The sequence below is a fragment of the Natator depressus genome, chromosome 6 (assembly GCF_965152275.1).
Source record: "Natator depressus isolate rNatDep1 chromosome 6, rNatDep2.hap1, whole genome shotgun sequence".
Classification (NCBI taxonomy): Eukaryota; Metazoa; Chordata; order Testudines; family Cheloniidae; genus Natator; species Natator depressus.
In genome coordinates, this window is record NC_134239.1 from 89,060,232 (window position 1) to 89,186,697 (window position 126,466).

Sequence of the window (126,466 nt, forward strand, 5' to 3'; positions counted from 1 at the left end):
AACTTCTACAATGCAGCTAAACAAATTCAGTGCAAATACTAGCAGCACAAAATATAATGAAATGCATTTATCTAAAAATTAACTCATAAGCTGACCCTATTATTCATTTGTATAGTAAGTTTACTAAAAATCTCATTTCTGGATTTACCAGAAGATGCTGCAGAATTTCCAGCCTGCTGCCCTAAAGCACCACAGAAGCCAGCTAGTCTTGATGCAGAATTCAGTTCAATTTCCAGGTCCTTGATTTAGTCAGTCCTACCAGAAATCAGTGGGATGGGTGAGATGCCCTGCCCAATCCTGGGGACAGACTTGGTGAGAAACTAGAAGATCTGAAGAGGACTCTTCACCACTAAGGCTAACCAGTTTAGGTCACCTCCGTGCCCCTCAGGAACAACTCCAAACCAAGACAGCATTTTTAAAATATTTTATTTATTATACAAACTATTTACAAAATCCATGGGCTTCCAGAACCTGCTGAACTCCACTTGGAACTTGCCAGCTAGAACTGGGGCCTGGCCTCTCTCTCTTAGTCTCTGGTTTCTAAAACATGCAACATGACTCTCAAATACAGGCAGAGGACAGGCCCTGTGAGGTCCACAGCAGCTCCAGAGAGTGAGGAATCTGTCTGAGATAGTACCATGCATCAAAAACTTTCTACTGAAGCGCCTCAATTAGGTGGGAATATTTAAGGGACCAACTAAAATAAGGAGCCTCTGCAGCAGAAAACATACAGTACAGGTGACCACAGTGCATTCCGTACCTTGCCCCCACACTGGTGTCATTGTAAGGGCAGCATATAAGGTGGATGTGTTGGGAAGAGGAAGGAAGAGATTTAAGGACAAAGAGGCTCTACCACTGAAGTGGTGGAGCCCTGGGGGAAATGGGACCAGCTAACAGCTTATGGAAACAATAAAGAAAGGTTATCAAATAAGAACTAACAGCATCCACCACAGTTCTGACTGCACTTGTGTTGAAAGAAAATCCTTGGCATCTGTATAACTGCAGAGAGGCAAGGGGTGCTGGCTGCCCCGCAGTGAGGATTAGGGAGCTGTTTCAAGCAGATGAAGCTACTCGGTGTTCAGCCTCTCAGTCCTCAATGTGGAAATAGTCCAGCTCTAGAGAAAGAGGGAGAGGATTCCTGAGGAAGATGTCATTGGCAGAATAAGCCTATAACCACAAGGTTCGAAAGCCCCTTGCCAGGCCAAAGAACAAGACATAAGATTGCAATGAGGGAACAGCACCACGCTGCGCCTCCCCAACCAACAGGAGTTGAGCGGAGGAACACCGCCACCTTCTTTTGGTCCCTAGGGAGAGCAGTGAATGGGTGGAACAGTATACAAGAGCCCCATTTACACTGACCATAGAAGCCATCCAAAGTGCAAATAAGTTGGAACCCCAGAAGAGGTCAGAACCTTACAAAAAGGGAGCCTGTTTTAAAAAAGGGACAAATCAGCCACTGCTGAAGTGATCAGTCAGGGATGAAATGCACCAGCTGTTTAGCAGGCTGTCTCCCAGCACTTCAGTGCCTGAGAGGGAATTAACCCACAAGACTGAGAAATCCCAATGAGCCATGACAATGCTTGGAGTTCCAGCTGGGTTGGGCACCACAATGGCTTATACGTCTGTAAAGATGTGATGCACACACTCCCTAAGAATGGTTAAGACACTGCTTTAATAAAAAAGACATTTTTCTATAATGTTTCCCAAGATTCCTAACGTATTTAGTAAGTTGTATTGGATAAGTGAAGAGCCAACTTAAAAGCCATACCACACAAGTCCTGCCCAGTTCAGGGCAGCTCCAGCTCCAGCAGAATGAAGGGACTGAGGGTGATGGCACAATTTTTTGTTTTATCTATTTTTCTAAAATTAGCTCTTGGGAGAGATGCTAGATTGAAATCCCAACCCAGGATCCTGAATCCTCCTCATTCCAGTGACTGCACTCAGCACAGGCAGTGCCGGTTCTTCTCACACACCAACCACTCACCACTGAGCTTCCACTCTTGACCTGAAGAGATGTACTTTAGGGGCAAGTTGGGAGTTCAATTATCTGTTCAGATTTTGGCCTCACTGTTGAAACTGGAAAGATTGCCAGCCAGGATCCCTGACTCCTCACCCCTTTACTTCGCTGGGATGAGAGGAGCTGAGCGGACAGTCAGAGGCAACAGAACCTGGTAGTTATAAATTTGCTGCTCATACTGTCTCCCAAACTGTAATCTGGACAATGTTAGTGCAACATGCCACCTGGTGGGCTACTCAGTGTCTGTCTGGGAGACGCTCCAGTTTCATACCCTGTGTGCTGGAAAGCCAGCAACACTAGAAGGAACAGCAAGGAACAGTGCTCAGGGAGAGAACAGCAGAGGATTGGGAGGAGAGAAGGCCAGCTGCTCTCCAGGCACCAACACCCCTTTGGGAAACACTCTCCTCTTCCTCCAGCATACTTCAGGCAGTGCCTCCTGCTGCCATGTGATAGAGGTAGAAGCCAAGACCCTGTGGAATGTCAGGGGCTGAGGTACTGGATTCTGTCCAATACCATTACCCCAACTGTAATTCTGAAGCCCATTGCACACAGTAGTAGCTGCCTGCTGGCCAGCTGGCCTATCACATACTACATACGTGCCATAAAGGTGAACGTTGGAGAGGCATTTGTGCTCAGCATTGAGGGCTCACACTCTCATACCCATCCCCTCTCCTGAGGAAGGGAAAGGAAGGCAAGGGGTGTGGGACAGCTTCCTGTGTAACTTTAGGACCACCATCAGAAACATTCACTGAAGGAGAATCTCCTCTTCCAGCTTAGTAGCAGAGGCCTGTACCAGCCACTGCCAGTACAGAAGGACGCTCCTGCTGCCAGCCCTTGGCGGAGGTAGTACAGTGTCACTGCCTGGGCCAGCGCTTGTGCTCTAAAGAGAGAGCGTTCCTTTGGGTTGCTCTCTCTAGCAGATGCTGCTCTCCCTCCTCTCCAGCAAGGGCAAGAAATGGCAGCTTCCAGTGCAAGTGAGAGGAAGAGAACTGGAAGCCCTAATGGGTCAGGTACTGAATAGGAAAACAAGCCTGTGCCCTTCTGAGACACGCAATTCAGGGGGAGTTACATAAGCTACAGGGGAGCATCAGCAGAAGGACTTGAGCCAAAGCATGGAAAAGTGTTAAGGCTTCCCACATGCCAGATCTCCAACAGAGCTTCAAGCTGGTCCTCGCCCAAAACAGCTACAGTACTGGCTGCTACATAGACGTCCTCCTGTGCCACACTGCAACTGCTGCTCACGGACTCTCTCCCCTTCCAGAGGGACAAAGGCACAGAGTCCTGGGAAATCCCAGTGCCACACCACCCTGACAAATGTACCACAGTTCTTTTGCCGTACCACTCTGAACTGAGATGGGAGTGAGGGGAGAGTGTGAGGCGAGCTCTTGGTGATGTACTCTGGACACGGAAAGACCACACGACAGTCCTCTTTGCACAGAGTCTGTGCTCTGTCTCCATTGCTCTGTGAAGAGAAGAATGAGCAGTGGACACAAGCTACGCCTTGCCCTGAAGAGCCAGGAAGCTGGGATGGGGAAGGGAATCACAGCATGCCAAAGCCCTCACATCCCTCGCTGATGGCCAGCTGCAGCATCTTGTGCACCTCTTCATAAGAGTCATAAGTCGGGAGGCACAGCTGGTTAAAACTGAAAAAAGAAAAATAATTAATACGCACCACTTGTGCAGTGGGGGAATGCCCACCACAGGCACCTCCAGCTGCTCACTGCCCTTGGGTGAGATGACATGGTGTCCTCCACACGTCTGTCACCCATTATATACAGGCTACCCACCACATGCTTGCTACCAGCAGCTCACAGTTCAGAGGGGCCAACACACCTGGCATGCAGTGTTGGCAGCTCACCACAAGGCATGCCATTAGATGAAGTACTTGCCACTCAGAAGCACATAGTGTAATCCCACACGCATGCTGCAGGGAGTTCAACAGACAGGGCACTCACCAGGTGTGGGCTGTCGGCAAAGTACTATGAGTTGGAGCTGCGATGATTTGGAAAGATGGACAGAGTGCAGCAAACCCTCCCGGAGGCAACTGAGAGGAACCAGTTGTGAACTGCAACAGCCGGGCCAGTTCCTCCTGTGTGAAACTGGAGACCACGGTCCAAAACCACCTCATGACCTGATAGGGACCAGTAATGGCAGAGCCAGGTCAGGGAAGCATAGTCACAAAAGTACAATGGCAGGTTATCAGAAGAAGAGCAGGCAAAATGTCTTGCAAGAAAGTAGCTCTACCAACTGCCACAGCCACCCCTATTATGAGGGCAAACCAGAAAAGGAACAATTGCATAGTCACTTCTCACCAGCCACCTTTACCCCTTGTTGCTACACCCACCTCTATTACGCTAGGAATGTCTCATCCATCTCCCACACCATAGGTGCTCCTCTCTATTGGAAATGCTTAATGGGAAAGCTAATTAAGGTTTAGGATACAAATCATATCTGCTTCTGCACTAGGCTAATCTTTTGCTCTCCCACATCCTCTGGTGCCTTGGCAGGTTGGAAGGGGGAACAGTTCTAGTGTCTGTCACTAATGTAATTTGTTTCCCTCTTGGACACTTTGGCAGTTCCCATCATTTCTCTAGACAGTCTCATGTGCCCCCCTCATCAGGGTGGGATGTGCTCCTGGAATAAGTCCCGGGTCACTTGCTCAGGAATCTCTACTGGCTGCCAACCTTCTACCTCACAATGATATGGATTGAAAAATCCTCAAACCATCCCTGATATATAGGCATATCATCCTGAACATCTTCACTGATGTGATTCCCAACACCAGCATTGGGCCAATGCTGAAATGCCCTTACAGTTGCCTTTTCTTTTCTCAATACAAACGCTGAACTTTCCCCTGCTGCAGCTGCAGTGCCGCCATTCCTCTTCTGCCGTCAGTGGCTTCTGTCCTCTTTGTAAGCTCCCTTTCCAAATGCAAAGTTTGCTCTCCGGTTTCTACACCTCCAGGCCCAGGTCTTGCTTTTCTACTCTGCTCTTCTCCAAGTTCTTTCCAGTTTTTCCTTCTGGAAGCTTCTCCTGCTTTCAGCAGGCAGTCTCCATATGAAGCCCAAGTGACACAGAAGACAGTCAACCCATTTCAGTGGAGGAAGAAGAAAACTTCCCACCTACCTTTTCTCGGAAGTGCCAGGATCCTCCCACCAGCACAGCATGAGCCTTGAAATCACAGACACTGATGTCTCCAGTACCACACATCAGCAACTGAAAGGAAAAAGACCTGCAGTTACAAAAACAGGAGCACAAAGTACCCATGAAGCCAACCATTATTCCGGTTACAATAGTCAGCTTTGTGCCCTTAAGAGGCATGCAGGATGCTCAGAGTGCTGGGCCCAGGACATATGCAAATCTAGTAAGACCTCATGATCTCAATCAAGAGATAGGATGGTATCTCATGCAGTACCAGCTTCTCCTGTTAGATATAAGATAGGCTAAGGGAAGGAAAAAACAGCTGCCAAACCAGGAAATAGGGGCAACACTGAGAGGAGGGGGCTAAGAGCAGTGATGAGCTGCCAAAATATTAACAACCAGTTCACTCCTCACCCCACGAGGGAGTCGTGGCCCGCCCCCGCCCCATCCACCCCCCTCCCCTGACTGCCTCCAGAACCGGGCAGGAGGGTCTCATGGGCCACCGTAGTGAGTGCCCACCCCGCCCCTAAGAGCCAGAGGGACCTGCCGGGGGGGGCAAGGTGGGGAGTCACGGCGGTGCTTACCTGGGGCAGCTCCCAGGAAGCATCTGGCAGGTCCCTCTGGCTCCTAGGGGCGGAGTAGCGTAGCTGGGGGGGAGCAGGGGTAGCGGTCGCTCCCGCCACTGATCACATCAAAAGTGGCACCTTAGGCACCTACGGGGAAAATTGCCCTGCCCCGCGCCTGGCCCCATTCACCTCCAGTCTGCCTCCTCCCCTGAATACACCACCCCGCTCTGCTTCTCCGCCCCCCCATCCCCCAACTTCTCACGAATCAACTGTTCGCACAGGAAGCCTGGGAGGGCTGAGAGGCAAGCGGCGGCTTCGCTCTCAGACCCAGGGAGGCGGAGGTGAGCTGGGGCGCGGAGCGGAGCGGTTCCCCTGTGCACCCCACTCCTCCCCATTACCTGCTGCGGCACGGGCAGCCCTTCTCGCGCCCCCTCACCTGCGCTCCATCTCCGCGGGCCTGAGCGCAAAGCCGCTGCTTGATTCTCAGCCCTCCCAGGCTTCCCGTGCGAACAGCTGATTCGCAGGAAACCGGGGGGGGGGGGGAGAGTGGGGGGGGAGGAGTGGAGAAGCAGAGCAGGGCAGAGCGTAACTCAGGGGCGGAGGCGAGCTGGGGCCAGGCACAGGGTGGGGAGCTGCCGGTGGGTGCTCTGCACCCACCAAATTTTCCCCATGGGTGCTACAGCCCCGGACCACCCACGGAGTCAGCGCCTAAGGGGCCACTTTTGGCCATTTGTTAAATTTAGAAGCCCTTTTAGAACCGGTTGTCCCGCTTCCAAATTTAACAACCGGTTCCAGCGAACCAGCTCCAGCTCACCACTGGCTAAGAGTCCTATGCACCCCATTGCTATCCTAGAATCTTGTCACCTACTGAGCGCACCCTCTTGAAGTACCCTAAATTGATTGGGGTAACAGCTACCCAGAAAACAAGAACTCACGTTTGGCTGCCCAAATGACCACTGTACAAAGCAAAGTACTTGACAGAGTATGCAAAGCGGTGAGTCTCAGAGCTGGAACTAGGATGTGTGCACCAAGGAATCTAGGCTTTGATGTTAAATGGGGAGCAGAGAAATTGATCAGTGCTTCTCTGTTTTGCCCTGGGCTCAATATTATGGTAGAAGAGTGACCTAAAGGAACTGGTCCTGTCCTCTAAATATCATCCCACCTGCCCTAAGCGGCATTCACAGTCTGGCTAGCCTTCCTACTACCCCAGGGGACATTAAGAGCATCTGAACCCATGACTCAAATACCCATTGATTAGGACTATAAACAATAATGATACATTATTATCCCTGAAGCCTGCACATACATGAGAGAAGAAGGATTCCCCCAACACCACTCAGTGCCTTCTCCCTCAGATACATACGCTCACAATGGAGGGAAGGGAAGGAGGGGGGGAAGGTTTTGGGAAGACACACTTTGCAAGTGTTGAGTCTTCCCATCCCCAACCAGCCCTACTTTCTTCTGAAAAGGAGGATCAGTGGGCAGGCAGGCTCAGGATCAGCAGCACCTACCTCAAGCTCATTCTCATCAAAAATAGCTAGGAGGTTTTCAGGAACCAGCTCATTGAGACCTGAAAGACAAGAAGAGAGTAAGTGGCAGTGCCTCCAGAACAGGGAGTTAGAGCCAAGCAGGGAGCACACAGTACCTCACCTTTCAGGAAGTGATCCACCTCTTCTCTAACCTGATTGGCCAGTCTGTATTGGGCAAGCAGATTCAGGTAGATGATCTTATTTTCATTGGTTACTAGGACCTGAGCCCCTCCAGTTACCAGCTCAACCACCTGAAACAAGAGGCCACACAAGGATGTCAGTGTAAGAGTGTGTGAGCATGAGCAGTATCTTCCTTGTAGCATAAACCCCCACCTGAAGAACCTCTCCCTACTCCTACGTTACTGATACTCTTCTTCTGTGGCCACTGCTGCAGGGACATCCCACACAATTCCCAGCCTCTCCTACTACAGATGAAAGGAGTGGAGACTGTCCCACCCTCACCCACCACCTCTCACCTTCTCCAGCTGCCCCAATTTGTTGTATTTCTCCTCAGCGAAGACGAGCTCCATCTCACTCACATCATTGTTCAATATGAAACAAACCTTGGATTTATAGAATTCTGGGTCATCTGTTTCAAAATACTGAGGAAGAAAGGTAGATGAGGTACAGCGGGTGGAGAGAGAGAGAGAGAGATTTAACATACACTGTTGAGCAGGAATTCTGGGTCTGCTGGGAGCAAGCTCACATTCAGTTTCACTTCAACCTGGGCTTAGCACAGAAAGCTGTGTGGCCTTACCTTGTAATGCATTCGCAGTCCTATGATCTGAGCCAGAAAGGATCTGGTGAAACGAGCTCGCACCAGCTGCTTGTAAGCTCCTCCCAGAGATGACTCATAGAGACACTTCCCAACCAGGCGGCCTGCAAACTCATACACCTTCAGCCGTAGATGTGGGGGCCGGTCAGGGTTGGGATGCACCTGCAAAGGAGGGGGATCAGAATTACTACAGTATCAGCCATAGTTAACAGAAGTTACAGCAATGACCCCAACTGGCATTCATATTGCACACCGCATCCAACAAGATGCCCTCACAGCCCTTGAACTACACCCTAAATCTGAACATAGATTCATAGCTTTTAAGGCCAGAAGGGATCATTACAATCACATTTCTAGTCTGACCTCCTTCATAACATGGACCATAGATTTGGCCCAGTGCTTAAGGTAAAGCTGTTGTGGGTCTCAGGAATGACACTCGGAGAGCGCAGCAGCAGAGATTAAAAACCAGAATCCAGCCAGCAGAGACACAACATGAGCCACATGCATTGTCCCAAAAATTTGCCTTCCACTCCATGACAGGAGGAAGGGATTCTAATAGGCAGACAGACTGCATCTTGTGCCCAATAAGGCCTTCTTAGGTAGTGCCAACCCCAGTTCCTGAAAGCCTTGACTTCCCTGTTAGTGGTGTACCTTGCTGGCTTATGAGCCAGTGCTCTTAACTCTGCAACGTGGTGGGACATCCAAGCAAGAATTTGGAGACAATTTAGGAGGATTTGGGGCAGGCCTGCCAGCAGCCGGGGAAAGCAGGCAGGCACGGAGGCTGTTTTGATGTGTTTGATGCTTAGCTGACAGCATGCCTACATGTCAAGTTCTGTCCACCGAAGTAGGAAGGTAAGGACTCACCAGTGCCTGGTTGTTGTCACTGAAGCGGGTAAAGAGCTGATTGGTGGTGTTAAATAAAGCCTTACAGATCAGCTCAAACCACTCTCTGCGGGGGCCTCCCCAGTCCAGAGCTACAAGATAAAATAAGTCCAAAACCAGTCAGCTCTGGGCCACATCCAGCTCTCTTCCATTTCTTCTTCCCACCCAGAGCTGCCAGAAAAACAGAATAATCTCTCTGGCTAGAGCATCATTATCTCTAAGTCACTGTGATGGGTAGAGCATTGCCTCTGGGAATGGGATCACAGGAAAATAAGTACAGAGATGGCCGTTCACTTAATTTTCCTATAACTGCTCATATCAGACTCCTGAATGATTTTCCATTCGCTCGGACCTGTGGTTTCACATCCATTAAGTGAGCATGAAATGCAGGAGATTCATTTTCACACATTTAAATACACAAGTGACTGGTGAAACCTCTCTATCCACCACGTTCACATCCCCTTCTCCACCCAGGTGACCAATATCAAACCAGCCACTATTTACATGTGACACAATGGGAAGCCCAGCTGCAAAGAAGAAAGGATGATCTTGTAATGAAGGCACTGAACGGGGACTCAAGAATAATGTGTTCTGATACCAACTCAGCCACACATGCAAATGTATGGCCTTGGGTAAGTCACTTAGTCTCTGTGCCTCACATCTCCATCTGTAAAATGGGGATAATAATACTTCCCTACCTCACAGGGGGTTGGGAGGCTAAATTCATTAATGTTTGTTCAAAACTACAGGGATGGAGGCCATAGAAGGATCTAGACACAGATGGACATGTTGCAAGGCAGCCAGAATTCCAGACCAGCAAGTGACTCTCAGTATGCTCCTGGCACACCCTCCTCAAGCCCATAAAAGTTTCTGCTGGAGCAAGTTCCCTTACCTTCTTCATCCTGGAAAACCACTTCAAAGTTTTTGCTCCAGTCGGAAATGGAAAAATTCCGTGTTGCTTTCAGAGACTGAGAGAGTGAAAGGAAAAGCATTAGCAGCAGCGGCCACTGCCCAGGGCTCAGCATCCATGCATGGAGGACTTAAGTAAAGCAGAATGGGAGGGGCCCAGTGTAGTAATCTGAATACAGGATGGGGAGCCAGAAACTAATCTTAGGCAGGTCACTTTCCTTTCAGTCTAAACCATAGTTGTGTTCTCCATTACAGAATTTAAGAGAAAAGTTCCCCACATCTGACAGCTCCTGGTCTCAAGACCAAGACAAAGTTTGCTCAATAGCAACAGCCTAAGCATTGCCCATTCACAGCACTTCCCCCAAAACTGCCCCCTCTCCTACCCAGAGGCAGCAACTCAATAGAGTTTATTAAACCGTCTGTAGCTAGGAGCAACTTTTGTAAAGAAGTCTTAGTTCTCTCTGGCCCATCTGTCCAGTTTAGAAAACAGCCCCTCAGAAAGAATGTAGAAGAAAGAAGCCTAGGGAGAAGTTGCCGGTTTACATTTACCTGTTACAGCATGATTTACTTTAACAAAATCTTTCAAGTGACTGGAAATATGTAGGCCCACATTCCTGATCCCAATTAAAGATCTAAGTGCAAAACCTGTACCCGAAAGAACCCTGAAAGCAACAGTAAGCTCAGACTTAGTTGATCATTAAATAAATTGGAGCATCATGCTAGCCCCTGATTAGTGCTTATTTCTCTGGTTGCATTTGCCATGTGTGTTGTCCTCATTTTTCAAGTGTTTACATTTCTCACCCCCACATTTAATTTTTTTGATCTTATCTGCCTGCAATGCTACAGCTAATGGCTCTGCAGCAATTTCCAAGATAACAGGGTACAGAGGGAGTCTCTGAAAATGCTTTTAGGAATTAAAAATGGTTTGGATAATGAATCAGTACCTGAAGCCTCAGTGCATATAATGTACAGCCTGTCCAATCTGCAGAAAATATTCCCAAATCTAAATTTACCAACTATATCAAAGAGAATCTCAACCAGTCCTCCCTCCCCCACAACTGGTCTTTTCCATTTCTGTCACAATTCTGTCCCAAAACACACATGGCATCACAAGTCATGGCAACTGATAGTTCTATTGCATCTAATTTAGAAGGTCATTTAAGGACTATAACAGGTGAGTTTGAGTCAAGTCTCACTGCTAATGCTCTGCAGAACACTTCACAAACAGAGTGAGCCAGTGCTCTGGGGCTGTTATTGCCACAGTTCCACATTCTTTGGCTTGGTCTATCCTAACAGACATGACAGTAATTCTCAGAGTATCTAAGGTGGGTTCCCATTTTTCAAGGATTAGTAAGCATCTGATATAGGACAACGATCAGGATTTTCTTATATTTTTCTAAAGAACTGTGCAAGGAAACAACAGTGCCAGGCCATGGCCTCCTCCCTGCTCAGAGAATCACTGGCTCTTACCGTTTAAGGGGGAGGTACACAGCTTCCCATAAGCAGGAACAGTTACCAAACCCAAACAAAGCACACTGGACAAAGGCAGTATTCGGGGCTCTTTCTACCACACACAAACCAACTGCCCCTCTAACCTGGACATTGCTACTGCCATACCAGGAGAGATCAACTGTCCCTGAGTCCTAGCAACTATCAGTGACTGATGCCAGAGGTTTAAGAAGAAGGTATAAGGCTTTCAGCATATATCTAATTATGTAACACTATCAAATGGGAAATTTTTTTTTGCTTCCCTTCCCAAAGCTGGTGATCAGTTTATCTCCTGGAGCTAGAGGCTCAAAATTGTCATTGTTCCCGCAGTTGGTGTCAACTTGGATTTCACTAGAGAGTAACTGAGTGGCAACGAAAGGTGCAGGGATGGGTCCTGGGCACAAGTGGGAACAGCCTATTGTCCCCCCAGGTGCCAATTGTCACAAGCTCACTCACAGATTCCAGCAGGCCGTGGCGGCTGACCTTCAGTGTAACCTTGGAGTGAGGTCTCTTCATATGCACTTGACGCAGCTCCCGCTGGAAGAAGTTCACTTTGTCCTGAAAAGTCTCTGAGCCTCCTGAAACAGTGATCTTATTATGATTGCATCTGAGCTGCCAACACCTCACGTATCAGGATGGGGTCCCCATCCCAATTTGATTAGGACTGCTCTATAATCAGAGTGATCTGCCATGGAAGGCAGGGACAGCATAACTCCCAGGGGACAGTTTGTGGTTTAGTCTCTCAGACATCCAGCCACTCATGGAGATGCCTTCAGAGGAATGACAGAAAAGCCTGCTGAGCATGAGAAGCCAGCGACAATGAAATCCTTCATTGGAAGTGTTATCAGAAGCAGAAGGAGAGACAGAGGACTACTCTACAATTCCTAGAAGGGTTATAGAACTCTAAGTAAACGGGAATAAATGACCTCAAGTGCTAACTCCCTGCCTGCCACCCCGTGATGCATGCAACCTGAGGATGCAGCAACCTGAATCCCCCAATCATAGTGTCTATCCCACCAGCCTCTTTTACCTATGTTTTTATGCAGAGAACGAATGAAAGTGGCTGCCAAGATGTTCCTCTCCTTGCAGCTGAGCTCCACAGGGGGCTGGATCCCATCATCTACCACCAGTGTCAACAGCTTGTGCACAGGATCAGGCCCATGGTAAGAAAACTAGCAGCAAAGAGACGCAGGACAGGGGTCAAACTATTGTGCAGCAGAAAGCACAGAGTGTGGTGTACACATACCAAGACCACTTTCTGCACACACACCTTCCCATCTGCACACTCACACAGAACCAAATAACAGGCACACTGCCTCTAGAGCAGGGGTGGCCAACCTGAGTCTGAGAAGGATACAGTACAAGACAATTTACCAGTGTACATTTCCAGAGAGCCACAGTAATACGTCGGCAGCCCTCCATCAGCTCCCCCGCCCCGCCCCGCCCCCAGCGCCTCCCACCCACCGGCAGTCCGGCTGTTCAGCGTCTCCCCCTCCCTCCCAATCAACTGTTTTGTGGTGTGCAGGAGGCTCAGAGGGGGAAGAGGGAGGAGCGAGGGCATAGCAGGCTCAGGGGAGAGGGCAGGAAGGGGTGGAGTCGGGGCAAGGCCTGTGGCAGAGCCAAGGGTTGAGCAGTGAGCACCCGCGGCACATTGGAAAGTTGGTGCCTGCAGCTCCAGCCCCGGAGTCGGTGCCTATACAAGGAGCCACATATTAACTTCTGAAGAGCCGCATGTGGCTCCGGAGCCACAGGTTGGCCAACCCTGCTCTAGCGTCTGGATTCCAGCTGGGATGTTGCCTTTATAAAGCCCACTTCAAACAGTATGGGCTTCAGGGGGACCAAAACTAGATGCCTTCTTCCTCCTTCAATAAAGCAATTAGGAGAAGTGTGATACAGGACTGAGAATGATATCTAGGATCCTGATGTTAGGGTGAGGAGAAGAGACATGGCTGGCACCTGCTTGCACACATTTCCAGTACTCTGGTAGGAAAGGTGTTTTTTGAGTTCCTGGATTTCACGTATCTAGCTGCTCAGTGGAAATAACCACACTTCACCAACAGCAGATCTAACAGGCATTATTCATTATTATTATTATTATTCATTATTCAGCAACAAGGGGTGATAGGGTGGAAACTGCAACAATAACTGGATGGAGACAAACCCACCTTGGTGCCAGGACATACTCTGAAGGTGAAGAGGCGCCAAGGAATGATCTTCAAGTAGAATTCCTTCACTGAGAATTGCTGGGGAGCCGTAGGGAAGAGAAATCATTAGCAGCCATATTTCTACTAAAGCTCTTTTCTGAAGTACTCTAGACTCAAGACACAGGATGAACAAACCCACAGGAAAAGCCTCCTTCCAAAACTCTCCTGTGACAATATGCATGCCCTTCAAACCTCCGCTACGCAGTAACATGGGAGAGAAGAATGATTGTAAGCAACTTGGCAAAAGGACTTAATTGTTACACTTGTCTGTGAAGCTCCCAGGACACGCTGATGTGACATAAATATAGCAGTAAACCAGAGCATGCATTAACAGGCCAACGGCGCACACCTTAGCTTTTAAAAAGATAGTTGGTGTATGGGAATTTAGGGTGGAAGCCAGGATTCAAATAGCAAGGGATGCTACAGTACAGGACTGCAATGCATTGACAGAGCTGGGAAGTCCTGAGGAAAGTTATCCTGCATGGGCCAAATTATTGCTGTTACTCCTTCAATGTCATGAACATCAAGTTCAAACAAATAAAAAAAAATCTTGCAATTGTTGAAGCTGGGGTGACCAAGCCAGTTTGCTGTCTTCACCATGCAGAGCGTTTCTGGCAGAAGGCCCTTAGCTGTGGAACTCCCTCTCACTGGAGAGCAGGCTAAGCCCGAATTTTAGTTCCTTTAGGGCACAATACAAGACTCCCTTCTGCACAGGCCTCCTTCAGCAAAGATGGCTGGGGAATAGTCAGCAGCAATTTTCCTGGAGTTGAGCGAGAACAGCCCTGTGTAAGGGACTGGGACTGCTGGGCTGGACAGCCTGGATCTGTTGGACAGGAATGATGGTCTATATTTATGTATATGGTGCACAAACACTACAGTTATGGGTGCATAAAAAATACACAGATTAGATAGGTGCACAAGGGGTCTCTCTTCCAGCCCAAGCAGTAGCTACAACAGAAGGCATTCAGAATGATCTCCAATATCAGGAAATTTAACAGTGAAGCTTGATGAAAGTCCAAAATTGTCTCCCTGAATCAGAGTGAGGGGACTACTGGGTCATTCCCCCTCCCCCTCAGACATCATTCCCAGTTCCACATTTTCTAATACTGCATCCAATCTAGGTTTAAATATCCCAAGCAATGTGCCTTCCCCTTTACCGTTTGGTGACTGTTTCACAGCCTCATCTCTCTCTCTGTCAGGAAGATTTTTCCTAGATTAGGGTTTTACATGGGTACCTATTACTGTATTACTTGAACCCCTCCCAAATTAATGGATTGGCAAATTGAGGTCTCTAATGCACTTTTCTGCTCTTCTGGCTTCCCTAGGCACTCTGCTTAGGATAGGGGTTTTGCTGGGGAGTGCAGGGTCAATGGTTGCTGTAAATATTGATCTGGTTACAAAGGCAAAATCTACATTGTTCTTTTCTTAATTTCCTGCCATTTCTCCTAGTTATACCTCAAGGTATCAAACTAAACAACCACTCTCAGTTCTAGGTTTTTATATTTTAATCCCTTCACTTTAGCTGTTAAACAGATTGTGTTTTTCTAATCTTTCTTCCTAAATCAGCCTTCCTAGCCCCCGATCAGTTTTATTGTTTTTAATCTGATTTTCCTCCTCCTGATCATGATCTATAAGTACTCAACACTGAGGACACTTGATGCCCAATCTCACCAGACCCATACAGGAGCTAATTCAAAGCCCACTAAAGTCAATGAGAAGACTCCCATTGACTTCAATGGGTTTTGGATCAGACAGAGATATGGTTATATCCCCCTGCTCTGTGATATGATGCTTCTACATATGCAATGCTAAAACTGAAGCAGTCTTTTTAACTGATACTGAATTGCAAAATCTAAATTTTCTGCCCACTCCCTCTCTTGGTCTCCCTCAGCTGTTCCTGCTTTCCAGGTTTCTCGCTCCCATTGATTAGCTAGGTGGGGGATCATTTTTCCCCAGATGTTGCAGCGGCATCTTTGGACCCTTTAGGGGAGAAAAAAAAAAAAAGAGCGAAGGAATCTGATATAACAAGTTTAAACAAACACTTAGTTTCGACAAACTTTACCAGCCAAGTTTGATGTGTCTAGAAGCAGAGCCCAAAGTGATGGGCAAGGCAAGCTCTGAAATGCAAGAACATTTGAATCAAAAGCTAAAGAGCAGCAATCATGCGGGCTTTACCTTGGGTGACACATAGCAATACACTTTTTTGGGTTTCTTCACTTTCTCAGGAGTCTGGCTGTCAGATGGAGAGTCTTCATCCTCATCCTCAGTTGCGGTAGAAGGACGGCGCTGGGAGGAGCCCAGATGAGTGGGTGGGAGGTGCCACTGCGTGTTGGCATAGCTAGTAGAGTTGTAAAGATAGGCTTCAAAGTAGATAGTCACCCCTGATGTGGACACATTGCGTTCTACAATGTTCATTTCATTTTCTAAAGGACACAGATGGAACACATGTAAAGCTTGATACAGCCAAGAAACGAAGTTCAGCATCTCACATTAAGCTCAGAGTCCACAGAACGGCACTAAGCAAAGAGTCTAACCAGCTAAGTGGGAACCTGGTAAAGTGAGTCAATAATGAAAGAGGCTCAAGAATGGGATATGGAGCCTTTCACCTCCAGGACATCAGTATGTCGAGCCTTTCCATAGGCCTGGGAGACAGGCTGGGGCGGGGGGGGAGAGAGAAGGAATACAGAACCTTTTACTTCTAGGGCACCAGTTCTAACCTGACTCCTGCCTGTAGTGACCAAAAGCCATAACCATATGACAGTCATTCAGTAGCTTGTGTGAAATAAATTGGTAGCTTCTCTCCTTGTGGGACAGAGAACCACATCACAAAACAATTAGGAATGGGAATACCACCTATCTTTTACATACTACTCTTCATCTGTAGATTGCAAAGCACGCCCAAAATTGGCTCCCCTACTGTTAACCTGTGAGATGCAAAGGAATGAGTAGGCCACAGTCAACTGCTCAATCTCTAAAAAATTCCCCTCTGAGGCAGGGGAGGAGACAGCTCCTGCGTTATACCTGTTGTGGGGATAGGGAATGTCTGTCTCCAGTGTTTTCTCCATCTAGCTTTCTTTGCCAGCACCAAATTTACCTTATTTAAATAATATTTTAAATTAATGGACATTACCAGGGCAACTGAGTGTGGCTGGCATGGAGGGAAGCCACATTTAAATAAAAAACCAGCTCTACTTGACAAGACCATATGGCATCCAGTAGGAAGTGCAATTGGTCTGGGATCACCTAACATCTCTTAACTCACCACTTAGGACAATAATGTCAAAATCGCCATTGCTAATAGGCTGGTTTTGGTAGGAGATGCAAGCATGGAAACAGCCTCTATGGTGCAGGGTAAGTCGCAGAAACACTTGGCAAGTCTGCCGATTGGACACCACGGACTTCTCAAACAAAATGCCAGAGCTCTCTTCCTCTTGGGGACCCAGCTAGACAAAGAGAGAGAACATCAGTGGAGAGGACAACACTCTCTAGCTCAGTAGGAGACTGGGAGAGAGGGATGGAGTCCAACTCACCTCATGGATGGAAAGGCTGTAATTCTGCTCATCTATCAGGGACACAGAATTGCTGGTAGGATTATCATACTCATCTCTGGGGACAATCTGCAAGGTGTGCTGCTGCCTACAGGTCAGCACCAGAGTGGAGAAGTGGCAGACGATTTTGGTCTTGGAAGGAACCACCATCCCTGAAACAAAGAGAGACAATTTAGAATCAGAGACTGCCCTAGGTACAGCAGCAGAGAGCTAACAAGATAGGAGCACAATGCCCTGTAAAGAATGGATGAATTCTTAATACATTCCCCACCTCTGCAGCTAGAGAACCAAGCCACTAAGCACTGAAATGCATAGAATGGGGAGGAAAGAGCTTGCCAGGGGATAGAGGCCCAACATGCTGAACAGGGTTAACTCTCAGCTTTATTAAGGAGATTTAAAAGAGTGTCCTCCACTCCAATCATGCTAGCACTTTAGCCCTCAACTCTGGAACTCATTCCCACAGCCAGTCCAATAAAGTACAGATCAGTGGATCTGTAAGCCTCAGCTAGTAATGCAAGCTTTAGCCAGAAGGGTATTGAGTAAGTTTGGGGCATCCTCTTTTTTTTGGAGGCAATAAAGGGGGCAATTTAACTGGTATCGTGTCTATTTGTAAAATTATTTAATGGATGTATTTTTTATTGTACATGCACAGAGGGTATAAAATATGCTGATTGGAATCAAACAGAAAAAAAAATAATTAAAAGGAAAAAGGAAACTTTTCCAAGTAATGGATAATTAATCTGTGAAATTCATTGCTAGAGGAAATCAATGAAGCAAAGGTAAGAAGATCCAAGAGGATTAGAGTCAAATCAAAATAGCACTTGCAGTGACGTTACCTAAGATAAATTATAATTCTCAATCGTTGTGCATAAAGGCATTCTCTAACCACTCAGCAGGGTCAGGATGAAGTTACCCACAAGGCATGGTATGGTGCCAACAGCTATGTAGGCTGAGAGGCACTAGCAGCCTACTCCAGTATACAGCAGCTTCTGTTTTCCTATGTTTGCTGCCCATAAGCTTGCTTAAACCAAGAGTCTCTGCTACTTGGGGTGGCATGTGTGAAGAACAGAATGCAGAAGGGGTAAATCCTCCCCAAATATCTATCTCAGCTCCCAACACATATACCTTGGGGTGTCTGACACCTCTATATCCACTCAGGCTCACTACCGATTCACCTAGACCTTACCTGGCTGAAACACTTTGTAGTAGGGGCTGTAGGCCACATTCAAGCCGCCGAGCTTTATGGTAATCTCATATCGCCCAGCCCTGCGCACAGTGAAGGCCACTTTCGCCACATTGGAATTGGGCTCCTGAAGGACTTCCTGGGTCACAGGAATATCCATTGCTAGCTCCACATGGCAGATTTGAACTCGCAGCCCCACAGGCCGATGAGCAGGGAAGGGCTGCCCATTCTTATAGAATAACTGCATGGGGAATGGAGAAGCCCAGGTCAGCAGAGATATGGGGTGCAGGGACAGAGAGAAACCAGCCACCTTGCAACAGAGGGGCAGGATGGAGCCCTGCCTCAGCAAGGGAGTGAGGGGACAGCAAATGCAGGACAAGGCCCCACGGCTCCATGGTATGGGTACCGTTCTCCTACAGAGAGAGGGGACAGTGAGTACCTTTGAGCCCTGGACCCCTCTCCCTTGTTCCTTCTTGTGCTCAGGTTCAAAAAAGTGACTTGAGAAGAACAAGTTTCTGGGCAATTGATCCCTGAATTGTTAGTGTGCATTCAGATCAGGATCAACAGAACCCAAGCCCAAAAGGAGAGTAGGGAAAGCTGCATCCTTAAAGGAAGACCACTAGGTCTTGTCCACGTGTCCCCAGAGAGAACTATGTAGTGCCCCCACCAATTCACCATAAAGGAAGGTGCATAGGAGACACTCACCCCAGCAGTTGACCTAGTCTGTGGCGATGACACGCAACAGCATGAAAGGAGTTTGTTAGACACAAACACTATATTCAGCTCAACCATGAAAATGTCCTAATAGACAAACAGGAGAGGACCTCACCCTGTCCCACACCCTCCAGAAAATCAAAAGGAAGAAACAGTGAAGAAATTTCCCCTTCATCTCCTAGAATTAAAAGGCCTACCCCCCAATCTGTGTGGAGACAGAAACATTCCCTTACATGCACTCGGAAGGCCATGCTGTGGCCCACCTCATAGGGGTCCTTCCAATCCCAGGAGACTTTGCAGGAGCGGGGATCCAAATAGTTGCCTCGCACGTAGTCATAAATAGTTCGCTCCCCTCGGCGCTCCCGGTCCTCATGCTGGAGGAAGCTGACTACACGTGCGGCAAGCTCAAAGAGGAACTTAATGGTGAAGAAGAAGACTACGATGGATACTGTGATCCCACCTGCAGCAGGGAAAGAATACAGGATGGTTATGGTAGCATGGCCCAGCAAGGCACTGAGATCCCACCTGCACTGAGATTGGATGTCTTTCTACAAGATACGCTCTAACTCAACCAGAAGTTATGGGCTAGATGCAGAAATTACTATGGGAACTTCAGTGGCCTGTGTTATTCAGAAGGTCACACTAGATGACCATAAAGGTCCCTAAGTTTTAGACTCTATGAATGACTATGAATTGAGTGGAGATGGTTGTAGCTGCCCAGAGTCTGAAGTATGGCACAGGAGAATCTAGATACATTTGCAAGTGGTTTTCTATGAATACCTACATAAAACTACTGAGATTCCACCACAGGAAACAATGCGGCAACTACCACTTGTAGTATTTAAAATTGGACAAGCATGCATCGTGGAGGAAACAAACTCCACTAGGCCATAAAGGTAAAGCCAGGAGTGAGGTCAATGGGATAACTCTGCTTGGGGTTGAAGAAGAGTGCAATGTGGCAAGAAAACTTTCTGTTTGTTAGATAGACCCTAAACCAATGTGAAAGCATTCAAGACAGTAGAAGACTTAGGGAAAACCTCAGGATCCTACAGTGAGATGCACTAACTAACACGATACAGACTAACATGGCTGCTGCTCTGAAAACTGACATTAGGGCCACCTCTCCACTTACCAATAATGTAAAACATCAGGTCCCTTCGGTGAGACACACAGCTGAGGATTACAGCTGCATCTAGAACACAAACACACCATGTCTTCACTGAATGCATCCGATGAAGTGAGCTGTAGCTCACGAAAGCTTATGCTCAAATAAATTTATTAGACTCTAAGGTGCCACAAGTACTCCATGTCTAGTTCAGTGACTCTTTCTCAAATCCACACAGCTTACAGCTCCCATCAACAAATACCCAGTGCCCCAAAACTCTGAGGGGCCAGCAGGAGTCCCCATCTCTTCCTCCCCCACACACATTATATGCTTCAGTGGGAGCTGAGAAAATCAGTCTTCTTCCTAAAGGGATCCCTAATGCATGATACCAAAAGGCTATGGAACACCCAATCAGCTCAGTTTACTGTAAAGAACAATTACATCACAGATTCCTGTTCTGAACCAGTGATACCTGAAATAAAGACAATACAGTATGAGCTTCATAGACTGTGTTGGAAGTGGGCTTCGGGGACTGGGCAATACGGTCACTAACCTTGGGGTCACCAATTCCAATACTAATGACTGACAGTAGTTCCTATCTGTTTGACGGCTCTGTGAAGTGAGTTTGCATGGATCTGAGTTCCATTCCCACACGTCATGTGGGCACATCACAAAACCACCACCATAGCTGGTAGCAACTAGCCCTCAGCTTGGCAACCTCAGCAGAAAAACTACGGAATAAGTGGGTTGTGGAGCATAAACCTCTTCCCCTCCGCCACTCCTCTTCCCCCAAATGAGCCCTCTAGCATAGGGATGAAATATATTTGGCCCTTCTGAGGCTGAACCACAGGGGGACAATGGGATAAGGAAGTACACCTACATCTTCCATCTTACTTCAGCAAAGTGGAAACACCATGCACTCTCAATTATTGCAAGGAGTTTGCAGGTGGCTCAGGGACCCTCAGGTTGTGTCATCATGCAGCAGAGCAAGAACCCGCCTGCTCCAGAAGCTAGTACTTAGCCCAACAGCCAGGGGTGAAAATAACAGTTTCACACACACTAGTGCATACAATGTAGCTTGCCAGCCATTAGGTGAGGAATTACAATGTGCATACAGCTGGTTTATGCATGAGGTGAAGTTACTTATCAGTTATCACAACAGCAGCAACAAAAGTCACCACCATGCAGAAAGCTTAAGCCAGACATTTCCCTATCTAATGGCTATCACCTTCCAGCCCTGTGAATCCTCCCAACTCTCCAGCCAATGGCAGTCACATACCTTTACAAAAGTGCCCATGTTCTAAAAGCCAACAGGGGGGCACTCACTCCTCCACATCCTTCCTCTTGGCTCCAGACGTGGGGCAAGGGTCAACAGGAAGGGACCAAGCAGCAGAACATTGTGGAAAAAGAGGCTCCTGGAACTCACATCTTAGATTCACGGCTGGAGGAAAGGGACTCAAGTACAGCAACTTATCCCCCAACTCTGGGAAGAGGATATCTGCACTGTCGCACTGTGCAGCCACCAATTGCTTGCTAGCCTTCCTGCCTGGGAAGGGACAAGAAGAAGAAAAATCAGTTACACCTGTCCAGAGATGAAAAGGACAGCCTAGAAGGGGATTAAAAAAAACTTGACTCCATGTCATTGCCACAAGCATAGCTGCTATAAAGCACCACAAAATGAGTGAAGTGCTAGGCTTCTCCATGTCCCAGTACTCTGAATGTACCCTGGTCTCATTTCACTTTACAGCCTAGATATGCAGAGCTATTCAGTCAACACCATTGCCCCTGAAACCCTGCAGGTCCAAGATGGAACAAAACGTTGCCAGCCCAGATAGATTTCGACAGGCTGAGGGGTTCAGCAGGGCAGCCAGATACCTGGCTCCCACCCAAGAGTAAATTTTATGGACTGGGCACCACTTGAGCCCCTCAGAGAAAGTGGGGTGGGGATAAAGCTAGTAAAAGCATGGTGTCCTGCAAAATATGACTGCACCAATCCCAGGTGAAGGATATTCAGCTGCAGGGACATTTATAGGTAATATGTCTTACAAGGAATCTGAGCCCCAAAACATATGGGGCAAATGTCTCTGCTGCTGCCACATTACAGGTGTCCCAGATCTGAACAGCAGGTGGCCTCACAAGACAATTCATTTTAAGCACCGTCCACCCTGCTAAAACTCTTTGAGTTGCAAAGCAGCAAATATCTCAGTCTGGAGACAAACCCCATAATAGATAGGATCTGTGTAACTCATAGAGCAGTGGTTCCCAAACTTTACAGCTTCGCTCCACCCCTTAACCTGTCTACATCTCCCCCCAAGAGCCGGGGCTGGGAGTGGGGCTGGGGCTCCTGGTAGGGGGAGGGGACGCAGACACGGGTAATAAGGGGGCTGAGGCTGGGGGTGGGTCTGGGGCCCGGGGCCAGAGACACAGCTGCAGCCGGGAGGAGGGCTGAGGCTGGGGGCAAGGCCGGGTGTGGAGCTGGGAGCCAGGGCCGGAGCCAGGGCTGCAGCTGGGGCCGGAGCAGAGCTGTGAGCGGAGTGGGTCTGAGGGGCACTCACTCCCCGCCCCCTCCACACCCTCTGGGGGACATGCCCCACAGGCTGGGGACCTCTGACACAGAGAATGGGAAATGTCCCAGGGGGCCATGCACCTCCCTAGCTCACATCTGTTCTTTCAGAATGCAGAGTGCAAGGAGGAGACCAGAATAAATTATGAATGACAGCATACTACAGCAGTTCTCCCAAAACAGATCACATCAGCTAGCTGTCTGATAGTGGTGTTCTCCTTACCTTCCATAATAAGATACCTGCTCCTCCTCACTCCCCACTTACCCATCCTCCACTTCAGGGTGTCTGCCACCTTTACCCCATCCTTTCCAAACCATCTATTTCAGGGTGCCTGCTGCCTCCCCAGGACCTCTTAACCCACAACTCCACAGTACAGAGCCTGTTGCCTTCAGGGCACAAAGCTCTCCACCTACATATGCAAACAGATGAGCAAATCTGTACAGAGTTCTTTACATGTGCTACAGAAAATCCCAGTCTCTTGCTGTGTCATCTCAGGGAAAATCCCACCCACTCAGCTATTTTATCCTTCCCTCTCTGGCTGAGATCCTTCCCTCATCCCTAAGGCCATGAGTTGTCAATTTCTTCCCTACACAGCTTCAGGCCTTTGAATTCTCTATTCTTAACACAGCAAGGCAGAAGCTGTTAATCTAGCTAATGCCCTGTGATATGGGCTGGGTAATTGACTCATGGCTCTGACCCAAAACCTTTCACATATGTACTAGTGACTTCACCCCAAACCTGTACTCCTTGATGCTCATTCATGTGGCCTCGATGTCTGGCTTCAAACTCTGCTCCAACTGTGCTAGTTTGTTACAAGGTTTTGCCCACCCACCAGCATAAATCGTTTTGAAACTGCAATGCAGTCTAGGAAGGAACACAGTTCTAGAAACTATACCCTGCACTATTTCTAACACTGGTAGCCGAAATGTTTTTAAACACAGTAACACACTCCTGCCTCCACCTCTCTACACATTTCTTCCTAGCATTCCATAAGTGCTCCCTTTGTACCCGGCTCGCCCTCCAAATATGGAGTGCACTCCATCCAAGAGCAGTTTGTAAATTCCACAGGGACTCTTATCACTGTGCAATTCTGAAATGTTTTTGAATCTCGAAGGAAATGTTTCACCAGCATCTACAGAATCAGTTCCCTCTCCACAGTGAAAAACCTCAGTACAAAACTGGCACTCTGGGCCCATATGCACAAGCTACCCCAGTCTCAGCCCATAACTTCTTCCCTTCCCCAAGTCATGCTGAAAGTTACTGTCTGTTCTAAGTTTGGTGCCTGAAACCTCCAGAATGAGCAAGGAGCTTTATGCCAATATGAAAATGGGCCATTTGGTCTTGGTTACAGAATTTCAGAATTAATTCCCTGTGTCTGACAAGCTGTCTCCCTTAATCAGCCCAGCAAGTTCTTATTTCATTATCGCTGCATGAAATGGCAGGCAAGGCACCAGGTCAGATGGCCAGCAGAGACAAAAGGAGCTGCCACATTCACAGCCAGCTTCTTTCTAGCATGTACATTAGAACCAGCCCCAAAGATACTTACTCAGACAGGGTACTGTGGGGTAAGCTTCTTGCCATGGTTAGCTGGTACCCAGATATGTAATTTATTCACAAGATGAACAAGTTATTTTAGATGAGCATCAGGCAGTGCCAAAAGCTACCAGCTAACAAGGTGGGGAACTAACCTTTTTGTGAAAGATACCAGTACAGAGTCAACCTCATTACTGGGCAGAGAAAATACCCAGCACTCCTACAGGCCTTATGTGCTTGATCCAAGGACACAGCAAGTGATGGCCTCCTGCCACCTGCAGGAAGAATTTGAATTTGGAAGACTTAATCCAGATTTCCCTCCTAAACTACCTGCAGAGCCAGGATGGAGTGTATGGCACCACAGAGAGAACTGTGGTGGAGACAGAAGAGTATGCAGCGAAGCTCTGAGAGCTGTGCGCAAGTGTAATTGCAGCTATAAGGGAAATACTAGCCAGCACTGGTACACTAATGTAACTGAAGTTGCAGAGCCATTAGAGGGCACACACTATATAAAAAAGACTTGTTGAGGCCCTAGAACACATCAGATTTTCCTTCTTTTGATATCTGTTCCTGCACTGATAAATATTTATCTTGGTTTCCTCCTCCTTCCCCCCCCCCCGCCCCCGAATTCCAACAGCTTTCAGGAAAAATGGATTACGAATCATTTCTGCAGGAGAGTATTACCTCAAATTATAAAAACCAAGCTGAGAGAGCACCTCAGCAACTTTGTAAACAGAATACCTTATGTGGCATATCTAGCCTTGTGGACAAATACCCACTGACAATGGTCAGTTCTTCTCAGATCATGCACAAGATGATGATTCTCCTTAGAGTGAGAATATCCAGTATTTTCTCACATAAATCAAATGTGTGCAAGGGTATCAGTGCAATTGCACATATGCACTTAATTTTAAAATATGATCCTGAAAGTCAGAAGTGTCAGCTCAAGGGCACTGGGCAGGTTCCAATATCAAGCAGCAAGGACAGAAAGCCACATCGATGGCCAAGATCAACACAAACAGATCTGTCACTCTCTCTCCAGGATTGGACCATGCCATCAGAAACTTTAAACAAGGTCCAGGTGAAATGCTGGCTTTGAAAAAAATAAAACACACACAAGAGATCCCAGATCAATACCAAAAATCTAAGATCCCCCATTCTTTCTATTCCAAAGTAGATCTTAAATCAATGTCAGTACACATGTGCTCCTCACCTCCTCCACAGATACAGCAGGTCAGCCTTCTTCATTCATTGCATAACACAACATTCACTTTCCAAGTAAAAATAAGCCTCAGCCACTGCTCACAGGGGAACATCCACTCACCACTGCTGATCAGCCCTCCAGCTCTTCCCAAAGCAGGGTCACTCGGACCATCTAAACATCACAAGCAAAGCACTAGAGAATGCATCTCTTCATCCAACAATTAATTTTGGTAAAATTGCCCATATTTTGACCTCTCTCAACTACCTCTCCCCCCGTTTCCTTACCAAGCCCAATTCTCCTTCCAGTCTTTGATTCTCTTCCACACCACTAGCTCCTTAATTACAGTTCTGCTGAGGAAAGTACTTTGGGGAGAAGTGGCTTAGCTGTAACTCAGCCTGTGCTGATGCTTGTCTTCCTCATGCTTCATGATCACCTCAGCAAATCAGCAAAAAGAAAAGGAGTACTAGGTCGCATCTGAAAGGCACCATCAGCTCCACCTCCAAGCTCACAGCAATCCCAGGATGTGCATGAAGAAGAGACACCACAGCAAGGCTTAACTCCCTGTTCCTTTCACAAGGCATCAGGGACATAGGCCACAAACTGGCTCATGGCAGTAAGAGGTCTCAGAAAAGACCTATAGCCAGAAAAGGGAATGTGTCAACCCACTAGCTATCACTCTCTGCGGGCAGACCCAGTGAAGTTCCATGCATTTGTTAGGACCTCAGGCAATGGCCACTACCAGGAAGTATGTTTGATGATAATACCTTTCTCTTATATGAGGGACTGGACCATCCAGAGTCAGGGTCCCGCAGAACCAACGCTAAACAAGTTCTTCAGACCCTAGAGTTTCACCTACAAGAGACAGCCAAGTAAAACAGCTCCATATGAGAGGGGATATCTCCATTTTGCAATGAGGTGGGAGGGAAGAGAAAGGGAGAAGGGAAATTGGAGTGTGCTCCCCTTTCAAAACCACTAGGAAATTTTGATAGAGATTGCAAGCTATAGAATATCCCCTGACACACACACATACATACGCTTAGAGTCTTGTGAAAAGTATTTGATAACATAATCCAAGCCATTTTACTATAGAGAAGTGAAATATGGGACCCATCTGTATCTGCAACATTCATTGAAGAGGACAAAACCACAAGAGAAACCTTACAAGTTCTGCAAATAAATAGTATGCATCCACAGGAACAGACAGCAGCAGGACAGAACTAGAGATACCTTTTGCTAATCAACACACAATAAGGACAAATTCTGGGGACACCTCAGCCAAGGCCACAAACTTTTTGCTTACCACAAAGCACTAGAGAAGAAAAAACAGAAACCTGACAATGACTGCAGGTACAGCAGCACAGCCAAACCTCAACAAAAGATCTAACCTTCAGAACAATGAAATAATCAATTTCACCTAAGCCCAAATAATGTAAATCACTTAAAAAAAACTTTACAGTATAGCAATCATTAAGGACAGATACAAACTACAACAACCAGCTAGACAAGTGCAGATGCCAAACAGAACCTTCTCACCAACAAATACTTCACTACAATGAGGTGAGCAAAATGCATGCAGACTTCCTCAAATGCAAAATCAGAGACCACAGATTGGAAACCAGAAGTGAGAGGTAATAAGTAAGCCTAAGCTTTAGTCATGGTTATTTTTAGTAAAAGTCATGGACAGATCACAGGCAATAAACAAAAATTCATGGAAGCTGTGACCTGTCTGTGATTTTTGCTGCTGCGGCTCCAAGATTTTCCCTGCCACTGTGATGGCTAAGAGCTGTGTGGTTCCCCCTCTGCCCACAGCAGCTGGAAGCTGCAGGGTGCCCACATTTCCCAAAGAGAAAACAGGACACCCCCAGCCGCTCACCCCAGGCATTCCCCTCCCCTGCACGAGGCTGTCGCCTGTCACTGGAACCCTGTCAGGGCCCCACTGGCTGCCAGCTCCAGTCCCACAGTCCCTGGGGCTGAAGCAGAGAATGTCACTGAGGTCTCTGGATGATTCCCTGACTTCCATGACATAAACGTAGCCTTAGTAATAAGGCACCAAAGAAACAGAAAGGAACAACCAAGTTTCCCATGTGATACAGAATAGGTCCAAATTATTTCCTGCTCCACTGAAGACTCACTTCCTCTAAAGATCAGAAATGACTTCTAATCCAAGGACAGAGGGAAGTATCTGTGCATAATACTAGACACTTGACCCAATGACCCCACCCTCTCCCAACCTGCGGGATAGCAGGCTCACAAACCCGCTAGGTCAGGGGTTCTCAAACTGGGGGTCAGGACCCCTCAGGAGGGTCACAAGGTTATTACATGGAGGGTCACAAACTATCAGCCTCCACCCCAAACCCTGCTTTGCATCCAGCATTTATAATGGTCTTAAATATATTTAAAAGTGTTTTTAATTTATAAGGGGGGGTTGCACTCAGAGGCTTGCTATTTGAAAGGGGTCACCAGTACAAAAGTTTGAGAACCACTGCACTAGGAAGTCAGGAACAAACGCTAAACGCAAATAGACAGGGGATCAAGTCCCAGCCATGCCAGGAAACCTCATCCTGGGCAGAGGCTTAACGTACTGGGGAATCAGACAGTAAAAATACTGCGAAGGCCTGTGCTGGGTGGACACTTGCTGTATCCCCATCCCGCAGCGGGTGCAGGGCTCCATGTCCTCGCACTTCGGCACCCGCTGCCCAGCCCCCCATGCCGCTCTGGCCGGACTCCTCTGCCCCCCCGCGCCCGTCCCCCCCCCAGACCGGGGCTCCCCGGGAGCGAGGCGCACTGGTGGGGCTCTGTAACGGGACTACCAGGCACCGCCCCTCCAGGCGCGCGCGCACAACCCCACCCCCGCCGGGAGTCGCTGCGTCTCGCAGGCTCCAGGCCGCCCTGGCCCGAGGCCGGTCTCCCTCCCCCCACAGGCGAGTCGGGGGGTTTCCCGAGCCCCCGCCGGGGCTCTCCGGGACGCGGGCTCAGCCCCCGGCTCACAGGCCTGAAGGGAGACAGTTACCGAAGCCTGCGGGAAGCGGTTTTGAGTCTGGGCCCTGGTCGTGCGCGCGGCCGGCGCGGGCTCCCGCTGCCCCCGCCTCCGAGCCGGCGGCCGGAAGTGATAGTTCCTCGCGGGCAGGTCAGCGGCGACGAGCGAGGCGAGCGCCGGAAGTGGTCGGGCCGGGGGGCCGAATAGGAGGCGGGCGAGGAGCAGGATGGTGAGTCGTGATCGGCGGCGGCGGCGCTCTGCTCCCAGGCACGCGGACGGGAGCTGTGGGGCTTGGCTGCCTCCGCGCGGGGGTGGCCCGCGCCTGGTTTCCCGAGTCTCGGGGGTCTCTCTACGTGAGCGGCAGGGTTCCCGCGCGGCGGACTGGGGGATGCTGCAGGGTGGTTCTGTGGAGGGGATGCATTGCTGGGGGCAGGGGGGATGGGTTTGGGGAGCGGATGACGGGGAGTCACGGGGCGGGGGGCAGGTTTGTGGGGTGTCTGTTTTTCCTCCTCTCCTCTAACACTGTTTCTTTGCAGGGGAAACAAAAGAAAGCCAGGAAATACGCCATCGTGAAACGCATGATCAACCTCCGAGACCAGCGCATGTGAGCCTCGCAGCAATGGGGTGTGGGAACAGCTTATCGGGGACCCATTCATAGTACTGGAGATTTAGCTACAGAGAAACTTAGGTTCCCCCTAGACAATTTCTGAAGGCCAGTGCGGGATGAGTCTGGGTTGAATGTTCTCCAGTGTCTTGTCCTATTTTCAGGATCCCGAGTGATTGCTTTCCCTTCCTGCTTTAGAAGATGTTTTCCCACTTTTATCCATTTTGCTGTCAAGGAGTCTTCCTAGGAGCTAACCTAAATTTTCATAATTTCAGTCCAAACTTTCTAGTTTTACTCTCTAGTATCATTCTTAGCTGTTCCTTTTTTCCCTTGTTTTTTACATCATTAAGGCATTTTTGTTTTAATATTCTATCCATTGTTGTCCCCGTCTTTCCCACACACACACTCCATGCTAACATACTTGTGAGTGTCACACAAAAACGTAATTTATTTTTTGTTGCTTTAGCAAACAGTCGGAGCGAGCAAAATCCAATGTGAAAAAGAAGGATGATCCCAGTGCAATCAAGGAAAGAGAGGTGTAAGTACCCAAGGAGCTGCACTCTGCCTTACATCTTGGAGAGTGGAGATGCCCTCTGCCTTGCCTTGCACTTGGGAGCAGAGGAGAGGCAGCTCTGGGCAGTTGCAAGAATATTTTCCCCATCTCTTTCACTTAGAGGAGTGTTCTAAAGATTGTCAGAACTTGCGCCCCACCCCCGGCCTGAACTTTTTGATGTGTATACTTGGGAAAGGGGGAGTGGGCTCTCAGAAGGAAGAGAGGTGGAGGTGGGCTGCTTCGTAATTGCCACCATCTTTCTCTCCAGGCATTATCTCAAAACTGCTCCTGGCTGGGCGTGTTTCCTAGCAGATCTGTCCAGGTCATAGGATTTGATGCATTGGTGGTGTCAGTTTAAAGTAACTGATTTGAATTGTTTCTTTCCTGACAGCCCTCAGCACCCTTCCTGTTTGTTCTTCCAGTATAACATGCAGTTGGGCCCACCCTATTATATTCTGATTGATACAAACTTCATCAACTTCTCCATTAAAGCCAAGTTGGACCTGGTGCAGTCAATGATGGACTGTCTCTATGCCAAGTGTGAGTGTCTGTTCCTGTTAGAGTTTCTCCTGAAACAGCATGGTGCCCTGGTATGGTGAGGTCTGCTCTTGCCTGCAACAATCCCTCACTCTGCCACAAACACTTTGCAGGCCACATAGCACTAGCTTAAGGTAACAAAAGTCCAGTTAAAAGGATTTATGCTGCTGGCCAAGTACAGGGGCCAAGGGAGCTTAATGATGTTCAGTGAACCTGGGATTCTTGATCCGCATTAACCTTAGAACTCTATGCAGTTAATAATTAGATGAGTCTTAAATACTAATCTTAACAAAATAAAAAAAATAAAAACAAAAATTTTAAACCCCAAATTCCTTCAAAAGATCAACAAACTTAACAAGATATGGCCAACTAGCTGCTAGGTTGCTTTGCATTTCATCCTCCTCCTCCCCTTCATGAGTTTTTTGTATGTTTAATTAAACTGTAAGCAATTCAGGGCAGAGATCTTGATACTTTATCTTAGTATTTTCTGTAGAGCACATTGTCATAGTGAAGTACTGTAAGGTAAGAGCTAATACACTTTTGGCACTATAGAGGTAATAACTAATATTGATGATAATCTGTTCATGCAGGTATCCCCTGTATCACAGATTGCGTAATGGCTGAAATTGAGAAGCTAGGGCAGAAGTACCGTGTGGCACTAAGGTAGGTGCAGGACACTCAACTCTGTTCCTTAGTCCATCTGTCTACCTGGCTGCTTCAGACACATCGCTGACTAGATTGTGTACTATAGTACTTTATATCGCTTAATCACAACCATTATGGTTGAATTTTAAATAGGCATGGGGAAGTGGAAAGTTGTGTTCCCAAAGCTTGGGCTAGGGTGGAAAGTCTTGCAAAAGCTTATCTTCTTGGCCTATCAATTCCTGCACAATGTAAGCTTTTATTTAAAAAATATCTAGTCATTATGGTGCAAGTCATAGCTCCAGTTTATATACAGTCATTGTGAGCAAGACTGACCAAAACACCCAGAAAAGACATTAACAGATCATTCACAGAAGGCCTGCTACAATGGAGGCAGCAATCCAGTCTGAATTAAATTGGAGGAATCCACCATGAGAGAAACCTTTGACTCTATATACGCCAATTTGTACATCATCCTGGACAGTTCTGCTTCTCAAGACCACATGGATATTCTGGAGGAGGATGATAAAACCACCTTTGCCACAATTGCAAGCCATATTTTTTAAAAAATCTTTATCCAAATCAGCCAGGTTTATAATGAGATCTCTGCCACTGGCACTCCGTTCTTCTTCCTTTGTGCTTGTTCTTTCTGTAGTGGGTAACCTGTTGAGAAGAGGGCATTTAGGAGTTCCTACACTGAGGACAAAAGATGTTTATAAAGTCCTGTGAGGTCACCCGTAATAGTCTTGCTGGCTGCACTGTGTTCTTGCACTGAGAGCTCTTAAATCAACTTGATCCCTTTTAATATCAGGAGATGATACAAAGAAACTGGTTTTCATCAAGACAGGAGAAAAGATGATTCTGGCGTCAGCCTGCACCAGCTGGATCCTTGATGTTCCAACTGTAACTCTGAATTTCCTGACTTATGTCAGTTTAAATGATCACACTGACAATGAGGCATTCATTTATACTTCTTGCATCTTATGTTAAAAAATCCATCTTCATACTTCTGCAAACTTGTGATATTTGCTAGCATGATCATTGAGAAACTTCTCCAGGGTTTCCAGAGCTTTGTACATCAGCACAGCAAAAAAGAAATGTTTGTGACTTTCCACTACAACATCCATACTGCAGAGGATTTTGAAATCATTCCAGTTCTTATAATTAATTCATATTTCTTCCACCACATCAAAGGCACCTGCCGGCATTAAGGTGTGGGTCTGGAACAAGTTTTGAGTGAATCCTGTAAAGATTTCTTTTTCAATCTTCAAATCTCTTATCTGTGCGACATATTTTTTTTTATACTTTAAATTGCAGCAAACTCTCCAAAAGAACATTTCCCTGCAGCTGAGAATAAGTAGGAGAGAAACCTCTGGCCAAAGGAGGAGGGGTATCTGTGGGTTTTTTTTTTCTTCTTCAAGATTAGTTCATGTTTTCAGGGATTTATCAGCTGAGTTCCATCTCAGTCCTATAGCAGCATAATAATGTGAACTGGTAATCCTAGAATCCGGGTACTGGCCTGCAATTATATTCATAGTTCCATTGTCTATACAACATTAGTCCAAGTCAGATAACTAATTTTCCTCTGCTTTGTCAATCGATCATAGTTATTCACTTCCATTCTTGACCTAATATGTAGTATTGCAGTGCAGCTAGTAAAGAGCTGCTGTGTTCCTCTCAAGAGGGCTCTCTTTTAATGGTGGGTGAAGTTATTTCTGCATATAGCTTGTACAGAACTTTGAGATGAGGTGCTAAAGGGAAATATGATCCCTACCCCTGATATCTATGTAGTGATTCCATCTACATAGACAATCAAGGCAAGCGTGTTAGTCTGAATGTCTTAATCATTCAGTAGCTGAGGGAAGGGCATTATGCAAGTCCATGATAGAACCAGGCAGCCCTCACCATGGATGCAACCTGCAAATATGTGGCCTACATCTTCTAACTGACCACAGCTGTAAAAGGGGGCGTCACAAAGACCCCACTTACAGTCACTATCAGCACATCTAAATTGATTTGAGCTTTACCCAAAGATGGCTTGGAAGACCAAAACCAGGAGGCTGGACTGTTGGATCTGTCACAAGAAGACATTGGCTATGTTTGAGGCTTGTTCTTGCCACCTGGACATGATACTGAGGTTCTGTAGGGGAATTGTCCAAAGAACTGACATTTCTAATTACCGTTTTCCGTTTTGTATAGAACCCGGATCCTGATTGTGCTCTCTGGGGGCTACTGCAATAAATACTAAGTAATACATAAACAACGATAATTAGCCACAATATTTGTTAATCCAACTTGTGCTTTTTGACCTTCCTTGCTCCTCATTTGAAATTGGCCTAAAGAGGTTTTAACCCCCGGTCTTGGCTGTGGTCTTGAGGTTTGCAAATTGCCCAGAATGGAAGGGGGGTTGTTCCTACTTCCTCACCCTGGAATTATCTGAAGATGCCTCTGTATAGGTCAAGTGTCCTCAGTAGTCTTCCTAATGACATCTTTTATGACCCCACAGGATAGCCAAGGACCCGCGATTTGAACGCCTGCCTTGCACACACAAAGGGACCTATGCAGATGACTGCTTGGTGCAGAGGGTCACTCAGGTACCTCCCATTCCAAGGATTACTCTTCTGCACTGTTGGCATGAAAACTTGCCGAACTCCTGTTGGCACTAATGACCTATAAAATCTGAGACCTTCTGAGAAACTGTGGGAGCCAGTCAAAGTTCCTCTAGTCCAGTATCCAATCTCTAACATTACTTGCTTCAAAGGAAGATATAACATCCCCATCATGCACCTCCTTGTGCAATTCTATCTGAAGGAATACGTATGGGATGGGAAATTCTTTCCTGAATACTCCAGCTGGCAGGCCAGTAGCTTTAGTAGCAATAAAGATGATAATACCAATCTCCTATATAATGTTTTTTTTCAGTAGATTTCAAAGCACTTTACAAAGGAGGTCAATATCACTGTCCCCATTTTACAAATGGGGAATCTAAGGGACAGAGAGGCAAAGGGACTTGCCCAAGGTCATCCAGCAGGCCAGGGCAGACCCAAGAATAGAACCCAGGTACTTGAGTTCCAGTCCAACACTCTATCCATTAGGCAACAATGCCTCCCACCTGTAAGTCACCTGCACACTACGATGAGAAGAAGAGCACAGCTAATCTGTAGTAGGACTTTGTATGAATAAGAATAGCATCTTATCCTAGTAATGTCCAATTCTTTTAGAATTGGTGCCCCACAGCGTTATGACTAAGTGAACAGAATCATTTGTTTGGCCTTCTTTCCACTGGGCTGGATCACTGTTAGAGTTTGACATGCCTCCCTTTCTTGCAGCACAAGTGTTACATAGTGGCCACGGTGGACAGAGACCTTAAGCGGAGAATCCGGAAGATTCCTGGAGTCCCTATCATGTATATTTCCAACCACAGGTGGGAGACCTCCCTAGCAGGACACAACACTGACTTTGACCATTGCTGTCTTAGCAGTTTATTCCCAAACATGTTTGGTCTTTCTATCTATCTTGTGGTTTTCTATAGTGCCTGTAACTGTAGTGTCATTGAGTCTTTATAAACGGAAGTGGTATGACCGCCTGTGTGAAGAAAGGACTGTACACTGTTGTAACAGGAGTACCTAGTAGTCTAAGTTTGGAATGCCATTTCCATTACTAACAATTTCATTCAGTTGCTCATAATTTGGAAGAATAATTTCCTTGGGGTCAGTTTTCATTATTTGATATCAGCCAAGAAGTGGCTTATTTATTTTTTGATTCTGAAATATCAGCAAAATGTACTCAGAAGTTCCTTGAAGAGTAGGGTTTTTTCACGTCTGTCACAAATTTAGTGTACACAAGTAAGTGGCTGACCTAGTTTCTGATGTAAAACAAAACAACTTTGAAAGAAATTGATTTAGTGACTTTGAAATAGTGAATTTTTCCAAGCATGTGTTGTTTGGGGCTGCTTGCTTAATCTAAAGTTACTTTAAACATTTCAGGAGCTGTAATCTGCTTTAACATAATCTAAATTTGCAAGGATTTGCAACAATCCTAGCCTTCCTAAAGTGTTTATAAGGACCTAGAGAAAGAGGCCTTTATTTACCTTTGTAGGGCACCTTCAATATTTTAATATGATCTTCTGCATGAAATACAACAGTTGTATCTTTCATACCCCCTGTTAAATAGAGGCGGGGAGAGAAAACAAGGTATGGGCAGAGAAGATGATGTTTTCAGGTGGGATTTGAAATGGGGGTGAGGGAGGGAGAGGCTATTCCAGATCCTAAGGGCAGCAGAGAGAAAGCTTTTGTACTAGTAGTGGTAAGGTTTTGTGAAGAGAGGAGGAGTCTGGTGATATGTGATAGGGGAGCAGTGTGTCAAGATTGGCTGAGGCAAGTCCACAAAGCATCTTAATTGATCCATAACTGGAATGTAGCTTTGTATATTTCTCTCACAAAGTGTCTCCTGCTGTCATACTTTTGTGCCCTTGAATGCAGCTTGGGTGACTAATATAGCAGCTCTTTGAAGTGCTCTGCTCTCCATGCTGCTCTGTCATAGGGCTGAAAGGAGTAATATTACTTATTATATAAGACCTTGGTCTGAAGCTGTTTTCCTCCCACGGCAGTGATAAGTTTTCTAGGGTGCCTGTGCCCCAATCAGTCGGTCTTGAGCGGCTTTGTAATGCTGGAACACTGGTGGGGACTTCTCCAAGTCTCTTTGCCAGTCTTTGCCCTCCTTGGGTATTCAGGCTGCAGGTCAAAATGCCATGAAGCTGCTTGTTGTGGGCCTGAATGCATTAGGCTCCTCTCCACATTTGCTGCGTGCTGAAGGGGGAGATGGCAAGGCAGTTACTGGAGGAGACTGCTTTCCAAGCAGGATGTTCTATACTCACATTTTTTTTCTTTGTTGCCTTCAGGTATAACATTGAGAGGATGCCAGATGATTATGGAGCCCCTCGATTCTAACCCATTGCTACAGATGTTCCCAGCACATCCTGCTATCAAGCGCCAGGACTCTAAACCCAGTTAGAGGGCTCCTCTGTTTCTATTCTCCCCTTCCCTCCCTCTGCTGGGATTGCTCCCAGGCCTGCAGATGACACGGGACTGATTTCTTAGGCCTTGGCTTTGCAGCTTTGGTCTTCCAATGAAAAGCCGTTTTGGATCTGTCTACCTTTATTCATCCTTGCTCTGCCTGAATCCGTTTGTCACATCAGCATGCGTGGGAGGGGATACTAGGACCCAGAGAGTGCATCTCCCTATTTTCCTCCTCATTCTGTAGGTGGGATATTTAGAGAAAGGGCCAAGGAAGGATCCAGCAACGGAACAGAATGGAAACAAAAGTTCCTAGAAACTGGAGTTGCAGTTCAGTCTGAAAAAATGTTGCCTGCAGCAGGACATTCATTTCCCTAGCACAGCTGAAGTCTGCCCCACACTTTGAATTTCATTATCTGAATGGTGGGGAATCAGCAAAATTATGAGGCCATGGCAGAGGATATACCTCATGTGGAGATAGAGGCTCTGAAAAAAATCAACACAAGAAGCTGGGTTGTGGGGACCTAAATAGAACACCACCATCCCACCTTCCAAATCCCTAAGTAGATTCTGTGTGTTCTGGGTCTGAACAAAACTGACAAAGTTCTTCTCTCTCCTCCACATGAGAACGTGGGGTCCAATGTTACTGAGGTCAAATCTCTCATCAAGTTTCAAATTAAGAAGATGCTTTGTCTAGATGTGACTGTCAAGCATTAGGATAAACTAACTTAAAAAATTCACTTGTCATCAACTTCCTGGGGTCCTTGCTGAAGGAAAAACTGGCAAGCATGATGGTTGATGAGAGCGCCGTAGGCAAACTGCAGCATCTCTACTAAACGGGCAATAATAAAGGTGTTCAGTCTTTATTTGGAATTAGTCAGCTTTTCTTCAACTATTATATCATCAGCATAATGAATTAAACATGATAGTGTCTTACTTGCATTCCCGAAACTCTGCATGTCTTCATGTGTGTCCTCCCACTTCCTGCTTGATGCAGGCACTATTCCACAGTATACTCATAGCTGGGCACAGGGCACCTCTTCTCAGCATTCTACCCTCCTCTCGCTGGGAGGGGTTGGGGCAGAGGAGAAAAGGTGCCAAACTGATGCAGCACTTACTATTAAACCCCTTACTGAGCTCCAGGGCCCTGCTTAGGCTGGCAGCAGGCACTGATTGTTGTATAAACAGAGCACTGTTGAAAAACAAAGATGAGTCCCCATTCAGCCCTCATGTGGATTGGGCTAACTCTCACAGACTTCATTAGCAATTGCAGTAGTTTTCACTAAGTTGGTCATAAATGCAGTAGCTTTAAAATAATAAAAAATCTGCACCATTTTGGTTAAAATGGCATTGAAAGCCATGAGGTTAGGGCTTGAATAGCTCATGTAGATTTCAAATGTTTTAATCAAGTGCTGGCTCTGGAACTGTCTTTAAAAATCCCTTTCGTAGTGATCTGTCAGAAGGGTTGTGGAAGATTCACACTATCTGCTCAAAGTAGCCAAAACTACCAGACCCACAACTCTATAATCTCTATTAGAATGGTATGTGTAATTATTATGAAACTTTTTCCCCTCTCATGAATGTACGTAGAATCTCTTGCTTCACATGTCCAAGTCCATGAAGCAGAGGCTAGACATGTAAGGCTTTGATCCATCACCACATCTTTCCCCTCACACATTTATCCCATTAACTTTATCCCATTAACAGTTATGCTTTTTTTTTGTGTTCATTAAGCTAATTGATAATGTAAAGCACAGTAGATAAGAGACTCCATGTTCTCTGCAGTAAGCTGGACCTACATTCTGTTGCAAGGTCCCTGTTGTAGGTGGCATAATAAAGAATTCTGCTAGCAGCTTCAGATAAATGTTAAAAAGGGGGGGGTTATTTAAAAAAAAGTCAGTACGCCCTGTTACATTCCTATTCAGTTTAGTTTGTCCTCCCAATTTTGATGTCAGATTTTTTTTTTACTGATATTACCTAACCACATTGTAGCAGTTGTCTGGGGAAAAGTTGGGGGTGGCAGTAGCTGGGTGTAGGACAGTTGGGACTTTTGGTAGCTCGGGAGGTGTGAAGACAGTTTGGAATTGTGAGATAAACATACTAGCTGGATGTTTCTACTAAAATTATCAGTGGTGAAATAGTTAATGGTGGGGTTGAAATTGTCACCTTTAAATTATAGAGTGAAACACCCATTGGAATGAATGGGGGTAACTCCTGCCTTAGAGTTATTGTTTTAGGCTCTCTGCAGACTCAGGAAGACATCACTGTCTTGGTTAAACTGGGTTCACAATTCACAACCATGAGGGCTAGAAACATATTTTTCTTAAAGCTAAAATTCTGGAACACAATTCAGTCTCACGGGGTGAATTTCACAGTTAATTCCATGGACACAATGGTGGAATGCATAGGATCCTGACACCAGAAGTACTTAATGTGACACTTCCAAGGAGTACCTAGGGTTGTGAGGCACCTTGTTACCAACTGCCCTTAGTGTGAGGATTTTTTGTCTGTACCTATTGTGGATCAGCTCCCTAAAACTACCAGCCTCCGACAATGCCAGTTCTTCCTTCTAGGCCTCTCTGGACAGATTAGTAATAGGCACATGCCAACCTCCGAGCGTCCTTCTGGAGTGCTCAGCCCATGTTCCACTGAACGCTCACAGAACTCTCACATTCTCTACTCCACAAGGAATAGTACACACCAGCTTGTAAGATTCAACTCAGGATCACCGCTCTACTTAACGCATACCACTTAGATACATATACAGTCAAAACAAATAAATTTATCAAAGAACATGGACTCAAGTGATAGTAAGAATATTGGAAACAAATGGTTACATATAAAATCAAATCATAACAAAATTTCTAAACCCTAAACTGCACTCACAAAGCATTCCCCTATCTTCTACCAGATAGCTTGTCCCAAGTGTCTTTCCAAGTCTCAGGTTGGCTAAGGTCCCTTATAAGATCAAGTCTGCTGTCTGCTTTTCCTCACAGATTGAAGGAATAAGTGGGGGTTCATTTCCATCACAGATATGGTTCCAAATGTTCGTTGTCTTACCCCTAAGCAGGACAAACCCTTCAGTTTTTGTTTTTTCTTCTAACCCCCACAATCTGTTGATTAGCATTTTGCTCAGACTGTAAAAGGGCATCCATTGTGAACCATTCAGTTCTCAATTTGCACGACCAGTCTGAGAGAGAGAGAGAAATGTCTCTTCCCCTCTGCCTGACAGGTATGTAGCTCAGATTTCAGGGACTTTCCTGACTCACAGACCTAGAGAACAGAACTGTAGTGTATATACATAACTCTTCACGTAATTTTCACTCCATACATCTGAAGAAGTAGGGTTTTTTACTCACAAAAGCTTATACCCAAATAAATCTGTTAGTCTTTAAGGTGCCACTGGACTCCTCATTGTTTTAATGAAATCCTAGTTTTCTATTTTTTGCTCCATTAAGGGAAAACCCTGCAGTGATTACTTAGACCCAACTTAGACCAAACTTAGTCAAAATTCTGAAGATCATATAATTTAGTCTAGTAAGGACTGAGCAAGAGCTGCAGGATTAGACCCTTATGGTCTGATTTTCAGATGTGCTGAGCAGCTATCATTTAAGGGCATGTCTTCACTTCACTGCAGACTTAACTCAAGTCATCGACACTGGAGTTGCTTTTTCTCAAGAGAGACAAGGGGGGTGAGATAATATCTTTTATTGGACCAAATTCAGAGCTGTGTGGCTTGACAGCTTGTCTCTTTCACCAACAGAAGTTGGTCCAATAAAAGATATCTAATCAACCTTGTCTTTCTAATATCCTGGAACCAACACAGCTACAACAACACTGCAGACTTACTTTTCTCAAGGTAACCTAGCTTGAGTGAAAATGGCAACATGGCACAATAATGCTGTAGCTGCCCTATTCACACTGGTGCTGCATTCACTTGTATGTGGCACTGAGGTCACGTCTACACTACGGGGACTATAACAGCATATCTATGGCACTATAACTCAATTCATAGATATAGCCTGTAGTGACTGAAGGTTTTTTTTGTAACTGTAGGAACTCCACCTCCCCAAACAGTGGTAGCTAGGTCAAAGGAAGCATTCTTCCATTGACCTAGTTGCATCTACACCTAGGGGCATAGACGTCGACTTCCCTGCTTTCCCCTGGGTGCTCTCCCCTCCACTCTGTCCCCAGCCCCTCCCCCACTCCACCCCTTCCATGAGGCCCCACCCCTGCCCCACCCCCATTCAAACCCCTTCCCCAAATCCCCGCCCTGCCCCAGCCCCACCTCTTCCCTGCCTCCTCCCCTGATCGTGCCACATTCCCGCTCCTCACAATGTCTAACCTAGTTCTCCTCACAGCCCCTCGGTGAGGTAGAGCAGTGCTGTTATTTTATACCCATTGTACCGATGGAGCACTGATGTACAGAGAGACTAAAGGCCAGATTTTCAAAGGTATTTAGGCACCTAGTGGGATTTTCAAAAGCACCTAGCTGTTTTGAAAACCGCACTAGAAGCCTAGCTGAATCTTTGGGTGTCTAAAAAGCTTTAAACTCTGTCTCTAATGTACTGGCCTGAGGTCATACAGGAAGTCTGTGGTGAAGTAGATCCCTAGTTTCTCAGGGTAGCTCCCATTCCACTGGACCAGCCTATCTGTCTGCTGTATGCTGCAAAAAAAGAGGACTCTGATAGATGGGGAAAACACCAAGAAGGCCAGTTCTCTGAGACTCCCGCAAATGGTCCTAGGCAATTGGAAAGGATCCTGGTTGACAGCATGAAAAGCAGCAGAGAGGTCAGGAAGGATGAAGAAAAAAAGAGAATGAGGGTCAGCTGAGAGGTGATTGCTTAACCCCCTCAGGGATGGCAGGTTCTGCCCCAGGCTGGGTTGTAGAATAATGCCTGCTGTGCAATTTTACATTTTAACTGAAAACCATTTTATTTTGTCATTTTTTGTTCTGAGTTTGAAAAAAGGAAGGAATGAGAAAGTGTTGTACAAGTATCAAATGTGTTTCTCCCTCAAATTCTTAGGGCATGGCTACACTGGAAATTTCAAAGCGCTCACACGGCAGCACGTTGAAGTGTGAGTATGGTTGCGTGTGAGTGCTGGGAGAAAGCTCTCCCAGTGCTCCTGGTAATCCACCTACACTAGCGCTTTAAAGCACTCAGACTTGCTGCGCTCAGGGGGTGAGCCAGCAAGTTTGAGCGCTATAAAATGTAAGTGTAGCCAAGCCCTTAGGGTTTTAGCTGTACCCAAGCCTATTCCAGAACAAAGAACAAAACTGAATCTACAGAGTCCATAAAGTAAACAATTATTGTGATGATTTGTATTATTCACTGGGCACCACTGTATGCTCAGAACTGTTCAGAATATGCCAGAAAATGTAGTCTCTAAGCCAATTCGTATAAAATGAGTAGCCTTGGAAAAGATGGCTCAGATGTTTAAGTATGAAATGTATAGTTACTGAGCACATTAGTATCTATGAGTGGAGGTGCTGATGGCAATAGAAGTTTTACATGATTAAGGACTAGAAAATTTGACCCTACAACTTTCTTTCAAGAGGAAGAGCTGCCCAGAGCACCTGTGCCTATTTATTTTCCTTTCCTGCCTGCAGTGGTACCGATATACCTCGCAAGTCTCAATGTTTTTCTCAACTTTAAAATGTGGAATTTTCTTGGGGTTTGGTTTTAAATATTCTCCTGTCAGAACTGCAACTACATCACTGTAGTGTTGTGTTTAAGAGCTTTCTGGAAAGTAACTCACCTTTAACAGAAGTGAAATCACTGTTGCCAATTCCCATTATTTTGTTATGAGTCTCATGATAATTATTTCCCTTAAAGCCCCAGCTCCTGGAGTCAAGTGGATATGTGGCGATTTCAGGCATCATTCTTAAAGAAAAATGAAGTTTCTAACCCTTGTGGCTGTGGAGAAAGCTTCAAAATGTGACCCAGGTGCACCCAAAAGGCTCAAAAAGCAGAAGGCAAATAAAAAGAACACCAAATCTATTATTTTTACATAATCTCATGATTTTTGGTCAGTCTGAGTCATGGTTTGTGAACATTTGTGGTTGGCAATATTGTGAAAGGACTTGAAAGTGTCAGTTTCACTCCTGTCTAAGGTCAGTTTCAAGTTTATTATTTGTAGTGGGGTAACACCACTACTACTACTAGAGCCCAGGCAGGTATAAACTCACAGGGCCTTGCCCTAGTAGGATGTTTTAAAAAATTAAATGATCTTTTCCAAGCGTGGTGAACTGCAAAAGAGTGATAGAAAGTAACCTGGATTTTTCTATAATTGTTTCAGTTGTTGTATATATATTAAAATTTTGAACGTAACCAGTGTCCCTTAAGTGACTTGACACAAGATGTCAGAACATATTGGTATTAGAGTTGAGTAGGTCTAATATTTATTTTTCTTTCTTTCCATAGTAATTAGATACAATGCTCCTGCCAGATAATAATTTGTAACTTATTATCTGCAAAAAACTAGTTTTCATATGCCCAAGTAGCCCCAGGAATCATGGGTAAAGTTGCCGCCTCCCACCAAAAAATCTGAAATGGTGCCCCTGCAACACTTGAGTTATAATTCAGGTTAATTTTCAGTGAAGCCAAGCCCTCAGGCAGTGGAGTTGTGATTGCTAAACAGTTGTGAAACTCAAGCTAACAGTTCGTGGCTGCTAAGAAACCACAAGCACTGTAATCTGAATGCTGTCCCCATAGTGATGGAATTAAGGGTTCAAGGCTTTGTCTATGGTTCTCAGCTCGCCTCCCAGGCTGGCCTCCCAGACACTGAGCTTCACCAGACTGGAGACCCGTCTCCCAGGGAAGGTGTAGTTAGGGCGCCCCGAGGGCAGCGATAAACGCAGGGACTGCCGGGCACGTTGTGGGGAAGCAACCCCCGCATGGGAGAGAGCAGCTGAGAGGAAGGGTGGAAACCTTGCCCGCGACAGGACCCAGAAGGCGCCAAGGCGGTGGCCTCCAGGCTGTTGTTCCTTCCCCGCCCGCTCGCCTGCCCCCCCCCGCCCAACAAGATGGAGGCCGATAGCCTTCCTCTGAGCGGCGCTCTAGCTCCTCTTTGCCCCTCTCTTTTGTCCAAGCAGACATGAGAGAAGAAGAGATCAGGGTTTCAGCGACGCTCTAGTCCCACTTAGTTCACCTCTCTATTGTCCGTGTTGTTCCGCCGGTGCCCGGCCACCTTATAGCCCGGGCTGATCGGTAGGTGGCGCTCTAACTTCAGCGAGCCCCTCTCTATGGTCCAGGCTGGGGGCACTCTAACTTCCTGCACGGCACTCTTCTGTCCCGGAGGTCCAACGAGCCTCGCTACGCAGGCACTGTGCGTCGCACGCGCTGCTGCTGTCGCCACTCGCCGCGGCCTGTGGAAGCTCCGATCTCCGCTTCGGCCGCCGCCTCAGACCCGGCCCCGCCATGTATCCGGCCTGGGGCCTGTACGGGGCGGCGGGGCACTACCCGCCGCCCCCCACCTCGATACCGCCCCCGCCGCTGCCCGTCCCCCCGCCCGTGATGCCCCCCTCCGTCCCGCCGCCGAACTACCCGCCCCCGGGCCCCGGTGTGGCCCCCGCGCCCGGGGCCTCGGGCTTCCTGAGCCTGCAGGAACAGCACCTGGCCCAGCTGCAACAGCTGCAGCAAATGCACCAGAAGCAGATGCAGTCGGTGCTTCTGGGGGGTCCCCCGCCCGGGCCGCCGCCCCCGGGCCTGCCCCCTCCGCCTCTCCCCGGCTCCTTCACCGACTGGCCGCCGCCGCCAGTGCCTCCCCCCGTCCGCAGCTACCAGAAGCAGTTCAAGCACCGCGAGCCGCCCCCGCCGCCCCCACCCCGGGACCCCCAGGTCTGCAAGCCCCCGGCGCCCCCCCTGCCCCGAGAGCATGAGACCCTCCAGCCGTCTCAGCCCCACAGCGACTGGGAGCACCTGCCTTCTTCCCCAGTGCCCATGGACATGGAGCTGTCCTCTCCGCCACAGTCGCCCCTGCTGCCTGAGCAGGCCTATCCACTCCCTTCGCAGGCCTATATCCCCCCAGCCCAGTCTGAACCTTATATTCCCCCAGCCCAGCCACCCCCTTCCCAGTCCCCTCCGCCCCAGTCTTATTTGTCCCATTCTCAGCTCTCCCAGCCACCACCACCGTCCTATTTAGAGCCCCCTCCACCAACTGCCCCTCAATCCTATTTACCCTCCTCCCAATCGTATCAGACACATTCTCAATCTTACTTGTCCCCTTCCCAATCATCCCTTTCCCAACCAGCACAGTCTAGTTTGACACCATCCCTTTCTCAGTCTAAATCTCACTTTACTGCATCCCAGTCATCCTTGCCCCCTTCCACTCCTGCTCAGCAAGAGGCAGTGCAGAGTGCTGCTAAGGACACCAGTGACAGTTCTGACCAGCACAGCACCCCACAGCCAGACCCTTCCACTATGACCCCCCAGGTAAGAACAAAGTGTCCAGCTTGTGCTTTGGTGCCAAGCGTGGCTCCAGTTTGGAAAAGGTAGTGATGGGAACTGATCATTTACAGATGTAGTGTGGGTTGTAAAGATGCTCAACTAAAGACAGATAAAATAGAGAAACAATAAACGAATTTGTTTAAATAAAACAAAATTTTTGGCTTCAGCTCACAAAAGCCAGGAGTGGTACAGCTGAGACTAAAATTCCATAAACTCCAGTTAAATGTACATTTTGTATCCTCAAAAAGAAAAGGAGTACTTGTGGCACCTTAGAGACTAACAAGTACTCCTTTTCTTTTTGTGAATACGGACTAACACGGCTGCTACTCTGAAACCTGTCGTTTTGTATCCTGTAGTAGTGGGTTTTCAAGAGCCAGCAGTTCCCAAGCACAATGGGATGTCTCAGCCTTGACTGAACTTTATCCCCTTAGTGGATTTTTCAGACTTTTAGGGCCCCGATCGTGCAAAGTACGTTGTGCAGATAAACTGCATGGATCCCTATTGACTTCATTGGACCCTCCATACCAATGCAGCAGTCCATTGGTATTTTGTAGGATTGCCACCTGGTTTTGTTTTGTATAGTTTCTTGTTTTGATTTTTCTCTTACAGTAATATTTTTTCAGTTGTTTATGAACACAAATGCTATAACAGTGCAAATTGGCCATACCTGCAATAGTTAAGGTTACAAAAGTATTTCCATTATAGACCCTAGATGCCTGTTTGTTCAGTTTTCAGAAATAGTCAGACTTTGGCCTAAATGTGTTCATGCTTGATCTCTTCCTAAAGGTGAACTTTTATGAAGCACTTGAGGAAAGTCTTTTCAAAAGTTTTTGAATTTGGTGGGAGTGAAAAATATACTTTTTACTGTTAAAAACACTTATGTCGTAGGTGGGCACTTTTATAACGTTATTGATAGGCACTAGCTGGTTTTTTACTTCTATAGAAATGGGGACTCCTCTTGTATTCATTTTTTCTTTAACCTCCCTCCCCTCAAAACAAAATAGTAAATTAGATGTAGATTCAGTATTCTCGTTCAATAACTGAGCACTCAAAAGTGCTGGATTTTAGGAGGTTGAATATTAAATGTTAACATGCTCCCCCTCGCTTTGTTGCTATCCATTATGATAGTGTCTGTAATTTCATTAAGCTATACTATTTTTAAAATAATACAGTACAATAATTATTTTGACAACCATACATACATCTGAAAGAACATAGTCATAATTAATGAATTATTGCAATGCATACTTAGGGGAGCAGAGTTGTGACTGAATAAACACTGCTACCTTTTGCATTTTCTGATTTTTTGCCCTAACTTTGCATTGTAGTTTACTGAATTTGATACAATACAAAATTAAATCTTAATTTAAAAAGAAAGGGGTACCTAAAGGGTCGTAAAGATTGAACATTGAAATAGTATAACTTCTACTGATCTGCGGAAGAAGAGTTATGGAATCTTTCTCTTTTTTAATTAATGACAATCTAGTCTAGGCAGAAGATAATTTTCTGATTATCTCCTGTAGTAACAGTGTCCATAGCCAAACAGAATGCTGCTTTCCCCCCTCCCCCCACATATTCAGTAGATTATGCAAGAAATTGCAATTTGTCATTTGTAATTCTTTGTTATATTATTTGTCTTCCACTGTGTAACATTGACTGATCTCTGTGTGTGATTTTGGTTTAGAGTCCCATGCCATGTGACACATTTTGCAGCAGTCTAACACAGTGAAAATAAGGTTCCTGTGTCTCCTTATGGCAAGGTATATCTTTTCAGAAACACTTAAGCCAGTGGTTCTCAAACTTTTGTACTGGTGATCCCTTTCACATAACAAGCCTCTGAGTGTGACCCCCCACCCCTCTTATAAATTAAAAATACTTTTTTATATATTTAAAACCATTATAAATGCTGGAGGCAAAGCAGGGTTTGGGGTGGAGGCTGACAGCTCGCAACCCCTCCCCCCCTTGTAATAACCTCGTGACCCCCTGAGGGGTCCCAACTGCCAGTTTGACAACCCCTGACTTAGGCAATGTCTACACTACCATTTAAATGTTAGTATAATTTGTCTTTCAGGGATGTGAAAAAACCACTCCCCTGAGTGACATAAGTTACACTCACATAAGTCGCCGGGAGAGCTTCTGCCACTGACATAGCTACCGCCGCTCGTTGGGGGTGGTTTCATTATGATGGCAGGCGAGCTCTCTCCTGTCAGCATAGAGAGGCTACACAAGAGGGCTTACAGCGGCGCAACTGCATCGGTACAGCTGTGCCACTGTAAGCTCTCTAGTGTAGACATAGCTTTAATAAGTGAAGTATCTACCAAAATTTATTTATAGCATGCCATTCACTTTGGTATCTGGGTGCATATTCTGTTGAAAATTAAACAAAGATTATGTACATTTTCCCATGAAGGATACCTAAGCTTCACAGCCCTGTGTTCTGGACTGCTGTATTGTTTTCCTTATCCTTGCTTATCATCTCTGTTATTTTCTTCCATGAGCATCACCAGGCTTTTTTTTTTTTTTTTTTTTTTAAACCATCCTGGGGAAGGACTTGCTGCATAAATAGATGGGTCTTGCATTATGCAGTAAAGGCTCTCAGATTCATCCTGATATTTTGTAGTGACCAAGACCCCCAAGTTTTTCACCCTGGACTCTGGCAGTCACACTGCTTGCATAGAGTCTTGCTGTCCTGGTGGGCCATTAAAGGTTTGAAAACTGAGGACTAGGTCCTTGAAATGGATACAGAACTAAATGGAGAGTCAGTGGAACAAATGGTATGTTGACATGATTCACTTCTTTGGTTTTCTTTGTTTGGGTTAGGCTGAGGCTGCTGTATGTTATACCAGGTGGAGCTTCTGTGTGACCTTCACAGTTGGGCATTTGGTAGAAGTTGAGGTGTGGTAATTTAATCTAACCAGAAGGTGGTGATATCTATTTCACTATGGTGAGATCCTCCCTGAGAGGAACAGGTATAAACCAATGATACTCAGACTGCAGCTTTCTAATGTGTCTCCTGGGACTCTTTGCAGCATGTGATATTAAAACACTATGTGAGTTGTTAATTAACCAATCAGGGATACTTTTACTATGTTATTAACCAAATTAAGTTATCAACTTGCACTGTGAACTTTGCTGTGAAAATAATATATATTTATGTATAAATTAATATTTTCTTTGTCATACTCTTTAAATATGAATAGCACTATAGTAAATGAAACAATGAATTCACACTACTGTAGCTCTTTTGGGTACTGTTGGTAGCTAATTTGGCTCCTGAACGACTTGAGGTCTCAGTATCACTGGTATAAACCATTGGTTAGTCAAGGATGGAAGAAGAAGCTCCTTGTTATTGTTGCATTCCTTGTGTATAGGAGTAACAGTGATTGCAGTAGGACTCCAAGAATAGTTACCACCTTGACACTGGGAGAGTAGAAGCCCTCAGTCAAAGATGAGGACTTAAGTTCCCACCATCTCTTTGAAATGTATCCTTCACCAGTATTTCCTCTGTTTTGCTCAGTGTGAGCTTTAGACATCTGTTTTTCACCCATTCACTTTTTTCAGGGCTTGTCTATGCTACCTGCCGGATTGGCGGGCAGTAATCGATCCAGCAGGGGTCAATTTATCGTGTCTAGTATAGACACAATAAATTGACCGCTGAGCGCTCTCCCATCGACTCCGGTATTCCACCAGAACAGAAGTGCAAGCGGAGTCGATGGGAGAGTGTCAGCTGTCGACTTACTGCAGTAAGTAGATCTAAGTACGTAGCTGCAGTTGTATATCTTACATCGACCCCACGCGGTAGTGTAGACAAGCCCTCAGTCAGATGCTGGGACATAAAGTGGTTCTCGCTTCACGTGCTGTGAAGGAGATTTACAGCTGAGTGTCGTCATATTGGTGGTATTGGAGCCTATGTGGTATGACCTCTCCTAGAGATTAATCTATATATTGAGAAGGAGAGGAGATAGGATGAGTTCTCAAGTGACTAGGTTTTCAGGGCAGAAGAGCAGTTGTCTATCATGACTGTCATCTTTTATTTATCTATGTCACAGCCATCACTAATGTATAAAATCATGTTATGTGACATCTCTTTGAAAGGAATGTTTAAATCCAGCTTAGTGCTGTTCTGCATGCCTCTGCTAGGTCTTGAATGCAAAAGCAACTCCTAATGCAACATGGAGTTGAAGGCTGCTGAGAGATCCCATGCTGTAAGTATGGATGTTTGTCCTCCACCCATAGCCATGAGAGCTTCTCTATGTCATATCCTGATCTGAATCCTGATTTTCAGGATATTGGCAGAGGTCAATGGCTGGATCTAGAATGATACCATCTCCTATCATAGACATATAGTCCCCAAAATGTCATTTTAGAGAAGTGATTTTCTGCATAGATCTGCTCTTTAAATTCGTCCATTTCACACCTCACTGCTAGAAATAGGCCCTTCTAATTCAGGCATAAGATATATGGGTGGAGGAAGTTTGCACTGCACATGCTTATTACATACCTATTTTGAAGATGAATTGGAAACTTCAGTCTTAAGGAATCTCATCGGGCACCATTCACCAATGCTGAATTTATACCTGCATTTAAAAATAAATTGTTGTTCCTGTTAGCTTCTCTGCTGTTCCCATGCTGGATTTTCAGAAGTGGCTCTTCTTGCCAGTGTGTGGGTAGAAAAGATGAACAGGAAGAGTATGAAAGATGTGGGACAGTCACAGATTCTCAAAAGAGAGGAAATTGCTAATTGAGCTTGTGTTTTCATAGGCTGCACCATTCCATGAGCTTTAGGATAAGCTTTTCCATATCCTCACTTTATGGCTATAAAATACCAATCTCTGTCCCCTGTATTTTGCTAGTGTTCTTATAAAAGCTATATAAATTCTCTTGATGAATGGGACTTCAGTATACATTTTTAGTAAACATTCAGTATTCTGAATTTATAAAGTTAGAATTTAGTTCCTTTTGTATCTTATTTTAAATCTGAGCTCATGGCATTTCATTGAGTTTTTAGTGTGTGCGCAGATTATAGAACCATAATCACTAGGACGTTTCTTCCAACTTTATCCTTGATATTTGGGCTGGGCAGTGAAAATCCTGATGAAGTATAATTTATTGAGCTACCTACTATTTTGAAAATGTATAAAAACATTTGAGAGCTGAGCTATTCCTTGTCATTATTTCAACCTGGAGGAGATGAATGCTACTTGGTTACAAAACCTAGAAAAGGGGATTTATAGTGGATAATATATATCCATTTGTCTATGTGTGACACACATGGAGAAAGTGAAGATCTTGGGAAATTCTCCAGCAGAGGAAATTCTTCAGAGAAAGTCTAAATGTCAAAATATGCCATCAGACCTTGTGGAACCATGTTCCAAAGAACAGGCCTTTCAGCTATAAAGCACCTGTACTTTGAACATATTTAAAGATGAGGACTTAATGCTAGGAGTTTGACTATCTCCGTAGCTGGTCTTGTCTTATTTCTGGCGTCCCCATCTGGTTACTTTGCAGCTCCCAGATGCCAGTGAGGTTAGAAGACAGCTTTTTATAATCTGAACTCAAGATATTGTTTTCTGTCTGATTGGTTGTTTGTCCCAGTCTCCTTCCACATCTCTCCCTCACAGTTTCTCTGCTGCCATCCTCACTCTTCCCGCTCTCCATAGACGTCTCCATTTATCCCTTCCCTTTCTTTCCTCTGTGCATTTCTTCCTTCAGTGTCCTTCTGCCCCCTTTCCTTTTCCCTGTTCCATGGCTCCTACCAATTCTCCTCATCCAACTTTTCCATTATCCTACCCCATCTGAGCTCCAAAATAAATACATATACCAAGTTGTTAATAAAATAATGAAATGGAATTAACAAGTCCATTCACTCCAATCCCTTAGCTCATATGTTGAACACCTTCCTCTCCTTTCTGTTTTTTGCCTTCTTCGGTTTTAAGTTCTTTGGGATAGGAACTGCATCTTCCTTCATGTCTGTATAGCACCTAGGACAGTCGTGCCTGAAACCTGATAAGGGGTTTTGACCTATTGCTTCTCTGTAATGATGGTAGAGAAATGAGTTATCACTATGAAACAGGCATAAACACTTCTCTGGAGACTGTTTTCTCTGCCAGATTTCAGTGATTATCTTGGTGGGTTATCTTTATCTGTTTTTGTCTATTAAACCTGGTTGCTACTGTAATTCTCACAAACTTTTTGTATATTATAGGAACAGCAACAGTACTGGTACCAGCAACACTTGCTAAGTCTGCAGCAGAGGGCAAAAGCACATGCACAGGGACAGCAGCAACCGAAGGGCCAAGGAATAATAGTGAAGGATGCACCTGAGCAGAGAATACAGCAAGAAGAAGGGAAAGTGACTGCTCCTAATCAGCAGTCTGACCCGCCTTCACTTAACGAGCCCCTCATACCAGCTTCCAAGAAAGAGGAGCCTCCTGTCTCATCTACTGAACCTAAGGTACGCTATGCAAAGATGCTATTCCTTATGGGACATTCGTTCAAAAAAAAAAAAAAGTTTTCCTCCTGCCTGGGTCTGAATAATAATACCTAGACTTTAGATAGTGCTTTTCATCAGTAGATCTCAAAGCATTTTGCAAAGAAGGTCAGTATCATTATCCCCATTTTACATGTGGGGAAATTGAAGTACAGAAGGCAAGTAAGGTAAGTGGGATCATCCAGCAGGCCAGACACACATCTCTTGAGTCCAATAGACCCCAAACCTCTTGAGTCCAAGTCTAGTGATCTATTCACTAGGCCATATTGCCTCCCAATTAATAGACTTTACAGTTGGGAAAGACAGGTCTGGGTACGCATCTCCCTGGTCTGGCAGGTTTGGAACTAGTAAAATCTTTTTCAGAGACAAGCTGCTTCCTCAGTTTTGTTAGGTGATGAGTAGGATCCCTTTGCATTTACAGAGTTCTTCTCCTACAGATTTGAAAGACTTCTGCATTTGGGACCCATGCTCCCTGCCATGGTGAAGTGAATAGTGTTCAGAGATTATGAACCATATTTGTCTCTAATGCCAGTAGGTCAGATGACATATCTCAGAAAAAGTGAATTATTTTAAAGAAAAGAGGATAAGGGAAATGAATGAATTACTGTAGTCCCAATTAGCTAATCTTGTGCTCCCTAGTTCCTTAACCTGAAATCCCTGAATGACTTTTCCTTGTTAGCGTTCAAGATTTTTACCTCTGTCCCTCTGTATGATTTGCTCATCCTACTTGCTGAATTGGAAGGTATTAGTACCTTTCCCCTTTGCAGCTGCATGTATACATCTTGCAGTCAGGATTAGAGATGTGCCTGAGCTAGTACCCCACATTCAATCTAATGCCTCTATCACCAAGACATGCATCTGAACTTAATAGCTCAGGCCTGAACCAGAATACTAAATCCAAACACACCAGAATTTTGGCATAGTTTGGATTTTGATTTAATTAATCATTCCAATTTTTAGCTGAGATGCATATTACTTTCCTTTTAAGTGCTGGAAAGGAGAGTGGTGATTTTGCTTTCCACTCCAGACCTTGAAAGATAATGATTCCTTTGTTAAAGAATGGGGTCATAGTCTGTGCCCAATAGCCAAGAAGTTTTGCCCAAAAACCTTTCTGCCCATTTGCATAGTGATGGTTTTTACTTAGAATATGCACGCAAATTCTCTCAAATCTGATTTTTGGCTTGAACTATTCCCCTTATTGAAGAAGATAAACAAAATCATCTATTCTGATAGTGTCACAGAAAGTCAGAACACCAAAATTCAGGGTCATAGAATTATTAACTGCCATGAAACTTCTGTGAATTTGGTTATGCTTAAGAACATAAGAGTGGCCATACTGGGTCAGACAAAGGTCCATCCAGCCCAATATCCTGTCTTCCGACAGTGGCCAATGCCAGGTGCCCCAGAGGGAGTGAACCTAACAGGTAATGACCTAGTCTCTCCTTCCATCCATCTCCACCTTCTGACAAACAGAGGCTAGGGACACCATTCCTTACCCAAAGGTAAGCTTGTTTAGGTGTTGTGCTTGAATGAGCTTTCCCTTAGTTATAATAATTATATTTATCTTAGCTGAATATTGAACCTCCTGAGGACTCTGAGGAAGATTTGAGGTTGCAGCAGTTGCAGGTGGCAGCAGCTCAGTGGCAGCAGCATCCACACCATCGAGTTGGCTTTCAGTATCAGAGAATAATGCAGAAGCATGCCCAACTGCAACAGATCCTACAGAAGTACCAGCAGATTATACAACAGCCACCACCCCCACAGGTTAGTCATTGAGAAACTGGCATTTGGTATACCTCTTGGATGATGTAACACTCATGGTCTGATAAGAAGTATGTAGTATAATAATTTCTTCTGGCTGACTTGTTTGCCTTGCTCTCTCATTAATCGTTGTTCATGGGCAAAAACTTAGCTTCCCCCTTCCCTGAGAAGTTACTTTCCAGTCTCAGTTGAAGAGTAACAAGAATATTTAGAGATGTTGATGGGAGCAGTTTCATATGAGGCATAATTAAAAAGACTATTTATTGACATGGGATACAATTCTCAAAATCGTCTGAGCACTGTAGGCTCTTAAGAGCCTGTTACTTTTGAAAATGGGACCTAGGTGTCTTTGAAAATTTTACAGTAGGACAGCTTAGTTTAGAAAAGAAAAGGTTACTTAAAATGGCAGGAACAGAAAGAGCTGGTTGGGTGCCCTTATTTACTGTGTCCTCCAATACAAGAAAAAGAGGATATTCAAAAAGACAATGTAAAAGCCAAAATAAATGAAATATTTAGGTAAAGTATAACTAATAATGGAACTCACTGCCAAAGGATATTATTGATATTAATAGATTAGTAAGATTAAAAATAGATTAGACATCTATCAGAATAGCCAATTCAGATAAAACTAATTGTTGTAAATCTTCATGCTTCAGAGTATAAGAGTATTGCTAGCTGGGGTCAGTAGGATGGTGTTGGGTAATTAAGTAGATCATGGGATTGTTGGGGGTTGGGGAGAGCCTATGCCTTCCCAGTTTCTTTGCAAGAGGGGCGGTATTCGCCCTTAAAAAACTCCAAATTATTATAGTAGCACTTAGAGACTCCAACTAAGATTGAACCCCCATTGTGCTAGGAGTGTTATGTACACCTGGTGAGAGATACTCTTTGCTTGAAAGAATTTACATTCTAAATAGACAAGACAGACCAGACAAAGAGTAAGAAGTGAAACAGGCACTGAGAGGGAAAGTAACTCACTCAAGGTCACATAGCAGGTTTGTGAGAGAGCTGGGAACAGAATCCTGATCTCCTAATTCCCAGTCCAGTGCTCTGTCCAGTGAACCACACTGTTTCTTTGTGTGAGTGAGTGAGATTTTTTGTTTGTTTTTTACAGCAGCTACAGTCGTGGAGTCCCAATCCTGATTGGATTCTCTGGTCATTACCACAATGCTGCTAATACGTCATTGCTCATTCTCAGAGACAAAATACAGGGCTAGAGTGGCAACTGGTTTGACCCAAACTGATTCAGACCTGGCTACATTGAATTGGATGGACCACTGATATAGCATTCCTATACTCCTTGACTGGTTATGACAATATTGAAAGTGGAGAGAGAAAAGATGATAATTAGGCCGTCACATTTTTTCTTGCACAGCTCTTAGTGAACCCTTATTGATTCATATTTTATACAAAATATACTGTTTTAATACTTTTTCATTTTATGTTGCAACAGTGTGACTCTCAATGAATAATATGTGTTGTGTGGGTATTTGCCACTCCTAACACTCAAGGATCTGAAAGTCATTAGATAAAGGAAAAGTATATTGGAGACAGTAGCCCCAAGGAAATCTTGGTGAAGGAGACAGGTAAAATAATCTACACATGGTTCCTAGTGTAGTACATTTTCATGATTTTACAAGGCAGGGTAAAGGAGACTTGCAGTTTGGCCACAGCAATTCAGATACAGATGTGGGTACAGATAAAATATATTGAATAATTAGTGACTGCTGTAGATTTATTCATAGATTCATAGATACTAAGGTCAGAAGGGACCATTATGATCATCTAGTCTGACCTCCTGCACGATGCAGGCCACAGAATTTCACCCACCCACTCCTGCAAAAAACCTCTCACCTATGTCTGAGCTATTGAAGTCCTCAAATCATGTTTTAAAGACTTCAAGGAGCAGAGAATCCTCCAGCAAGTGACCCGTGTCCCATGCTACAGAGGAAGGCGAAAAACCTCCAGGGCCTCTTCCAATCTGCCCTGGAGGAAAATTCCTTCCTGACCCCAAATATGGCGATCAGCTAAACCCTGAGCATATGGGCAAGATTCACCAGCCAGATAGTACAGAAAATTTTTTCCTGGGTAACTCAGATCCCATCCCATCACAGGCCATTAGGCCTATTTACCATGAATATTTAATTACCAAAACCATGTTATCCCATCATACCATCTCCTCCATAAACTTATCGAGTTTAATCTTAAAGCCAGATAGATCTTTTGCCCCCACTGCTTCCCTTGGAATGCTATTCCAAAACTTCACTCCTCTGATGGTTAGAAACCTTCGTCTAATTTCAAGTCTAAACTTCCTGGTGGCCAGTTCATATCCATTTGTTCTTGTGTCCACATTGGTACTGAGCTTAAATAATTCCTCTCCCTCTCTGGTATTTATCCCTCTGATATATTTATAGAGAGCAATCATATCTCCCCTCAACCTTCTTTTAGTTAGGCTAAACAAGACAAGCTCCTTGAGTCTCCTTTCATAAGACAAGTTTTCCATTCATCGGATCATTCTAGTAGCTCTTCTCTGTACCTGTTCCAGTTTGAATTCATCCTTCTTAAACATGGGAGACCAGAATTGCACACAGTATTCCAGGTGAGGTCTCACCAGTGCCTTGTATAACGGTACTAAAACCTCCTTATCCCTACTGGAAATACTTCTCCTGATGCATCCCAAGACCTCATTAGCTTTTTTCACGGCCATATCACATGGGCAGCTCATAGTCATCCTATGATCAACCAATACTCCAAGGTCCTTCTCCTCCGTTACTTCTAATTGATGCATCCCCAGCTTATAACTAAAATTCTTGTTATTAATCCCTAAATGCATGACCTTACACTTCTCACTATTAAATTTCATCCTATTACTATTACTCCGTTTACAAGGTCATCCGGATCCTCCTGTATGATATCCCTGTCCTTCTCTAAATTGGCAATACCTCCCAGCTTTGTATCATCCGCAAACTTTATTAGCACACTCCCACTTTTTGTGCTGAGATCAGTAATAAAAAGATTAAATAAGATTGGTCCCAAAACCGATCCTTGAGGAACTCCACTGGTAACCTCCCTCCAGCCTGACAGTTCACCTTTCAGTAGGACCCATTGTAGTCTCCCCTTTAACCAATTCCTTATCCACCTTTCAATTTTCATATTGATCGCCATCTTTTCCAATTTAACTAATAATTCCCCATGTGGCACCGTATCAAATGCCGTACTGAAATCTAGGTAAATTAGATCCACTGCATTTCCTTTGTCTAAAAAATCTGTTACTTTCTCCAAGAAGGAGATCAGGTTGGTTTGGCACAATCTACCTTTTGTAAAACCATGTTGTATTTTGTCCCATTTACCATTGACCTCAATGTCCTTAACTACCTTCTCCTTCAAAATTTTTTCCAAGACCTTGCATACTACAGATGTCAAACTAACAGGCCTATAGTTACTCGGATCACTTTTTTTCCCTTTCTTAAAAATAGCAATTCTCCAATCATACGGTACAACCCCTGAGTTTACAGATTCATTTAAAATTCTTGCTAATGGGCTTGCAATTTCGGGTGCCAATTCCTTTAATATTCTTGGATGAAGATTATCTGGGCCCCCCAATTTAGTCCCATTAAGCTGTAGGTTAACTAGCTGTAGGTTATTACAAGCGTAATGAGAGATTGTTCTCTTAGTTTGTTTTGTTAGATAAACAAGTTTGATAAGCCCAAACTTGGAGGACTACTACAGTTTACTCAATGTATACCTGGTTTAGTGTTCCAGGTGGTGCTCTCGAATGTGAAGGAAAGTGCATTTAAATTGAATTGCTATGTGCTTGGAGAAACAAATTGAAGAGCTTGGGAAACAAGGCTGCTTGCTACATATATTAGAATATTTGTGGATTGATTTGTGATTCAGTAGGGATGGAGGATATTCTAGTAATAGCCCCAAATAGTTTGGTTGTATGCAGAAGTAATCTGTTGCTAATTATACTCTCCCCACTCCCCGGTCCTCCCACCTAGAGTGATGTGGGCTTTTTGTTTGGAAGTGTTTGCCCTTATCTATCACTAAAATGTATAGGTTGGAGATATACCAGACAGGATATGTTTGCTTCTGTTTCTGTGTAACTCTTCTCTCAAGCTTCTGTTTAAGCTGAAGATTGGGCAGAGGGTGATATTCAAGCATGTGGCTTCAGAAGGAACTAAAAATGTATTCTGCAGCATTTGTATCTCTCTTTCTTGCAGACAATGTCAGTGGATATGCAGCTGCAGCATTATGAGACGCAGCAGAAACAGTTTCAACAACTTCACAAAGAGTGGGAGCGTGAATTCCAAGGATGGCAGGATCAACTTCAGACCTATCCTCACAAAGATCAGCTTCAGGAGTATGAGAAACAGTGGAAAACATGGCAGGGACAGATGAAAGCTACTCAGTCCCATCTGCAGGAGAAAGTGAACTCACTTCGAAACATGAAGAATCAATACCCTGGGAATGTTGCATTGCCACCTCCTTTTGTTCCATGCTCTCAAACCTCCCAAGGAGGCATGCCTGTTATGCCTCCATCTTTGCCTTCAGCCACCCCTCCGCAGGTTCCCCCACCTCTGTCTTCTGATCCTGAGTTGTCTAACTCATCTGAACCCCCAACGTCCAGTCTTCAGGTTTTCCAGTCCGCTAAAACAACCAGGCCAGCTCTTCTTCCTATTCCTGATTCTTTTGTATTTAAACTACTTGGCTCATCTGCAACTTTACCTTGTCATTCTGAAATAACTACATCTGCTGACTCTTCAGACCAAGGAAACTGTCAAGTTCATCTGGGTAAGCAAGCTGTACCATTTGTTTCTGTCTCATCTGAACCAGCATCTGGAGAACTGAAAACCTCTACTCCAGTATCTTCAACCTATGTACCCCCCACCTCCAACGTTCAAGATAAACCAGTGAGATCAGGTGGATTGCTTCCAGACCCACCCAGAGGCACATACTTCGAAGGACCAAGAGGTCCTAGGTAGGTCTTTTTCCTTTAGTTTACACACATCCTCATCTATACAGATTCTTTTACTGCTGTCATCACCAAAGTACCTATAGTGCCAGTTGTGCATTAAACAGTGTGAGGAAAATCGGTCACATGTGCTTCATTCTTTGTCATCTCTCCCCAGGGGAAATTGTGGGTGCAGCATAGTGGGTTTTGTTTCGTGGGTTTTTGAAAATAAATTATGTGCACTGTTCACTGTGTTTATCTTATGCCTGGATGGTCTACACTTATAATTTAGATTGACACTGAGGGGTGTGAAAAATTCAACCCCCCTGATCACTGTAGTTAAGTGGACCTAGCCCCCAGTGTAGATGTGGCTATGCTGATATAAAATTTTTTCTGTAGACCTAGCTACTGCTTACTGGGGAAGTGGATTATCTATGTGGATGAGAAAACCCCTTCTATTGGTATAGCAAGTGTCTACGTGGTGACTGTGCCGCTATAGTGCCCATAGTGTAGGACATACCCTTAGTGAAAGCAAAGTCAGAGATGTGCTTTGCACTTGGGCATTATCTAGGATAGGTCACATCTTTCTAGCAAGATTGTCCTGTGTACCCACACATCTCCATTCTGAAGCACATAGCGTCCCTTTTACAACTACAACAAGTGCTCATATGGAAAAGAGGCAGAAAAATATTTCCTGTGTTTTTAGTTTCTTTTAATGCAAGTTATCTGGAAACCTAGAGAAAAGCCAGTGCGATATGACAAGCTATCTCACCATAACCCCCTAGCAAGTGCTACGCTGATCCTCTGTCTTGGAGGACAGTTTGGAAACATCTATTTCAAAAATGTTTAAAGTTATCTGTAGGCGCAATCACAATACGTGCTCTTTTCCCTAGGTAGTACTTTAACTTACGCATTGTGAAAGGAATTCAGGCAAGTATCCAACTATTATAGACTTGGAGCATCTAATACCTAACTACCAACAAATTAGATGCTGTTGTAAAATCAAGAAATAAAGTAGCTTGAATCCTAAACCCCAGCTACATTTTCTGATGAAGGGTGTGCCAAAGAGATGCCAGGGTAACTCAGAGCTGCTACTTTGCCTCACTATATTGGTAGGAAAAGGCTCTTTCATTCTTTGCTCTTTTCACCTCAGGGTTCCAGCACACTTACTGACTGTAGGTTTCGTAAGGCTAGTCTGCAACAAGAATCGCTGCAGTGATGCAGCTATACCAATGTAGCTGCACCTATATAGCACTGCTAGTGCAGATGCTCTATGCTGACGGGGCAGACCTCTCCCTCCAACACAATTACTCCACCTCCCCAAGCGGCCGTAGTTATGTTGGAGGGGAGAAGTGCCTGTCTGCACTGGCACTTAGGTCGGTGTAACTAAAGTCACTTAGAGGTGTGGCTTTTTCACACCCATGGGTGACTTAAGTTATACCAAAGTGAGCGCTAGTGTGTACAAGCCCTTAAAAGAGTGGTGCTAGCTTTTCAGCTTGGAAAAGAGATGACCAAGGGGCGATATGATAGTGGTCTATAAAATCATGACTGGTGTGGAGAAAGTAAATAAGGAAATGTTATTTACTCCTCATAACACAAGAACTAGTGGTCACCAAATGAAATTAATAGGCAGTAGGTTTAAAACAAGTAAAAGAAAGTATTTCTTTACACAGCGCATGATCAACCTGTGGAACTCTTTGACCAAGACTATAACAGCGTTCAAAAAAGAACTAGGTAAATTAATGGAGGATAGGTCCATCAATGGCTATTGGCCAGGATGGACAGGGATGGTGTCCCAAGCCTCTGTGGCAGAGGCTAGGAATGGACAACAGGATGGATCACTTGATGATTATCTGTTCTGTTCATTCCCTCTGGGGCACATAGCATTGGCCACTGTTGGAAGACAGGATACGTGGCTAGATCGGGGCAGGCAAACTTTTTGGGCCGAGGGCCACATCTGGGTGGGGAAATTGTATGCGGGGTTGGGGCAGGGAGTTGGGGTGCGGGAGGGAGCGTGGGTGGGGGTGCGGTGTGCAGGAATGGGCTCAGGGCAAGGGGTTGGGGCAGAGGAGGGGTGCGGAGTTCCTGAGGGGGCTCAGGGAAGGAGGTTGGGCTGCAGGAGAGGTGCAGAATGCAGGAGGGAACTCAGGGCAGGGGATTGGAGTACAGGGTGTGACGGGGCTCAGGGCAGGGAGTTGGGGTGCATGGTGCAGTAGGGGGCTCAGGGCAGGGAATTGGGGTGCAGGAGGGGTGTGAGGTGCAGGCAGGGGGCTTAGGACAGGGAGTTGGGGGGCTGGGTGCAGGAGGGGTGCGAGGTACAGGCAGGGGGCTTAGGGCAGAGATCCGGCCCACGGGCCATAGTTTGCCCACCCCTGGGCTAGATGGACCTTTGGTCTGACCCAGTATGGCCGTTCTTATGTTTGGTGTTACTTAGCTCCAATGGTTTAAAAAGGATGTGAGAGCACTGAGTGTTGGCCTTAGCTTTGAATTTCTTGATTATTGTTGGTTTGTATTATACCACAATGTTCATACATTTATATTTTGTTTCCTGTGTCTTTTGGGAAGGGAAAAAATTAATTTTTCAGGGTTTTTTTTTTTTGACAGATGACCTCTTGAGTCAATGAACAATTAGACTTGTTTAAAAAATAAGATTTATTTTTAAAGGTACATTATGTAGCTGATCTATGTAGTTTGGCCTAAGAGCTCATTTTAGGAATGGCTTATTCACACTTTAAGAGGTATCAAGTCTGCAGCAATTGAAATCTGTTCTTTCTGATCACTGGTCATGAATCTATATTTGGAAGGTTTACAATTCTGAAAATGTTGTTGCTTCTTCCACCAAACCATTTCTAGTCCTTGCAGGATATGTAGACTTCACAGTAATATCATTCTGTGTGCAATCATTTCCCATCACCTCCCATTTCACATCCAAAGTGATTGTTAGCAGCTGATATTTCAAACTTCTAGAGTTATAGATCAGTCATTTATAATACTGAAAAGTTGCGTTTCCCACTGTGTGTGTTTCCTCAATGCTAACAAGTAATTGTTTCCAACCCTGGTATTTTTTGAGAAACAAGATCCAGTAATTGATTGTTCTTGTAGTCTTCAACTGCCTTGTTTCTTTTTGCTTTTTTGCACTGGTTCAAGATTCAACATTGTAAGTTACAAACATCTGAGTAATGTGACTTTCATTTCCTTTTAAGGTTTCCTGTGTAAAATGCTTTGATTTTATCTACTTTGTTATGTGAATCAGTAGTTGGGCATTTAATTAAAAAGTGGATTTTTGACCAGATATGCCTCTTTAGCTCCTATGGCATGAATCCTTTCACTTCATGCTGTATTTGTTATCCAGTTCCCCACATTTTGGGCCATGGTAGTTGTAGGTGAACTAAATGTGAATAAAATACAGTTGTACAAATAGAAAACACATAAAGCTGTCCAGACCAGGGCAACATCATAAGCTTGCTCCACTTGCTGTTTAATAATATTTTAAATTCTATATCTAGACTTTATTTATCTATTTATATTTTATTTATAGGCTTTTCTGTGTAGTATGCAGCACCATAGTATCTGATCATTACACATACATTATTTATCTTTGCCCACACCCTCGTGTGGTAGGGAAATACCACTATTTTGCTGTTGGAGTAGCAAGAGACAGAGAAATTGTGACTTTCCCAAGGTCGCACAGTGACTCTGGACAGAGCTGGAAACAGAATCTAGATCTTCTGAGCACCAGTCTGGAGCTTTAAACACCAGACATGTTAAAATAACATACTTGATTTCCAGTTAAGATTTTAAGTCACCGTTTCTCCCGGAACTAGTCTTCATGGCTGAAATTTACACTTTCAGCCACTACTATCTGTATAGAGTGGTTCAAATGCTGCTGCTGCTCTCACATAAGCAGGACGTTTTTTTCCATTACGTGTCTGTGAATGATGCCCTAGATGTGAGCCAGCACAGAGACATAATGTCACATATTGATGCAACAGTGGGGCATGACACTGATTATTTTGTGGCTCATCTAACATTATTTCCTAGAGGTTGCTGAGTTTGCAAGTGGCTTATGTCACTCTCAGTTGTGCAGTGTGAAATTGAAGTGCATTTTTCCATGTCTCTGTACTGATTTAATGGGGTTTGCATATGAGGCACACAGAGATGTTTGCATGAAAGTGGTTTTATAAAGTGAAAATATCTTCTAGAGAATTCTCACTTAATTTGTTCATTTGAATATGTCTCTTGTTTTACATGTAGGTTTGATGGACTTCGGGGAAGAGGCTTTGACAGATTTGAAGGGCCAAGACAGAGAGGACCTCGTTTTGAAGGCCAGCACTTGGAAGGGCCGAGGCCAAGATTTGAAGGTCAGAATTCAGATGGACAGTCTTCAAGCAAATGGGGGACTGTCCCCCGGGGGCCAGCAGCACAGTTTTATACTTCCCCAAGTACATCACAGATGCACAGTTCCCGACCAAGCGGGTCACAGTGGAGGGGGCCCAAACCTCAACAGCAATCTCAAGCAGAGTCCCGAACAGAAAACAGAGACGCTTTTGCTGATGTAGCTGTCAACCAGGAGTTGGCAAATAGAACTCAGTCTACGCCAATTGCCTTTGATACAGATGCAAAGAATTCTGGTCCAGTTCAGCCAGCTGAGGACCTGACAAAAGCTCAACAGGAGCCACCCAAAGCTAAAATCAAAAAAATTATTCCTCGGCCTAAAAAGTGGACTTGGAGTTCTCAGGATCCTGCGCAGCAATTAGAAGAGACAAAACCAACTACTCAACCTCCATCCATTCAGAATCAAAAACCAACACCACTTCCCAGTACACCTGTAACTGTGCAGTCTACTATTCCTCCGAGAACAGGAGGAACAGCAGCCTTACCTCCATCCCCTGTAACAGGAAATAAAGACTTGAAATCTACAGATAGTAAATTGCCCCTTTCAGAAAATAGCCAGGGTAAAGGACTACCTGGATCAGAAAATAACCAGGGTATAGGTCTGGTTCAGCCAGAAGATAATAGAGGCAATGGACTAGTAAGCAGAGGCAGGGGTCAGGGCCGGCTGGACGACGGCCGAGGCAGGGGTCAGGGCCGGCTGGACGACGGCCGAGGCAGGGGTCAGGGCCGGCTGGACGACGGCCGAGGCAGGGGTCAGGGCCGGCTGGACGACGGCCGAGGCAGGGGTCAGGGCCGGCTGGACGACGGCCGAGGCAGGGGTCAGGGCCGGCTGGACGACGGCCGAGGCAGGGGGCAGGGCCGGCTGGACGACGGCCGAGGCAGGGGGCAGGGCCGGCTGGACGACGGCCGAGGCAGGGGGCAGGGCAGGCTGGACGACGGCCGAGGCAGGGGGCTAACAAACAGAGGCAGAGGATTGCCCAGACAGGCAGCCACCCGAGGCCGGGGGATGATCCAGAGAGTGAGCAACCGGGTGGAGCAGCTGGATAGGCGGTCAGGTAGCAGGGAGAAGTTGCCAGAGGGGCAGTCAGGCAGCTGGGAGATGGGGCCAGTTGGGCGGTCAGGCAGCCGGGAGAGGGTGTTGTCTGGCCGAGACAAGGAACCAGCTGGCCGGGCAGACAGCAGGGATAGGGGGCAGTCAGGAAGCTGGGAGAGGGGCCCCGTCATGCGGGCTGGAAGCCGGGAGAGGGGTCCTGTCATACGGGCTGAAAGCTGGGAGAGGGGTCCTGGCAGGCGGGCAGGAAGTCGGGAGAGGGGTTCTGTCAGGCGATCAGGTAGCCGGGAGAGGGAAATGGGCAGGCCTGAAACAGGCAGTATTGATAAACCAATCCGCCTAGGAGACAACTCTGAGAAATTATCTCTGTATCATCGAGAGGAACAAACCAGGGCTCCCTGGAGTCACGAAGAGGAGAGAATGCGAGAGGAACCTTCGTTAGATAGACGAGATTCCCATCCTTTAGAGCGCGAACAATTGGATGATTGGGAAAGAGATCGATATTGGAGAGAGCATGACACAGATATTCAGCATGATCATGTGGATCCATATGATAGAGATGACAGGTTACCACTCCGTCTTTCATTGCCTCCACTATCACCTCTTCCTCCTCTCCCTCCTTTGTCTTCTGATCTTGACAGACGAGACACTTGGTGGGATGATTGGGAAAGGCCAAGGGAGAGGGAGCTGGATAGAGATCTGGACAGGGATCTGGACAGGATTGGAAGATCCTTGGATGTTTATGATCGAGAATTAGATAGAGAATGGGACAGAGATTACTTGAGACCTCTGGATGACAGAGATACACCGAGTCATGACCTGGACATTCCTCCTCTTCCACCGTTGCCACCACTTCCACCTCTGGACAGGTACCATGAGGACCGGTGGAGGGAGGAAAGAGACAGGGATCTCTATGACAGAGACCTCCGAGACAGGGGAGAGTTGAGGATCCGAGAGTATCCAGAGAGGCATGATACATCAAGGGAGAAGCGAGATTACCTTCCTGAAAGGACTGACTGGGAGAGGGAACGGTTGTCAGATAGATGGTATCCTGATGAAGCAGACAGACTACGACCTTTGGGGGATCAGCTTGATCCACCCCTTCCACCACCACGTTCATCTGACATGCTGGGAGCAGAGCCAAACCTGGACCCTGAACAGTCACTTGGAGGGGTAATGGTCCTTAGTCAAAGGCAGCATGAAATAATCCTGAAGGCTGCCCAGGAGCTGAAAATGCTTCGGTGAGTTGGCTAGTCTTGTAATTTCTTTTGGGAAAAAAGTTGCTAATTTATCTGAAGTAATCCATGGAATTGTATTAAATACTGTCAGGTAGGGTCACAGGTTTTGCTTTATCAGTTAGACAATTATTGCATCTGTTCTGTCATTATGCCTCTTGCAGTTGCCAATACATGATGCTTCAAGGGGCTGCCCCTGGGCCAGCTGATCTTTTAAACTCATTCAATTGTACAGTACTGTGTGGAGGGCAATAATTTCCTTCCTCACCCCCAGATGTGATGAATGTTTGGCTTGAAGCATTTGGATTTCTTATTCTGTGCAAATCCCAAGATATTACTATCTTAATTTTCCTTTAGTCCATTTCAATCATCACTGTATTTTAACTGAACCCATATGAGAGGATGAGAACATTGCAAATACCTAGGGTGTAGGCAGAAGCAGGGTTGTGAAGATCTGTAAAGATGAGGACAAAAAATTTTGACTTGATATAAAAGTTAAGAGGAAGCCAATGAGTGCCTGAAGATGACTTTAGCTGTTGCATTCTGAATACGCTGGAGGTAAGTGATACGGAAATTAGCAAGGGCAGAGAGGAGGAGGTTAGAGTAGTCAAAATGAAAAAGAACCAGTGCATGTATAAGGGTTTTGTTCATAAAAACAGAGGAAAGATCATATTATTTTAGATAACATACAGGAAATTGCAGCAGGAATTTACCAATATGTGAGGAGGGAAGATGCGTGGAAAATCACACACAACTAATAAGGCTGAGTGACTGGGAGGCTATGGTTTTTACAACATCAGTGGAAAAGGAAGAGGAAGGTGTTTGGGGAAAGATGAGGAACTTCTTTTGCCATATTCAGTTTGTGTTGAGGAGCAAGCATACTGGATAATATTAAGTAATCAGATCTGCAAGAATGTACAGGTGACCCCCAAAATTAAATCTGTCAAATGGGTCATTTAATCTGAGAGTGAGCAAGGCAATACTGCTGGTTTGTAGACTGCCTCACAACCTTGGCTTCTTATTGGACCTAACAGGTTTATTAACCAGCCTTGTAGCGGAGTCTCCATGACTCTTTGACTGAGGAGATTTAAGTATCCATGTGAATAATATCTCCAGCACCTAGGACCAAGATTTTATATTCAGTTTATTATGAGTTTCTGTCCCCACACACACACTAGACCTGATCTTTAGTCTAGGTTGTAGTGTAGACATAGGTAACATAATCCTGGTCAGCAACTTCCTGGTCAGATAATCTCCTTCTCCAGAGAGGAGTTGCTGTTCTGTCTCTCACCAGGCAGACAAATTGACTGTGCTGGTCTGCCCTTGGAGATTCATGACCTCAGCAAGCTTCCAAAACATTCTATTGGAGAATTTTATCCAACCATGGAATCAGAGTGCTGATGATCTCTGTAACCACCTGTTGTCCAGTAGCTTTAACGTGACTGCTGAGCAAGGAATTCCTGTAGTCCTATGCTGCAGACATTAGAGAAACCAATAAATCCTTCTACACAATAGCAGATGCAAAATTTTATCCAAAGGAACTGTTCTGCATAATGACCTGAATAGATTTTGTCTAGTCATAGCTGTGTAATGCAGAGCATAGAACTTCATCCAGTAATTCCTGCAGTTGAGGGAATTTTTCACTACTGTCAAGACCAATAACTTGTTGAGTTAGATCCTATTAGAAAGACATCCATGTTGAGATTTTCAAAAGTGCCCGAGTGAGTTAGGCACCTAAATCCCTTTGACTTTCAGCCAGTCTTGATTTAAAGACTCCAGATAATGATGAACTAACCATTTTCCTTGATAATCTGTTCTAGTGTTTCACTATTTAAAAGTTGTCTTGTTTCCAGTTTGAAGTTATCTAACTTCAGCTTCCAATTATTGCATCTTGTTATGTCAGTGCTAGGTTAAAGAGTTCCATAAAGTCTGATGTTTACTTCCAGTGTAGGTACTTAAAGACTCTGATCTAGTAGCTCTTAAGTTTCTCTTTGATCACCAAAATAGATTGTGCTCGTAAGTCTCTCAATGTAAAGTATGTTTTCCAGACCTCAAATTAATTTTTTGTAGTACTTCTCTGAACCCTCTCCAATTTTTCACAATCATTTTTAAAGTTTAGACATCAGAATTAGACACAGTTTTCCAGTAGTGATCTCACCTGTGCTGTATGTGAAGTTGATATCACCTCTCTATGTATTTAACATTTCCCTGTTTATGCATCCAAGGATTGGGTTAGCCTTTTTTGCCACTGCTTCACAGTGGAAGCTCATGTTCAGTGGATTATCCAGTGACCCTTAAGTCCTTTTCAGAGTTACTGCTTTCCTGAGGTTCCCACCTCTCACTGCCATGCACACATGTCCAGTAAATATGGCTGCCCACATTCTATGTTCCTAAATGTAGTTCTGTTCTCCTGGTTATTTGCCACCCCACCAATATTTGTCATCTGCAAATTGTATCAGCTGTGATTTTATATTTTCTTGCAATTTATTGGTAAAAATACTGAACGGAGTTGAGCTGACAACTGATCCCTGTGGGACTCTTGTAGAGTCGTCCTAATTTTTGATGATTCCCTGTTAACAATTATGTTTTGAGATCTATCAGTTAGCCAGATCTTAATCCATTTGATATGGATTATTTTGGTTTTGTACAGTGCTTATTTTTTTTATCATGGTTCCTGACTGCCTTCCCTCATTTGAAATCTAGCATCACCCAGTGTGAAAAACTTTGTAAAGTATACTGAGAAAAGATTGACTGGATCAAAGATGGCATCTCCAGTTCTTAGAAATCCTATATGTACCCCTCTTGGTTGGTGGCAGCCAGTCAGGAGCACTTGAGTCTACTGTTGACATAGAACATTAACACCTTCAGAGATAGCAGCCTATCAACCTTCCTGAAACATGCAGTCGTCCAGCGTGTGTTCAGGAAACCATCACTCAATGTCAATGACTTTGCTGATAACCTTCCCTTCCCAGGCAAAGTGATTGACGCATTGGTGAAAAGCCATCTCCAGCAGCACTTGACCTCTGCTAATATCTTAGAATCTTCCCTGACAGATTTTAGACCAGCGTATGTAACAGAAACAGCACTGGTCACGCTGATGGAAAATCTCCTCTTTTTCAAAGACAGTTGGCACACATACATGCTGATGTTAGATCTGTCTGCACCCTTGACCAGCACCCTTTAATTATGAAGTGTTGATGACTCATCTGAGTGACCTGGTGAGATGAGCAGAATTGCTTTAAATTGGCTTCCCTCATTCCTGTCATATCATGTGGGCTATTGCATTTCCTAGAGAGATTTCACATGAGGACTCTCTCAGGGTTTAATGTTGTTTATCCTTCTATTCAACTTTACCATCCTTTATTAAATTGTTACAGTTCTAGGGAAGATCTGAGATACTACGGACCCACTACCAACAACATGCAGATGTCAGTTAGCTGCAAATCTTCTGTAGATGATGCTATCATCCAGATATCTCAGTACCTGAGAGAGCACTGCTACTGAATGAAAAACAGTTGACTAAAAACCTGGGAAAGACAGAGGTGATACTGGTGGGAAGAAGAAAATGCTTTGAAGAACTTGCCAAAGTGAAGCATGGTCCTCAAGTTTTTAAGATGCTTGTGAGAGAAAGCATCTTTTTTTCTGTTTCTTGTACAGTGTTCAGTACATCACTGGCGCTTAGTAAATAACTGAAGATGTTTACTTTTTCAGTTACAGTGATATGCTGTCTTGGGATGCTACTAGACTCCTCAGTGTCCGTAGATTACTGGATGATGACAGTAGCAAAATATGCTTTTTATTACATCCTTGGCTAGTCAGGAGCATGGCTTCTTAGATGTGGATCTGTCCATGGTGATCCAACTAGCTATCACTGCAAAACTCAGTTATTCTAATGTGCTGTACCTGGGGTTGAATGTGTGAAGGCAAAAAAACCCCCCCCTCACCTGCTGGTTCAAAATGTCATGGTCCACTCGTTAGGCAACAGAGCCTGATGAGAGTTTGCCACTTCAGTTCTCTGCTTGCTGCAGCGGCTCTCTGTCCACGTCCAAATCCAAATGTAATAAACCAGGGCCTAGCCAACTGATGATCTCAGAGATTGCCCCTTTCCAGGCATCCCATAGCAAAAGCTATGTTCATCATGTAGTCAACCCACAGCTCCAAAATGAGGTTGATGCAGGATTTTACTATCTGCATAATGAAATGTAAAACAATTTCTGCTGCATCATCATCACAAGAATCCTGAAGAGTGGCCGAGCAATAATAAACAGCAAAATATTCCTCCAAACCGTTTTCGGAAATCCCTTACCACTGGAAACATTCAGAGGTACCATAATGGTGTAATATAAAGAGAGAGAAAGCTTGGATGGTGCACTGAAACCCTGGGTGTGGGTGCGTCATGCACATTTGTAGGAAGGAACATCAAAAAAGGAACAGGTAAACTTATGAATTGGAATGTAAATGAATGAGGTCTTTCAGGGAAGAGTGTAGAAAGAAGAGGAATAGACCTAAGAACAGAGCGTCATGGTTCATCCTCCAGAGGGAACAGGAAGATCAATGAGAGAGCAATATTTGGTAAAGACAAAGTCAAGGGGGTGGGGTGCCCTCGCTTTCCTGCATCTGCCATTGCACCCCTTAGGGTGATAATCGCACAAGCTGGATTTTATGCTAAAATGATGAACAGTTAAACAGTTACTGTTGACATTTGTCGTCCTTAGGTTTCAGTTAAAAACACATTGAAATGAATGGGGGCATTTTCTCCCTCTCTCAAAGCTGTTTTGTTTTCACACTCATAAAGATGATATACCTTTTATTCCCATATGGAAGGTTTTAGTTGCAACCAGAAGTGCTGGAAATGTAATTTTCAAAAAGTGAATGGAAGTTATGATTCTGAAGAATTTAATCTGTCATGGGAACTGGTTTAATACACCAGGTTGGCAGGGACTTTGTCTTTTGTGCTTTAGAGAATGGTGTTTAAGGCCTAATAAATTGATACACTGAAACAAGAAGGCTTCATATGTGAAAGCAGATTCTCTCTACAGCGCCAAAGAAAGGGTTCAGTTAAAGAAGATTCTGTTGACTGTTTTCCTCAGTTTTCAAGTTAATGCTGGGGAAGTCACCCTTTTGTATCAAACCATATTGAGAGTTGTGTTTTCTACGTTATGCTGACTCTTCTCATTGCGTACTTAAGAAAGAGCAGATCCTAAGCAGAACAATGCAGTGTAAGTGGCTTGAAATTGATAAGACTCCTCCATCATCCTGATGATGCTTTGAGACAGAAGCAGTAGTAGAAATGTAGAGAATAGCTTCTCTCAACTTCAGGTGTCTTCAACTAGATCTGTTCTCTGTGCATCTGACAAGTCTGGTATCAGTTGTGTGTTGATCTGGATTTGCCAACCAATGCATTTTTCCAAAGCCAGGTGTTAGGAGCATTGAATGTTAGGGGAGCTCTGAGTTGTTGCAGCTGTTATTATTTATTGTTTGTATTGAGGTGGCACTTAGGAGTCCCATTCGTGGACCAGGACCCCATTGTGCTAGGCACCCTACAATCACACAACAAAAGGATGGTCCCTACATCAAAGAGCTTACAATCTAAGTCAAGTCTCTCCCAGTATTCTGGCTGTTGGGGTGCTACCAGCTGCTTGTGTCCTAGCTTATCCCAGTCGTAAACTCTGTAGTGGCTATTGATTCTTACTACTACTACAATATATTTTGTTGATGTAAGTATCTGTTCCCCCCCTGCCTTTTTTTTTTAACTGTGCATTTATGCCACAGAATGGTAACACACTTTTGTGATTGATGTGCAGGGAACAAAAAGAACAGCTGCAGAAGTTGAAAGAGTTTGTGCCTGATCCCCACATGCCCCAACTGTCATCACAGGAAACTTCTAGATCACAAACCACAACTACAAGGCCACGTGCCTTTCAGGTAAATGAAATCTGTGCTAAAGGAATGAAATGCTGTTGATAATTCACCTGGGTGTGAACATTAGTTCAAATCTAGAATGTAGCTAAAATAGATATTTCCTGGCTTCTGATGGTGAGGCGAAGCAAACTGAGGTAGGTAACTCATAAAATAATACTTTACACTTAGTCAAATCTCGCAAAACTGTACTTTGGTAACCTACAAACCCAAATGGAAAAAGAACTTTTGAGCTTGTAGTTGATTGAAACACAAGCCAGTGAGATTCTGCTGCTGTGTTGGGGGCAAGAGTAATGTGTCTAATGACATGCTTCTCATAGACCGGGGGGAACATGACATGCTTTTTCCAGTGTGGGAGCAACATATCAATTCCTAGCATGCCCCAGGCATTCACGTAATCCCCTGAAGAAGGAGTAGGACATTTATAATTGTCTGATGGTGCTGGTGTTCTTCCCCAGCACTCATTGGGCTACAAACTTCACTTACCTGCGCTGGGCTCTCCCTTCCAGTAGTTCAGATTAGTGAAGTTCTACTGTACATTTGTTTGATACAATATTCTTGTATATTTATATGTGTGTGTTTCACATACTTGTTAATCTGAAGTATTGATATGGATCAAAGTAGTTCAGTTATTTGTAGGGAGGATAGGAGAAGATATCTTAATTTTATACTTTTAAAAAGTTAAATTAAGAAGTTTTGCCCCGTCACCCAGATCACTCTTCTTGAACACTGTATACCTTTCCCCTGTCCTTCGTCTCTTTATCTTTTTAGATCAGAGGTTCTCAAACGCTGGTCCGCAGACCACCAGTGGTCCGCGAGCTCCGTTAAGGTGGCCTGCAGATAGTTCCCTCTAAGGTGCACGCCTGGGTGGCCGCACATGAAAGAATGAAGGGCCACCCACCTAATTAGTGGAGTGGCTCAGGCATGGCTCCACTAATTAGGTACCTAGACCCTAGAGAAGGCAGACATGTAAGGTGAGGTGGTGGCACTGGGGGGAATAGGGGTAGATGGGAGCGGACAGTGGGGTGAGAAGAGGGGGTAGGGGAATTTGGGACATGCAGGGCTGCGGAAGCCAGAGAAACAGGCGACTTTCCCCAGCTCCAGGGCTGCGGCTGCCGGAGAGAAATGGCCCTCCTTCCCAGCCTCAGCTGGGGAGCTGCCGCGGTAGACACTCCTTCTTCCCAGCGCTAGCTCAGGGGCTGCTGTGGTGGGGGAGAGAGGGAGAGACACCCCCCCCCTTCCCAACCCCAGCTTGGTGGCTGCTGGGGCAAGGGAGAGAGGACACATCCATCACATTAGAAAGGTGAGACTACTGATATTAAAATATGAGTTGTGTGCTTTTATTTGTAGAACAAAAAAACGTTAATTATTGTAAGTTTTTTTTTTTATATAGCACTTTTATCCAAAGCACTTTACAATAGTTAGTTAACGGTACAAACAACATTTGGAAAGATCATTAAGTGGTCCGTCGAGACCCTCAGCAATTTTCAAGTTGTCCGCGGGGAAAAAAGGGTTTGAGAACCACTGTTTTAGATTAAAAACTCTTTGGAACAGGGACTGTCCCCTCCTTTGTGTTTGGAAAGCACCCACTGAATAATGGGTATAATAATATACTACTTAAATCACCATACTGCTTATACTGTTTAAATCATTTTACAAACATGACCGAATCCTATCAGCACATCCATGAAGTAGGTAAATAAATATTAGACACTGATTGGCAGAAGAGCATGAAATCCGCTCACCCATTTTCTTCTAGATTGTCTGTTTTCCAGCTGTTGAAGCAACTCAACTTCTGTGTTTCTCAGCAACCTGTGGCACAGGCTCTGTGTAGGAAGCTAAAAGAGTAATTTTTTCTTCAGTGTACACAAACTGTGCTTTCCATGTGTAGGCCTGACTTGACATGAGTAATTGGACATGGGTGAGGCCTCATTTCGTGGGAAACAGGATTAGGGAGGTAAATAGATCAACAGGCTGGAAACAAAATGTCTGTACTAGCTAAGGTAAGGGGGAACTATTTACAATGGAAAAAATAATGGAATAAGATAAGTTGGGAGCAAAGACTAGGTAAAGAGTAAGTCATATATGGACAGTGCATGGACAGAGCATGCTGTGCAGGGATTGCTTCCTACAGAGTAACCAAGCCAGTCCCAAAACGTGTAATGCAATGTATTGTGTAAATGTACATAAAGGAAGAGGCTTGCTGCCTAACTTTGGATGTGTGGTATGCTTTATACCAGGGATGACCAACCTGAGTCGGAGAAGGAGCCAGAATTTACCAATGTACATTGCCAAAGAGTCACAATAATACGTCAGCAGCCCCCCATCAGTTCCCCGCTCCCAGTGCCTCCTGCCCACCAGCAGCCCAGCCGATCAGTGCCTCCCCCTCCCTCTTTGCACCTCCCAATCAGCTGTTTTGTGGCGTGCAGGAGGCTCTGGGGGTAGGGGGGAGGAGTGAGGGCATGGCAGGCTCAGTGGAGGGTGCGGGAAGGGGTGGAGTAGGGGCAGGGCCTGTGGCAGAGCCAGGGGTTGAGCAGTGAGCACCACCCAGCACATTGGAAAGTTGGTGCCTGTAGCTCCAGCCCTGGAGTTGGTGCCTATACAAGGAGCCGCATATTAACATCTGAAGAGCCGCATGTGGCTCCGGAGCCACAGGTTGAGCACCCTTGCCTTATACCCATCTCCTACAATTGAGTCCAATCAACTCAGCAGAGCTTTGCCATTCATTTGTATTTATCATAGAATCATAGGACTGGAAGGGACCTCAAGAGGTCATCTAGTTCAATCCCCTGCACTCATGGCAGGACTAAGTATTATCTAGACCATTCCTGACAGGCATTTGTCTAACCTGCTCTTAAAAATCTCCAGTGATGGAGATTCCATGACCTCCCTCGGCAATTTATTTCAGTGTTTAACCACCCTGACAGTTAAGAAGTTTTTTCCTAATGTTCAACCTCCCTTGCTGCAATTTAAGCCCATTGCTACTTGTCCTATCCTCAGAGGTTAAGAAAAACAATTTTTCTCCCTCCTTGTAACAACCTTTTATGTACTTGAAAACCGTTATCATGTCCCCCCTCAGTCTTCTCTTTTCCAGACTAAACAAACCCAATTTTTTCAATCTTTCCTCATAGGTCATGTTTTCTAGACGTTTAATCATTTTTGTCACTCTTCTCTGGACTCTCTCCAGTTTGTCCTCATCCTTCCTAAAATGTGGTACCAAGAACTGGACACAATACTTCAGTTGAGGCCTAATCAGCACAGAGTAGAGTGGAAGAATTATTTCTCGTGTCTTGCTTACAACAGTCCTGCTAATACATCCCAGAATGATATTTGCTTTTTTTTTTTGCAACAGCGTTACACTGTTGACTCATATTTAGCTTTTGGTGCACTATTTAGCTTTTGGTCCTTTCTGCAGTACTCCTTCCTATGCAGCCATTTCCCATTTTGTATGTGTGCAACTGATTGTTCCTTCCTAAATGGAGTACTTTGCATTTGTCCTTATTGAATTTCATCCTGTTTACTTCAGACCATTTGTCCAGATCATTTTGAATTTTAATCCTATCCTCCAAAGCACTTGCAACCCCTCCCAGCTTGGTATCGTCTGCAAACTTTATAAGTGTACTCTCTATGCCATTATCTAAATCATTGATGAAGATATTGAACAGAACCCGGACCAAGAACTGATCCCTGCGGGACCCCACTCGTTATGCCCTTCCAGCATGACTGTGAACCACTGATAACTATTCTGTGGGAACTGTTTTCCAACCAGTTTTGCACCCACCTTATATCTAGGTTGCGTTTCCCTAGTTTGTTTATGAGAAGGTCATGTGAAACCGTATCAAAAGCTTTACTAAAGTCAAGATATACCACATCTACCTCTTCCCCCTATCTACAAGGCTTGTTACCCTATCAAAGAAAGCTGTCAGGTTGGTTTGACACGATTTGTTCTTGACAGACCCATGCTGACTGTTACTTATCACCTTATTATCATCTAGATGTTTGAAAATTGATTGCTTAATTATTTGCTCCATTATCTTTCCGAGTACAGAAGTTAAGATGACTGGTCTGTAATTCCATAGGTTGTCCTTATTTCCCTTTTTATAGATTGGCACTGTATTTGCCCTTTTCCAGTGTTCTGGAATCTATCCCATCTTCCATGACTTTTCAAAGATAGGTTTCAGAGTGGTAGCCATGTTAGTCTGTATCAGCAAAAACAATGAGGAGTCCTTGTGGCACCTTAGAGACTAACAAATTTATTTGGGCATAAGCTTTCGTGGGCTAGAACCTACTTCATCAGATGCATGGAGTGGAAAATACAGGAACAGGTATAAATAAATGAAAAGATGTGAGTTGCCTTACCAAGTGTGAGGTCGGTCTAACGAGACAATTCAACTGACAGCAGGCTACCAAGGGAGGAAAAATAAGAGACTGGGAGTGGTTGAATCATTACAAAACCTAAACCTAATTTCCGCAATACTAATTTCCCCCAACTGTTACTCACTCCTTCTTATCAACTTTCTGAAATGGGCCACTCTCATTACCACATCAAAAGTTATTTTTCCTTCCTTGGTATCCTGCTGTCAATTGAATTGTCTCGTTAGACTGACCTCACACTTGGTAAGTCAACTCCCATCTTTTCATGTAGTTATACCTGCTCCTGTATTTTCCACTCCATGCATCTGATGAAGTGGGTTCTAGCCCACGAAAGCTTATGCCCAAATAAATTTGTTAGTCTCTAAGGTGCCACAAGGACTCCTTGTTGTTTTTTAAAAGATAATCACTAATGGCTCAGATATCTCCTCAGTCAGCTCCTGAGTATTCTAAGATGCATTTCATCAGGCCCTGGTGACTTGAAGACATCTCACTTGTCTAAGTAATTTTTTACTTGTTCTTTCCCTATTTTAGCCTTTTCTGATCCTACCTCATTTTCACTGGTATTCATTATGTTAGACATCCAATCACCACCAACCTTCCCGATGAAAACCAAAATAAAGAAGTCATTAAGCACCTCTGCCATTTCCACATTTTCTGTTATTATCCTCCCCCCCCCCCCACCCCATTGAGTAACGGGCCTACCTTGTTCTTCCTCTTGCTTCAAATGTATTTGTAGAATGTTTTCTTGTTACGCTTTATGTCCCTAGCTAGTTTGATCTCGTTTTGTGCCTTGACCTTTCTAATTTTGTCCCCACATACTTGTGTTGTTTGTTTATATTCATCCTTTGTAATTTGACCTAGTTTCCACTTTTTGTAGGACTCACTTTTGATTTTTAGATCATTGAAGATTTCCTGGTTAAGCCAGTGTGGTCTCTTGCCATACTTCCTATCTTTCCTACACAGTGGAATAGTTTGCTCTTGTGCCCTTAATAATGCCTCGTTGAAAAACTGCCAACTGTCTTCAGTTGTTTTTCCCCTTAGACTTGCTTCCCATGGGATCTTACCTACCAACTCGCTGAGTTTGCTAAAGTCTGCCTTCTTGAAATCCATTGTCTTTATTTTGCTGTTCTCCCTCCTACCATTCCTTAGAATCATGAATTCTATCATTTCATGATTACTTTCACCCAAGCTGCCTTCCACTTTCAATACTCAACCAGTTCCTCCCTATTTGTCAAAATCAAATCTAGAACAGCCTGTCCCCTAGTAGCTTTCTCCACCTTTGTTACAAAGTTTTAAATAAAGTTACAGTGCTTCTTTTAATTTGTCATGTTTAGTATTGTATCTGTTATGGGAGCGGGGTGGTCAGACTATGGACCTTGTGGTGAATAAAGGAGCACATTTTCCATGTAACCTAGGAGAGCCAGGAGGTTGATGTTAGCTGAACAGAAAGCAAGTTTTCTCTAGGGTGAGCCAAGGAGCTGGCATTAACTCTGGAGAGGGTGGATTTTTGCTGGGAGTTGTCAAGAAGCTGGCAATAGCTGTAGATAGGGTGTATGTACACAAGAGCAAGAGAGGTAACTGTAGTGTCGGAAGCTCTGTTTATACTAGGAAGTTTACTAATTGTGGGCAGTGGGTGTTGCTGAAAACAGTTTAACTGCAAGATTAGAATGGCCAAACCATGATCACAGCTTTTTCTGAGCAGTTCTCTATTAGGGTTTGTGAAATAGTGCAGAATATGGTTTACTCTTGTGTACAGTTGCACTTAAATCATTTTCAGCACTGGTTCAGCTGCACCTGGTGTCCGCAATGGGTACATTTTTAGTATAGATGCCGTCTTAGACCTGCTGCTGTTTAGAGGCAATTCTTCTTCACATATCTATAAAGTGAAATTTAGCTGAGAGAAACAGCCTGGAAGGTGCTTTGGCTAAAGAGAGAGCTTAATTTGGTAAGGTCATTTTGGATGAGAGAACAGTTACATTAGGACTTTATTCATATTTGACTTAATGGATTTAGAGGTTTCAAGTAGTGAGCACACACCAACCAATCCAGAATGGCTGTTCTTCTTGGGATATCAGTGTGTAGTTGTGCCCTCCTATGAGGGGACCTGAAAATGCTAATGGTTAGGAATGTGTGAATTACAGACTGTTATGAAGGCGCCCTTCTCAGCTGGGACTGGAGGGCTGCTCAGGCCCAATTTTAAAGACCAACTTGGGCCTGAATCTGACCCTGGCACAGCCGACCTGAACCTGACCTGAGAGTGTCAAGTCCTTTTCTGGCCCACCCGGACCTGACACTTTCCCCTGAAACTGTATTGCCGCCACCACTGCCTTGTCTTGGGGGTTGTCCTGCGGGGGACTTCCTACTCTCCATGCCTGGTGAACGTGATCAGTCACCGGCCACCTTCTGCTCATGGGGGTTGGTGCGGCAGCAGCTATGTACTCCACTCCTGCCAGCTACCACTGCTTTGCTGCACTGTGTGTGCTGTGGAGTGAGAGGCACTGTGACTTGTAAGAGTGATAACTCCCTAGCAGACACAGTGCAGCCAAGGGGCAGGGCCCGGCAGGAGCAGGGCATGCATCCGTCTCCATGGTGCCAATCCCACAGGTAGGAGGAGGTGATCAGAGCCGACCTGACCCGAACTCTACACTTGTAGCTGGGTCCTGTTGTGTTTGGGTCAGGTTGCAAGGCTCTAGCTGGGACACAAGTTGGTCAGAGGGCTTTGTTTACTGTTTTCACATAGGGTGAGGGAAGCTGTTTACAGAGCCTTATTAAAAAATGTTTCCCATGTTTAGGCATCTTCTCAACTGCCACCTGAGACACCAATAGAATCTCAGCCTATCAAACCTTCTCCTGCTGTTATTATAAAGCCACCAGTGTTGTTCAGGCAGCCCACCCTGGTGACGAGGCCAGGTGCCCCGGTGACAAGGCCAGGTGCTCCGATTCCAGCTTCAGCTACAACCTCAAGTCAGGCTCCTGCAATAAAGCCAACATCTGGTGCTGTGAAACAGGAACGTTGGGATGAGGATTCTTTTCATGGACTCTGGGATACCAGTGAAGATAAAGGAGCAAATTTGGAGTATGCATTATGTAAACCAGAATCAGTGCTGCCACACACAGTATCATCTTCTGGGAAAATACCTCCTCCAGGTCATACTCCCATTCCATCATCTGTACCATCATCAATTCCTAAACCACCTCTAATTCAACAGACCGTGGACTATGGCCATGGGCGGGGTGAGTAATGGAAAAAATAATTTTGCCTCTAGTACAGGACCACTTAAACAAAACTTTTTGTTTCTAAAGGGACGTGCTCTGAGTGTTATTTACCACACATAGTATGCCCAGAGTCTTAACACAATCCCTGTGTAAGCTCTGTACATCATTATGTAGTGCCAAATACCTCAGCTGCAGTGAGGTTGAAAGTTGTTGCTATATGATTGATCTCCTCACTTAAATAATTGGACTGCACTCATGAGTAGGGCCCTACCAAATTCACGGTCCCATTTTGGTAAATTTCACAGTCATAGGATTTTTAAAACCTTAAATTTCACAATTTCAGATATTTAAATCAGAAATTTCACAGTGTTGTAACCAGGTGTGTGTGTGGGTGGAGGTCCCGATCCAAAACAGGGTAGTGGGGGGATCGCAAGGCTATTGTAGGGGGCGTCATGGTATTGCCATCCTTACTTCTGTGCTGCTGCTGCTGGTGGTGCTGCCTTCAGAACTGGGCAGCCAAAGAGGAGTGGCTGCTGGCTGGGAGCCCAGCAGTGCAGAGGTAAGGGTAGCATGGTATGGTATTGCCACCCTTACTTCTGTGCTGCTGCTGGCAGCAACACTGCCTTCAGAGCTGGGTAGCCGGAGAGTGGCGGCTGCTGGCTGGCAGCCCAGCTCTGAAGGCAGTGCCGTTGCCAGCAGCAGCACAGAAGTAAGGGTGGCAATACCATACCATGCCATCCTCACTTCTGTGCTGCTGCTGGAGACAGTGCAGCCTTCAGAACTGGGCTGCCGGCCAGCAGTAGTAGAGCTTCCTGCAGCTGGGGGAGGTTCCCAGAGGTGAGTCTGACCTGACCGTGGGATCAGCCTGTTCAGGGGAAGTGGAAGTCCCATCCCTCCCCAGCCTAGCCAGAACTAGCAGCTGGACCCTAGTGCACCATAGGAGCCCCCAGCTTGGGCACCCCAGCCTTTCCCCTCCTCAGCTCCAGGCCCAGCACTTGGGAGCTAAAGGGACCTTGGGCTGACTGTGTGTGGGGGCAGGGTGTGTAACCATAGCACCCTGAGCTTTTGCCCACCCATAAGGCCAATCCTTCCGCCCCATTCCTCCCCCCCTCCCCCACCCCCCAAAAAATTGATGATCCTCTCCCCTCTGCTTATGGGTTTACTTTTTCCTTCCATGGTGTGATGTTGAGGTGCTTCACATGAATTAAATTGATTGTTGCCACCTCTGGTTCTAATCAATACTAGCCCATGTGATAGAATCACAAAACAGTATATCATAACCAATACAATATTGATACTCTACATTAAAACAGGTCTTTTTATCTGTTAGATCACCTGTAATAAAATGGACCACTTTTTGAATGCCTACAAGTAGAACATCTAATGCTATTGTTCTTTTATTATTTGTCTGTGTATTGCCCAAAGTAGATGAGGAGCTCTGCAGGCAAGAATGAAGATAAATGCCTTCCCCTCAAGAGTTTACAACTTATATAATGAAGAATGATGGATGGGGTTCAGATTTAATACTGAATTTCCCACAGCTAAAATTTAATGTGAAGCTTTTAGTTGAGAGTTAATTTCCCATGGTTTTACACTACTTTAAAAAGAGAGAGATTCTGCTCGAATGCAGTTACTTTTAAAATGAGTGTTGTGGTATAGCTAGCTTTATTGTCTCTGCAACTTGCCAGTAGTTATTTGGAGCAGAAATGATCCCATGATTTGAATATTTTATTAAAAATTGTTAGAAAACTGACAGGAATCTAAACTAGCTACTTCAGTTACTGTTGTCTACATACTGGTATCTCTCTGACAACTATAGGGTATGGCTACACTGCAGTTAAAAACCTGCAGCTGGCCAGGCTAAGACGCTGTTTAATTGCAGTGTAGATGTTCAGGCTCGGGCTGGCGCATGGGATCTAGGACCCTGCAAGGTGGGAGGATCCCACAGCTAAACTCCTTAAGGAAGGAAATATATTGCCTTGGGAAAATGACCCACCAGTTCAGTTTTTAAACTGAGCTGCTTTTCAGCTACTTTTTTTAAAGTTTGTACTTTTATGGGGCTTTTTGTTAGGCTATAAAACAACCAGAAACAGACTGTTAGCTACTACAGTAGATAAAACTGGGCTATTAAAAAAACAAAACAAAACAAAACAAAAAAAAAACCCATAAGCTCCCCTTATTGTCTGTGCCCTGACCAACTACTTCCTGCGGTCCAGTTCTGTGCCTTCCTGCTTGTGTTTTAGGCTTTTCCGCAGCTGTAACCTTCCAGTTTGTGCTGCTGTCCCTAGTCTCTTCAGCCACAGACCGTTTCTGGGAAAGGAAGAGAGGGTGTATGTGTGGCATTATTCCCCCAGCAGCTGTCCTGTTTGAATCACTCCCTCCTTTCTTTCCATTGGCTTGTAGAGTGTACAACACATTTTAACTTTTGACAGTTAAACTCCCCTTTCCTTTAATTTCAACAGTAGTAAAAGATGTTTCAATTATTTTCAGTAGAATATTTGGTTATTTACTTCTACTTACAAAACTTTCAGTCTTGAAACAACTAGCTTTTTTAAAAAAAGTAACTTTTTAAAAATTGCAGCTGCTTTGAATTACGCAAATGCTATAAAAGCTCCTCCTATTTAAATGTTTTACGTCCATGAAATTTCAACAGGGAAAGTCAAAATATTTTTAATTAAAAATTTGAAAATATGCAGTTCTGAGATGAGATTTTGTGTTGAATTTGAGCCATGAACATTTTAACTCTCCTAGGAACCCAGGGTTTTGTTGCACTGTATTTTTCTGTGGAAGAGTCAAATTCCATTCCAGTAATACAATAATAAAAGGACTTCACTGCAGTCCTGTTTGTTTCACCACTGGCCTTCAGTGGTATACACCAGAAACAAAAATGTAGACATTGGCTTAACTGTAGCATTGCTAGGGCGTTCCTTTCTGTTTGGACCACTCTCCTGGGAAGTTTAGCTAGCTCTTTTCTATATCTTTAATGGAATTAATGAAAAAAGTATATATATGGGGAAAAATACATTGGGACATAAGAACGGCCATACTGGATCAGAACAAAGGTCCATCTAGCCCAGTATCCTGTCTTCCAACAGTGGCCAGTGCCAGGTGCCCCAAAGGGAATGGACAGAACAGGTAATCATTAAGTGATCCATCCTCTGTCACCCATTTCCAGCCTCTGGCAAACAGAGGGTAGGGACACCATCCCTGCCCATCCTGGCTAATAGCCATTTATGGACCTATCCTTCATGGATTTATCTAGTTTTTTTTTTAATCTTGTTATAGTCTTGGCCTTCACAACATCCTCTGGCAAAGAGTTCCACAGGTTGACTGTGTGTTGTGTGAAGAAATACTTCCTTTTGTTTGTTTTAAACCTGCCTATTAATTTCATTGAGTGACCCCTAGTTCTTGTCTTATGAGAAGGAGTAAATAACACTTCCTTATTTACTTTCTCCACACCAGTCATGATTTTATAGACCTCTATCATATCCCCCCTTAGTCATCTCTTTTCCAAGCTGAAAAGTCTCAATCTTATTAATCTCTCCTCATACAGAAGTTGTTCCATACCCCTAATCATTTTTGTTGCCCTTTTCTGAACCTTTTCCAATTCCAATGTATCTTTTTTGAGATGCGGCAACCACAACTCCACGCAGTATTCAAGATGTTGGCCTACCATCAATTTATATAACATTAATATGATATTTTCTGTCTTATTATCTATCCCTTTCCTAATGATTCCCAACATTATGTTAGCGTTTTTGACTGTCACTGCACATTGAGTGGATGTTTTCAGAGAACTATCCACAATGTTGCCAAGATCTCTTTCTTAAGTGGTAACAGCTAATTTAGACCCCATCATTTTATATGTATAGTTGGGATTATGTTTTCCATTGTGCATTATTTTGCATTTATCAACATTGAATTTCGTCTGCCATTTTGTTGCCCAGTCACCCCGTTTTGTGAGATCTCTTTGTGACTCTTCACAGTCTGCTTTGGACTTAACTACCTTGAGTAGTTTTGTATCATCTTTAAATTTTGCCACCTCATTGTTTACCCTTTTTTCCAGATCATTTATGAATATGTTTAATAGTACTGGTCCCACTACAGAAGCCTAGGGGACACGACTATTTACTTCTCTCTATTCTGAAAACTGACCATTTATTCCTACCCTTTGTTTCCTATCTTTTAACCAGTTACTGGTCCATGAGAGGACCTTCCCTCCTATCCCATGACAGCTTACTTAAGAGCCTTTGATGAGGGACCTTGTGAAAGGCTTTCTGAAAATCTAAGTACACTATATCCACTGGACCACCCTTGTCCATATGTCTGTTGACCCCCTCAAAGAATTCTAGTAGATTGGTGAGGCATGATTTCCCTTTACAAAAATCATGTTGACTATTCCACAACAAATTATGTTAATCTATGTGTCTGACAATTCTGTTCTTTACTATAGTTTCAACCAGTTTGCTGGTACTGAAGTGAGGCTTACTGGCCTGTGTAATTGCTGGGATCACCTCTGGAATGCTTTTTAAAAATTGGCATCACATTATTTATCCTCCAGTCATTTGGTACAGAAGCTGATTTAAATGATAGGTTACAAACCATAGTTAGTAATTCTACAGTTTTTCATTTGAATTCCTTCAGAGCTCTTGGGTGAATACCATCTGGTCCTGGTGACTTATTACTGTTTAATTTATCAATCTGTTCCAAAACCCCCTCTAATGACACCTCAGTCTGGGACAGTTCCTCAGATTTGTCACCTAAAAATTAAATTAAATTAGTTTTTTCTTATGTGAGTTGTTTGTTGCTCTAAGTGGTATTCAGTTAACATTAATGTAGCACAAACGTTCTTTATACAGCAGGTCACTAATATATACTTAGGCCTAGTTACCCTCTGATCACTTTGAATGCGACTATGTCATTGCTTTTAGAGAGGGGAGGAGATGGATGAGGGATGCAATTTGGGACAATATCCTTACTTCTTTTCTTGTCAAATTTCTTTACCAGATATAACCACCAGTAAAGTTGAACAAATTCCCTATGGGGAGAGAATAACTCTGCGTCCAGAACCTCTGCCTGAGAGACAACCATTTCCAAAAGGTAGGCACTGCTTGGCTAATTCTGATATCCTTTGAGAAAGGTAGGCAAGCATCATGTGGATAGCTGAGAACACTAAACTTTTGTTCCATGCTAGAGATTGTGTGCTGCTTTCTTCTTTTAGAAGCCCATAACTATAACATTATTCCTGTGCTTTTCCTGTTCCTTTGGAGTTTTTTTTAAGGATTGGCGTATATTTTTACAGTTCAAATTTTGGGGGTTTCTTTTTTTCAGAACATCCAGGCCAGCGGGATCGTTACAACAGAGAGAGGGATCGTGAGTCTTACTTTGAGCGTCAAGGCAATGCAAACACAGATTACCGAGATTTTAAAAGGGAGCGGGAACTGCACAGAGACCGAGGCTCAGGAGACTATGATCGAGAGAGGTTTGAGAAAGAACGCCATCTTCGAGACGACAGGTATGCAGCGCAGGACAAGCTGGATCATAGTTGTATCCACATGATTGATGCTGTATTAGGTGCTGTCAGACTGTCAGTTTCGTTTGAAGGACATATGTTTGTATACTGATTGGGAATTCAGAGCTGCGCTCTGTAGTCGAAATCTTAGAGCTATACAAAATGCTGTCTCTTCTGGCAGGGCACCTCCAACTGGACCGTCAAGGACTCAGTCTTACCGTGACAAGAAAGACCATCCTTCCTCAAGGCGAGGGGGCTTTGAAAGACCATCATACGAACGAAAGCCTGATCGCCCGACCTATGATCATGGACCTTCCATATTTGGAGGTATAGTTCCTTAGCCCCAAAGTAATACTACAGTTTTGGGGAAATGAAACCAGGAAGGTAGGATCACAAGAAGATGTATTGTATTACTTCATTATGTATATAAATGTTAGTGGCATTTATCAGGGCAGTGTCTGTCTTGTTCTTGTGATCTTCTGTCTCTCACTGGTTATGACATCTAGAAAGTAGCAGTGAGATATTTTGCCCACCAGTTATACAAATGTCTGTGATCAGAACTGCTTAGGACTGCAGTTGTGGCTCACTTGGTATTGACATCTATAAAGTGACATCTGACACTAAAAGTGCAACACTGTTTCAAGACCCTGTGTGATCATATGCAGTAATCGTGACTCCATGGTCTGAGTTGATTTGATTTGATTTCAGTTTTCAGAAGTCAGAGGGAGGGAGTTATGAGAGTCCACACCTCTCAAAAGCAAGAATCCCACAGATCAATATCATGTAATAAGAATGATAAACTGTCCATCTTGGACTTATAATAAACTCAGCACAGTGGTCTCTGAGCACCTGAGTGGAAGTGAGTCAGAACAAAACTATCAGAACCACCTGGGAGGTTTTAGAACTTCATCACACCCTTATGTAGTATGGATTCCAATAAAAGAATTTCCCATGGTATTCCGAGTTGGATCTGACTTCTTTTCCCTGCTTTGCAGAATTGTGAATTAATCACGGACATTACAAAGACCAGTCCATTTTCCTTGTATATATGGACTGAATAAAGATGCTTAGCATTTATATAGGGGATTTACATATTCAAAGCTATTTATAAACATTCATTCAGCCTCAGAACTCCCTGGGAATGTAGTTCATTATTATCCCCATTTTACAGTTTACAAAGAGGTTAAGCGACTTTCCAAAGGCCACAGAGGAAGTCACTGGTAAAGCTGAGACTTGAACTAAAATCTTGTATTCCAGTCTTGTTGTTCTTTGACTAGACCATTCTGCCTTTTGGAAATATGGTCATATTTCTGTCAATACAGATTTTCTGTTTTTATGGCATTGGCTAAATGGGACTGACTGTCTTCTCCTCTACCAATCAGATCTTAAATTGTGGCTAAAGCACAGAGTCTCAGAAATCACTGGGGTCTGTTAGAATCCTGTGAACTGAGATTTCTGATTTAGATTTCTGATTTTAGTGAGCTGAGAAAATACTTGTGTGCAATTACTGAAATTTGTAGGTGATCGGAGAAATTACTCTGAGGAGAGGATGCCTATTTCTGCTCCATCAGTACCCCGCCAGCCACCCCCTGCTCCCCGGGTAGAGAGGAAACCAGAGTCTAAGAATGTGGATGATATTTTGAAGCCACCAGGACGGGACAGCAGGCCAGAAAGGGTGAGTAGCATGGAGCTGCTATCCATTCTGAAGGCAACAAACAATGTTAAGGGACCTGTATTCTGATACATTTCCCATTTGCAGTATGCATGTTTCTGAAGCAAATCCCTGCCCCATCTAAAGCCACTGAATAATTTGTGAACCCCAAAACTGGGAGCAGATTGAACATCTAAAACGTAACTTGTTAATTTTGGTGTTCTCATAGACCAAGTAAAGACTGCAGGAAATGGTTTGGGAAAAAAGCTATGAAGGGGGAGCTCCAAGAAGGCTTTGCTGATGATACAAATAGAATAACACAACATAATCAGGTGGAATACATCTGAGATTTAAACCTCTTGGATTTGGGAGTGCAAGAATAGGATTCCTATTAATTGACAATATTTATGAGTTTCAGAATTCTTTCTGAGATCAGTGTTCGACTGAGGTACATGGGAGGGATGGGTTGGCCATATGCTGTAGGGAGGGGTGTACATACATTGGCAAAGGATTGTATAGTTAAGGTAGGCTCATACTACTAACTTTATTTTAACAAATTCTATTCAATCTTACATTATAGGGCCAGATCTTCAGCAGGTGTCTGCTGAGGTTATGGTTCTTACTGGGCACAATAAAAACAGTTAAGGAACATGCCATAGTGCTGGCTCTCTTTTTTGATTCTGTATCCAATGGGTATGCAAGATTGTGAGCCGGAGCACATTGGTTGGTAGATAGGTCACATCCGATACTCAGGGGTTCTGTTGAATGCAGCCCAAAAAGTTGTCTTTCTCTTATGCTGTCTTTATATCAGATTGTCATCATAATGAGAGGATTGCCTGGCAGTGGAAAGACACATGTAGCAAAACTCATCCGGGTAAGCAGATAAATAGCTACTTTCCTATATGTTGCCAGACTCTTAACTGTAAAACATCAGCATATCTCTAGGAATGTGCCTCTACGTGCACACTTCTTCTCTCCTTTCCTTCTATTTGTTCAGTTAACACGGGGAGATCATATTAGGTCAGTCCCTTGGAAGAAGCAATCTTGGATCTGGAAACTCAGACTCTAATTGCTTTAGATTCTAGTTCTTCAAATGATTGGGTATCCCCTCCCAGAACTAGAGGGAAAGGCAGCTGGGATGACTGAAATAAAAAGAAAGGTGTTCAGTTGCAACAGATAGTAAAATGTTCTTTTCTTTCTCTTACTGAATGTGGATCAGGTTGCTGGGGTGTGCTCTGGGCATACTGAGGGCCCACATTGTAGAATGAAAATTGTATTCCTTGGTTATTTCCTTCCCAGGACAAAGAGGTGGAGTGTGGAGGACCGGCACCCAGAGTTCTCAGCCTGGATGACTATTTCATCACCGAAGTGGAGAAAGAGGAGAGAGACCCAGATACAGGAAAAAAAGTGAAAAAGAAGGTATACTCCATTTGTGGCTCTGTTGATTTAAATCTCTGCTTGAGAAAGGAAGGAAAGTGTATTTTTAAAGGAGGCACATAACAATGTAATTACAATTAGGGCTGGAACCTGCTGTTTCGATGCAGTGGTGTTCTTTTGAACAAGGCATTTCTATGTGTGGCCAAATTAGAGATAATCTGTGGGCAAGTTCTTTAGAAAGGTACTTACAGAGGGAAGTTTGGTTCTGCTGCCCTTATGCTCAGTGGTTGTGATATCAGGATTCAAACTCCAGCTGTTTTAGAACTCCTGCTTTCTCTTGACCTGCCTTTTGTCCTGGATCCAGGTGATGGAGTATGAGTATGAAGCTGATATGGAAGAGACCTACCGCACCAGTATGTTTAAAACTTTCAAAAAGACCTTGGATGATGGCTTCTTCCCTTTCATTATCCTGGATGCCATCAATGACAGGGTGCGCCATTTTGAGCAGTTCTGGAGTGCAGCGAAAACCAAGGGCTTTGAGGTAATGTCAGGAGTCATTCACACTCACTAGTACCTCTAAAACAATGAGCCCTCTTTCAGGAAAAGGAAAGCAAATGGAACCCCCAGTCAGTCCTGCTGGTGTTTAGTATTAAATGCTCACTCATGTATCAGTGTATACATCTTCTGCACGTGCAGCTCAGACGTACGTTCACTGTATGGGAAAACTGCTTTAGATAGTAACATATTAGTTTCCTGATGAGTTTATGGTGTCTAATACTAATTTTTCTCTTTCTAGGTGTATTTAGCTGAGATGAGTGCAGATAACCAGACTTGTTCCAAGAGGAATATCCATGGACGCAAGCTAAAGGAGATCAATAGGGTAACTGTATATAGAAGTGGAGTCACAGGGGTTATTCAAGTTAGATTTCTTTGGGCTTTCAGGTCCATTGATGTTGGTGAAACCTCATATTGTTTTAGAACAAATATATCCCTCACTGTGTTGAAGATGGGCCCATATCCCCTGTGATTATTTCAGTAGGATAGCTGCAATGTAACTGTACTCAAGAAAGATCTGATCACTCCTGATCAAAGACCCACTTTTTCAATGTGGTATGTTGTAGGAAGTGCTTTATTTTGTATATCTCTTGTTAGATGTCTGATCACTGGGAGACTGCACCACGTCACATGATGCGCTTGGACATTCGTTCTTTGTTGCAGGATGCTGCTATTGAAGAGGTGAGTGTCACTCTATTTGAATGAAGTGGAGAATGTATGCATTTATGTTAACATTGAAAATGTAAATTGCGGAAGAGAAGTTTGGTTATTAATTAAATACCAGTAGTCTATTTAGCACTGTACAAACCAAATATGGTTAAGACTCACCCAGGCACAGGAACAACTTGAGGGATTTTACTGCTGCATTTGTGGAGACCGTGCTCACACTTCTTAAGCGAAGAGTGGAAGCTATTTTGTCCTCCACTGACTGTTGACTATCAGTTAAAGAGTATCTTTACCTTCTCTGAAGAAACTCAGCATTCCTGCAGGATTGTTGCAGCTGTGTAACTTATTTAATTAGTGGGGTCATAAGTTTGAAAAATGTTGGGGGCTTCGCAAAATTCCATTGATTCCTCCAAGTCCTTGTTTTGGGAAGTCCAGAGACTCTGTCACAGAAAACAAATATCTGGATCCATACTATGTGTCTGGAGAGGAGTGCTTTGAGAGAAAAGCATGTTGCCCTCTGTGTACCAAGGGGAATTTACTTTGACATGCATTCTTGGCATTTTAGCTTTCTGTATTTCTGTAATCTTGTTAGTCAAATATTTTAGTAAGTCAAGAGATCTGGGACTACATTGGTGCACAAATCACGTACATTTTGAGTGCAGCACAGCTGTATGCTGATGTCAGAGCAGCTTTCATAGCGGGCTTAGAAACGCCTGAGCTGTGAAAGTAGGAAAACAGAATTTATTCTTTTCAAGTTGACAACTCAAGGTTCCTTACAAACCATGAGATCAACAATTCATTTTCCAGTCTACAAATACTAATGCTCTTGAAACTAGTAATCTCAAAAAGAGGAGCAAAAGCCTGAGCTCTCAGGAAGAGAGAGTATGAGCATAGATTTGGGATTTATTCTACTCTAATGTGGGCATCCAACTTCCATTAATGGCATGAGGAGCTGCAGACCCATTGAGAGGGTTTTATATTCCTTGATGCATATGTGAAAGTCAGCAAAGAGATGGGTCCCAAAAAGTAATCAGTTATATGGGCAAAGTTGAATATGTGCATAAATTATTCCTGTATGTGATGATATTCCTCTGTTTTTTTCAAGGTATCTGTCACTCTGGTATCTAAAGTACTCCAAAGTAAAGACTGAGTAGAGACATGTTGTCAGGTAGAGGGGGCATTTCCCTGTGGTATATAAGTAGCAAGTTTGGGATCCTTTTAGAGACTTCAGGTTTTGACATGAATTTGTGTACAGTTTGTGTGTGTGTAAAATGAGAGAATATCTTACTATTACAGGCTCCAGTAACACAAAAGGATATCTGTGGTGGAGAAGGTCGTGACTTCCCCTCACCAAATTCCCCATTCTTTTCTGTGGCAAGAATAGAATCTGAAATGAAACTGTTTATGTAGGGAAGAAAATGGAGTCTGTCTCAATATGTTGCACCAATATATTTGTCTGAATAAATCCTCTCATTCTGTTCTCTCTTTGTTGGAGTTTGGGGTCTACTCTGCACCCTTTGGATAAGCAAGTAATACTCAGAAGTCAAGCAATGCAGCATAATTCTCTGTGTGTGTTTTGGACTAGGTGGAGATGGAGGATTTTGATGCTAATATTGAAGATCAGAAAGAAGAATCCAAGAAAGATACAGCAGAGGAAGAAGAAAACGAACTGGTAGGAGATACCTCACCCATCTCAAACAAAGTGTATTTTATTAAAATAACTAAAATGGAGTCTAACTGTTATAAATCCCAAACCTCTGCAACTCCCAGGAGTGTAATGCTAATACATACATTGTTTGTGATTGGTTTCTTATGCATGTCTGAGAGGATTTTAGTACTAAATCTTGGTCTGTTTTTCTTAATTGATTTTAAAAAATCTATAACTATATTTACTATGAATAGGAATAGTATTCTCAACCGAGCATGGTACCATGCTCCAGGCACACATCTACAAGCTACAACCTCTGGAGCCTGCTTTTTGTAGACAATTCAAGTTTGAAACTTCTCAGGTGGAGAAGGGGAAAGCACATGTACTGTTACATATGGAATACCCTGTGTAAGTACAAAGACATGCAGAAACCCTGTGGTGGGAACAGAGTTTATTTAAGCTTAGCTTACTTAAACTTGCACTTGTCTTACAAACTCTTCTTGACTAAAGTAGTGTCTGACACCACTTAATGCTGTACTTATCTCTTAGAAAGGTTTGGGAAGAAGCATGTCGTCTTTCCCAAAGTGCACTCTCTTTGGTTGCTAATAATAGCTGATTACTCAGTCTTGAGGTGGGATATCATTCCGATAACTGAAACCTGGAGAGTGGGCTTTAAGCTTCGTTTTATTTGCTAAATATTTAAAAGGCCATGATGGCTTATTAAATAAATGTAACTTCTTGGAGCTGTATCAACTCAGTGCTTGATGAATTGTTCATGCCAAATCCTGGCTCCTACAACCAAAGAGCTAAATTGCAATTAAAAAAAAGGTAACAATGATTCTGAGAGACACTGAGACCTTTTTCCTGATGAAAGTTCACCATTCCTTCGGAAAGGGGTCACCGCTGATAGATTCTAGAAGAGAAAGGAAATATAAAAGTTAAAAAAAAACTCTCCGCAGGCAGAGTAGAGATTAATAAACATTTTTTCTATTGATATGACTCATTTATTCTCTTTATTAAGTTATCCTTTGACAGAGAATAAGTCTGAATAAAGTGTGATCAGGAGTTCCAACTAAAGACACTTCACTGTTTGTAGGAACGTGGCTATTAACTTCCGACTGCCTGGAAATGGGCCATACCTAAAACAGATAGTAGTGTCTTTAGTTTTCTAGAGCACGGTGTATAAAAATATATATATCTATATAGATATATAGATACGTGTGTGTGTGTGTGTGTGTGTTTCTATTATGCAATACATATAACCACAGATTTGAGTAGCATAAATCAAGGAGAAAGCGGGGGGGTTGAAAACTGAGTAAATTATTAATTAAAAACAGTCCACATATAAATATGGCTTCCATTCAGAAACGCAAGAGAAAAACCAGCAAAGAGTTATCTACTACAGTTCATCTCTGCTACTCTCTGATGTGGCCAATGTCAGAGAGAGGCATGCCAGACTGATACAGAAAGGTGGAACAGTGCACTGTCTTTGACATCTGTTGTCTTTTTGAGAGCAGTTGGTGGGAGTTCTTGCATTCATTTTGTTACACTTCCATTTTGCCCTCGGAGAAGGAGGGGTCAGAAGCACCTACCAGCTGGCAAATGTCCCTGAGAGACTGTCTTGCACCAAAAGGTGACATCTGAATCTTGTCTTATACTAACTGAAGAAGGAGGATACAGTACAGATTCAGCACACAGTACACAGGGCATTTAATTCACATCATCATATAGGGTGAATCGGGACAGTCCTGATATTTGGGGCTTTGTCTTATATAGGTGCCTATTACCCCCCACCCCCGTCCCGATTTTTCACACTTGCTACCTGGTCACCCTACCATCATAGTCACTCATATGTTGATATATCAACTCTACTGGATTCTTTGTATTGTTAAAAAAACCTTTCTTTTCTGTGCTTGATGGTATGAAGTATTGACATTTTAAATTCAGTGTTGTTGTCAGCATATTGGTAAAACTAGTGCAAATAGCACAGTGTTCCCTAAAATGCAATGTTCTAATAGTAGATGAGCTTTTGAACAGGTTTTAATGCACAACTTACTAAAAATTTTGATGTAAATATACAAGTTCATTATAGTTAATAGTACAACACAGATGACTTAGTTCCTACTAAATACATACTTGATTTAAAAAACTACTTGCAAATTAAAATACATAATCTGTAGTAAACTAAAAATCATTCTTAAAATGCTGAAACTACAACTGGATAAAAGTTAGAATTGTATAAGAACTTCGAAAGAGTCATGCTGTGGTGTATGTAAATACAATGTATGCAACAGCAGCATCTCTCTCTAGAATAATATACTCTAATCTAGTAGTTAGCCTGTATAGTGCCAGTATACCCTAGTATCTATAGAGAGAGCCTATAAAGAGAGTAGAAATGGAGTTAGTGTAATAAAATTGATCTAAGGATTGGGGCTAATCTCTTGCTGAAACCTGTTTATAGGGATGCTTACCCCTCTCTAGAGAGAATAATACTTATAAAAGTTTCTCATACAATATGTTTCAATATGTTGTTTTTTTAATATGACTACATAGAATCATTAAATAGTATAACAATTTAAGCAGCTGAAACTGGAGTATATGAGAGATCATGGACAAATAGTATAACTAAATCCTCACTGAGCAAGCACTGTAAAATGGAAATATCATAAAAGAATAATCAAGTGGATCTTGCAGAATTTAAATTTTTGAGTCACATGGAATAAAGTAGCTGAATACTTTATTACATATAAAATGCATTCTTTCTGTTGTTGATACAGTAGTTGTATTTGTATGACAAGCAATGTTTGAACTATGATACATTTGCAGTTTTTCAATAAGCAACTTTTTTAATGTTTATATCTCATGATTCAACAAAATCTAACTCTAATTTAAACTAGTAAAACCTTTTTTATCAGAAAGGATTTACCATTTAATGTTAGAGTCCATACTAAGTTGACTTTGCATACTAAATTTTTGTTTGTTCCTTTAATAGGAATATTCAGTGAAGTCTGGCTGTAGTGAATTGTTCTGGAAATACATTCTTAAGAGCATATGGCTAATGTCATTTTTTTTGCAGTTGTGTTTGTAGTGCATTGAATATTCTCAACACCTGATAATTTGTTACAAAACCTATGCCACTTTGGGCAATATAATGTTGTAACTTTGCACGCAGTTTCAGTACTATTACTATCTGTTAAATTTGTTCTGTGTTTGCAGAAGCAGCACTCTTGTAACAATACAAAAGAGCCACTAAAAGCACTGAATATAAAGTGGATATAAAAGTTCTGAAGTGTCTAGTAACCTGGTTTCCCTTAGTTGCTAACTGTGAATTGCACTTTACCAAAAAAAAATGTTTTAAACTCCCATTATAATGCTTTTTCCAGTTCAAAAGTGATATGCGTGTGTGTGTGTGTCTCTAATCCTTCGAGCTTCTCTCTGTGTATGATTTAGGGTTACATTCCGAAAAGCAAATGGGAGATGGACACTTCTGAGGCAAAGCTAGGTGGGTATTTTTTTTTCCCTGTTTTCTATAGTTGGTATCTGATGGTATGTGCAGAACTTTAATTTGCTTATTTGTGCAGTTTTTCTTGCCAAAGACCAAATGGCTTGTATTGATCTCATAGATGTGTGTGTGAATCTACAAGACATTTCTCTTCCATGTAAAATGTAGGTTCTCTCTTCTGCGATAGTAAAGGTAGAAATAGTCTAATGTTCCTAGCCATAGCTGTTTTATACACTTTGACATAGAGTACACATTTCCATACTGATGCTCATCCACCTGTTCAAGGGAAGTAGTTTGTTTAAAAAGAAAAAAAATGCAACATTTCATTCTTCCTCTGTATTGTAAATAGGCAACTGAATCCGTTCACAATACACCACGTTTGTATTCGTGCTGCATACATTTTTTTCTTAAGTCTAAATTTTCAATTGAAAAAGTGTCCGTCTTGCAACATAGGTGTTGTGCTGGCTGAAGGAAAGGCTGGTATACCCTACTGCTTGCATTTTCATTCGGTTTTACTAAGTCATCACAAAGGGGTTACAAACATAAATACTATACCATATCCTGCTTCTGTTTTACTTGTACTTTTTTTGAGCCAACAGGAGACCATGGTTAATTTAATAATCAAGGAGAGACTGTTTTTCCTTAAGAGAAATATTTCATAGGGAATAGTACTGGAGAGCCTTCCAAAACTGTCATGTGACCAGATAGCACAAGCTCCATACTCTGAACCTGGTTCTGAATGATCTAGTCGTAATCACTTCCTTTCAAAGATCTAGATATAAAAATTACTGTCAGCTGTTCAAATGAAATTCCTTGAGAATTGTGGGACACTTTTCAGGGGATTCAGAATGGACCTTTCTGGAAAAGGAGATGATTTTAACTCCACTGCCAATCTCATTAACATTGCTGTGCTGCTAGATGTTATCTGTTATAACTGATATTTCCATCAAATCAGCAAGAGAAATGCAGGCACAAGGCCAAGTGGTAGAGCATGTGTGCATGCAAAGGAATTTCCATTAATATGCAACTTTTGAACAACAATGTTTATTTCAGGAATGGTACTAAAACAGGATCTTTGAACCAACCTGGGTAAAAGGATCACTTTCAGTCACCTTTATGATAAAATAATAGATATCTGAAAGGGGATGTGTAGCGTAAATTTCAAAGAGCAAGTTCACTACATATAACTGCCTAACCCTCGGGACAGTGAGTCTGAGTATGTGATACATGCCGCTGTATTCTTGTTTTCAAATCCTAACGGCATCATAGAAATGGCACCAGAAGACCCTGTTTACATAAATGGCCTTTTGTCGCCTGCTGTTTGACTGCTTTGCTGCAGCATCTTTTCTGCTGCCACGTTCTCTTGATGAGCCATTGAAATCCTGATGGAACATCTAGACTTCTTGATACCTTCAGCACGGCTGGATGAGCCTTTTCTCAGTATCTGAGGTCTATCAAACAGCTAAGCAATTAAAGAAGAAACTCATTCCAAGGGCTGTGTGCATTCTTGCTATAGAGTTCACCACCCTGGTCTGTTGTTAAGCTTATTTCTTAGGGCTTGCCATGATAATTTTTAAGAAATGTTGTTTTGGAAATCATAGCATAAAATACTCTGTGTGGTTAAAAAATTCAAAGCTGTTGGTTATTGTGTTATATTCCAAATAACTGTTGTTTTTTGTTAAATGTGCATAAGAGGAATGGAAGTGTCCCATTACACACAACTAATATTTTTAAACACCTCCCAAAAAACCCCTCAATTACACACATTTTACAAATATCAAATACTGAAGCCCAAAATATGTATGATACATAGAACAATTGAACTGTTTTAAATATATATCATTCTTTGTGTGTAGCATCCCCAGCAAAACTGAGTATGGAGCAGAAACTAATAGAGTTTTTAAAATCTCCCCCTCCCCACATTGGTAAATCTCACTAATAAAAAATAGACGCAAAATAATTGTTTTTATAATACGCTTTCCAGGTAATAAATCCAAATTATAAAAGTAATATAGTATCATCTCCACTTAACCCAAATATGTACAAATAAATGTAAAATAAACTGCAGGGTTAAACTCCTAACAAAATGACTCTGTTAGCCACTGATCTTGACATCAGCTGCACACATTTCTTGTAACTAGCTCTCATTAGGAACTCAGCTAACAGGACAACTGTATTCCACAGTCACCATGTCCTGTTGCTAAAGAGGTCTCACCCTGGAAACAGACTGAATCTATCCCTGTTGGGATGTAAATAGCCCCTTCCCCAATAAGTCTAAATTCTACAAAAAGCTATAGAAAAAACAAAATTTACTAAAAACAAGTATCATATTGCTACAAAGAGCGCTAAATCCCATTGTTATGGATGCTGTTTCCTAGAAGGTTGCTCTATAAATTCAGGCGTTGTCAGCCAAAACTGTGGTTAAGAAACCTTGCGTTTTGGGACTTAAAAGTGGTGATATCTGGTGCATCCTAGGATTTCCAGGGTAATGCTTAGTGAGCCATAGTTATTCCTAATAGTCTATTTCAGCAGTCACTGATTAGAACTGTATACTAAATGGTGTGTAAAGCTGTAATATAGATTTGTTATTCCAGATTTGGATTGTTTCCTGCGAGATACTGGCCTCTTCAGCATGTTTACATACAGTAGACAGACTTTTACAGAGGTGAAAGGGCTGAAAGGCAGAATCTTAAGCCAAATACAGTTGTTTGATGGATTGGTTCACCCAAATCACTTGGCAGCTACAAATTCTGTTGTGTTTTCTATTTTTATTTATAAATATTGTTACAGGTAAAGTACAACAGAATTTTACTGGCTACAGTGTGTCATGGAGAATGTCTGAAATGTTGAGCTTTTGGCTGAACATGCTTGTGACAGTCACCAAGCACATGAAAATCTCCTTGCCTCAGAGTTCTTGCTTTGGTTAATATTTATTCTGGCAGGGATGGTACATTCCTCTTCTGAATACTGTGCCCCTGCATACTGCTGCCCATTTTCCATACATGTTCTGGATACAACCACAGCCACATTTCTGTTTAAAATGTAACTACTGCTATATTAATGTGCCCTTCTGTATTTGTGCAGCAAGTTCTTCCATTTACAGCTTACAGAAATCGGCTAATGCTTGTTGTCTTGATTGAGGTATAATTGCCTCTTTGAGTATATTATTTAAAAGTATGGTTTAATAGTGCAATGTTCAGACCTCACAGATGGGAAAACTACCTTCACAATATCTGAAGTATTATCTGCACTGTAAAACTTTATTCTAGGATGCAAATAACATTTCACTCAGGCCACTATGAGTTGTTGCATAAAAAATATGAAAATTATAACTTTTTTTGGAGGGGTGGCTAGTATTGAGAAACAAAAAGTTATTGGCTAATTTCAGGTGCTTTTATAATTAAAATAATTAAGGTGAGTTTTTAAGAAGTTTCACAGATTTTAAGGATCCTGCCATTTTGCTATTTTTAAAACTTTAAATGGTAGAATGATTCAAGTTTGAAAATTGGGTGCTAAATAACCATTTCTTTCCATAACTACCATCGCGGGCTCTATATTACAAAGTGAAACCTTGTCTCATACAACAAACCCTTCTGAGTTGATCTGCCAAGGATCAGTGCAATAGGACTTTGAGAATGCTTCAAGGAGTGTCTGCTCTGGGGGCACCTCTGGACATACCTTGAAGTACCATGGCATAGATGGAAGCGGATCTCCCTGGAAGGGCAGCCAACTTCAGACACAAAAGGAGATTAAATTTAAAAACATACTCTACTGAGATAAACGGAGTCCTTAAAAGGAGGATTATTCAAACTGACGGTGCAGTCCTTAACTCACCTTTTTACATTTGAGTGTTGTAAAACTTTCAGGTACCGATTTGCGACTTTTGTTATACACAGGTGAAGTGGGAGAATTAACTCTTTCATGCTGGTGATCAGATGTGCTTGCTACTTGCACTTAGCATCAGAAACTTCTGATTCGCAGTGGGAAAGTGTTGATATGACTGCCTTGTCACAGAGTTCCTCGACTTCTCCATTTGTCGCAGTTTAAATGTGTGTGCTGCTCTTCTTTTCAATGCTGTTTATTCTGGAGACTCTTATAATAGCAGTGGTCTGTGTTGAGTAATTTGTGAATAATACTAGATGGGCTTGGAAGTACCTTTACTGCTGGAGCAATACAAAGGAATTTCCCATGCCTAGAGTTTCTCTCGTGAAAGGAGATGGCATCTCTCTATGGAGCCGTAGTCACAAATTTGGCATATTTGACTTTGCATTGTTTCTTCTTTTATTCTATGTAACTATTAGCACTTCAGGAAAGCAGATACAGCTATTCTGTGTTGATTTTTAACTGTAGTGTCTTTGGGGAGGGAATTCAAAAATGCTTTGCTTGAACAGATGAAAGATTTGAATCTGTCCCAATTAAATGGGGCATAATGGATTCTTGAAAATTCTAGCATTGAATGAGGGAGGGATTACTTTATTGGTTTGTCGTGTGACCACTAGTACTACTCTGCTCTTCGCTATTTTAAATAAAACAAAATTCATCTATGTACTGAAATTCTTTGGATGCACATTTTTAGACTGTCCTTTTCTGCTGCCCAGCAAATAGGTTGCTTTGTATTTGATTAGTTTCAGAGATCTCCTGTTGGCTAATTTAATAACATCAGTGACTTCTGAGCTAGTGTGTCTGTCATCACTGGCAGTGGTTTACAGAGAACACCAAATAACTGTAAAAAGTCACTCTACATATACTTTAATGTGGCAGTGATTATAGAAATTGTTTAAAATATAGGGGCAACGAACTTACTACATGACATTATGAACCAGTGAGTAAACACCAATGGGAAAAAAAGGTAGTGGAATTATTTTTAGCTCTGTAAAGCCAGTTTCATATCTTCACACCTATTAGTCCTTAACCTTATGTACTTGGTCTCTTTTATGTACTTGGTCTCATTACCACTAGCAATCTGCCTTGAATAAGTGGCCTTGAATAAGTGGCCAATAACAGGAAGTTCATATAACTCGATAAATGTCATCTTGTTTCACCTCATCTCTCAGGCTGGTCACTCTGGTTCAGTAAGCAACAGAAGAAAAAAGTGACCTTTGGACAAACTTACTTCTTGAGCATTCATGTGTGTGAGACCTCTCACACCATGAATAATAGATTCTGAGTCTTTCTGCAGTCCCAGGATTTTGTGTTTAGTAGAAGCAGTTCTTCAAAAACTGCTTACTATACAGTCCTTAGTAGGTTTAACAGTTTGATGGACCCCAAGTTCCTGATATTGCATGTTATACCATGTTTGACACAGTATTAAACCCAACACTTGGAAGAAAATGTGTGGCATTAATATTGTGTTAAACTGCAGAATAGATGGGACTGCCATTCCACCAACAGCTTCCAGCAGCAGTGTTATGCCTGCTGAGCATGGACTCTGAATGATGTGAACTTCCAGGAAGATACGTTTTCCTCCCTTATACAAACGGCAATACTGAGTGTTACTGACAAAATTAATATGAAAGATAAATAAAAATTGGAAATGGGGGTGAGTCTTTAGAGTTGAAACGAACTAGAGATCATTCCACTCACCAACACAATCTGGATGTGCAAGTTCTGCTGCTGTGAAATACAGGCTCATTCTTTTGAAAGTGTTCCCTCTCTCATCTTGTTTGTGTGCCTTTTACACAAATTTTCTCCTTTAACGCTGAGGCTCTGTGTTTGTTCTCAGACAAGCTGGATGGCTTGCGGACAGGCACAAAGAGGAAACGTGATTGGGAAGCAATTGCCAGTAGGATGGAGGATTATCTTCAGCTTCCAGATGACTATGATACACGTGCTTCTGAACCTGGCAAGAAGAGGGTAATAAACTTCATTAGTGCTTAATATCTCTAAAGGACTCATACAGCATTCTCTCTGTAGAACATAGTCTGCACCATTCATTCAGTTTGCCTGCATATAGGACCAGTGTGAAATCATTGTTTCATTTCATTGTCCCATTAGATGCCATGGCAGACTGTTCCTAAGAACACGGTCTTCCAAACACATACAGATTTGATATGATAAAGTGAGCCATTGAAGATAGTAAAGATTAACAGCATATGTCTCAGATTTTGAGAATTAGGAAAAAGATACACCATTCTTAAGGAAACGTTCTAAATAAAGAAGCAGACTTTCTAGAGAAGCCATGGAGATGGGTATTCTGTGTATGGTGTATGTTTTGTGGGGGGCACAAAAGCTATAGTATATAATGCAGAAAAGAGGCTGGGAAGTTTGTACTGTGTGTTGTATATGAGAGAAGAGGAAAATAAAATGGGTTTTATGTATGTGACTTTTATGTTCTGTTACAGTTAATCGATTTTTATGGTAGGCTTTGTAACAAGGGTAGTGAAGGAAACAGCATGTGTTCTTAAATTCAGGGCAGGTTCAGTTTGAGTGATTTTCTTTGGAAAAATAGCTTCTGTATAAATAAAAATTGATCCTTTATCATCCCTGAATGTGTGCTGCTGCTTGAAATACTTCTATGAATAGAAAGTAAAAATGCATGTAGACACAAGAATGTATAAATTTGCATGAGCATCACTTAAAATAATAATCTACCATAAAATTAGGTCTCTTAGAGTTAAGGTTGCTTAATTACATTTCCTGTGAAGATAGTCATTAAAATCAAGGAAACTGACAGTAAAGTCATTTACAGCTATAGTCAACCAACTTGTGTCTTACTCCCCTAAGCATCAATAGAATATAGTCTGAGTCCTCAGCTCCACAACAAACTCCCTTTTAATTCCAACATACATTCAATAACCCAAACTCTAATCTCAGCAGGATTAAGCTATATTATTCCCTATAGATGTGTGTAATCATAGTGTCTATACTAATTGTGCATGGAAAAATTTGAGGTTGAAGTGCAGGTTGTGCATTTCAGAGGGAATGGGAGGAATTGGTTGTGTACACAGTGGTTAGTTGTATGTTAAAACTGAAAGAGTTTGTCATGGAGCTGAAGAGTTTGTAATTGTGTTTGGGTGATAAGATGTAAATTGAGGTTGGTATGGATGTTAACACTGACCTTTCTAGTGATATCCTTAATTTTTAATGATCATGGTCATAGAAAATGCAATTGAGCAACCTTTAGTCTAAGCTAATTTTTGTGGAGAGCGTCTTTGATTTTTTAAAAGTGTAGGTAGATGGATGAGGAGGTTAGGTTTGGCCAGTGGATCTGGGAGGAGTGGGGGTATTATGGAGTTTTGGGCAGGAGGCTATGAAGGTGATTGGGGAGGACAACAGTGGGGTAGTTACTTGGAGGTTGTGGACCAGGAAGGGGTTTAGCAGGAGAGTGATACTCAGTGTGAGTTTGTGCAAGGTGGCTAGAGGGAAAAATAAGTCTGGAGAAGAGGACCCGAGGTTTCTTCTGATGAATGTCTTATGGTTTAACAGACAGCTTTGTTCCAGTGGACCACTTGCTTACAAAACAGTAAGAGATTTTCAAGGTGAATGGGAGTTGAGGGGTGGAGCAAGGTTGGGTAGCAGCTCTCCCTGGTTCCATCCCCACCAGGGCTCCTACATCACTAAGCAGGGAAATACTCTTTACATTTATTAACCTTTTATTTTTATAAGTATAAACATTTATACAAAATTAGTGGTAATAGAAATAAATGTAAATGTTATTTCCTTGTACATTGGGTTAGCAGAATGAGGACATTGAACTAAGTAGGTTGGGGAACTGGGCTAGTAAGTGAGGGGTGGTGGGCATTGGGGGCCAAGGAGTCAGCAGAAATCGGGAGTGGAGGGCAGGATGGGGAAGAGATTTGTTCTTGAGGGTATGTCTGCACAACAAAGAAAAACCCAAGGCTGGCCTGTGCCAGCTGACATGGGCTTGTGGGGCTCAGGCTACGGTGCTATTTCATTGCTGTGTAGACTTCCAGGCTCAGGAGCTCTGGGACCCTCTCATCTTGCAGGGTTCTAGAACCTGGGATCCAGCCCGAGCCTGGAAGTCTACACAGCAGTGAAACAGCCCCACAGCCTGAGCCCTGCAAGCTTAAGTCAGCTGGCATGGGCTAGCTACAGGTGTCTAGTTTCTGTGTAGACACACCATGAGTTGCCTGCAGATACTGCTTCTCTAGCCTTGTCATCACTCTTCCTACCTTGTGTCCTGGTTACAACCTTCCCATTAGTTGCTTTTATGCCCTCTTTCCCCACACCCCAACCCCTCATTCCATATATGCACTTATGTGTGGGTGAGAAGGTGACTGCAGCGGTCTGAACAGATCCGAGATGAAGATTGTGAGTGACTTTAAGAAGCCATAGAGGAGGAAGTGGCAGTTGTCAAGGTGGGATGGGACATAAATGCATGAATGAGCAACTTAGCACAGTGGTTGAGGTAGTGAAAAGGTTCATCCAGAAATGTGTCATAGAAGCCAAAGATAGAAAAGAACTATTGATTGTGACTCTCCTTCAGTCAGTGCAGGATTGTTCCCTACAGTATATCTTCCTGTACTTTGTCCAGTCTAGTTTTAAATGACTCCAGTATGTAATTAAGCTTACAAGGTAGATGCAGAGAAAGATTATAGTTATGAAAAAATTGTAGCTCAACATTGTGGTATCGTGTTCTCTGTGCCATTTCATTTGGGACCAGGAGAATACTGATTCGTGCACACTACGGTGGTGAACACTAAGAAGTAAGCCTATGTAATCCTTCCTTACAGAAGCACTGTTCTGTTCTGTGGCTTTCCTCCAGTTGCCATCAATCCTTCCACACAGAAGAATACTTTCCAATGGTCTTCCTCTTGGTTCCTGTGAGCAGTAGGCATCCAGCCATACTCTTCCTCTAAGCCTTAGAATAAATGCAGCCACTATGCTCTGAATCACAGAATTATTAGTGTTAAAATGGAAAAGACTTAATCATCTAGTCCATTCCCCAGCCAGTGCAAGATTTTTCTCTACCCTGTGATATATTCAGGACATTCCCTTTTAAATGATGTAGTTGGTGGAACATCCGTTGCTTCCTTTGAGAGAATGATTTGGGTCTTCAATTTCAGAACCAAAATGGTTGAGTGCAGGTTAAGAATTTTCTTTGTACACTAGCCTGTGTGGGAAAGGCCTACTAGTGTTCCAGTGTTTATTCTTGAAGGGCTGTCCTACTGACATTGTGTTCTTCATAGGTGAGGTGGGCAGACCTAGAAGAAAAGAAGGATGCAGACAGGAAGAGGGCCATTGGTTTTGTGGTTGGACAAACGGATTGGGAGAAGATCACAGATGAAAGTGGTCATCTTGCTGAGAGAGCCCTCAACCGCACCAAATATATCTGAGACAATTATTATATGGAATTTTTGTATCTTTAAGGTAAGTGTTCCACCATTATACAAATTTAGTCTCACTGTTTTTTAAGAGTTGAGGATGAGATTAAAGCACACACATTGCTAGGGTTCTCCCTCCAGATATTCTTGTCTGGGGCCTTGAATGGTAGGTGGATTTGTCAGTTGTACACGTTCATTGGTGTGTAATCTCTTGTGTGTAGCATCTCAAGATTGAAGGAAAAGGGGTATCAGCCTTCAAAATCTCTAAGCATTGTCAGTAATAAGAGTGTAAGTGTTCATTATAAGGACAACCGGAATATATGTCAGCTGGATACCTAGTTATTCCAATTCCAGATTCTACATTATTGTATTTGAATTCTGACCATTTTTAGTGATACATTTCTCAGTGTAACAGACTTTTCTTTTCTTTACAGGCCATTTACTTTGAGGAGAACTGAACCCAGCGTGGCATGAGCATCCTGCATGGATCATGTCACTACCATCTTCACAGATTATTTTTGTTTCTTTTTGTTGTTTTAGTTTCTGAAAGTTCCTTGAAATATTGGCACGTGATAACCAGTGTCCCCAAAAGACATACAATTCCGCTGCACCTAAGCGAGAGTTTTCATTTTAATATTTTTTGGAGGGGAGGGAGGGTCAGTAGTTTTAGCTGCTATGCGTGGGGTAGGGTGGAAAAATTAGGCAGAGAATGTTTCCTCCACTGTATTGTAACAGAATGTCTGTATCACCTTTGCTTTGTGGCCATTCTCGTTTTATACTGTACGTACCTTGTAGCTTATTGTACTAGGAAGCAGAACAATAAACTTTCACTATAAACCCAGTGAGTTTGGTGGGCCATACAGCATGGGCCTTTCTCGTGGTGTTTGTTTTACCTTTTAAATGTGGTCTGTCTTCACGTGTTGACAGAATGTTCAAAATCGCCGTCATCTGGGAGAGGCATCATGCTTCTGTTTAAGTGCATGTCTTACCTGGGGACTCCAGGAGCCACCTGCTGTCCTCTTTGTAGCCAGCTTATTTTTTTAGGTCTTGGCTCTTATTGGCCTACAGTAATTTTACATCTTCTCTGTCATCTTGGAGGGCAGCTGTTCTTTGAAGTGTTTTCTGGATTGTTAGTTTCTCAGCTGTTTTAAATTTCAGTTGCTACCTGTGGGTTTGAATTTAATTCTGGAGTACTGAAATACTCCAGGTAGTAATGTGGAGTGTGAAAAAAGTTCCTTTATTGCTGAGTTTGAAATTAAACCAAGTAATGGAAAATTGTGAATGTGGGAAGCCCTCTCAATGGGAGCCCAGAAAGTCACTGTGGTCACAATAGGTCAGGTTGTCTATTTGACTCCACATCAATGCATGTTCATTCCCCTCACAAAATTTAATTTCACTTAAAAGAAGTAATGAAGACTTTCAGATCTAGAGCTAAAGGATACCTCAGTCTGGCCAAGAAATGGGCTTCACCTGATGTAAAAGATAGATTAAATAATTGTCCACTTTGAGAACAGTAGGGTAGGGGCTTTATGTACAATATCATTTGTCTCACCACTGATGGACAGTGTTACAGATTTGCTAATGAGCAAGTTGAATAGATCATTTTTGTTCTTTCAGGGTTTCCAAACCAAAGGCTTATGTTAAGACTTGTATGGAAAGAGAAGGTGCTAGATTATCTGAAAAATGTCTTAGTTGATGGTGAATTATTTGAAATTGCTGTTCTGCACACTTTGAAGAAAGTGAAATTCTAAAAGCGTCTTCTGTGCTCCCTGTTGCTCTGCTGAGTGATTACATTGCAAATTGCTTCTACGTTTATTAACCAATCAAGACTGGTGAGGGCATTGTTTGGTACATTAAATTAGAGCCATTGTTTGTAATTTTGAATGGTTTTTGTTTGCCATTCTAATACATTTCTGTTTACTTGACATTTGTCAGCCTGATTCATTGTGTGTGATTGAAAGCTTTTCTCAGGGTGAACAACAGACTATCTGAATTTATGACCTGAATGAATGTTTACATATAGAAAAATTAAGCTCCTTGAATGTAATGCTTTTACACCAGAAGGTAACAAATGTAGATGTGTGTACACATCCCATAATACAGCAGTATTTACTTTCTGTTTTTAAATGTTGCAAAGTACTGTCTTTGAATTCTCACAAAGTTGGCATTGCACAAAGCAGTAATTGCCAAGAACTCCGGGAAATCAGAGGGCTTTTGTGTCCTTGTGGAGATCAGTCAAGGCTTGTCTCAAAGGAGTTGCTTTCTCATTCCTCAGCATAGTGGCTACCAGAAAGATTCTGAGGCTACCAACTGGAGTCTGTTGTCCATAACAAATCTGGACTGCTGATGGTATTTACTGAACCCATTTTCACTTCCTGTGCCATTTTGATGGGTTAGTTTTATATCCAGACGCTAAGAGCTGATGTTTTCACTATAACCTTCAGAATCAATCTGAATCAAGTTCTAACACTTTTCCTTCCAGGAGAAATAATTCTTCTGGAGCGTGCAAGAGTCATAGAAACAGAGAGTGGCAAAGGGGATCACAGTGTCTCCTCTGTTCTCATGCAGTTTGTAGCAGAACTGAGCAGCCAGCACTCAAGGAGGCCATGCTGCTTTTGTTCCCTTGGTCTGCATGCAAGGAAGGAGAAACAGACACAGAACACGTGAGGGGTTACACTTGTTACCAGTCAGATGTGACAAGAGATATGGCAAATGACAATTAACTGGAAGGGCAGTGCAAATTGAGTATCATGTTTACATTATGAAAAAGTTCTGTTGCAAGTGTTTGCCAATATCCTCAAAATACGTTGAATTTTTTTCTGTCATGTTGATGTTTGTTCTTTACAGGTACTATAATGCATCCACGTCTACAGTAATTTTGTGATCTTTGCCATCTGTGTTGCAGCATGGTGGTGAGTATGAGCACCCAGCAGATCAGCCTGGGGCAGATTGTTGGGAAGTGGCTCAGGAAGAAAGTATGCACTCCATGCACTCCAGTCCTTCAAAGAATGAAGTAATCCAGCACTTTGAACTGCTCATCAGCACTGCTGGCAGAATTACAAATAGCTGGATTGTCACATCCTTGGTCCATGCCCAGAGAATGGTGATGGTGATTGATTCAGAGCCCTCAGCTGTGGAATATGACAAAGTTGGATCCTCTTTGCTGTCCTATCCAGTATCCACAGGCAGCTTCTGGGACTTAGACCCCACGCTGACACTGCGCTCATACAGCATTGGGAATAAAAAATGCCTCCTACAATCTGTGGTTAACTAGGAGAATGCACCCCATTCTCTCAGATTATGACCTGGCTATGATCATAAATGGCTTTGTTAACTCCAGATTGTACCGTGCAATGCAACGTACCAGTGGTTTTCAACCTTTTTTCATTTGCAGAGCCCTAAAAAATTTCAAATGGAGGCGCAGAGCCCTTTGGAAATCTTAAACATAGTCTGCAGACCCCCATGGATCCATGGACCACAGGTTGATAAACACTGTTCTATAGTAATGACAACCTTTTGCGGACTCCTTAGACATAGTCTGTGGACTCCCAGGGGCCGACAGACCACAGGTTGAAAACCACTGCAATATACCATGGTTTGAAAACATTATTTTTAAAAATGAAGCAACTGGTGCAGAATGCAGCACCCACCTCTTCAGCAAGATTGGCTGCTTAAGAGCATTTCATCCCTGTTTTTCAGTTGCTCCACTGCTTCACTAAAGACTGTCCCACCTTCTTGGCCTTCAGTCACTCTTAACATCTCTGCTCTTCAAGAACAATGAAACTGTCTATCCTGAGGATAAGACTCATGCTTTTCCACAAAGCAGTTCACAATCAATTAGCATTTACAAAGGGCTAAAAAATGTTTTACTTAATCTGCGCCTCACAGATAAGATGGATGCTGAGGAAACAGTTTGTCGTAAGTCATCTTGTATGCTTTTACTCTAGAAATCTTCAGTAAACCATGGGGTTATGGCTACGGTGTAAAAAACCTGAATAGAAAAGAATCCTGTACCAACTTAGGTGCTGTGGTTGTTTGTTTTTTCACTTAGGTGTTGAGACTAGCTAATCGGTGTTAGTGGTATCTCACATTATTAGTTCCCTGCAATTACAAGAGAAAAATTGCATCTTAGTTCTTCATATCTCTTCCTCTGTGATTTGGTTTGGCATTCATTGGATTTGCTTCAATCAGCTATCTGAATCCTATCCATCAATGAATAATTTGCTCCTTGCCTGTCAGTTGCTGCACTACATGTTGCTGTTTTTACATGTTTGTAAAGGTGTTGTGTTAAATATTTTCTGAGGCCTTTTGAAATCTCTGTGCAGACATTTGGAATCACTGGAGAAGGTTTCAGATTCTGTTGGAGGACTGATCTAAAAGATGATTATCTCTGTTATAATGACACAGTGCAAGGGTCCATCTATTCCACTACATCCTGTCTTCAACTGTGACCAATACCAGATGTCTCAGAAGAAGGTGCAAGAAGCCTCAAAGTGGGAATTTATGGACCATAACAGTTTTTTCCAACCCCCGCTCCTCTCAGTTTAGTGATTGCCATATGCTGAGAAGCATGAGGGTTTATATCTTTTCCAAACTTCATTTTTGTTAATCATCTTTAATTGTAAGTGTAGATGTTTTCATTATTCATATAAATGTCCCGTCCTCTTTTGAATCTGGCAGAACTCTCAATTTCAATGATGTCTTGTGGCAAAGAGTTCGATGGGCTACTTGTCTGTTATGTAAAGCCATATTGCATTATTCAAGAAGCTCAGTGTAGTTCTTTCTTACTCCAGTTTGTGGGCGTATCAATATGATGGGCAGCAAATTTGAGCAGAGAAGTAACAGATTGTTTCTTGTTCCCATTTTGATACATGTTGTGTGTTGTGCACTGAAAGTGCTCAGTGCTGTACAGAATCCAGATGAAAATGCCGTTTCTGCCCTATGATGCTTGAAGTCTAAAAATATAATTGAAATGCAGCCTCTTGCAGGGTGGTTCTTTGCAGTGAAGTTCATCACTACATACAAGTTCCAGTCAGGCAAAGAAAAGTCTTCTTGAACTGAAACTGCAAAATGTACTTATTAATTTTTCTGGCAAAAATTGCTAATAGATATATAAGGACTAGAGCAGATCAGATCCTCACATGTCCCTTTCTAAAGATATTTCTGCAGCCCAGGAGCCCATAGCATCATACTATGGCATTGATGCTCTGTTAAGATGGAATCACCAATATCACTTCCTCTGACATTGGGGTTTTCCTTGTATTTTTCCCATCCATGTACTCGCCAAGCCTGTGACCCTAACCAGACGAAATCTCTGCTAATAGAGGTGCAGACCTATACTTGCTGTTCACTGCTTGAACACTTTTTGGACTTCAGCACCACTGGAACACTCATTCCAAGTCTTCAATAAGGAATGAAATAATCCAGCCCTTCGAACAACTCGTTGCCACTAATATGAGTTTGTAATTTCTGGCAGAAATACAAAAAATAATTCTCTTAATGCAGCTGCCCCGGTGGTAACAGCATTTTATCTCCTCAAAGAGCGATTCCCAGTTAACAGAAGACACCATTTTAATAATAATGCTACTGTCCAGGGAACTACAGAAGCAGTCATGCTTCTGGGCAGATCACAGAGCTTGCAAAAACCACTGTTGACTTGGAATAGGAACTGATTCTACTTTCTGCTCAAAATTGACAGCTGTCAAGTTCCTGACAAGGCAGCCCAGCATATGTAGGTGGCATGGGGGGGTCTAAACTAAAATTTGCAAGCTCCAGTGAGGATTTTGTCATTCACTATACCTGGGATTCAAAGTGGAAGCAACACCCAGAAGGGTCATCTTGTGCAGAATGTGATGGCCCACATCCTCAGCAAGTCAGACACCAAAGAATACATCATTCTTATGCGCTCCTTCCTCCATTGACTCCCCAGTTTGCCTCTGATGTTAATTCAAGACATAATTGGTCCTCAATTTGAGAGCCATCAGTAGTCGTCCTGGGACCAACACGGCTACAGTATCACCGCATATCTCCTTTCATCATAATTCAAGACAATTTTCAATAGTCTGGGACAATGCAATTGACAAAACCCAAGACAAGTGTGAGGGCCAGAGATAAAGTGTACTCAGTTGAGGGAGCTCATCTGTGGAGTTGAGCTATTAGTGGAGTTTAGATTAAGCCAATTTTTGACCATGTTTGGTTCATTGGACAAAACCCACCTGTTGCTAAAGCTTTCCCACCAGAAACAGAGAAAAAAGTAGAGCTTGCTAAAACTGGAAAGTGTGAAGAGCAGAATTCTTTATGAATTCCATTCAGGACACCACTATGCAGTTCTAGTTTTTAGCACTCCTCACTAATTTTGTCAGGAGACTAGAGTAAGAATAATTTTCTGTTCTTCAAGTGCTTGCTCATGTCAATACCATTCTAGGTGTGTGCGTTCCCACGTGCACAGTTGTCGGAGATTTCTGCCTTAGCAGTATCCATAGGGTCAGCTGTGGCGCCCCCTTGAGTGCCACGCTCATGCGTCAGTATATTAGGTGCCACTGACCCTACGCCTTCTCAGTTCCTTCTTACTGCCCGTGACAGTTGGTTAGAGCCCCTCTTCTTGCAGATCGCAAGAGCATTAGCAGTTCTTTATAGCCTTTTTTTCTCTTATCTGTACATAGTTGTAAAGTAGTTTGTAAGTAGGTAGTTAGCTTTTAATATAGTTTGGTTAGAGTCCCAGAGCGGGGCATGCCCCGCTCAACATGCACAAGGCCATGCCCCGCTCAACATGCACAAGGCCATGCCTATCAGTGATCCCCATGATACTTGCCTGAAGTGCCTGGGGGAATCCCACAGAAAAGACAAGTGTCGGATTTGTAAAAACTTCTGACTTCGAACGCACAAGTGCGTCAGAGCCCTCCACTGTGGACCCCATGCCGAGTATTTGTGCTTCGGTGCGGAGCGCACAGCTGGCACCATTCCCCTTCGCCGGTGCCGAAGAAGTGGCAAAAGAAGAGGAGCCCCTCGGCACCAGACAAGAGGACTTCAGGCAAAGGACCTATGTCAGGCCTTGCACCCACTTTGGGGCTACACAGGGATCCGCCCCCAGCCCCAGGAAGCGACAGGGGTCCCCGGCCTCTTCCAGGGCCATTAGTGCCCAAGGCGGTCCTGGTGGCCAAAGACCAAATGAGCCTACAGGCAACGCACCAGGTGGCGGACTTGGCTAAGACCCTGGCACCTAAGGGCAAGCCATTCATGGTGCAGCCTCAGAGGATGGCGGAGCACCCCTGCTCACCGGACCATAGGTGCAGATCCCCATCTCCACGACCTCGGATCCCGGCACCATATCCTGGGTCTCCAGCCAGAAGACCCAGGTCCTCGACACATTTCCCGCCTACTAGGCATGGGACTCCGAAGTCGAGGCATCTGTCTCTGTATCACCAGTACCGGTGAGCTTCTGGCTGCAGGTCCCCTAGGCTTTGGTCACCCTCCCTCAGGCGGTCTCCTGGACGTCGGTCCCCGTCCAGGAGGGGCTGTTCACCATCACAGCAGTGGTCCCCCCTGGTCCCGTTTCTACAGCAGGCATCATTACTCGCCCTTGCCTAGCTGGTTGCTCACCAGAGTCAGCAGGTGGACTCAGGCCTCGATGGCTCCACCGTGGTCGCCAGAAGGACAGTGGTCCAAGTTGGACCAAGAGTTCAGTCCTTCACATTGAAGGCGGATTCACCACTGATGTAGAAGACCAGTGCAGCACCCGCCATGGTTACATCACAGCAAGGGCAGTGGCCCTCCCAGTGGCCATACTGGAATCCGTGGGGTGTGCCTGTGAATGCCGGTCCCCTACCACCCTTATCTGGCAGTCTCCGATAAACTGGCCATGGCACCACAGTCAGAGCACGGTGCTGAATCCGTTGCAGGGGCAGCACATTGGACCCCGGTGACTAGGGGCCCCTCCCTGGACAAGGAAGGGGAACAAGTTCCTCCACAGGTGGTGCAATCATAGTCGTCATCCCTGGACGAGGTGGTGGCCGGGCCATTGCATACAAACAGTCCCCATGATGACATTAAGGAACACCAGGCCCTCCTTACAAGGGTGGCTGAGAACCTGAACTTACCAATAGAAGAGGTCATAGAGGAGGCCAATGACCTCTTCAGTGTTATTTCGGCTGCCACCCCGTCCAGGTCACGTTGCCCGTTCATCCATGGGTTCTCAAGATTGCCAAGTCACTGTGGCAAACGCCCTCTTCTATTCCACCGACTTCCAAGAAAGCAGAAAAGAGATATGTCCCTGCGAAAGGTTTGAATACCTGTACACAGTCTCCCACACCGGCATCCCTGGCTGTGTCGAAAGGGACAGACAGGACCACGTTAGTGACACCCCCAAAAATAAGGATGCCAAAAGACTTGATTTATTTGACAGAAAGGTTTATTCGACAGCCGGTGTTCAGCTTAGGGTGTTAGATCACCAGGCATCATTGGGCAGATATTCGATGAGTCCCACAGGTTGAAATTATAAATTCAATCCTCCCACCGAATCATGCCCAGGAATTTGCTGCACTGGTGGACGAAGGCATAGCGGTGGCCAGGGGAGTCCTTCAGATGGCCTGGGACACTACTGACTCGGCGGCCAGGGTGGTCACATCTGCGATGGAAATGAGACGCAGCTCATGGTTTCAGACCTCTCAGTTGTCCCAAGAGATGCAGGCCACTATTCAGGACCTCCCGTTTGAGGGGACAGTGCTCTTCTCTGAGCTCACAGAAATGAGGCTACAAAGAATTAAAGACTCTCGAGCCACCCTCCAGTCCTTGTGCCTTCACACCCCTCAGCAGGCCAGGAAGCTGTTCTGCCTTCCACCTCCTCCTCCTCCGCACTCTAGGTCCTGGGGAACTACAGGAGGAAAGACAAGGACAAGAGGCCTAAACGGAAATATCCTTCATCTTCCCATTCAGCTGCACAACCTGACCCTCCCAGAAACCAGGGAGGCCAGAAACAGTCGTTTTTAAGGGTGTGCCCTGGGACAATGCCTCAGTCAGTATGCTGGATCCATCTCTCTCTTTCCTCCTCTACTCTTTCCAGTTGGCCTGGTCCTGTATCACCTCGAACCATTGGGTGATCGACATGATTTCATCGGGCTATACCCTGCAGTTTGTAGCCGGCCCTCCCTTCCACCCCCCTTCCCTGTCCCTCTTCAGGGACCCTTCTCACTAGCAATTGCTGATCCAGGAGGTTGAAAACCTCCTGTGCCTGGGGGCAGTGGAGAAGGTCCCTTGGGACATTGCGGGAAAAGGATTCTACTCCAGTTATTTCCTAATCCCAAAAGCAAAAGGAGGCCTCAGACCCATCTTGGACCTGTGTCGTCTCAACAAGTCTCTCAAGAAGTTGAAGTTTCGCATGATCTCCCTGGCCTCCATCATCCCCTCCCTGGATCTGGGAGACTGGTATGTTCCCCTCAATTTAAAGGACACATACTTTCACATTTCTATTTTCCTGGGGCACCTGCACTTCCTCCATTTCATGTTGGACCAGCACCATTTCTAGCTCACGGTGATGCCCTTTGGTCTCTCGTTGGACCTGAGAATGTTCACAAAGTGTATAGAGCCAGTGGCCGCTTACCTGCGACGTTGAGGAGTCCGAATTTACCTGTCCTTTGACAGCTGGTTCATAAAGGGCCAGTCCTGAGATCAGGTGCGGAGGCATCTTGATCTGGCCTGTGCCACCTGTTGCTATCTGGGGCTGGTAATAAACGAGAGAGTCAAACTTCACCCCAATGCAAGGTATAGAATTTATCAGGGCGGTCGTCAACTCCACTTAGGCCAGGTTCTTCCTCCCCGAGACTCAGTTCCAAGCCATAGTGGACCTCATTTCGTGTGTGCGAACCCACCCTCTCACCACCACCCACACATGCCTGGAAATTTTTGGGTCACATGGCAGCATGCACTTACATGGTCCAGCACATGCAGCTCCGCCTCAAGCCCCTGCAGGCATGGCTGGCGTCAGTCTATGCCCCGAACCAGCATATCATGGACCGGGTGGTCAGGATTCCTGACAGTGTTCTGTCATCGCTCATGTGGTGGCATGATCCCACATCGGTGCTGGAAGGGTCCCCTTTGTGGCTCCATCCCTGTTGACAACTCTCTTCTCAGATGCCAGGACCTAGGGTGGGGAGCCCATCTGGACGCACTCAGCATTCAAGGTTGTTGATCCAGTCACAATCGCTCCCTGCATATCGACATCAGGGAGCTCAGAGTGGTTTGCTTGGCCTGCCAACCCTTCCTGCCTCCATTGCATGGCATGGTGGTGCAGGTCCTAACGGACAATATGATGACAGTCTTCTATATCAACAGACAGGGAAGAGCCAGGTCATCTGTCCTCTGCCAGGAACCTCTCCAGCTCTGGAACTTCTGTCTGCAGTATGATATCCATCTCGTAGCCGCTTACCTCCCTGGGGCCAAGAATGCCTGGGAAGATTGCCTCAGTAGGTCCTTCTTATCTTGCCTCATGTGGTCCCTCCATCCAGACATGCTCAGCTTATCTTCTGCAAGTGGGGGACTCCACGAGTGGACCTGTTCATGTCCAGGGAGAACAGGAAATGCCACATTTTCTGCTCCCTGTCGGACGCCTTTCTGCTTAAGTGGTTGGGAGCTCTGATGTAAGCCTTCCCTCTGGTGCCATTATGTCCAGGGTCCTTGTGAAGATCAAGCGGGACAGGGTGATTCTCATAGTGCCGGCTTGGTCGTGCCAGCCCTGATTCAGCACATTGCTGGACCTCTCGTTGGCCGCTCCATTACAGCTACCGCTCTGGCCGGACCTGCTATCCCAGAACCACGCCAGTCTTCTGCATCCGAACCTGCAGGCACTGCACCTGATGGCTTGGCTGCTGCATGGTTAAATGAGCAAGAGCAGCAGTTCTTGGCTGATGTCCAACAGGTCCTGTTGGGCAATAGAAAACACTTCACCAGAGCAACCCACCTAGCAGTGATCCTGGACTACCTCGAGGCAGTTGATCCTAGACTACCTTCTGCATCTCAAACTCCAAGGCCTGTGCCTTTCATCTATCCAGGTCCCCTTGGCAGCCATCTTGGCCTTCCATCCGCCATTCGTGGGCTGGTCAGTTTTCACCGAGGACATGACGGCCAGGTTCCTCAAGCACCTCTACCCGCACATCAGGGACCCCGTCCCACGGTGGGATCTGAATCTGGTGCTATCGCGGCTCACGGGTCCCCCCTTCGAACCTGTGGCTTCCTGCTCTCTCCTTCTCCTGTCCTGGAAGGTGTCTTAGAGTGTAGGGTGCTCACCTTAGAACTGTCCTATATGGTCTTCTACAAGGACAAGGTCCAGCTAAGACCACACCCAGCCTTCCTGCCCAAGATGGTCTCCCAATTTCATACAAGCCAGGACATTTTCATACCTGTGTTTTTCCCAAAGCTGCATAAGTCAGAGGAGGATCATAGACTACATTCCCTAGACGTCAGGAGGGCATTAGCCTTCTACATTGAGAGGACCGAGCCATTCCGCAAGTCGACGCAATTGTTTGTCACAGTGGCTGACAGGATGAAAGGCCGCCTGGTGTCTGCGCAGAGAATTTCTTCATGGATCTCCGCCTGCATTTGCTACTGCTATGATCAGGGGAAGGTTCCAGCCTCGGTGATTGTGACTGCCCACTCAACCAGGGGTGCAGGCCTCTTCGGCAGCCTTTCTAGCCCAAGTGCCTATTCATGACATCTGCAGGGCAGCCACCTGGTCGTCTGTCCATATGTTCATGTTCCACTACGCTGACGATGCCAACTTCGGTAGGGCAGTACTACAAGCCACCAGACTGAACTCCAAGCCTGCCTCCAGGGATACCGCTTGAGTCACCTAGAATGGAATCAACATGAGCAAGCACTCGAAGAAGAAAAAACGGTTACTTACCTTTTGTAACTGTTCTTTGAGATGTGTTGCTCATGTCCATTCCGTTACCCACCCTCCTACCCCTCTGTTGGAGTTACAGGCAAGAAGGAACTGAGAGGGTGTAGGGTCGGTGGTGCCTAATATACAGATGGATGAGCGTGGTAGTAAGATGGTGCCGCAGCCAACCCTAAGGATACCACTAAGGCAGAAATCTCCGACAATGGTGCATATGGGCGCACACACACCTAGAATGGAATGGACATGAGCAACACATCTCGAAGAACAGTAGTTACAAAAGTTACAAAAAAACTGTGTTTTCCCCCATTTGCCAGTTCTTACAGATGCTGAATTGGAGCATTTGAGGCTTTTGTTGAACACATTGATGAATTCTGAAGATTTCTGCTCTAGATGAGTCACTTTCACTTCATAGTGGGATGATTTGTCTTTCATTCTTACCAGTGAAGTGTTCCTATAAAAGGCATGCACCCTTCAGGGCTTCTAAATCTGGTGAAATGTCCTGGATCTACAGCCTGGAGGCTGCAATACTCTATATACAGAGTGGATATATATTTTGAGAAGTGGCAATGCTGTTCCACCAAATAGATATACAGGTGTCTCACATTCTCCTTTTCTTCGATATTCCTGGGACCAAAATTCAGTCTGAGATGTTTTTTCCAGTTAGAGTGGTTGGTGCTAAATCTAGTGCAGTCATATTTCACTGAGGTAGATCATTACTTTATAGCTGACTTGCATTGTTTGGAAAAGGACTATGTTCTCCAGTTTGTGGTTCTGCTCAAACCTGCACAAACCAGGTAAGCATATGTACGGTTTCCAAACAAAAAAGTCAGTACTGTATGCTCAACTAAAAATGGAAGAGCAACCAAGTGTATTGAAATGACCCATATTCTCCTCATGAGTACTAGCTTTCCAGGCAGAAGGGCTTATTGGACCTTTAAATCATTCTGATTGAGAATTGCATAAGGGTAAGCTAGAAGCTGACTGGAAAGAAGTGACACACAGATAATTTTTCATCATTTTGTATATTCTTCTGATTTGTGGAAACGTGAAATGGTGGAAGAGCATCTTTTTTGGAGCAGACCTTTCTGTAGGGAGTTGCTTATAGAAGACCATTCAAACTGTTTATCCATATTGCTTCTCTACATTTGTCTAAAAGGAGGGCAAAGACTGTTTCATAATACCCTTGGAGTGACCTGGATAAGGGAGTGTGTGAACAGATATCTGTCCAACTTGAACAATATTTTAAGATCATCTTGGGGTGTTTTTCCACATCTAACCATTACATAGCATCTAGTTATATTTGTTGTAGAGGTAATACCTGTAGAATGCAATATTGTCACCCTATCATTTCTCCCACCATTGAAATACCCGTCTCTGGAGTGGAAATACAACAGCAGCACTCCTTGACAGAGTTTTAGGAGGGGAAGTGAAGAACTGCTTATCCAAATGAACAAACAGGAAGCCAGTTAGGGTGACCATAATTACCTAAGCTGGAATTTGTCTGGTTTGGCTCTGATTTACAGGCATCTTCAATGAGTGAGACACCAATTGCAGTGACTGGCTGCATATTTTTCCTTTGGAAACTCCAGACCGTTCCCATTCTAGCCGTTGTGTTAGACCCAACCAGTTTCACCTACAGGTTAGGGTGCAGTTGGGCCACATTTACATAAAAAACAATCCATTAAATCAGATGTTAAAGGTGATCTGAAAGTGTTTTTTAAAAATTAAAAACTGTTTAAGAGCCATTGTCATTAACAGAACATTGCAAAGGAAAAAAAATGTCAACAATGAACTGAGAAGCTCTTTTCAGCCTAGACCTGGAGACAGTATTCTGTTTCTTCTCCCAAGAGTTGACAACATTAATGTACAAATGGGACACAAAGCTGCATTTCTTACCCTGCTTTGGGATGTTAATGACTTCATCACTTGTAGAATGTGAAGTGCAGAACTCTGAGCGTAAGTCTTAACAGGTAGGTAAAGCAGAAGATGACTTTCAAATGTTTTGCTTTTAAATCTATACATTGTGATAGTGACTTGGGATCCTAAACATAATATTTTAAACAATATTTTAAACAAATATTTTAATTCCATTTTGCCAAACCAAGTACATACAATAATATTGGAGGTTGTTTGACCAGTATACCTCACCAAAGTGTTAGTCTTTGCAAATATAGCAACTTGTGCTGATATTCTTCTCGGTGTTTGTTGCTCTGTTGCCTTTGGACTGGGATTTGCCAGCTCGGTCAACTTGCTGCTTTGAAGAAAAACATGAACACAGCAAACCTATGTTAGCAGAGCTCCTTTTAGGCTGTAATTAGCATTATACAGAAATCAAGACTTTTCAGACAATGGCAACCAGATGACTCTGAAGCTTAAATTTCAAGTTAAAAATAAGTTGAAAAAAACTCCCAAGAGCTTGAAATTGTTTCCACTGGAATCAAATGTTTGTGTCTTTTTATTGCTTAATAAAGAATATGTAGCTTTAAACCATTACTTTTTACCTCATGAAAACAAAAGCCATCACTTTCCTATGGAAATTATTTCAGTGGCTTCATATTGTAGTGTCGTTTCAAGTAGCACTGAGAATCCCCAGTCAAGATTTGGGTTCTCATTGATCTGGGTGCTGCACAAACATACAAGAAGTCAGAATGTTTTCCCCAAAGAGCATACCCATCTAAATTAAGTGGTCTTTACATTCTGCTAGTATAAGCTCTGCTATTATTGACATGTAGTGGAGAGTTTAATTTAACTTTAGTGGCAGGTGCTGATTTTGGATTTCCAGGGTTCTCAGTTAAATCCTAGCAAGAAACAATTTCTTCTGATGAATTCTTCGCTGGCTCTTTGGCTCTGCCTCCTCTTGGAATGCATGATTTTCAGGTGTGATGTGTAAATATTCTAATAAAAGACATTGAAAATCCTCTAGTTGGAGGTAAGAATGATATTCTGTTAGGCAATTGGATGTAGGAATTGGTTTGTCCTATCGTGTATTTGATAAGACAGAAAGGTAACATCTTGCCCTGCTAACCTTCTGAGATGAAACTGGACAGGAACAGTGGGGTGGTTTAGCAATTGCCATTGTGTGAAGAATATACAAGATTCAGCTGGAGAGATTTTCTTTACTTTTTTATTTTTGCTGCTTCTAGTGTCAGAGGATAACATCTGGAGCTTTCTTCCTTTGCCCACCAGGGTAAGGAAAGTGCTCAACCATTGACTTTTTTGCCTAAGGCAGAAGAAAGCCTGTCTGGCCTCCTGCTCTAATGGCCAGCTCCATGCAAGTGCTGCTGGGAGAAGGATGACAAGATGGACACAATGAAAGTAGTAATTGGCTGTTAGTGAGATGGATGCTGTAAAACAGTCAGAACGTAGAGCATTTTATCCAGGAAGTTTTTGCTGATGCCATTATTAGAGGAAGCATGACTCTGTGACAGGAAAAGCGAATTCTCCAGAGTTTGTGGAGAAGAGAGGTTCCATCCCAATTAGGGAATCTTGTGACGTATACCTAACTGGGGCCTGATCCTTGAGGGTGTTGTGTCCTCAACTTCCATTGAACTCACTAGAAAATGGAGTGTTCAGTGTCTTCCAGGATCAGACCTGAGATCTCCCACAAAGAAACAACTTCTCAGAGTTGAGGCAAAGGCATGGACTGTCAGAATAGGTATAGTGCAAATACATACAAGCCTTTTTATTCACTGTTTGTATAGTGCGAACAATATGGCATTCATTATATAGACACACATGAATGCAAAGACCTTGCCCGCAAAGAGTTTACAATCTAAATATTCCTTTTCTAGGAATATAAAGTGTTTGTAAGTCTCCTCTTCCCCTGGGAGCTGGCTGGTGTGGGGAAAGGGGAAGTCCTCAAGTGAACATAGAGGCTTTCTTGTTCTCACTTGCAGATCTATATACTGTACTAAGTCAGATTTGGACTCATTGCAGCAGCCATTCTTCGATAGAGCTACAGAGAAACATCCAGTCACCTCTTATTCAGCAAGTTTGTGAGGCTGTCAAGGGAGATACGGAGATTCTGTATAGACTATAATGCCAACGGTATAATGACAACACCCAGTTCCGCATTTCCTACTTGTTGATGATATGCCTCTGTACATAACAAGGATATGAATGAAAAGAAGCTAGCTCCATATGGCCAAAATAGAGGTGATGGAGGTTGGCAAAGGGAAAACTTGGAGAAACTGGCAGAATATGACCACTTTCAGCCGAGAATATCAGCCCCCCTCCATCTCCCAGTTGTCGATGGTGTGCAGCCTTGGGTTCTGCTAGATTCATGTCTGCTCTTGGAATACCAGACAGCAGTGGTCAAAATAATCTTTTACCCTCAAATGCTGGTCAGAAGATTGGACCCATTTTTTACTGGATGAGAACCACAGCCATGGAGATCCATGCTTTTGTTGCCTCCTGGCTAGACCTGTTATACAAAGCTATACATGGGGTTGATCATGAAGGCCACCCAAAAACGAAGGCTGGTGCAACACACAGTGGGCCACCTTGCTAAGCAAGAAAGTGTTGAGCATATCACGCCACTGCTTTGCACTCTACTTTGGTTGCTTATTGAACTCTGAATCCAGTTCAAGGTCCTGATGTCATTTACAAAGTCATAATTGTACTGGGATCTGTCTATCTCAGGAACTTGCCTCTCACTGCATGAGAAAGAAGGGCAGCTGTATTCAGCTAGGACACTTCTGTTGTTAGCCCCAGTTATGATTACAGAGTTTGGGATAGAACATCCTTGATGGAGGGCCCAAGGTGGTTGAGTAATCTTTTGTTAGAGATTGTCTGTCTCCTTCAGGCCACAATGAGTCTTGCCTCCTTTAGGGTATTTTCCAAGACCCACCTCTTCACCCAGGCACTTCCCCATGGAGTCTGACCCTTTTGGTGATAAGTTATGCAAGAGGAGAAGATGGCAAGCGGTGGTTTTATTGCAGACAACCTATGTCCTCACCTGTCACAGAGAAAGGAGACTTCGTACATTTATTAATAAATCAGCACAACTAATGTGGAGCCAGCAAGTGTTGCGGAGCTGATGGGATTACACTTGCACGAGAGCTAAAGTAAAATGCTTGCACAAGTTGGGTTCTTGCCCTATAGAGGACTTGATGCTGAATGTTATTTGTACAGAGAAAATTCCTTCTGCATCAGTTCTGCCAACAGTCTATTTGAAACCTCGTATATATGGCGTTGAGTCTTTTCTGCCTGAGACTTGGCTTTGTTATTTACTCTGGGTGCCACGTCCTCTGCACTAACAGAGGTTGAAGTCAGCCTTTATCCTGAGGGCTAAGCCTAAGGAAAAGAACTTTATGTGCAGTTTCCTACCTTTTTGCAATGTGTGTGACTTCTCCTTTTCAAGTATATCGCAGTGTTTCCTTTACCCTCATTTTTCTATCTCACTGTGCGCCAGGATCAGGGCTCTGAGGAAACCTCCTAGCAAGGTTGGGACCTACTCATCAGCTTGGACTTACAAGAGAGATAGAAAGTACCTTTTTCTTTGCAAAAATTAGAATCTGTCTTGACATTCCTTCTGTTGCCTGGTGTAGCATGAGACCTAAACACACTGTTGTGGTATATGAGTTGATGCTTCCCTTGCCATGTTCATCAATTATGTGTGTTATGTAAAATTCAACAAATGAAAGTGTGGTGTTGAAATCAGTTGTCTTTATGCTCAGTTCTCCAGCTGGATCCAGTATGGCTAGGGTCCTTCATCTGGCATCCAGATCTTTCAGCTATGTTTTTCCTGTTTCATTCCATGCTTTGATTTTCCTCAGTCATTACAATATTAAATTGTATGGATATGCAGAGTATTGGGTTCAATATGGCAGAGTATAGGTGGACTGCCTGCAGGTGAGTCAAAGTATTAGAGGAACATTGTGCACTAAATTAGATGACCTTCTGTAATGTGTAAGTAGCACTTTTCAGTATTACTGGATTTGTTGTTCCCTAAACTTGATATAGTAATTCTGCTCAGAAAACAAAAAGCTAGAACTGCATTAAATTTAGTTAAAGTAGTTACAGTCACAAAAGGCATACTATATTTACAAATATGTACCTGGTCGCCACCTTCCACAGCACTGGTAATTTCAGTGAGACATCCACTGAAGCAGCAAAATGAAGAATGGGAAATGTTAAAATGGACATGAAAAATGGCAGCACCTTGAATGGCTCTCTCTCAAAGAGTAAGAATTGGATTTTACTGTACTGGGTCTGGTTACATTTCTGCTAATCATACTGTTACTTAATTGAGATAAGGATGTGCGTTTTGAAAATGGGTGAATATTTAAAATGCCATTTGTCATTGGTCTCTCATGAAGGAAAAATGCACAGCTGCAGTTAGCCTATGCTGAGAGAAACCCACCTTTCTCTTTCGATCCGTAGCTGCACACTCTTTTTACTACTGTCTGTGCTTATTGACATGCTGCCTTTGAGCCTGGTTTATTTAGAGAATTGCCTTCCCCTTCTCCAGCAGCAATCACTTTTTGATTTATCAGGCCTTGAATCACACAAAGGGACTTGTTCCTGCATTGTCCCTCATGGTATATTAACAGAAAGCAGACATGCCCTGCACTCATGGAGGAGAGGTCACAAGGATAAGTGTCTTCAGTGATGCTTCCCACAGACCAATCTTAAGTTGCATCTGTATTGTGTTGTACCTAAAAGTTCTGATCTTCATTAAAGCTGTTGTTCCCTTCCACGTGGGATAGAGGATGCTGTGTCTTAAAGCCACAAGTGTCAGTATGCTTTTAAGGTTAATGCTCACTGTGGTGTGTTTGTCTAGTTTGGGCCATTTATCGTCCAAAGCCACATTGTGATTGGGCATCTGGGTTGATAACATACCTGTTCTCTAAATCCCAGTAGTACTGAACTGGGACCTTATCACAAGGTAGGGGATCCTCCATACACCTAGGTTTGTTAAACCTATGGTGGGGAGATGACACAGAGTCTGAGAATTCCACCATAAAGTTTTCTACACATGACCTCTGTACAGATCCTCACTAAAGCTGGGTGAAGTTTTTTTGACCAATAGATTTTTTTATCAAAAAATGTATTTTTCAATGCTCTAAAACTTAGTGAATTTGGGTATAATTGGACAAAAGATTTGGCTATGAGGAAGTCAAAATGTTTTGACTTTTTAATTTTGAAACGTTTCATTTTGACTTTTCATTTTGGAACACCATTTTGAATTCAAATTTGGGCCATTTTGTTTAAAAAAAACACAAAAAAGGATGAAAAACACTCAAATATCTGAATCAAAACAAAAAAAGTAAAAGTTTGTTTAGAATCAACCCAGAACATTTTAGTTGATTGAAAAAGATTTTTTTAGTTTTTTGATTTGACAGATTTTGAAAAAAATTGATTTTGGTTCAAATCAAACTGGATTTTTTCCTGATTTTTTTGGGTTGTCTTCAAACTGAAGAATCCATTAGTTGCTCAGTTCTGGTCTTCACTGCTACTGTGTCTTCCAGTTGCATAGGGCAGTTGCATGCAATTCTTTTAAATGTGGGGCCTCATTCTGCTTTCACATCATTCTTACCCTGGTGTAACTCCATTTACTTATGTGGATTTCTGTGTGAAAAGCAAAATCAGGTTTTAATACTTGCATTTGTTCCCGCCCTTTAATACTTGTTAATTCTATTGTGACTCATAGAAAATTCCTTAATACCTTCACCTCTCCACCTGCATGTGTTCAGGGCTCTGACTTCTTAGCCCAGAGGTTGATTTGGGGCGGCAAGCCTGGTGAAAACACACTGCAAACAAGATCATTAAACAGTACACTGAATATAAAGGCAGGGTTGAAATGACACCAAATATCCCAGAAAGGCTATAAACAAAACCCACTTCAGTGTGCTGAGCTGAGCTGCCACACTGCTAGCCAAGTGATCCTTGGAGCATTGGTCCACCTAGTGGGGACTGCTTCAAGGGTAGTGGTTTTACAGTGGCTCTTCAGTGACATTAGACACCCAGTGGGTGGCAGTGTTTTGCACCTAATGGAATGCTTAACACATGAGCCCCAGCACCATTAGCTGGCAAAGGCAATTGCTCCAGGACCAGGAGGGGCATCCAGTGCAGCTAACCACCAGATTCAACTGCTTCCATGGGTCTTCAAAGTCACTGACTGCCTCATAGTTACTGTTCTGTAGCTGATTGTTGGCTGTGATTATCTGACGCACAAGCTGTGCTGGTTTCAGAGGTAAAGTCTTATGATGAGGAATATCCTTCTGTCTCACTTCACAGAGCCCTCAGGTCCTTTGAGATGTCTGTATTCTCCATTATTCATAGTGAAACATCTTGGCAGGTGCATTTCAGATTCACACCACAGTAAAACCAAACGTCTTTGGCTAACAACTGTCTTTGTAATGAGAGGGTGGAGAAATATGTTGTTGAGCTCTGCAGCTCCATGGACTACCATGTTTATAAATCCCCTTACCTGCTGTAAGTATGAAAGAATTGGTGCAGAAAGACCATTTAAACTATGATTGGGACATTCCTGAGTTCCTGCTTTTTGGCTGTGGAAGGGAGTGAGATGCTGTCCTTCTGGCCAAATTGTACCGCCCTGTTTATGGGAAGGAGCTGGGAAGATGTCATGGAAAACTCAGAAAAGAGAATCCTGCGGTTTGCTTCAATCGTGTATTACCAGGGGACACTTGCATAAAAACAGGTTTCTTCAGAGCTTGGCTTCTGCTGCTTCTACTCATTCTAATTCTCACCTGTGACATCACAATCTTCTCCACAGTAGCTGCTTGTGATATGCCATTCAGAGGATTATTCTTACTTGTGGGGAATGGACTCTTACTAAAGAATGAGGCACAAGCACTTTGCTCATCAGTACAGTAACTACAAGGACCTTGTATTGTTTCCTGATCCACTTGCCCATTCAGAATGGGAAGCATTGGCAGCCAACATCCCGACAGCTTAGCTGATACAGAAAATATTAACACAGACAATTCTGATAGGAATCCCGGAGCCAAGTGTTAACAGAGGCTCTTCCAGTTAAGTTCTGGCATATAGGTAAGAATAGTAATAGTAAGAACTTTATCTTCCATTAATAATTCAGAAACTTTATGGAGCTCTAAATAGAATATTTTTCACCAGATCAACACTCCTGCTTTGGCTGGGCTTTTGCAGAAGTAGGATCCAATGTCATCAACACACAGGCCCTCAGTGAAAGGACTGTTCATTGAGATAGTGTTTCCTATTTCCAGATGCTGCCTGTGTGCTGCTGGTCTTTTAGTTCCTGTTCACACTGGAAATGTAACTGTTCTCAATTTCAACAGCTGTTGATAAAACAGGTTCAGGTAACATGACTGCTTGTCCATTGTGGAGAACAGGGCATGCAAATCATGCAACTAGGTCACTTTCAGTCCTTCTAAAACTATTGCATTTTGAAAGTTATGCACTGTCCACTGTGGCCAGCAGTAGCTGGTACAATTATGACTGGAAGCTCCTTTGAAGTTCAGTAGTTGGAAATACGTGGTCAGTTTGATATGGACTCAACAAAAAATAAATTGAAACAGGGAATACCTGATCTCGAAAAGCAGGTCATGGTAACTACCCTCTTGCTCTTACCACAGCAATAGTGTCCAAGGACTTGCAGGGCACACAAGGGTTATTTAGTGAACTGTTAAAATTTATAGTTTAGTATAAACAGTACACCTAAAATTCTTTGTTAACTTTTGAAATGTTGCTGTAATTCCCTTGAGGTGCAACCTCTGCCAGAACCACAAAGGAGTAAATAAATTCAGCAAACTTCTTTGGTCACTTACTGCCAAAGCTGACAAGATGCAGATTCCATGCTGCTGGGCCTAAATCAGAGCAGCAGTCAATGACATTTATAAAAATTTAATTGGTTGAGACTCGTAGCATTCACCCAAGGCAAGAGAGTACTGTATTTTTAAGACTATTGATTCATAAGTATTAATTTTGTGTACCTCTAATTGATTGCTTAATATGTTTATTTAATAAACAATTACAGTTGCTCTATTTAAAGTGTAGTTTCACAGCACAAGTTGTGGGAACATGATAAATATGCACACCTCTTGGACTTAACCCTCTGGTGCCGCGCTCTTATGCACCGGTGTAAGGGGCGCCACCGGCCATGCACTGGCTCAGTTCCTTCTTACCACCTGTGACGGTTGCTGGAACAACCCTTTTTGCTTCAGCAAGGCTTCTTCCTAGTGGTTTTTGGGGTTTTTTCTACATTTGTAGTTATTTTAGTGTATATAGTTTTCAAGTAGTTTGTGTATATCGTTAGTATATATAGATAGTTCCTATCATAGAGGGACTTCTGCACCCCAGGGGCCAGGCATGCCACAGTCCCCAGGCTTTAACCTTTGTGCCTCCTGTGGCAAGCCTATGCCCGTGAGTGACCCGCACTCCAGCTGCTTAAAGTGCATGGGTGAAATTCACATGAGGGACAAGTGTCAGATCTGTTGGGACATCAGGCCCTGCACTAAGAAAGACACGGACATCAGGCTGAAGGCTATCCTCATGAGAGCCACCTTCAGACCAGTCTCAGAGCTGAGCCACTCCAATTCACACCAAGTACTTCGCCGTCAGTACCAAACGCTCCCTCGGGACCATTCACCATCTCCAGTGTCAAGGAAGAAGTAGAAGAAGCAGCAGTGCACTGAGAGAGGGCGCTCATCGGTGCCAAAGAGAGCCAAGCGGGGAGAAGGCAGTATAGTGAGACTCGTGCCGGGCTACTTGTCTGCTCTTGGACCCGTGTTGGCACCGTTGACTCCTCCCAGAGCATTGAGTCTGGTGCGGGATCCTCCATCAACTCCGGGAAGCCACCGCAGTTACAGCAGTCTGATAGTACCATCAACCCCAGAGACTTTCCAGGCAGCTAGGGACCGTCTCTCTCTACTGGGCCTGCCAACACCAATGGGGCACCCACCAGCTCTGGCATCTGGAAGCAGGAAGCATCATGCACCTTCCTGGCACCGGGTACCTCTGCACCCTCTTGGGGCAAACCTCACCTGATCTCCGATACATCACTGGTCCTCAGAACCCTGGCACTGTATGGATGCGGAAGCGGGTACCTCTCCACTGTGGTCGCTGAAAGAAGACTTCTCTTTGGAATCTGAAGGGGAACCTTATGTGCCACCAAAGGCCCATCACCGATACCCAGTTGATGTACCACAGAGGTTTGGTACTGGTCCCACAGCTGGCTCCTGGGCAGCAGGTCACTGGATGATGCAGTGGCCTTATTGGAATCCTTGGGGGTTTCCCCCAGTATCGGGTCCTTCCTTCCACTGCTCCTACTCCGTGGTCTCTGAGAGATGGGCCACCGCTCCTTCCTGCTCAGCACTGGACCCTGACCCCAGTAGTGACATCCAGGAGTTGGCTCCAGTGGATGTAATTGAGAAAGAGGAAGTGCAAGCTTCCCCACTCCCCTCCACCACCACCCCCCCCCGATGAGGCTGTCATGGGTGGAAAATTTTGGGGCCCAGCAGGACCTTCTGAAGAGGGTTGCGGTGAACCTGGGCCTGGAAATTGAGGAGCTCAGAGACATTGCACAGCCTTATTGATATCCTGGCTGTAGCAGCTCCATCCAATATAGCCCTGCCCATCAATGACATGGTGATGGCACCAGTTAAGGCCCTGTGGCAAACTCCTTCGTCTCTGCCCCCTTCCTCAAAGAGGGCAGCGAAGAAGTATTATGTGCCAGCAAGCAGGTTTGAATACCTGTATTCGCACCGTCCCCTGGGGTTCCTGGTAGTATCTTCAGTGAACAAAAGGGACAGACAAGGCCAGACAAGCTCTACCCCAAAACAAAAGACCACTAAGAGACTTGACAAAAGGTATATTGAATGGGTAGCCTTCAACTACGTATCTCCAACCAGCAGACTTTGTTGGGGAGATATGATTTTAATTTGTGGGACTCCCTGTCTAAATTCAAAGGCTCCTTGCCCCAAGATTCAAGGCAGGAGTTCACTGCCCTCTTGGAGGAAAGTAAGAATGTGTCCAGGACCTCTCTCCAGGTGGCTCTGGATGTTGCCAACTCAGCAGCCAGAACAATGGCTTCAGCAGTTGCCATGAGGTGTTTCTCTTGGCTACAATCGTCCGACCTTCCCCATGAGGGTCAACAGTTCATCCAGGACCTCCCCTTTGGAGGCTTCTCTTTTCTCAGAGCAGACTGACTTCATGGCCTGAAGGATTCCAGGGCCATTCTACAGTCTTTGGGCCTTTACACTCCATCAGCGTCCAGGAAGGACTTCAGGCCCCAGCAGCCGTCCACCTCAGCCTCCCAGTTGCAATCTCAGAGATACTCTGGCGGGCCCAAGCAGGCCTTTTGAAGGTGTGCCCAAGGGTGCTAAGCCAGTCATCGTTTTGCCCCCCCCCCTCTTATTTTTGGACTGTCTGTTGCTCTTCACCCTGGCATGGTCGTTCATAACATAAGCTACGCACTTATGAGCACAATGAAAACAAGATATACTCTTCAGTTTCTATCCACCCCTCCCTCCCCCGTCCCTATCCCTGTCCTCCTCCTGGGACCATTCTCACAAGTATTTCCTCATCCAGGAGGTGCAATCCCTCCTACATATGGGGGCCGTGGAGAAAGTTCCTCAAGACTTAGAAGGGGTTCTATTCCTGGTATTTCCTAATCCCAAAGGGGGCCTCCAGCTTACCTTGGACCTGCATTGCCTCAACAGATGTCTCAAGAAACTGTGGTTCCGCATGGTCTCCCTGCCTCCATCATTCCCTTCCTGGATCCAGGAGACTAGGTATGCCAAACCTCAACTTAAACGATGCATGTTTTCACATTTTTCTCAGGCTTGTAGTGAGTCAACACCACAACCAATTCACTGCCGTCCCCTTTGGCCTAGCAGCGGTCTTATG

At 44.0% G+C, this 126,466-nt stretch overlaps 3 protein-coding genes across 6 annotated transcripts; 2 read left to right on the forward strand and 1 right to left on the reverse strand.

Moving 5' to 3' along the window:
- Positions 1-434: 434 nt before the first annotated feature.
- Positions 435-28,467, reverse strand: AREL1 (apoptosis resistant E3 ubiquitin protein ligase 1). Of its 3 annotated transcripts, none has more exons than XM_074955947.1 (20): positions 28,373-28,467; positions 21,341-21,607; positions 20,089-20,148; positions 19,220-19,416; positions 18,246-18,483; positions 17,042-17,211; positions 16,774-16,954; positions 15,687-15,934; positions 13,473-13,550; positions 12,338-12,479; positions 11,764-11,885; positions 9,803-9,878; positions 8,893-9,002; positions 8,011-8,190; positions 7,730-7,855; positions 7,375-7,504; positions 7,236-7,294; positions 5,144-5,233; positions 3,973-4,148; positions 436-3,660 (listed from the first exon to the last, which is right to left on the reverse strand). In XM_074955947.1, the coding sequence occupies exons 3-20, from the start codon at positions 20,102-20,104 to the stop codon at positions 3,558-3,560; spliced, it is 2,442 nt and encodes an 813-aa protein (XP_074812048.1). In that variant the 5' UTR covers positions 20,105-20,148; positions 21,341-21,607; positions 28,373-28,467; the 3' UTR covers positions 436-3,557. The 3 variants fall into 3 exon arrangements, with proteins under 3 accessions (XP_074812049.1, XP_074812048.1, XP_074812047.1); XM_074955946.1 differs by having other exon boundaries at positions 19,190-19,416; XM_074955948.1 differs by lacking the exons at positions 18,246-18,483; positions 20,089-20,148; positions 21,341-21,607; positions 28,373-28,467 and having other exon boundaries at positions 435-3,660; positions 19,190-19,321.
- On the forward strand, positions 28,252-36,806 carry FCF1 (FCF1 rRNA-processing protein). Of its 2 annotated transcripts, none has more exons than XM_074955949.1 (8): positions 28,252-28,568; positions 28,876-28,943; positions 29,410-29,481; positions 29,888-30,036; positions 30,624-30,696; positions 33,182-33,269; positions 34,005-34,099; positions 35,576-36,806. In XM_074955949.1, the coding sequence occupies exons 1-8, from the start codon at positions 28,566-28,568 to the stop codon at positions 35,622-35,624; spliced, it is 597 nt and encodes a 198-aa protein (XP_074812050.1). In that variant the 5' UTR covers positions 28,252-28,565; the 3' UTR covers positions 35,625-36,806. The 2 variants fall into 2 exon arrangements, with proteins under 2 accessions (XP_074812050.1, XP_074812051.1); XM_074955950.1 differs by having other exon boundaries at positions 28,556-28,692.
- Positions 36,807-43,051: 6,245 nt separating this feature from the next.
- On the forward strand, positions 43,052-102,586 carry YLPM1 (YLP motif containing 1). Its single transcript, XM_074955951.1, has 21 exons — positions 43,052-44,125; positions 50,346-50,594; positions 52,200-52,394; positions 56,612-57,369; positions 61,597-64,029; positions 69,828-69,948; positions 77,109-77,550; positions 82,540-82,632; positions 82,864-83,047; positions 83,226-83,371; positions 84,565-84,719; positions 85,507-85,569; positions 85,995-86,114; positions 86,437-86,613; positions 86,869-86,952; positions 87,225-87,308; positions 88,879-88,965; positions 92,392-92,443; positions 98,166-98,296; positions 101,593-101,773; positions 102,162-102,586. Exons 1-20 carry the CDS (start codon positions 43,112-43,114, stop codon positions 101,737-101,739), a joined length of 6,735 nt encoding a protein of 2,244 aa, XP_074812052.1. The 5' UTR covers positions 43,052-43,111; the 3' UTR covers positions 101,740-101,773; positions 102,162-102,586.
- The last annotated feature ends 23,880 nt before the right edge of the window (positions 102,587-126,466 follow it).

Excerpts from the sequence above, each read along its gene's own strand:
- FCF1 (XM_074955949.1), top strand. Across the intron at positions 28,944-29,409 it reads AACCTCCGAGACCAGCGCAT|CAAACAGTCGGAGCGAGCAA; the intron begins GTGAGCCTCGCA and ends TTGTTGCTTTAG. Across the intron at positions 29,482-29,887 it reads GCAATCAAGGAAAGAGAGGT|CCCTCAGCACCCTTCCTGTT; the intron begins GTAAGTACCCAA and ends CTTTCCTGACAG.
- AREL1 (XM_074955946.1), bottom strand. Across the intron at positions 17,212-18,245 it reads CTACAAAGTGTTTCAGCCAG|GGATGGTGGTTCCTTCCAAG; the intron begins GTAAGGTCTAGG and ends TCTTTGTTTCAG. Across the intron at positions 5,234-7,235 it reads TTGATGAGAATGAGCTTGAG|TTGCTGATGTGTGGTACTGG; the intron begins GTAGGTGCTGCT and ends TTTTCCTTTCAG.
- YLPM1 (XM_074955951.1), top strand. The coding sequence starts at position 43,112 with ATGTATCCGGCCTGGGGCCTGTACGGGGCGGCGGGGCACTACCCGCCG. Across the intron at positions 83,048-83,225 it reads CGCCATCTTCGAGACGACAG|GGCACCTCCAACTGGACCGT; the intron begins GTATGCAGCGCA and ends CTCTTCTGGCAG. Across the intron at positions 83,372-84,564 it reads TGGACCTTCCATATTTGGAG|GTGATCGGAGAAATTACTCT; the intron begins GTATAGTTCCTT and ends TGAAATTTGTAG.